Consider the following 144,179-nt stretch of genomic DNA (forward strand, 5'->3'; position numbering starts at 1 on the left):
ATTATAAAAATTATAAAAAAAATATTTTATTCGCGCCTACAATTCCGTCGAATGATGAATACTCATGTCTTATAGCTGCTTAAGAAATTCATTAATTGTTTGAAATTCTTTAATTTTTTTGCTTGCCGCCTGGTTATGACATACATACATAGTTAGTAATTTAATGAAATATATTAAATAATTTGTGTGGCTAGCTGGTGCTCATATTTGTGGCACTCTCTGTGTTTTTGCGGCAAATTAAAGATATGTGCTTTTAACATACATATGTACTATATGTATGTATGTATATTGCTGCCTTGTTTTTTCCTTTCACAGTGTTTTCTCTTCCATTTTACAACAAACATTTAATCAAATTAGCATTTTATTACATTCATGTCCAAAATTTACAAAAATATTTATAAATAATGTTATGCATAAAAAAGGTTATAAACAAAATTTGTGTGGATGTGTATGTGCTTCTGTGTCTGTTTGGTTGTGTGTATGTGTGTGTGTTTGTGTTTGTATAAATAACGTAAATTGGTAAGTAAACCTAACATACAATTGTCGTAGCAGTAGTGGTAAATAGTACTTTTTTTAGTAGTAAATAGTTATGCAGTACAACGTAGTAATAGTAATTACACACTAAAAACAAATATGTATACGCATATAAATAATTACAAGAACTAAACAATTTTTTATATTTATGTTGCATAGTGTTACTTTTGATTTTTTTTTCAATTTTTATTTTAGTCACATTTAACTTTTCAGTTAGCTGCTTGCGTTCGGTTAAGGCTAAGGCGCACGCTGGCGAATCGGGCGCAGTATGGTTGATTTGTTTTTTGTTTTTACATTTTTTATCTACTACAACTCCAATAAAAACAAAGAATAATACGTGCGCGGCGCCGTTTAAATTTTTAACTTAACTAAATTGCAAAAAGTTAAAGACAAAAAAATTATAGTACAAATAAAAACAAACACAAATAGTTAATAAAATGGTGGAAATCCCCCCCACGTTTTACAACTTTTTGCTTACCATTTTATTTACTCTCTTAAATTTTTTATCTTTGCATTATTTCTCCTAACCTTAAACAATATTTATTATATATGTATGTATAACATGTATGTATGTATATTACTTGGTAATTTAAGTTGCTCACTTCGATTGGATTGGATTGTTTTAAATATTTAATGTTTGTCTGAATGTCACTTTTTACGACCGTAGTACTCAGTTATGTTCTCACGCGGGTGTGGCGTTTTTCATATGCAACAACTTCACTTTTAGTTCGGCAAATGTTGGTCGCTTGGCTGGATTCAAGTCCCACGCTTGACGCATCATTTCATAGATTTCGGGTGGACAGCCTTCGGGTGCTTCCATTTTATAGCCGACTTCAACGTGTTTCACCACGTCGTTGAGGGGCTGTATGAAACAAAAAAAAAAAATGATGAAAATTTAAAACAAACACGCAACTTTCAATAACTGTGTCTGTGTGGGGGGAAAAATGTGCTCTACAGATCAACTTTGAATACTCGCTAAATTTACTAATTCCGTCTTTCAAGTCAAAACACAATTTAGAAATTCAACTACAAAAGCAGCCCTAGAAGCAAATACCTTTTTGCACTTCGAGCCGTTTTATGCAGTCATATGATATTTTGTATCTTAGAAGATAATTCGAAGTTAGGATAAACTGGGTTGTTCACAGCATACAGCTCCCATAGTAACGACATCAACGGTCGTAACAATTGCGTCTTTTTTATACCTTATTTATGTAAACAAATAAAGCTAATGAGATTGTGGATGAATGAGGACACAGGGAAATATCTCCTACCATAAAAAAAAACTGGTAGTATATTTTTGTATTTTATATATTTGCTTCACTGCTTACATCTAAGATTTCATAATAGGACGGAACTTTGTGTATTTGTGTAACCAGCATTAACATCGACAACCATGCATGTCTCAAAATCCAAAGCATAATCTCTCTTAACAAAAAGCGATGTCAACTACCAGTAAAGCCTTCTTTCGACGAATAAAATCTAAGTACAAAGTTATATGTACTTCATCCTGCACATCTTTTCGAATGGCACAGAAACATGGACGGCCTAAGGCCCATTCACTTAATTCTTATTTCCATAGAATCCGACCTCATCGAAAGGCACGTTCGCTGTGTACGTTTACTGTTGGCAGCGTTTGCATAATGCTACAAGAACAACAACGATAACATTATAGACCTCAACGTGTTACCAAAGGCGAATACCGCAGATGATGGAACTAAAGCTATTAGAGCTTTACAATAACATACACATAGTGCAGCGAATTAAGATCAAGAGGCTGGCTGACTAAGTCATGACGTGGATACAAATGCTCCAGACATGAAAGTATTCGATGTGGTTGTTGTGGCTGTAGCAGCCGAGGAAGAATATGAAAGCGCTTGGTTTTACTTGATGTTGATAATTAGCGTCATCTAGCGACTGCCTGACCTGCTTTGTTAAGCTCAGTCAAAATACTCAGGCGTCTAAGGCGCAAAATAATATAAAGATGCCGATATTTTATATACCAATGATAAAAAAAGGATGGCGCTTGAAACAACGATAGGTTCATGCCGAGCTTCTTCTCCAATTCTTGTATCGAGAGGTCGGCTTTTCTTGAAACAACAATGAACAAAGTAACTACAGCTTCTATGGGATAATTTGTTGCAGTATGCCAAGGAATTGAGTGTAAAATGGGATTTCCGATATAATTCCGATCCGAAGCACAAATCGGGTATTGTAAAATTCTGGCTAATATACAATTGTTCACATTTGATGATGTCGCCGGCATGGACGCCAGATTTTAGGTTAGGTTTTTGTGGAAGTGGGTTTAGAATAGCCAACTCACTTAGCCCATGATGGTCGGTTGTGGCATCACTGTGTAATACGGGGATCTTAGTGTTTGTAGAGCAGATCTTAATGCTATTGCAAATTTGTGGTCTGTTCTGTAAATTAATATTCTAAAAAACAAGATTTCTTACAAAAATTATATTAGCTAAATGAAGCATTGAAAACGGAATGCATGAATATTTAATCTGTCTGTCATGGGCAAGACTTTTACTAAGTATTAAAAAATATGTTATCTGCTCTTACTCAAAAATTAGTAGCATCAATTCCAAATTGGCTTAAGTCTGCCCTGGCCAAAAAAGGTTAGGTTAGGTTACCAAGTATTAAAAAATCAAAATCAAGTTTTATTCTAATGCTTTGAAAATCATAAGTACATATTATTATATCCCATATATGGTTTTTCGATTACTTACTATGCGGGGATAAGGAACTCGACCAAATGAATAAATTTCCCATAACAAAATTCCGAAACTCCACATATCAGATTTGTTGGAAAAACGCTGAAAAAATAAATGGGAAATTAAAAAAAGGGTAACATACAAAAGTTCGAAAAATTTATATATTTCAATTGTAAATTTCGTACTCATATTTAACCATCAAACTAAATTAATTATATATATTTGATTGGTTTATGGAAAAAGAGAGATAAACAGTTTTTCTACGTACACCATTCTTGAGCGCCTCAGGTGCTGTCCATTTAATAGGCAATTTGCCTACATCTAGATTGTAGCACTCTTCGCGCGCCAAACCGAAATCGGACACTTTGGCGACACATTCTTCGGAAATTAGTACATTACGTGCGGCCAAATCGCGATGTACGACTTTTTTAGCTTCCAAATATTCCATGCCGGAGGCGGTATCGCTGCATAAAGTAAAAAAGAAATTAGTTAGTTTTCAAATGAAGATAATGTTAAATAACACACAATAAAATGTCCATAACTCTACTTTGATAACCCTATATAAAGTTGCTGCGAAAATAACCTTACGCCTGGGAGACGCATCATACTTTTCCTGATTTAATTTAAAATATTATATGAACGTTATTTTATATATATTTTTTTACTCAAATGCATGCCTTGAACATTTTCTCACTATTTAAATGGACTTATTTAACAACTTTTCTTTTATTAAAATAAGAATTTAAGGGGACAGATAACTGTAAAATTTCGAAAAAAAAAGAAATTTTTTTTATCATAAAATGTTAACATAATCCTTTGAGAATATGTCAAAAAAATTTTTAGAACGTAAATTTAAGTATTTCTTATATTATAAATCGTCAACCGTGACGACTATATTCTTTGCGTTCGAGCGCTGGGAGAGGTATAGTTACGTTGTATTCAAACTTTAGACGCGTCAAAACTATATTTTTCGAATTGGCGTACACGATAACTCGAAAAGTTATTGACCGATCTCTCTGAAATTTTGCACATATCCTTTTTATTATATTACTTTCTATGGGAATTCACAATTTCCAAAATTTTTCAAAAAAATCATTTTTTCGAAGCAAAAATAGTAGGAAAATTCGCCCCAAAATTAATTTTTCTTAAGCATCTTATTCCGCGATTTTTTTTCCATTTTTTTTTTAGTTCAAATAGAAATTATGACATTAATAAACAAAAAAATGATTGGTTCTTTGTATTCAGGTCACTGACGCCGATGCTACAATGCCCGCCGATTGAGAAGCCCCGCTGCGACCTTCCTGGAAGAATTGAGTGTACATCCGCCATTTTAAAGGATTAAAATAAAAATATATATATATTATTTTAATGTATAAATAAACTGTATGCCAATTTTCAAAAAAATATGTATATTGACTTCTTCATTTTAAATAATTTTAATGAAAATCAGGGGAAATATGGCCGTTTACAGGTATCTGCTCCGTTAATTATTCTTATAAAACCCCAGCGAGCGTGAGAGGAAGAAATTTCAATATGCAAACGTAGGCTATCATTGTAACCACTTCAAATTCGTTAGGAGAATTGTGTCTAGTGCCTGAAACAGAATTGCAGCGGACAGCGGGTAACGGTCGGTTAAACACAATTACAACGGGGACGGTAAACACTATTATGACGGGACGGTTTTCAGCTGACAGTTTGCAATTAAATGCGCTCTAATTTTGACAGCGGACACCCGTCAGCCCATTATCCGCTGTTCGGTGCAATTCCGTTTAGCACATAATATTTATTTTCAATTATTTTTCGACTTCGACGCATACTTACTAGGCAAAATTAATTTGATCCTTTTTCGTAATGTGTTGACGCCCGCGTGAACGCAGATAATCGACCAGCGAACCTTTGCTCATATACTCCGTCACCAAGTAGATGTGTTTGCTGGTAAAAACCAAGCCTATGAACTTTACCAAATTCTCGTGCTCCAAAGTGCTGGATTAAAAGAGAAAGCAAAAGTGTATACGTCAATCTCAATTTAATTGCACACAAATTCTCTTGTACGCTTACGTCATGACAGAGGCTTCCGCCAAGAATTTTTGCACAGCGCCCTCATCCTTTAGCATCTTTACGGCGACTTTTTCACTGCGCAATATACCCAACATCACATCGCCGAACTCGCCCTTGCCGATGCTTTCGCGCAGCTGTAAATCAGCCTCCGGTATAACCCAACCCTTGTCCAAAAAGTCTTTTGAGTTGATGCAGAATTCTTGTCTGCCCTTTTTCGGCAAACATTTTATGAGTTGCGTGCACAAACCATCTGCATCTGCTTCGTAATGCTGCAATTATTATTTTACAATAAATCGAAAAATTAATACGAAAATTAATTTTATATAATATGCAAGCGTCTTACCGCAACTAATTGCCCCAGATTCTCAAAGTACTCCTCATCGTCGATGGTGAGTTTGTTCTCTAAGTACTTAACACGATAGTGTTCCACTTTGCCTTGGAAGCAGACGCATAGTGTATAGTCGCCTGGGAAGTTAGTAGACTCACGTACCAAAAATAGGCCATCCTCACGCGGTTGCAACAGGTGTTCGGCTTCGTCGCGTGTTATGCTGCCATGGAACCAACTAATGAGAGAAGAAATGGAGTGCAAGAGGTAGAATGTAAATATTTGCACAGTAAATATTTTAGTTTGACATGAAAATGAAATAGGCGACAAGTTCACCTACGATAAGGTGATTGCCTGCAGTCTTGGGTGCTTTGTAAGTTTATACAATATTTTGTTGTTATTGACTTAGACTTCCCTCATTTGATGAATAATGTTTGGCATCGAATTAAAAAAATGCTGCATAATTTGTTACTAAACTTTTTAACTCCCGCAATTTAATTGATTTTTTGCGTTTGCGATTCGCAAATGCAGATAAGATAAGAGAAAGGGAATTAAAACAAATAACGAAATATAGTAAAGAAACAAAGCTGAAGTAGATATTTTGTTGTTATATGGACTGAAGATAACGTGATTGAGGAGTTAGCGGCTGGTATATAGATTTCAAAGTTAAGTTAAAACCATTAAGCCATAGGGGGTCTCACAATAGTGAAATTATAATAGCTTAAGTGGATTGGATGGTCAACATTAGGAATTTTTAAGAGTTTTTTTTTTTCAAATTGGCAACACTGTTTGGGTGTTTGGCATGCCATCATTGCTGATATACAGCCTGCTTGAAAGTGTGTGAAAATCGACCTCCTTATTACGCCATACACGCGCCAATCGCGGAGGTCACAAGCCAAAAATTTTTGTTTGTATAAACAAAATAATTTTCGAAGATGAATATTTGATTTTGTCCCTATACTATACTAAAAATATAAATAGCACTACTAATATCTAATTTTACTAGCAATCGCACTTCGTCTACTTACGGCATTGCGTTCAGTTTCACTTCACATTTCCGTTGCGGCTGCAGATGCTGTTGAGTGGCGCCCGCCAGAGCGTTGGTGGGTGAGTGTAGCGCCACTGCATTAGCATTAGCACTCGACCAGGCATTGGCCGTCACACCACCACCATTTATGTCGAAACTGTGCAAAGATGTAGACATACTAGTGGCACCGATGTTTCCGCTACCACCACCACTACCCACACCAACACCACTGCCGCCAGCAGTATTGAGGGATATCGCCGATTGTGTTTGTTGCTGACTGCTCGAAAGCGATGAGGGTGTTTGCGCTTGGTGCAACAGCATGTTGCTGCCGTGTAGTGCGCCCCCTAGGCCAGCAACAATAGCGCCACTTTTCGGCGGAAGTCCGCGCTCATGTAAAGATAGAGCGGCACTATGTTGCGCCGCATTCATTGAGGACGACATCAGATTGTTGTTGCTATTACTGGAAGCGTTTGCTAGAAGCTGCAAGTGTTGCTGTTGTTGTTGTTGCGTGACGGCGGCCACAGCGGCGGCTGTCACACCACCCGCGGCGGGCGCACAATTGCCAGCACTGGCGGGTTGTGGAGCAAAGGTGGAGAGTATGTGTGTATGCGTATGTGATTGTGCCGCTGAGCCAGATAATTGCGACCCCTGCTGTTGCTGATGATGATGTTGCTGCTGGTGTTGTTGTTGATTGGGTGATTTTGGTGAATGATTGGCGCCGGTCGCGGCAGATATTAAATTATGACTATTAAGTGCATGCGAGGACAAGTGGATTGCATTGTGGTGTGGGTTCTGAAAAAAACAACAACAAATTCAAAATATAATAGTATAAAGTGTAACGTAATGTAAACGTTATTTATAGTATTGACAGCAATGGCTGTTATTGTTGCTATAATTACCACGTTATTGTGATGGTGTGGCGGTATATTTGGCGGTACAATATGCGGCTGCGACTGGCTTAGCTGCTGTTGATGCAACAAGTTGACGCCTACACTGCCAGTGTTCGCTAAACCAACGCTCCCCGCACCTCCACCACCAACGCCTACGCCTGTACCACCGATGCCAATACCACCTCCTACACCACCACCAAGACCGCCGTGATTTGGTTGTGGCGCAGGGCGTTTATTATGTCGCAGAGGCGCTGTGGGCGGCATTTGATGCCCAGTGGATTGTAAAAACCATGGATCGCCCGCTGAATTGGCCGCCACTGTCACGGATGGTTGAGAGAAGCCGCGATGATGACCGACCACTGTTGTTTGTCCGCTATGCTGGGTCGCTGTGGCGTGACTGTTCATCACTTTTTTGTTGCTCGCTTTAGGCGAGATTAATGACGCGGACGACGACGGCGACGTAAGAGCCGTTGACGTCGCTGACTCTACCACAGACGCTAGTGCACTTGTCGTAGGTGTTTCCGTTGAGGAGCTCGAAATAACTACTCCTCCAATTACACGCGCTGTATCTGTATTTGCTGGAATTTGTAACGCAGTTGCGGCTGCGTTGATTGTAAGGCAGTTGCGAGAGATGGTGCAGTGATTCTGTGGTGTGGCAACGCTACCCTTGCTATTGCTGTTGATGGCACTGCGGCCACTCACTTGCTGCCTCTGTTTAAGTTGTTTTTGTTCAATTTGAGGTGCGTTTGGCTTTTGCTGAGTTGCTGAGGTTACTTTGGTCGTTGGTGTTGTTAGAGTTGCAATTGGTGTTTTATGGTTTGTTGGTGTTGTGGCGGCGCTTCTGGCAGTCACAGTTGTTTCGTTTGTGCTACGGAGGGAGATTAAAGCTTTTGCATTTGCAGCTGTTTCTGTTGCAGTGGTGTGGCTTATGCCACTATCAGGCAGTTGTTGTTGTTGTTTATGTTCCTTTTTTAATTGCTGACGTTTGTTACCCTTCGCAGGCTGCTGATTCTCTTTCGAAATTAAAGCTTCCTCGTCTGCAAACCACAAAAAACAAACAAAACAAAAAATTAGTTTATAAAATAATGAAATTAAAAATATAAAAGGTGTAAAAAATGTATAAAATTAAGTGAAAGACTAAAAGATTAGTAGGCCCACTGGAAGTTCGCAATCTCTTTAGCGCACTTGCATCGGCTACTATTCACTAACTACCAACCAGCCACAGCTGCACGAGCGCTGCTGCTATTGCTAATTCCAAGCGCTAGGGAGCATTTGAATTGAATTGAGCATTGAAAGGAATTCCATTCAATTAGTTTTGCACAGAACGCGTGTATAATCCACAGCATAGAAATGAGCCAACAACACAATACAAATTCGCAACTACAAAAATATTATTGAAAATAAACCACATTCTCGGCGGCAGTTACACAGTCAGGCGACAGCGCCATTAATACTAAGCCAGTGCGCAATAGCGATAATAAAATTTCAAGTTCAAATGCGAATTCTCTGCGCTTTTGTTATGTTACTGTTATTCGTTTTTAGCTTGTTCTTGTTCTTGTTTTTTTTTTTTTGGTTTTGTTTACTTAAGTGAGCGTCAATTTGATTCACATTTTCAAATGAATTCAAATTAATGCGGTAGAAATTCTATTTACGCTAGTGATTAGCTGAGCGCGTATAATTTTTAATGGATTGACAGTTGCGCGGACAGTCAGTCAGATGGGCACGGTAGCAAGTACGTAAGTAAAGCTCATGTGCTTGGGATACAGGGGATGACAAATGAGTGTGTTCGGTTGGGTTTCAGAGAAAGTATAAAAACAAAAAATATTAAAAAAAAAAACAAAAAATATTTAAAACAAAAACAAAATATATTAAAAAAAAAACAAAAGAAAATTAAATTAAATAATAAAATAAAATAAGTATTAAATAAAAAAATAAAAATATAAAAAATGTTCTTATTAATTAAAAAAAAAAAAAAATAAAAAAAAATATAATTGAAAAAAAAAAAAAAAACAAATAATAAAATTTTTAAAAATAATAAAAAAAAGATTATAAGAAACAAAAAAAATGTAAAAAAAACAAACAACAAAAAAAATTAAAAAAAATGTTTATTTAATTAAAAAAAAAAAAAAACAATTGAAAAAAAACAAGTAATCAAATTTTTAAAAATAATAAAAATTAAAAAAAAAAGATTATAAGAAACAAAAAATGTAATAAAGAACAATAGAAAAAAAAATAAACAAAGAAAAACAAAAAATGAAATAAAAACAACACAAAAAGCATAAAAATTACTTATTATATTAAAGGGTGATTTTTTAAGAGCTATAGGAAAGCTTTTCAAAAAACACACGTAAAATTCAGAAAAATGCATGAAATTTTTATTTAAATCGATAGTACAGTCCATCGAATTTAATGTTTGAAGATTATTTCATGCAAATGTTGACCGCGACTGCGCTTCGAGTGGTCCATCCGCTTAGTCCAATTTTGACACACTCTTTCCAATGTTTCGGTGGGTATCTCAAATATAAATGCTTTAATGTTGTCTCCCAATGCGTTAATTGAAGCAGGCTTGTCTGAATAGACATGAGCTTTAACATAGCCCCACAAAAAATAATCTAAAGGCGTTATATTGCACGAACTGGGTGGCCAATTGACAGGTCCCGAAAATTCTGCCTATTTACGTACCCATTGATCCAAAAATGAGCTTCGATAAAAAAGTTGATCTTAAACTTTCTTAACAGACTTTTGCTTGAGTCTTGGCGACAAAAAAAAAGGTTTGACGACAAAAATGATTTAGCGACTTTTGGAGAGCAAATAAAAACCGTTTTAGGCAATAGATACTTTTCTGTCAACTTGATTACCCGTGAATGCCCTTTACCTTCCATACTCTAGAGTAACAATTTACTGACTATAGATAAAATAACGCACTACCTATTTCAATCCGTTGCCATTTTTTTCAAATGAAAATTTTTGAAATTCCGTACGTACAACGATAACTACATTTATACAAATTAACAAGCAATTTCAATTTTTAATTCCAGATGATCCGTTTTTGAGCAATCGATGCGACCATGGAGGAGGAAATGCTCCACGAGACTGTTTATAACTTTATTATAAATTAATATTTTTCTATAAAAATTTAGGATGACAGTCTTTAATGGACACTTAATAAAATAAAAAAAATCCGATCCCCAAATTCCTTCATTTTCCCCCTAAAAAAATCACTATTTCTTCGACTGTCACAGTGGTGTTCCCCCTTAAAGCGTAGCTTTTTTATGCCACTTTTTCTTTATTATGCTTAAATATATTTTATAAATCCATTTCAAGACTTTAATTAATAATAATATAGTAAATTGCTGTATGATTTGCCTGGTTTTGTTATAAAAGCGTAATAGTTAATATTATTAATTTTATAAATTTTCAAATTTCCATTTGAATCCAGTACTGGATCAACTTCGTAAATAACTTTTTCAACATTTCTTGAATCACTCATGCTTTCCAATGAAAAGTTTTTCAGACACAAATTAACAGAGCGTTAGAAAATTTAGTAGATTTATAGAATCATAATAAAAAAAACAGTATTTCAGGAGATTGAAACTAACTTCCGTTGATCTCAAATTTCAGTAGAGTTGGTATTACTGGTTTAATTATTATTCAATTTTGATATTGGCCCTAGCGACTCAGATTTATTGGCGTTGCCAACACTGGTTTCGATACACAAACTCGCAATCTACATAAAAGTACAGTGAAGGACTTAAGTCTACATATAGCATCATATTTTCTTATTTCCCAGAAGGTATATAATAATTAAAAAAATTGTTCATGTAGTAGGGGAAAAAGTAAGCCATTATATTTGCGTACAATTTTTGAGCCAATGATATTTATATTATAAGAGGTGTTGAGATCAATGGTTTCGTTGCTTGAGTGGCACATAGCGCCGTCTTGTTGAAAATAAACGTTGTCCCGATCAATACCATCCAATTCCGGCCATAAAAAATCGTTAATCATCTCTCGATAGCGAATCCACTCACCGTAACTGTTGCTCCACCTTCATTTTCGAAAAAGTAAGGTCCAATGACTCCGCCGGACCTTGAACCGCATCAAACAGTTACACGTTAAAGGTAGAGAGGCTTTTCAACAATAACTCTTGGATTTTCTGAGCTCCAGATCCGACAAATTTGGTTTTTGACGAAGTCATCGAGGTGGAAATGGGCTTCATCACTCATCACTTAAGACCCAAATCTTTATGCCTCATTCCAAAGAATGACGAGGAATGGAAAAATCTGGGTTTTCTTCAACACTTGCGGCTACAACAGCAATATTTTCGGCTGTTCTTGAGCGACGTGTACGGGTTTTATTCTTCACATCACAAATATCAGAAACTGGCAGCTTCAAAAGTGACATATACCGAAATAGCGGGCTATTCAAAATAACACCTGTAATTGGAAAACCCTTTATTTTCCTATTAAATCAGTTGAAATTGAGTTTGCGCGTAAGGGCAAGCTTCCAATGCTATTTGAACTATGTCTTGTTTTGAGAAGTTTACGAACTAACACTGAAAAACCAAAAACCGACGCCCAGCTTCACAGTTAAAAAAACACCATCCGCTGTTCGGAGACAGTATAAAATCATACATTTTCTTGTACAACAAAATAAAGGAGAATACCAAGAATTGGAGGAAAAACTTAGCCTAAGTGGTACTCGCCAATTATGTATTATAAATATCTGGGTGTACTTTCTTATATATACAAACAAGAACATACAAGAAACACTGCTCCTTCGATTCCTTCACCCATTCTGTAAATACGTATGACTCAGGCTGCTTCAAGACGACACTTGAATATGAGCAATCATACTAAGAAACAAAGCATAAAAGCGCAATTACACAAAAGATAAACGAATCTGGAATATACTCATACAAACATGTAAACTCGTTTAATTATGATGAATTACAGCCTTGGTTAAAAAAAAAGGTGGAATCTCTGCAAAGTGTAAAAAGGTGAAGTTATGTCATCTATATTTCACGCTCTCAACCAACAACCCGCCTTGCGGACACACTCAGCATCCATTATCTTGTTAATTTGCCAGGCGCATGCGTCCACTGCCAAGTCAAGGTCAGATGCTGACAATTCTCGAGTGATTAATGCATTTAACACACAACATACCGTCGCGGGTGAATAAGCGTCGTCATGTGTGTTGTGATAAACGCGTGCATACCCATGACTGTTTTTTTTTTTTTTAATTTAATACCACCACCGCACAAACAATGGGTTCTGGAAGCGAATGAGTGTTGAATGAGTGCAGCTAATTTCGAATACGAGTTTTACTGATTGGAACGCTGCAACTGCACTCGTATTTTACATATCTATATTAGGGCGGCCGCCGTAGCCGAATGGGTTGGTGCGTGATTACCATTCGGAATTCACAGAGAGGTCGTTGGTTCGAATCTCGGTGAAAGCAAAATTAATAAAAGCATTTTTCTAATAGCGGTCGCCCTTCGGCAGGCAATGGCAAACCTCCGAGGTGTATTTCTGCCATGAAAAAGCTCCTCATAAAAATATCTGCCGTTCGGAGTCGGCTTGAAACTGTAGGTCCCTCCATTTGTGGAACAACATCAAGACGCACACCACAAATAGGAGGAGGAGCTCGGCCAAACACATAACAGAAGTGTACGCGCCAATTATATATATATATATATATATATATATATTAGGGTGGATCACTCTTCAATAAAAAAAATTATAGTTTTTCCATCGGAATTACAAAATTTATTAAATAATATTTTAAGAGTTCTGGAAAAATATTAAAATTTACGTGAGTTTGAAAATACCTCCAAAAAACAAGTTTTAAAAAATAAAATTTGTTTGAAAAAAAAAAAAAAAAATGTATCTACGGTATAAAAAAAAGAAAGTGTGTGGTAGTTCACGGAACCCGCACGATTGAAGTGAAACTTCTTTTATCAACAAATCAATAATTTAACTATTATTTCAATATAATGCATGCAGAAGTCATGGAAAGCATGGAATGGAATTTTATTAAACAGAATTATTTATTTATTTTAATATAAAAAGAAATGAATTTATTGTACTCAATTACATTTGGTTCTCGGCATTGTCATTATCATTATTGGATTCGTTTTCCAAAAATGAAACAAGGGCTTTATGGTAACTGAAATACGTAAAAAATGATCTACATTCTAATCTATCAAGGTATCGATGAAATACTGCATCAATGGTAGTTCCGCATCTTGTTGTTGGTACTACAAATTATCACTTATCGTACAACCGGAGGATTCACTGTCACGGTGTTCAACAGTAGCTCTTAATTTTTTACGCTCCAAATACTCACGTTGCCGTTCAGCACCTGTTTTCGGTTTCCGTTTTTGTTGATTTGATGCCATATTTAACAGAAATCAATCAACAAAACAAAATATGTTTGTAAGATTTGCTCAAAACTACACACACACTCTATGACGCGTCTCGCGTTACTAATATAATATTGTGTTTGGGATAACTGTCAACTGTTTCCACCGAAATGCGTTCGCAAAGTGTATGGTCTTTGGTATGGTAAACAGATTTATGATACATTATTTTGCGGCGACAGCACAGCGCGATAGCCCAGCGGCTAGCAATGTGGGCTTCCGATCCGAAATCCTTGGTTCGAATCACAAGAAAATTTTTTTTTTTTTTTTTTTTATGCATTTATTTCATTTTGTTTTATGATATGTTTATGAGCAGATTTTTTTCATGGCAGAAATACACTCGGAGGTTTGCCATTGCCTGCCGAGGGGCGACCGCTATTAGAAAAATGTTTTCATTAATTTTGCTTTCACCGAGATTCGAACCAACGACCTCTCTGTGAATTCCGAATGGTGATCACGCACCAACCCACTCGGCTACGGCGGCCGTCAATCAAATGTCATATTTACAAATTACATTCGATAAGAATGCAATAATAAACGACCGCATTACATTCACGACGACACGCCACGCCAGTCTTTTAACAGATGGCGCTGGCATAGCGTGAGTTTTACGTAGTTTAGCGTAGTTTTACTCCTCACAGCGTTTCATCCACGCCACGCTTTTAACAGATGGCGCTGGCGTAGCGTCACATATCGATGAAACGCTATGGTTTTACTCCTCACAGCGTTTCATCCTTCGAGACAAAAGAAGTTTCACTTCAAAAAGAACAATTTCATATCAAATGATCCAAGCATTTTGGACATTTTCTTACTTGAAGACTTCATTTTAATAAATGTAAACTGAAAAAATTAAAAAAAATGTAGTTTTGAGATTTATTCAATGCAGAGATTTATTCAATGCTAACATTTTCGGCATAGAGTTTTTTTAATCAAATATCTTAGGTTCTTTTTAACGCTTATATATATTATACATATATTTTTTAAAATAAAATACATTAAAAACAATTTCGGGCAAAAAATTATATTCCTTCATTCAAAATTTTCGTCAACAATTTCTTTTTTAACACCTCCCTACGACTGTTTTTTTAATAGTTGAGACTGCTCAGTAATCTCTGCAAGTTTCATAATGGGATTCCCATTACTTTTCAAGTTGTATTCAAATACGCACAGCGAGAATCACTTACTGCTTAGCGGTATTTGGGACGATATATTTAAGGAACAAAATTGTGAGAGCGAAATTGCTTGCCACATCACATCGGACTCGGCAAGAGAATGCTGCCTGCTTATTTCACACCTATTCACACACTCGTCCAACGAGTCGTTGTTCAGATGGCAACGAAGGAACATTACCGTGGACTACATTGATAATTTGTCGAATGTCACCAACACAATCTCAATTTTTTTTTATAAACAAGCCGCTGTTGTAACCCATGCGACGTCAGCCAATCAGCTTATTCTTTCAAATTCACTGAGAGCCGGATAACGGATCTTTTCCCCATTTTTGTATGCATACTGCAAATCCAGATACATTTCCAAAGATACTCAAAAATTAGTGTGATTAGCTTAGCGAGAAACTACGGGTATGGGAGAGAGTGAAAAGTAGAGTAGAAAGTTTTCTGTTACAATTTATTTGTGTAGAAGCTCGGCTTAATCCGGAGCATCGCCGACAAGTGACAAAGTTTGGAGACGCTCTAGTAGAGGAAGATTTCTTTGATTGGGAATTCCATTTCCCCATTATTAGTTTGAAAACACAGATATTGCGTCACGAACGCTAGACGAGAGAGGCTGCTTTAATGGCTAAAGAGACGATAATCACATCCGTGAGCATACCTGCTATGCTGCAACATTGACGAAGACCTTTTTCAAAACTCTTCTGTACATTTGATGAAACTATCTCGATGTGGTGAAAAGGAGTTGTTGAAACCATTACAGCAGCTCCCTGCTGAACACAGCAGATATGCTTGAGCCCAGTAATGCGAAAAAATGGCAAAATACGAAAAAAGAAGAGCAGGCAAGGTGATTTTCTAGCATTAAAACGGAGGGCCACTCGTTGCTCAGGTTGTTAAAACCTACCTAACTTCACTGAAATGCCCATCTGTCGTATTGCCTAGACATTGCAACTTCCGCCTTCCACCTGTTTCGATCGCCGCCTGAGCCTGTCTGCGCAGCACAGCTGTACTAACGAAGACGGACCACTTACGTCTAGAGAAACATAGGAAACAGTTGTGGCTGTAATGGGCAATAAAAAGTCTGAAAATTTTATATTTGTATCCTCATATCCTGTTCTTATCGCAATTTTTAGAAAAGTTTCGGGTATGCAGTTTTATAAATCATTGAATTTTGATTTAAGGTAGTAGTCTGGTCAAATACTAATTTTTTATAGATATTTTTAGAATAAAATAAAATGCGATCGTTTTTATTTTCTTAAAAAACAAATCCTAAAAAATATTTATAAAAAATGAGTATTTGATCAGACTACTACCTTAAAAAGCGAGTTTCAACGCGATTTTTGACAATTTTTTCTGTTGCCTCTGTTGGGTGTTGTTTTCCACATAAAAAATGTGGAGTTGGCGTTAAATGGAGAAATTCACAAGAACGCGACCCAAAAAAAAATTCGTCGTCGGTGGAATTGACTTGAAACTTGCGCTTTACGCCAAAATTTATTGAGTATAAAATTACGTACTTGAATTTTTTTCGGAAATTCTGGGTAAAAAGTTTGAAATTTTGATGAAAATTTGCCGAATTCTTACAAATTTGTATACAAAGTTTGAAACTTTGCTTTATATGGTTTTTGTTGTATTATGAACTGTGTTTTCATAAAATAATAATTGAAATTAAAAATAAAATAAATAAATAGTCAAAACTTGTCGATATGTGGTGTTTTTTTCTTTGGCCGTTGACTGTATAAAAGCGCTTACACTTTAAATTGTCTCAAAATCAGGAAGCCGAAATTTTTAATGAAAATTCCCACCGATTGTTTTCGCTCGTTTACGTTTAATTTTTATTGCTAAGCTTCCGTTTCCTCTTTTCAACGAAAAAACACAAATTAACCAATTAATAAATTAATTTGTAGAACTGGTGGTAAAAGTGTAAAACAAATAATATAAAAAAAAAATAAAAAAAAAAAATAATATAAATCTTATAAACTACATTTTAAATTACCCTACCACCATTTTTCGTACATACAGTGAAACTTCGATAAATATACATACGATGTGCGATATGACGAAAAAACTAGTCGATTGTATTTACTCGTCACTTGCGTAAAACTAACTGGGAATGAAATACTAGTATACATATTCATAGTGTTTGTTGTCATTATTAACTGGTGTATTCACTAATCGTAACTCCTACGTATTCTTCAAAAACTCGTTCGGTTAAGTGTGAGCTTGCGGAGAAAATTGTGTGTACAAAAAGCAAGAAAATTGTTATTTGTCGCAAATGTCAAAGCAAAAACTTTAAATTGTCCGAAAAGTACGGCAACTTACGCATTAAAAAGTTTAAAGAAACCTTGTCGGTTGAACAAAGGCCTGTAAGTGGAAGAAAAAAAGGATTTGTGTCGCAGTTACAAGCCAAAGAATTGATGACATTATTTCGAAGAACAAAACCTTGGTTCTCACTTCAAAAGAGTTCCATATGTCAAAAGTTTACGCCCAAAAAGTGTGCAAAATTGTTTACGTTTGTATTGCATTGTTTGTATGGTTTACGACCATATAAAAAGATTATAGGACTTAATTAAAATGATAAACCAAATAAGTAAAAATTATACAGTCAAGCCATCCGTAAATATGACTGTTGGGTTACGGACGATGAAGCATACGTCAAATCAGACTTTATGCAGCTTCAGGGCACTGAGTTTTATACTGCAACGAAGAGAGGAGGAGTCCCAGGTGCCCTTAAGCTAAAAATGTTGGACAAGTTCGCTGAAAAATATTTGGTTCGGCAAGGCATCACCCAGTGTTGTGTGAAAAGCATAATGCAGGTAGGTTAGATAGCAAGAGTACCCCAGGAACACTACAAGTAGCACTTACGCGCCGTTTTGATACCATAATATGGACTACCTGCGAAAAAATTTAGCCATCTACAGCCATCCAGTGCTGCTTCTTTAAGCCAACAAGCTCAACAGCCTCTTTCTGTGCACGATCCTCACAGCTTCTGCAACAGGGGTTGTACGGAATTCCAAGCTTCTCCGCATGACTACCAATCACCCAGCGACCAGTGAGCACCGCAATGAGTTTGGAAATTGAATGGCGGGGGATTCCTATCACCTTAAGCCTTCTGTTTATATCGTGTTTTCGAAATAGCACACGATGAGACATACCTCCATCTGTCTTGCTCTTTTTTTAGAAAGAAATTGTGTAGTTTCCCTTTAACAACGGTCAAGGGGACACCAATGTCAGAGAAAGGGACAATTGAGGGTTCTGTCGACCCTTTCCTGGCAAGCTCATCGGCAATTTCATTTCCCTCTATATTCCTGTGCCCAGGAACCCAGATAAGGGAAATGTTTCCTGCACGTTCGAGACGTTTGAGTTCCTCCTCATACGAGTTTACGAGAAGAGAGCTGCAATACGGCTACGACAGGGCCTTGATCGCAGCTTGACTATCGGGAAAAATATTTATGTCTCCCTCCCAACAGCGACTCTCCCTCAAAACCCAGTTTGCGGATGGAGGAAATTTATATAAAAGAGCGTTTGCAAAAACGTTTGCTGGCATTCATAAAACAACATACAGACTGAGTTCTGTTCTGGCCCGATTTAGCATCGTGTTATTAAAGCCGCCTTGCCATGAACTGGTATGAAAATCACGCGGTAAATATTGTTCAGAAGGACTATAACCAACCAAGTGTGTCCACAATTGCGACCCATTTAAAAATGTTGGGCAATAGTTAAAAGAAAATTGCTAAAAACAAAAAAAAAGAAATTAAAAATGAGCAGCTGCAGATATCGTCATAGCAGCGGCAGATACCGTACCAGAAACTTATGTCCATCACCTAATGAGAGAAGTCAAATCTAAGTTGCGTCATTTTGTTTATAACAAAGAGAATTGATACTAGTTTTCTATGTTAAGAGGTTACATACGTCCAGAATTTTCAAAAATAGATTTTTTTTAAGATTATTATGCTTTTTAGTCTTAAGCGTATTTCTATGGAAGTCGATTGTGAAAATTCCCCATAGATACAAAGTTATGGTAGAAAATTCAAATGCCCGACGAGAGTTTCATGCTCACAGGTAGCTGTCCTTCGTTTGAGGCAGCTGGCCGTTACTTTCGTTTTTCTCGAAACAACTTTTCCGGTCTGCATGATAACTCATACAGTTTTTAATATTTTTTAAAGCGGTTTTTTTTTGTAATATTCGAATATTACTAAAGTGTGACATTTATGACGTAAAACGCATACATTTTTTTAAATGCTGTAAGTTGCAAAATTTTTTCAAATTCAAAAATCCGGATAGACGGACGATAACTACAACTTTATTTTTCAAATTTTTTTTTACTTTTTAATTACGATCCATCAACATTTCAAGGAGAAATGATAAGGACCGTGGAGCAACTCTTTTTTTCATTGCACGTTGGGTCACGTGATTTTTTATATACTAATTTTTGTAAAGAAAAATCAAAATACATTTTTTTATTGTATAAAGTTGAAGTACTAATAAATAATGTATAACATTTTTTTATATTCATTTCTAATGTTATCCTTTCTAAAAACAGTTTTTCTTTTAGCGCATTTTTGGCGCTGCTGGACGTATATGTAACCCCTTAAACTTAATAAAGAAGAGAATAAAATACAATTTTTTTTTATATTGTAGCTTATATAAATTTGATGTTATAATGACTTTCGCCCAACCAATATTTGTCGTGTCCATTCTTTATGTATGTATTGTATTGAAGGATTACTTTTTTACAGTACGAAAAATCAAAAAACTGCATACACAGCAAGCAAACATTGCGCTTTATTTAAATTTCTTATATCTAGATTTTACTGTATTTACAACTTTGATTAAGTTCACAATATTTTGATGTAAAATTCTTTTAAATTTAGTACTCAAAGGCACTCGTACAGCACTTCAGCTTATAAGCTCGAGTTGCTTCCTCTGCGGTGTCATTCGCCCGTCGTTTTGTTTATGTTTGGCATTTTGGTGCTTTAGTGGCGTTTAAAAGTTGCTTTGTTGTTGGCTTTGAGTAACTCGCTGGGCTGGTTGGTTGGATGATTGCTTGACTAGCTGGCTGGTTGGTTGCTTGCTTGCCTGCTCGGTTAGGTGGGCAGTTGTGAACTTCCGCTTCGTTGACTTCACTTTGTATGGGAATTTGAATTTAAATGAAGTTTTATCCAAGTACGAGCGGGAAGTTTATAAGTACTACTGCGGGTTTAATAAGTTAATCTAAAAGTTAAAGTGATATTTGGGTTGACTATTTTTGTGAAACGAGCTTAAAACAAAAATACGAGAGCAGAACACGAAGTTGAATGAAAAAAAAATTACATAAAAAAAAAACGAAAACGTAACTAAGCTCCAGGTATTCGCCCGTATTTGCGAAATTCGTGATGTTCAGCTTAATTTACTTACATACTTACATACGTACATATACTAAGGTACATATACAGCGCATTTCCGAAGTATTTTAAGTTTTAATGGCAAAAAAAGAAAAGCGCACAAATTATTTTTTATACTTAATTTATTTTTGTACGCCAAATTGTTTATTTTCATTCTGATTCGCAAATACTAATTTTTTTTTTACTGGGCTATTACAGCCCGGCCCAACTTGTGATGAGTCAGAGTCAGAGCCAAATATAAAGCCATATCGGGAGACAGTCGCCACATACAACCAGGCTGTTAGTCAGACAGAGCCACAGCACGTTTTAAATGCGTCGCATTCAAGTGCGCGAGTACAATAATTTACATTTGTACATGAAGTGTGACTTTACGGTCGACGGTTGCGCGCGTACAGATACAACAATGACACAGTATGGAGCTGTATTTACACGCAGAAAAATTAATGAGTGGGGTGTACGGAATTCAATTAAGATTGCAAATTGAATTGACAGCCATGGACCTTGAGTTAGTTTAAAAAGCGAATGTGTGGAAAGGACTCGAAGGGGAAATGTAGGTTTCAATAAGCAAACTAGCTTTAGTAGTTAATGTGTTGTAAGAATATGACTGACGAATCTAAACATTCCAGGCGGAGGCTGGGACTGTTCTAATTGTGGAGTGCGTCTTGAGGCAATACCGCTAGCTTTCAAAAATGTACATATGTGTGTATGAAATTATGGCAATCGGCTTTATCGAATTTTCCTTTTCAAATTTTATTTTAACATATATTAAATATTTGTTATTCACCTAATGAGTGGAGATATGAAAGTAAAGGTTGTGTTTATTCCAAAGAACATATGGTATAGTTTTATATTGTATGTATAGCAGCAGGTTATGGCACTAGTTTGTTAATTTTTATCGGGCCATTTCTGTCGTGGATTTACCAAAAAATTGGGAGCCTGGGTGCAGCACGAGTTCAACGAAAAAAACAAACAAAGTCGCCTTTAAATTACTTCTCAGCATCTCGCCCGCCCTCGAGCAACACGCGGTCATAAACATCGCTTTTTGTACCGAATCGTCACGGGAGATGAGAAATCGTGCCTATACATCAATATGAAGTAAAGAAAGTAGTGAGTGGCTTCAGGAGATACGCCAAAGCCAAGAGTCAAGCCGTATATTCATCCAAAGAAGATCATGATAAGTGTTTGGTGAGTCTGGGAGCGCATGTTGCACTGGGAAATGCTCGAAAAGAATGCCACGATCAACAAGGAGATCTACATTGCCCAGCTACAGCGCGTGAATGAAGCTATTCAACTGAATAGACCTGATCGACATAGTCAAATCATACTCCTTCATGACAACGCCAGGCCCTATGTTACACAAATCGTCAAAGCTCGAATGGGAGGTCCTTCAGCTTCGGCCGTATTCTCCAGATCTTACACCGATCGATTACCATTTTTTCCGCACTCTGTCAAACTATATGAAGGGCGTTACCTTCGATAACACTTTTGACACCGACTACTTCCGATTTTAGGCGGAACGGCATCAACAAATATATAATTGATTAACTTATCGATATAAATATTATTTTTTGTTTAAGGGGCTAGAGGTAGTCCGAATTCTCAAAAAATTGGATTTATTTCTTTTTTTTGCATTTTCTTAAAAATATTGGGTTAAAATTTGAAGTGAATCCGACAAATACTTTTCGAGTTAATTAACGATTAACAGAGGGCGCTCGGCCGCTCCGGAATCGATAGCAAAACTTTAAATGCGTTTTTCTCAAAACTATGTTTTTTGAACTGGTGATCACTGTAACTTAAAACCGCTTGGTAGATTTCAATAAACTGCTTTTGAAACACAACAAAAAACAACTCTTGCCTGAACGAAGGATTTGTTTTTTTTTTTAATTTCGATTTTTTTTAAACAATTCATTGTCGGTTTTTTTTTCTCGAAAAACTGAAAAAAATTCCTGAGGCCGCCATATTGTTAATTTTGAAAAAAAGTTTCGATCAGGCACAAGATTATCTATTAATAAAATAAATTTCTCTTGTCCTATTGATTTTAGATGAATCTCCAAGGAATTGTGATGATCACCGCAAGGGACTTCTGGACAAACGGGCTTCGCACAAATAGCGACAACTTTTACAATTATAAATTTTTTTTTTGAAATTTTCCTAAAGTCAAGTCGAAATATGATGTATTAATGCTATGTTTTTATTTTTTTTTTTATGGTTAAGTTCGTGCGGTTTTTTTTCGAAATTTGAAACTTTATTGACGTAAAATGGTTACAAATTTAATATTCAAAGTATTGTCCATCGCTTGCTACTACTTTTTCCCATCTTTCTGGCAATTCACGGATTCCCTTTGTGAAAAATTCGGTCGGTTTTGCCGCAATCCACGAATCGATCCATTTTTTGACTTCATCGTAATTACGGAAGGGCTGGTCAGCCAGGCCATGTTGCATCGATCGGAAGAGATAGTAATCGGATGGCGCAAGGTCTGGACTATACGGCGGGTGGGGTAGGACATCCCATTTGAGCGTTTCTAAGTATGTTTTGACCACTTGTGCAACATGTGGCCGAGCATTGTCATGTTGCAAAATAACTTTGTCGTGTCTATCGGCGTATTGCGGCCGTTTTTCTCGCAGTGCTCGGCTCAAACGCATCAATTGTCGTCGGTAGACATCCCCCGTAATCGTTTCATTCGGTTTCAGTAGCTCATAATACACAACACCCAGCTGGTCCCACCAGATACACAGCATAACCTTCAGGCCATGAATATTCTGCGCCGACGTCGATGTTGAAGCATGGCCAGGGTATCCATACGTTGCCCGACGTTTTGGATTGTCGTAATGGACCCACTTTTCATCGCCAGTCACAATTCGATGCAAAAAACCCTTTCTTTTGTGCCGTTGAAGCAGTTGTTCGCATGCCATAAAACGGCGTTCAACGTCTCTTGGCTTCAATTCATACGGCACCCAATGGCCTACCTTTCGGATCATTCCCATGGCTTTTAAACGTTTGGAAATGGTTGATTGATCAACTCCCAAAGTTTTTGCAACCTCTTCTTGCGTTTGAGCCGGATCTTGATCGAGCAATTCCTCCAATTCGGTATCCATGAACTTTGGCGGCGCACCCTCGCGTTCTTCGTCTTCCAAGCCAAAATCACCACTTTTAAAGCGTGCAAACCACTTCTGGCACGTTCGCTCAGCTAGAGCATGCTCACCATAAACTTCCACCAAGATACGATGACTTTCGGCTGCTTTTTTCTTCATATTAAAAAATTCCCCGCAAAAACACATTATTTGGCACGAAATTCGACATTTTCAAGTGTGGTAAAAATATTGTTGTTTACGCTTCAAATAAAAAACTTATACTGACGTTTGTGCCTTACGACAGTAGCTCTCCAATGAATGTTTGGAAATGTGGATCGATGGAATAATAATCAAGTTACGCCATCTGTTGTAAAACCGCAAGGAACTTATTCATAGTCCTATTAATAAAGCAATTGACTAGCAAAAAAAAAAATATTGAAAATCATCACTTTTCGGGCCTCTGACTACCCCTAACCCCTTAAATAAAAGTATTCGGTAAAAATGCTACGAAGTTATTCTCCAACTTAATGAATTATGAAAATTCAGTAATTTTTAAAACAAGAAAAATAAATTATTTTCTTTAAAAATGGCTTTAGATGCTACAAAAAAATCCTAACAGTGTATTCCATTTGCAAATGTTTTGCTAGACTCTGCTCGTATTGTTTTTGTATGTTTGTTTGTATGTACATTGTAGGCTGACTCATCAACTTAGTCAACTGATCTTCAAAACTTAATTTAATATACAGCCTGACTTTTTTGTATTACATTTACACAGATTTTTACATATCTATGCAAACTTATTCGCATGATTTTTGTAAGACCCTTCCATTGTGTGCTCGTTGCCGTTTTCGCTACCGACGTAAGTTACGCCATCGCTCAGCCAGCGAAATGTTTACCTACACACACTCATACCACACATCACTGTTTTTGTAATATCAAACTTCTAAATATGGTGAAAACTAATTTGCATGCAAAAGCGATCGCCGCAAGCCCAAGCACAGTAGCCGCTATTGTTGAGTGCTGCTGCTGTTTTCAGTCAATTATTGTTGGGATATGCATTCATTTAGAATTTTAATTAGAAATTTGATCGAATCACTGCGTTTTACTACACTTGCACATATACATGCATATGTGTAATTACACACGAGTATCGACAATGTGCATCGTAAAATGAGCTTTACTATCTTTGCGTAATGACTGGGACGCTGATAGGCGGCGAATGAATTGTTGCGCTGCCGATTAGAATATTCCCCTTGGGGTAATGTGGTGAGTGTTTATAAATTAACTGGATATATTTATGTATAACGCATTAGCCAAAACTCACGGCTTCGCACGCGGGACCATTTTTCCATAACGCAGTAATTTCAATCAAAGAGGAGTAAACATTTAAGAATATTTTCTTTTTTTTTACAACTCAGTTTGCACAAAGCAAATATATAAATTTAGAAGAAGTTTGAGTTTTTTGTGCCTTTTTTAAATATATTAAAAAAAAATAAATAATTTTAAATAAAAAAAATTGGTTAATTTTAAATAAAAAAATTAATTTTAAGTAAAAAAAATTAATTTTAAATAAAAAAAATAAAAAAGGATTGTTTAGTAAAACGTAGCTCAGAATTTTAAGATTTATTGAAAGAAAATTCGAGAAATAATTCGGTAATTCCAAAAAATGGCCAAGAAGATGTTATGGGTTTCGAGCGAAACCAGCTAAGATTTTTACGGGCAAAAACTGGGCATATCGATAGACGAAAAGAACTTTTTCTATTAAAATAGACTTTCATTCAAAATTAAAAATAACGCGCCGGTTCGACTTTCCATGTTAGAATTCTAAGTAATGGCACATTTTTGGGGAAAGTCTTTGCCCGGATTAATGCGAATTTTTCTGGAAACCGTAAACTTCACTGGTATCCTGAAGATGAAAGTATTAGTTCCCAAAATTATCTTGATGTTCATGCTGAATACATGGAGCATTGCAGGAATAAGCCAAGGGTGTGTACTGAAGGTGGTACAGAGCAAAGTGTATGAACAGCTTCGTAGTGTCAGTCTCGTTACTAAATCTCCACACTTCGTGATTTAGAATAGTACAAATAATATCCAATTGATCTAATGGTGCAAACAATTTTATGAAAATACAATTCTCGTTTTTGGGGCTATTTGTCAAATGTTAAATGCGGTTTTCTCGAAATCACTGTTTTTTAACCGGAGGGGAGGATTACTTAAAATCTGTTCCATCTGTTCAACAAATTGAAATCATACAGCTTTATGCCACCTCCGAACATCCGGGGGTTAGTATCATTTTGAATTTCCAAATTTAAATTTTTTTTTATTTGGTGAAGCAGAGACCCCCGACTGTTTAATTGATAACTATTGAGACTTCCAACATTTGAGAATCTGCTACCCAATTACTTAATATGAACAGACAAGCCTGTTATTTTTTTATTTCCTTTTCTCAACGCAATTCATGCGTGGAGCAATAGTTCCTTTGTTACAATTTTTGAATCTTCGGCAGAAATTGTTTATTATTTGCCTGCTTCTTATTTACTTTTTCTGACAAAAAATAAACAACAAAAAAACAAAAACAAATACAAAAAAATAAAAATAATAAATAACAAAAACATAAAATAAAAATTTAAAAAATAAACATCCAAAACACAAAAAAAAATTTTAATTCAAAAACAGTAACAAAAAAAATTTAAAATACAAAACAAAAAAAAATTAAAAACAAAAAAAAAAAATAAATAAATAAAAATAAAAAAACCCAAATATACAAAAAAATTACATATTGCCTTCGTATTCACTTTTTCTGACAAAATATAAACAAAAAAAATTAAATAAGAAGAAATGAATAGCAAAAAAAGAAATAAAATAAAAATTTAAAAAATTAACATCAAAAATACAAAAAAAATTTAATTCAAAAACAGTAACAAAAAACAAAATTGATAAAAAAAGTAAAAATGTAAAACAAAAAAAATTAAAAACAAAAAAAAAATTAATTAAAAATTAAAAAAATAAAAACCTAAAAATACAAAAACATTACATATTGCCTGCTTCGTATTCACTTTTTCTGACAAAAAATATTCAAAAAAAGTAAAAATAAAAATTAAATAAGAAGAAATTAATAACAAAAAAATATATTAAAAATTTAAAAAATAAAATAAAAAATACAAAAAAAATAAATAAATAAGAAGAAATTAATAACAAAAAAATAAATGAAAAAGTAAAAAAAAAATCAGAAAAAAAATTAAAAAAAAAAACAAACAAAAAAATTAAAAACAAATACACAAAAAATAGGATTGGAACAGTTTTGTCATTTGCCTAGACTCTGGATGAAAAAGCTCACCCTATTTTCGTGTAAAAAAATTCGTGGAATCAACAAAAGCGTATTCGCGTTCTTACGAAATAGTCGAGAAATGGTAGACACATAAAAAATCGGTATCTGTCGAGTAATTTCAGATCTAAATTTTCATTGAAAAATATAGAAATTTGGGAGAATGACAGTGAATCAGCGGAGGACCTTCGAAAAGAGTAGTTATGTGGTGTACATCAGAACTCGCAACAAAATCATCTGAAATAAAAAAATTAAAATGCATTTTTAAGGGATATGCTTCTCGAGGTATCCATGGTAAAACTTTTTCCTTGAGATTTAATATTTTTTTCGTAGTACTTGAAAACAAAAAACAGATTTGCGTTAAAAAAAGGCGCATAATTTGTTGTGAGATTAATAAGTATTCAAAAACAAGCTCCCAGGATGATCTGGTGAATTGTGTGAAGCAGTACTGTGCAAAAATTGGCTCATTATGTTTTGAGTTATGAAGTATAGGACTTCAAAAATAACAATCGTTTCTGCAATCACCTCCTCGTGTGAATAAAATATTTTTCCCGTCAGCCATTTCTTCAAATTGGCGAACAAATAGTAGTTAGAGGCATCCGAGGGAGGCAAGTCTGGACAATAGGGAGGATATGAAACTAGTTCGAACCCTATTGCTCATAATTTTGCGATCACAACTGCTGAGGTGTGAGCTGGTGTGTTGTCGTGATGAAAAAACACTTGCTTAGAAATCACTTGACTTCTCCGATTGAAATGAATACCAAACACAAAGAAATGGATCGATCTGGCTAAAACTTGGGGTGTGTTCTCTCAAGAGATGCTACTAACTAAATATAACCTCGATACGTGCTAGTAGTGCCATCTCTTCACCTTCGCACGGACGTTTCAAACGACCCTCGTAGAAACCTGGTTTGGAGTGACAGGTGTGCAAATAGTCATAACTTGGCCAATTTTGCTGTGAACGAATTGAAATTTTGACATGTTGTTGCCGAGATATTGTGCATTAATTAAAAAACAAAATAATAACAAACAAAAAAAAAAAACACGAAAAAACAATAAAAAAAGGAAAAAAAACTAAAAAAATAAACTAAAAAGGAGAAAAAAAATTAAATAAAATAAAATAAAAATTTAAATAAAAAATAAAAAAAAAAATGTAAATAAAAAAACAAAATTTAAATAAAGAAAAAATTAAAATTACAACAAAAGTTTCACTACTTTAGCTTTTTTGGTTTCACTGGCATAGGGCAAAAATATAATGTACAACTATTGGGCGTGTTCCTTAGCTAATGGCGGGCTGTGTACCTACATGCGTTCCCATAATTACAATTATTGCCCATTTAAAGATCACTTACAGCATTAAATACTTTTTGTTAAACCATTGTAACTTTTCGAAAATTTAACAGAAATGGAAAAAAAATCTATGCATGTTAAGAAAAAAAAACTGATGAAACATAAAATTAACGAATCGACTAAAATTAAACGATACAGTAAAAAATAGAGTACACTCATAAACGCAAATAAACTGGCAACACGAAAGTTAGCGGCAGCAGCAATGGAAGAGTGAGGAAGCGGGGGCAGTGGCAACCAACATATGTACATATGTATTGCAGTTTCACAAGTAGTCGCCCGCCGCAGCTGCCATTATGCGAGCAACAATGAATAGCCGAACGGACGATGATTAAAACTTGAGGTAAGCCAAACGGACAGACGGACGGTCGCTGTTGGCTTGCTGCTGCAAGTTATTTGATTTTTTGATTTAGCAATCAAATTGCGCCGCTGTGCGTGTAGTAAATTGTTGGATAGGGAATTGCTGGGCGCTGACTTGAATTACCGCGCTTGAATTGTTAACAACACGTCCATGTTGTTTCTTTTTTTTTTTTGCTATGCCAACAATGGCATAACGCCTAATTTTTAACGAAAATGAGTAGCGCAAGCGGTGGAAGGCTGTTGGAGGGAGAACTACGTTTGGGAGCTAATTTTAATAGGCGAAAGACGTGAGTACATGAACATCAATTTGTTACATCGCATGTGGGTTTTTTTGGAATAATAAATTTGGAAATTTCGCAATTTTACATATTGCCACTGTATTTGCCGCCGTTATTTTAAAACGACACACGCCCTAGCCGAGTGGGTTGGTAAGTGAATGCCAAGTAGTTGGTTCGATGTCCGCTGTGGACATGAAAGATAGGCAGGCAATGGCAAACAGCAGAGGGCAGTCATCTATCATGACAGAATAGTTTCCAAACTTCATCAACTGTTGTGCGGAGTCGGCATAAAACTGCAGTGCCGGTACCTTCATTTGTAGGATAACATCACATCACAAATCGTAAACAATGGCAATAAACAAAGGATCTGACACCATTTGAAATTTTTTTGTGGGGCATCCTTAAGGATAAATGCACGACATGACTGAGAGCCAACAAAGCCGTTAGAACTTATTAGCTGCATTATGCCTATGTCGTTCTAAAGCTCATTGCTCCATCGATAGTCGCCATCGCCAACATGCAAAGGTCTAAAAATCTTACGCAGTCTTTCTCTCAAACACTCCAAAGGACACCTCATCGAATGTCGTCATCGTCCTAGCTTCATGCGCAGCAGTTATGCAAAATAAGGGATTTGCTACAAAATATTAGCATAGAAACGTATTTGTTTACACCAAATAAGGGGTGATTTAGTTTTGTAAATTGATTTTTGGACTACTATGAACTATTTCATGTTAAAGTTAAAAACAAAAAACGAAAAAAAAAAAAAAAAATGGGTCACAAGTATGTTGTTTTATTATAAGTGAATATGTGATATAAACAAAAATAAAATGCAAAAAAAAAAATTATTCCTGATCTCATTGTTTTCAGAAAAACAGCAATCGCAAAAAAATATGCGAGGCGTGTGCTATAGTTTTGGCCAATACAGTATGTTTTTAATTAAATTGAATATATTTCGTGTTATACTTAAATACAGGGTAGTAGACATACCTATAATGTGAAATATTTAAGGAAATAATAACATGGACCGAAAGTCGCAAAAAAGTCATACTAAATATAATCAGACCACCGCCTGACTATCTGAGAGTATGTAAATGTGGGTTCCTCTAATTTTCCTATAGACAGGCCCTCACACATATTCGACGGCATGTATTACTGATTTTTGGGTAAAACCCCATTGGTCTAGATTTTTTTTTTAATTTAGGCTCATTGATTTTCGCCGCTATTCTGCCATCTTCTAATTTCAACCCATCAGTAAACCATATCTGGAAGCCAGGTCATACTTTCATTAATAAGAACCTCAAAGTTTCTGAAGAAAAAGAGTCTTGGTGATAATGTGTGAACCCAATAAAGAATAGAAGTCTTCCAAGATCTTCAAATGTCCTTTAATATCCCGAATTTCTAGGTCGGAAATGCCTTTTAATCTTAAGGCACTCAAATTAGCCTCCTTTTCAATTAAAATAGGAAACAATGGTATGCCTAAGAGCACACCTAATGCGCCAGTCGGGTATCCTGGCTCCTGTTATACTGACACAGAAAAGGCGGTACAATTTGTTGGGTTCTTTTACCGCCTTTCGTTGCTTAACTTTAGGCCACCATACTAGGGAAGCGGCGTAAGTGACTATGGATTTAACAGCTTTAGTGAATATACAGTAAGTCATTTTGGAGCTCAGTCCACATGGTTTCCCACTTAAGTCAACCTCAATGCGTATTAAATATTTTTTTTAAATATGTAGGTAATAATTTTTATGCTCCTAATTTGTCATTTTCTTTTTTTTTTTACCTAGAATTGCTGAAATGTTTATGCATCTGTAACCTTATCCACTTTTGGTGTTCTCATCTGGCCGTTTTTTTTTCCTTTTTATTCTTTATCTTTATTGATTGCTGCTATTGTTTTGGTGTCTCCTTTCAACCTGTCACTTAATGAAAGAAATTTATTTATTGTTACCTTCATTTGGATTGTTTCAATTATTACTTTTTTTTTGGTTTTTGTTTTTATTTATGAAAATCGTTTCAGGCAATTGCTCACCCACACACTCACTCCGCTCTGCATGCAATTACAAACCACATTTAAAGGATTTTACGAGTTTATTGCCTTCAGTTCAATTCATAGCACACAGTATCGACTGGGTTTTTTGTAATGCGTTAACGCCCTCTTTAATGATTAAAATGTATTCGTTGTCGCTGGGTTTTGAAATACCAAAAATTTCTTCTTGATTTTTATATTTAAAATTAGTGCTTACATATATTAGTTACTGAAGTATGTGTGTATGTACATATAAATTTATGTGTTCATATATTCATTATTCGAACGAGAGCGTTCAACTCGCCGGTAAAGACAGGGGATTGATAATAACTACCTTCCGATTTGTTGCCATTTTTTTAGGGTGAAAGTGCCATTTTAAGTTTCTCATGCTAGTTGATTGTACGAAATTGGCAACGTAGTAAATATGTATGTGCATACTAATTTCGTTATTTTGGTTTAAATACTCTTTAAAGAGTTTCATTTTTATTACTAAAAAATAGTTCGTGCTTAAAATCGGCGTATTGATTTACCTTCTGGCATTTACTTTGTTATTTGTAAAACAGCTAAAATTTTCAAGAAATGAAAGCCAACTTATAGGTATGTAGAAAACGAATAAAATATCACACGTGTTCATGAATTTTGGTCTTAAGAAACTAACTGAAACTTCTCCCTGAAGATCTTGCAAAGTTCTTGCTGAAATTCTGCGTAATTTCATTTTCTTTGCAACTTTTCAGTGACTTACAAAAAAAATTAAAGAAAAAAAAAACACTTTTCCACTTTAGTTGCGTTCATTCAAATAAAAACATAGCACATATTGTCCCCACAACAATTGCAACAATATACAACAACAACATATGCTAAACACTGTCCAAGCGATAATTAGTCTTAATAACTTCATCCGCTCTTTGTGGAGGTATTTGCTTAGCTTAGCGGTTCTGTTTGTGGTTTTCCGCTGCACAAAAACAAAAGCCAATAAAAACAAACCAACAACAATAATAGCAAATATGTAGTAAGACAATAAGAATGCAAGCAATGTAAAGTACAAGTACGTAATCGCAACATTTCAATGCAACCACATGCATCAGCTAAGGCGGGCAACGACACGACCCTTTTTAATTTCTCATTCCATTCCTTCACACAACACAATCAACTTCATTCATTTTCATCCATTCACTTTGCAAAAGTCTTTACTTGTGCTACATATTTTTCTTACGACTTTGTTTTTTTTTTTCTTGCTGTGATCAACCGCATTGGTGTGCACAAAGTAAATCTGATTTTCTTTGCAGTTTGAATCTTCTGTATATGGAAACTTTCTGGTAAAGTTTGCAAAGCGTTTGGCAGTCTTGTGGCGTCTGATGTGGAAAGCCTATGAATGCCTTGAAGCTCCTCAACGGCAAAGCAAAATGTAATGCAACAAAAAGTGTGAATATTATTTGAACTTTATGCGAAAGCAGCGAAAATTGAGTTGCTCTCCTTCACCCCTATACCTTCCCTTTCATTCCATATTTCCACTTTTTACCAACAAGCAAACACTCCACCGCATACTCGTATGATGCATTGCTATATTGTTGCTTTATTTCAATTTAATGGGCAAAGGCAATATGCCAACGAAAGCAAATGCTACCATTGTTGTATTCACATTAAGTTTGCACCGTTTGTACGAGAGTATAGCTGTGGTTGTTAGCATTGCTGCTGTTGCTGTCAAAGGTTCTCACGTTCTCGTCTGTTCAGTGTTGCAAAAAGTTTTCGCTCACTACTCTTCTTCCGGTTGAAATGCAACGGTGTGCAACGGTGACTGGCTGCGGAATATTTTGCTCCCGAAAGCCGTTAAAATTATGCAGGTATGTTGTTGTTGCTGGTATCGTTGTTTGTGTAGCTGTAGCCGCTCTTGTTATGTACGAGTTATACAAATACAAATACAAATGGAAACAATAATAAGACCTACAACGTTTTTCCCTTCCTTATTTCAATTTAATGTAGATTCACTTGCGAATTCCGTCTGCGGTGCATAAATTTGATACGAAATGAATGAATTAATTTTGTTTTTATTTTTATGAATTTAACACGTTCATTAAACACATGCACAGTTATAAAAATTTGTAAGAAATATCAACGTAAGTACATACATATATAACTATATGCATACATATGTACATATGTACATATGTATGCACATATAAATTGTTTATTTAAAAAATGGCGTAAGTTTATTTACGACATAGAAAGAATGAGCTATTAATTCGATTTTAATAAATGCAATTAAATTAAACACATATGTATATCCAAATTCGTTGAATTTCGTTGAATTAGTGCCTTTTATTAGCATTTTTAATCGACTAAAATTCTGACTTCACACTTATCTTGAAATCGGCTTAAAAGAATTTCAAAATAATTAGGTGCAATACTCGTACAAATGATGCCATTACGATGTGATGGGTGAATTCCGTGGGAGCCAAAAAATGCATGAAAGATGAATGGTCGCAGGAAAAAAGAACAAGAAAAAAATGTAAACAACTTTTTAAAGAGATCAAGTTATTGGAATTTTAAAATAAAAAATGGAGGTCTCGTTTTTCCACTACTCACTTCTAATGTGCGAGTAAAATAATTAAACCGCAAAGCTTCAATAGTAGCATCAAAGTAGTAGGTTATGTTAGGCGAAGTGAGATGGGTGGAAATCATAGAAGTCAATTATAATGCCCAGGAGCGATTTCCGAATTCAATCCCTGCATACTTTAAATCATTCAGATTTTTTAGCGAGTTCTAACAGCATTAAAAGCAGCGCGTCAGTGAACACCAACAGCATCATTGGAGGGGAAATGCAGTAAGCGAGCAGGTGGAAATTTTGACCGCAGCTAAGAGAGAGAGAGAGAGCGAGAGAGAGTAGAAACACTACATCTAAGAGATTCGGAGCCAAGGATGAGTGCTGAATTTGTAACGCCCATAACGTACATTTGTAATGAAATGTTTAGAAAATCATACTTAACGGCGATCCCATTCAAAGGATTTTGATTTGAAGGAAATTTTAAATGTCGATAAATCCTAACAAGATAAACACTAACAAGTAAGCCGAGCCAATGAAAATTGTTATGTTTTGCAATAGATTCTAAATATATCAAGGAATAAAAAATTCTGCGCGAGATAAACTTCAACTCAAGGCGAATCTATTCATGGTGGCATTTTTTCATCAGCTGAGTGGTGCTTGATTATCAAAGCGAGAGTATTTTCATGTTCTTTTCCTCAGCTTCCTTCAGCTGAAATTTGACATAAACCCTCAAAATGTTTGTATTTGTATGAGTTCGTCTTATTTCATCCTGATTAGATAATGGCGAGTGGGCCGAGGAAAGAAGACAAAGGGCATGTATGAATTGCAACCATGGTGAATATTTTGAGATGTGGTCTATGTAGCAGACCATTATTCGGCTTTGAGCGAATTTGAAAGAATTGGCTGACGTCACTTAGGATGTATTTATAATAATTTAGCTTGGGTTAGTGATATACGAATGCCATGGCATGAATATTGGCTGTGTTGATTTTTTTCGTATATCACAAACACAGGCTAAATTTTCTTAAATATGTCCCAAGTGACATACAGGTAGCAGCCAAAGTTCCCCGCAATTTTTTTTTTTTTCACCATAGCAAACCTTTAAATCTGTCATCCTTGAATTGCCACATTTTTGTTGATTGAACAAAATTACAATAATAATAAAACAAATTAAACAAAACTAAAAAAAATAAAAGTGAATTAAAAAATAACATTGAATTAAAAAAAAATATCACTGAATTAAAAAAATAAATAAAAACTGATATTGAGATTTACATACTTACAGTCGGGTGAAATAATAACCACAATGCTATTAAATCCCCTAAATTCTTGCATAAGATTGCAGTTTGGAGTCAGCACAGACTGCTTCGATCTTGTCAACTGAACCAATTTTGAAAATCAACGGAACGTACGCTAGAGGTGAAGGTGGAAAGATATTCTTATAGTATCCGCTAAGTTGAATGGACCAAATTTATAAGTACATATGTGGGTTATATGAGAGAAAGTGTTATTCGAAATTAGCGCAGTGAACAAAAAGTAAACATATTTGTAAATAACCCGAATCGCGATTACAAAAAGATTGTGAAAGTACTCAAAATTCTCAGAAATACCATATCCCGTGGTTTAAGGTGGATGATAGAGTTCAGCGTAGAAAATACACGAGACGGAAAAAAGACTGTGGCGACCGTAACAAAGCGGAAAAAGTGGTAACTATATTGAAGAGAAATCGAACTATCTCGGGAAGGATACTGTTCGGATGGTAGGATGCTCGAAGCCATTTCTACGTAGAGCTAAAGCAGAAGCTGGTCTGAAAACGTACAAAATGCCAAAGTACCGGATCGCAATGCAACGAAGAATGATGTGGCTAACATACGCCCCAAAATTCTTTGCTTGTATTTCGTGCAGAAATATGAATGCTGCGTAATGAACGATGAAATCGAAATTTTTCCTGACTTCCTGCCCAAGATTTTAATGTAGCCGATGCTAGAGGACATGTGCGGGAAAATTGAGGACATAAAAAAGGATGAATTTAAAAAAAAAATTCCGTTTGGCAGACCATCTGCAGTTCTAGCACGAAGAGCAAAATGTTCATAACTATAGGCACTATTAACACATAAACTTATATTAAAGAGCGCTTACAAAAGGGACTTTGGCCATTTTTAAATCTGTTAGCCTGATCTCATGCTACTGCTGCAATGTAAGTCTTAAGTGGTACGATAAAAATCATTCTTTTTTCGTCTAGTAAAAAAAAAGCAGAATTAAAGAGGGCAAAACAGACATCTAGCCATGTTGAAGATTTTTGACGTAAGTGGCATACTGCAAGTCAGATATTACCGCTAAGGCTAAAAGTTTATATGTTCCACAACAAGGTAAAAGATTTACACTGCCCAGTATTGTAAACAAATAAAATGATCATAATTGATTGTCCTAAATTTGCTTTGGTAACTAATAATTTTGAAAATCGAAGAAGTGGTTTTTGGGATATTATTTTAGATGCAACAATTTCAAATGACGCACTCCCTATTAGCGTTTTCGCAGGAGTCAGTTCGTATGAAAATAAAAACAATAAAATCAACCCAAATCTCAACTCGCGAATGAAGTTTGCGCAAAATTTGGCCACTTCAGAACTAAATTTTATGAAAGAACTTAAAGTGCTGTCTTTGCTTCCTTTTTTCGTTAAAGATGAAATTACTGTCTCGAATTCTTACATTACCGACAAATATTATTCGAAATAGTAGCAAAAAAGGCGGCCTATCACAATTGACGTTTCGCACCGTTGCTTTACTAAGTCAAGTCAATGCGAAGCTAGAACAAACAATGAATCAACGCTTATAGTACAAATGTCTGCCACCGATATGTGATATAGTAGTTGTAATTGAAGAAATCACTAGTCATAACTGGGTAAACAAGTAAGGCATGGCACCAAAATCAGAAAAGTAAATGTGGGCGGCTCCTCTTACATAACAAACAAAGCGAAATATACGCACGCAAATAGCAAACGTCGTATGACACAACAATAATGTCGATATCGATGACGAAGCCACCAAACCATCGAAGCTAATGAACTGCAAATAACAACAAAACTATACGCACAGAGTGCAGAGCCAGAGGCAAAGCATCAATCGTGGTGTATGAGTGCAACAAAAGAAAAGCATTTAAGTTTTGCATTGCGTAAAATTTTGCATGAAAATAATTGTGGCATGCGAGTCAATTGGCAATTGTGTACCGCTTTGTTGTTTTCCTCTCTTTTGTTTAGCCTGCGAACAACTGAAACTGTCACATACACGCACATACATACATATATATGAGTAATAAAAGAATAAAGAGATGAAAAAATAAAATAAAAAATACTTAGTAGTATGCATTTGCTTAAAAATAGCTGATGCATTTGAATGGGTTGCGTTTAAAGAGTGCGATCTGGGCCAGTAACGATGCGCGCATTAGGCTGATGTCAAACTGCGCGCTGCAAACAATGTGCAGCGGGCATCTATTTTATATTAAGTACTTTAGCAATGGAACAAAATGTCAAATATGGAGTTGCATTAAAAGTTTTGAGTTATTATCATTTTAATAGCTTGCAAATAATAATTTATTTATTGAAAAACAAAGTTCATAAAATCAAATCAAAATCATATAAAGCGTTTTTCAGTAAGAGCGCTTCAACTTTTTTTTTTTAATAAAACACAAACGGTTTGACTTTTTTAACTAATTTTTTTCTATTATCGAGTTTGAACATATACATTTAAGTATGAAATTCGATTTCTTTTGCATGACCACCGCGTGCACGTTTTACGAAGCCCAATCGTTGAACCCAATTTTCGACCACTCTTTTGCATAAATCGGCCGAAATTCCAGCAATTTCGCGTTCAACATTGGCTCTGAGCACACAAATCGTCGCCGGCTTGTTACTGTAGACCAATGACTTCACATAACCCCAAATAAAATAGTCTAGAGGCGTCAAATCACACGAGCGCGGCCGCCATTCGACCGGCCCATTTCTTGAAATAATGCGCTCATCGAACTTACTCTTCAAAAAATCAATTGTAGCGTGTGCTGTGTGGCTTGTGGCCCCGTCCTGTTGAAACCACATGTCGTCTAAGTCCATACCATTCAATTGCGGCCAAAAATAATCGTTTATCATGTCGCGGTATCGATTTCCACTCACAGTAACGTGGCGATCGTTCTCGTCAACCAAAAAATATGGGCCAATTACGCCGCCGGCATGTAAACCGCACCAAACAGTGATTTTTTCGGGATGCAACGGTGCCTCATGAATCACGTGTGGATTGCTTTCTGCCCAGTAACGCATATTTTGCTTGTTGACAAAGCCATTGAGCCAAAAGTGAGCTTCATCACTGAAGATGATTTTTTGGAAAAAATCTGGATTAAAGTAGCAGCAACAGAACGATTATTTTCATAAAAAATTTCCACGATTTGCAATCGTTGCTCAAGTGTGTGGCGTTCCATGATGAAATGTATACTAATGAAGTTTACAAATGACAAGCGAAAAATAAAAAATATTGCGTCGTTCGCCCTCCCTATCGGAAAAAAGTTGAAGCGCACCTATTGAAAAACGCTTTATATATATCTATAGTATGCATACAGGCATGCCACAACTATGTTTTTTTTTAATATATTTTTATTTTATTTAAACAAATTTTTTTTTTATTATAATTTTTTATTATTGTTTTTTATTATTATTTTTTATTTTATTTATTCTATTAATTTTTTATTCTATTTATTTATTTTTTACTTTGTTATTTTTTTAATTATAATTTTGTGTTTTTTTTTTACTTTTTTCTTTGTTTTTATAATTTTTGTTGTTGTTATTAATATAAAAAATATTTATATTGTTTTTTATTATTTTTGCTTTTTATTTTATTCATAATTTTATTTATTTTTTATTTTATTTATTTATTTTTTATTTTATTTATTTATTTTATTATTATTATTTTTTGCTTTTTTCTTTATTTTTGTTTTGATGATATTACACCATGCTCTTCAACAAAAAGGTGTTGAAGAGCTACATCTAAATTCAAAACTGAATTAATCAGCCAAATATCGGTGACATTTGGTTCCAACAAGACGGCACAACCTTTTAAACAATAATCGTACGGCTGATATACGATATTGAACTGACCGAATGGATCATGTAACACGTAGTCGCGGCGTACATATGCCAAAAATCATATTCAACAAATAAATGTCAGGAAATTATCTACCAGATTGCAATAAAAAAAATAATTTAAATATATTTCTTTTTTGTATTATCATTTTAAGTTCTCAAGCTCATAAAAAACATCCGATATCATGCCGCGAGAAGTTTATAGTATAGTTTTTATAAAAATATACTACATTAGATTTTTCCTCCTTTACGAACTGTCCCCACCTAATGTTTGACAAATAATTGCTGCATACACAGATGTACTAATCTACGTGGTTTGACAGTAATTAGCTGCATTCGTATGAACCATAAGAAATAAAAATTAATAGAAAGCAAAAATAATGAACGTAAAAAAAATACTGATGTTTGAATTAGCTGACAAAATGACTGAGTGATGACCGTTTTTCATGTCTGTAGATGCAAATTTGAGTGGCGTTGAGTTGAATTTACTTTTTACGCGAACAAACTAGTTTTGATTGTAGTAAAAAAGTCAGTTGTGCCGTCGACAACGAAATGCACAATATAATCAAGTTTATTGCATATGTTTTATTACGCAAATAACACCTCTTTATGTCAGTATGCCGGCCAATGACATTTTTCACAGCAAATGCAATGGTTGTTTTGTACAAACAAAAACTAGAATTTCCATTGATTAATGCATCACGAAGCTGTTACTTAAAAACAAAAGAGAAAGGCAATTATTTACTCCTTAAAAACACCCTATGCTTGTTTAATGATTTCAGTTTCTTTATTTCAGTAAAATATTGTGAAAAGCTTCAGCGAAAAATGTTATGTAGGATTGAGGAACCCTTGTATGTACAATGTAGAGGCTATAAACATACCTATTTTAATATATTGGGTTGTTCGGAAAGTGATTTCGTTTTTTCCCGACAGAGGATTTGATTGTATTTTTTCACAGCTAACTTCACACTTAAGTCGCATTGTCATTATATGTTTTGACAGCTGATATAGCAGTAGTTGATTACGCAGTAGTACGGTGCTCTTTTAAATATGGAGAGCAGTGAGCAGCATTTTCGACATATTTTACTTTTCTACTATAGAAAAGGTAAAAATGCTGCTCAAGCCAGAAAGAAATTGACCGATATGTAGGGAGAAGATGTGTTGACAACACGGCAGTGCCACAACTGGTTTGCAAAATTTCGTTCCGGCAATTTTGATCTCGACTATGCTACACGTTCTGGAAGGCCGGTTGAAGCTGATAAAGACGCGATAAAGGCATTAGTTGATGCAAACCGGCGAATAACAACACGTGATAGGGTTTAAGATGGTCTTTCATTTTCATGACAAAAAAACGAAATTACTTTCTGAACAACCCAATACTTTGATAGGGTCCACTTAAGTCTTAAATGTGAAGTTTTACTACGGCAGATCTTCAGAGTCATGGAATCAATGTGTCAGTAAGGGTTAAGACAACGCACTTGGCTATCTTCCATACCCTACATATATCCACCAAGTCTGGAATTATCACTGTAACTATAGAAGAACCTGGGGCCGAATCGTAACAATCGTGAACGAGCAATTCGTCACGCAAATCGGATTATAACTATCGTGAACGTGTCATCGCTATCGTTATTCGGTATGATGACAAACGTCTTCGAGTAATCGAACAACTCGTTCGTTCGAATTGTCATTCGATCGGTTATTTATAAACGTAATTGCGCAGAATTTGAAAGCATTAAAGAAAAATGTAAGAATAACTAAAATATATGTAAATTGTGTAACTTTAAATGAAGTTTTATAATTTCAGGACAAACTGTAATAAATTAAATAGCAAGCAGAAGGATATAATGGCTCATTTCATGAGTGAGCACACAGATTTGGCCAAAAATTCCTTGCCGAATTGTGCACAAGGAAGGTCGACTGCCAACCGACTTTGGGAAGAGCTCAGCAAGCAGTTAAATGCAGAAGGACCGCCAATAAAAAATGCGAAGTTGTGGAAAAAAGTTAGTACATATATTATAATCATGTTATCAAAATGAAACTTATTAGTTTCTTTCTAGGTATACGCAGATCAGAAATATAATGCGAAAAGAAAGTTGTCCTTCAACAAAAGTTCAAAAAGGCAGACAGGCGGAGGACCTTACCAGCAGAGGGCTTTAACTCCAGCTGAGGAGCTAATAGTTGAAGCTGCTGGTCTTGAAGCATCTGTTTCAGGAAACCGCATGGTGCAAACATACGGTAGTTCACAACCTGCACCAGTCGCAGTTGCTTCAAGACCAGCATCAAGTGCTTCGGCCTCAAGCAGGAGTGTTCCAAGTCGTTTCTCCTCCAACAGCCCTGCTTCCTGTACGCCTTCTCGTCTAGTCGTTCCAACTCCACGAAGAAGGACAACAAATAAAGCTTCGCTGCTGGAAGAAAATATTAAATTGACAGCAGATCACCATAAAGCTATGGGGCAGAAAATAGATAGGCTGCTTCAAATTAAGGAGAGGCAATTAGAGATTGACGAGAGGCAGCTTGAAATAAGCGAACGACAGCTAGCTGTCTCTAGCAGGATTTTGGCGATGAAGGAGGAGAAGCACCGAGCTATAATAGCTGTTAAAGAAATTGACTTAAAAATAAAGAGCATTGAATTAAACCAATTGAAGGTCAAAGAAAAAAAATAGTGTCCCTCCTTCTGAATTAAAATCCATTATATTCCAAATTTTTATTCAAGTTTTATGTAAATAAGTATATATGTAATTGAAGTTTTATTTAAGTTTTTGTAAGTCTGTATATATTTAAGTTTTATTTAAGGTTTTTGTAAATATGTATATATGCATTTGAATATTTATTTCAGTTCTTTTTAAATAACTATACCTGAAGTTTTGTTACGTTTTTAAATGGAGTAAAAAACAGCATTAAATGAAATTGATTTTGAATAAGTATCCATTAGTGTTTCGAGTTATTTTATTTTATTTAGGTCGGTTAGCATTATACTTCAAAAGCAGATGGTTAACAAGATGGTTATGTCGAGTTCATCAACGAGATTTTAATTTGATCTCTGATTGTTTGGCCGATTCTAGTATACTGGCCTTCTCCAGACACTATGTCAGATGCGGTTTGACTCTCTGAATTTGTTGCTGTAAAGCTCACATTAAATTGTATACAAATGTTGTGAAGCGCTGCACACACATTCGCAAACCTAGCCACTTTTATAGGATCATATCTTCCTCTTTTGTTGTATTCTAGGATTCTCCACCGACCTTTCAGTACACCATTAGTTCGTTCAATGGTGCACCGTGCCTTGGAATGAATTTCATTGAACCTTGCTTCACCTGATCCGTCCGACGGATTTCTGTACGGTGTTATGCACCACGGCTCAAGTGGATATCCAGAGTCCCCTATTAAAAACAAACAACACGTAATTTAGCACAATCTAAATCAATTGTAATTATATATGTATAACACATACCTAGCAGCCAGGCATTGTCACTCCTATTGTGCAAAAAACGATGTTCCATAACCATTCGTTCGTTTGAATGCTTCCATATAAATGAGTCGTGGGCTGCACCCCCATATTGGCAGTTTATTGCGAGAATTTTCGTAGTGTGGTCGCAAATCTAACAGAAACAACCTTAAAGTAACATTCCATCTCTTTATTAAAAAACTCACCAACATCGCATTTATGCTATGAAAACCCTTCCTGTTGAAATACATATGCTCGTTGACCGTGGGCTTTTGTAGTCCAATGTGGGTGCCATCAATGCATCCAACCACTATTATTAAAAAACGAACATTAAATAAATTTTTCACAGCTAAAACATGGATTGAATTTACCTCCTGGAATTTGATAGTTCTCAACAAACCACTCTTTGCACCTTCTCAAATCATCTGGCTCAAATTTAATATGTTTAGGACACAATTTGGCTTCAATTTCTTCCAAAACATTGCCCGTTAATTTCGAGACAGTGCTCTGGCACATTCCTATCAAATAGTCATTGCCTATTGCATGCTGATAGCCACCACTTGCGAGTAGGCTGAGACACGCAGCCAGTTGGAGCACCGCCGGAACAGCTTTTGTGTCTTGGCAATTTATATTTATGTTATTTAAAACATAATTAAATGCTTCTTTGCTTAAGCGAAACCTTTGGATACACCTGTAAGCGAAGGATATTTTATTACCTATTTTTCGTCATATATAAAGTACTTACGCATTGTTTGATAATGCTAGCGGATTGCTTTTGTCTCGAAGTTGTTTTCGCACAACTCTTTCATTATTTTCTTCATCGCTGGAACTTAAATAAAAGAAAATACTCCGATCCATTTAAACTTTTTATATTTTCGTTACTTTCTGCGGTTTATTTTGACACTTCAAATTCTATTGTGACTTAAAAAAACGAAGAAGATGAGAAAAATAATCGATAAACAAAATTACAATTACGATACATCTTCTTCCGACTGTTACGATCCCAACTCGTTCATTCGATTATCGACTCACGTTATTTGTGTTCGAACGATTGTAGTTTCGTTAACGACTGTCACGATTCGACCCCTGGATTCTGACTACAGAACTCGGTGTAGTTTATTCAGTGTGGAATGGATATTATTCATTGGACAAGACTTCAATCATCTCGAAAAATAGCTTTCAAATATTTAGTACAGTATTAACTTGGATTCAAGCAATCATACGACAGAATACTAGGTTATTCAATAAATTTTGCGGTTAGATAAGAGAGGGAATTGCTACTAGCCTGAATTTTTTTATTACGTTGGTACACTCTTCATATAAACTTATGTGAAGTTTCATTTCAATCAATGAATTCGCTCTTTTTTTACCCGCAATGGGAAAAATCAAGTATCGCGTAGTGATTGAATATTAATTTTTGGAAGGTTTAAAAGCAAATGAAATTTATGAACGAAAGCTGAAGGTGTATAAGGACTTTTCGTTATCAATTAGTACAGCAGAAAGATGAATTGCTGAATTTAAACGTGGTCGTACAAGCCTTGAAGACGATCCACGCCGAGCACATCCAAAAAAAAAACAAACAACACCAGAAGTCGTAGAAAAAATACAGTATATCTTATTGGAAAATCGTCGACTGACTGAGAGAGATTTAGTAGAAGTCCTAGGCATCTCACTGGGCAGTGTAAGCAATATTTCGACTGAAATATTGGATTTCAGAAAGCTGTAGGCCCTTCATTCGCCAACAATGGAACAAAAACACATGCGAATGCGACTTTCTCAGTAACATTTATAGCGTTTTCGAAAGCTCGTGCCCAGAAATTAGCCGATTTCTTGACAAGTTTTTAGAATCAGTGTTTTTGGAAGCGAATGGAATTTTGTTTGTGGATTATTATTGTAACCTTTTAGACCAGCTGAAAGAACAAATTCGTCAAAAGATACCCAGTTTGCAAAAGAAAAAAATTCTCCCTCTGGCATCGTGTCACAAGAGCTTTCTGACAATGACAAATCAATGAATTAAAGTTCGAATTGTTGGAGCATCCACCATATTTACCAGATATTGGCCCCTAACGCCTTTTATCTGTTTCCAGTTCCACAAAAATTCACGCGTGGAAGCCGTTTTTCATTAAATGATGAGGTCATAAACGCTGTGGAAGCGAATTTTATAGCTCTTCCAAATTCTCACTTCAGGGAATTCTTGAATTGGAATCTTGTTGGAATACGTGTATTGATGCTCAGGGAGGCTATACTGCATAATAAAGTGTATTTCAAACCATAAAATTGTGGTTGTCTTATCGAACCGCAAAACTTATTGAACAACCTAGTACATTTTCATGGAGTGTCAGCCACCGTAACCTACTAATAGCAGTTGATCTACGAAAATGTAAATGCTTTTACAGATAAAATTTTAACAGGAAGTTCTGAAAGAAAATTCGCGTTATATAGTTTTTTTTTTTTGTTTCATTTGAAACAAGCAAAAAACAAAACACCTTCAAACAGTTCTCTTGGGCTGAAATTACCTACCCTTAAGCTTGAATCTGGAGTGCTAAATTCTCTTGGATTTTCAGAAAAATATTTGCAATCCAGTTTTCATTTGGTCACGCCTTTAAAAAGTGTTCTCGTAGAAAAACAATAACTTAATTATACCCAATTGCTGATTGCGCTAGAAATAATTTAAAAGTGTTGCACAATACTAACCAAACCAATCATCGCTTAGTGTCACAGTTATTTGGCTTAAAGCACCTGCTGATGACTTGTCGTATTCTGCAATCGTCAGCCGATCGTTGATGGCCGCCAACGAGGAACGGCGCTTTGTCGGCTCTGACGAAGGCTGTTGCGAAACGATAAAATCAACTTTATCTGCGAATGTATGCAAATTCGAGTTTTGACTATTGCCAACCGCGCTACTATTCACATTGGCGGCACCGCGATAAAATTTACGCGCGGCGCGTAGGAAATTAAATAGGCGTGTCGTATCGGCGGAAGATGCACTAGCCGGCGCGAGCTTTGACACACATTTCACATTCGAGCACGGCGGATTGGAGTTGGCTTTTGCATTTGCATTTGTATTGTATTGCGAATTGCAGTTAGATTTAGCGTTGCTGCCGCTCACTTGCGCTGGAGTGGGAGATACAATGCAATCGCCACTTTTATTGTTATGCTTGCTTTGGTTGTTGCTATTTTTTATTGCGGCTTTCACTGCACTGCCGCCACCATTAAACGCGCCGTTTTGATTTTTGTTATTGCTGCACGCCGGTTTGTCATCACAGTAATAAGAGTCTTCGTGCGCACTACTCGAGCTATGACCATTGCAGGCAACCACCGCTGTCGGCGTGTCACCGTTGCTGTTTCCAAATACTTTGTTGTTGTTATTGTTGCTGGCGGCATCCAACTTTTGTTCGTTGCTTTCGCGACGCACCCCCACCACTTTCGCAACACCTGCTGCTGTAGTCGAGACGGTTGCGTTTCGAAATTCCGCATGAGTGGTGACGCTGCTGGTGCTGCGTGTCAACGGTACACGTTCAACCGGGAGGGCACGGCGCTTCAAGGCGACATTGGTGTGCTCACAACCACCAACGCTGTCGCTGTGTTTGCTGCTGCGCCCGCTACCAGTGATGGCCTGTTTGCACCAGTAAATGTTGCTGTTGCCACCGTCACCGCCACTGCCACTGTAATAGTAGCGACGACGCGTATCTACCGCTTTGCCGTGAGGCGCATGCAAATTGGTTGAAGCTGTAACGAATTTCAGTGAATGGCGGGGACTTGAAGAATTACCGCGTCGACGCCGTTGACGCTGAGATGCCGTTGAGCTGTGCGAATTAGACGACGATTGTGACGACGTAGATGTGGTGGAAGAGAAGGAGTTAAATGTAGCGTTGCTCTTGCCGATTTTGCTGTTGTTATTGTTGCAGCTGGTAATCGTTGCCGAAATGAGAGCGACTTTTGGTGAATTTAAATGTCGCAAACGCTGACGCAGCGAGTTCTCGAAGTCGTTGGAACTGGCGTCGGAATTACTTGGATCATCACTGCAAATGGCGAACGATGTTGAGGTCGTTGTAGGTGTCGTTAGAGATGTTGCGGGGCTTGCTGAATGTTGCACAGAGTTGGTTGTATGTGCGCGGTGCGCAACATTGTTGCCCGACACTGATGGTGTGAGATACGAATTAGATTGGATGAATACGCCATCACAAGTGATTTTTATCGTTGTCACCATGTTTGAGAAACATAATTTGCGATATTTTCACAATAACGGAAAGTTTCGGCATAGCAAAATCACTTAACACAAAAACAATTACATGCGTAGTTTTAAATGTGCAGTAAAACCCATGTTATCGTTTAATAAAAAAACATATTTTTAGACAAAAATTATCAGTTAATTTGTTTTGCATATAAAAACTAATTTTTGATTCAGCATTTTGTTAAAACTTTTTGTATTTCGTATTTTTTGTCAATGGAATTTGTGCTAATTATATTTGCTCAAAGTTTCCGCACACTTACACGCTCGATTAACAGAAGAACAGCATAAAACCAAAACAAAGTGCATAGCAAATGATGAAAAACTTTGGCAACAATTCATTAAATTAAGGTCAAGAGCCGATTGTAGGCGGAAACCGCAAGCCAAATCGGCTGCTACAATTCTGAAGATGGAAAATCACCAAAAATAATGCACCGTTAAATATAAGACGTTATTGTCTCGCATTAGTTTATTATTAGTTTTTTTTCTGTTTTGGTAATTATAAATCTGTACGCCTTCAATGCAAACAATTTATTTTAAAATTTAATTTTTTTTCGTTTGGTCATTCGCTTCCGATGTTTCAAACAGTAGTTAGTACAAATTGTGCCAAGAGTACACGAACAAAAACAAAAAAGACACACAAACAAAAAAAAAACTTCAATTGTCGCAATAACCGCACATAGCGATTCAAGCAAAAGAAAAAAAAATATACAAAAAAAAAAAACGAAAAGTCATCACAAAGCATTTAATTGTGCCGCAAATGAAAATCAGACTCAAACGTGTAATACGCCCTACCCACCCTACCCTTCGCATGTCTGCACTCCACATGGTATTGTTGTTTTTGTTGCCTATCAGCATTTGTGGATTTAAGCAACATTTGTTGTACGCCAATTAGTGGCAATTCTATTTCTACGCCACTTCCACTTCTATTTTCATTATTTGCAGTGATTCTGCAAAAAAAAAAAAACAATAAATACATACAAAAATAACTGAAACGTCAAATTCAATTCCTATGTAACTAAAATTGAATCGCATTCTCACACAGATTGCATACTCACTCATACATACATGGTTATGTACAAATTGTACAATGACGACAAATGAGCAAATCGAAAAAGAAAAGTTTGCCATGAGAATGGTGTGTTCCACATACGCCCTGTTGTACATTTGCACAACTACTAATACATTCGCTTTTTTGGCAACAAAGGCAAAGGCAAAGGCACCGAACGAATGCATGAACTAATTTCAAATGCTCTTTAGTATTGTGTATATGTATGTATGTGTATAATGTTGTTGAATTTGTTGTAACTGCATGTTTGCTCTTTTTCCGTAGTTTTACTTTAGCGCAAAAATACAAATCCAAAATCTACTGAAATTGTGAAAGCAAATGAAATCAAGTAAAGCAAATAGCGTTCATAATTGGAGCGGCAGAAAGTACATATGCATGTATGTATGTATGTCACTATGTAAGTAGATAAGTGCAAGGGCTTTTCCTACGCCTAGCCCACATGTGGACAATTCTCAACCGACTTAAGGAATAAATAATTAACGGCACTTCAGCTATGAAGTGAAAACAGGCCGAGCTTCTCACTTAAACCAGCATCCTGATTTACAGCCATGCGAAGGTTTAATGCCTTTTTTGAATTTTAGTGCACAAATAAAGTTATTTTCGAGAATTTCAAACAAAATTATCTAAACGGATTGAAAAACGCACTGAGCAAATGTGAAGTGTGGAGGGAATGAGTAAATTACTTTTCCTCTTGGTAGGCGTGTAGAGTATGAATTTAAAACAGATTGAACTGGACAAATTTGGGGAGTATTTGTTAACATGTGGATAGGAAGCGTGACCGGCAAAATTCGAAATACAGTTAAACAGCCACAGCCTCTTCGCAATACACCTTGTCAATTTGTTAGTTTTGTGTGATATTCAGAAAGAGAACGTTGTTTTTACAAAGTTGAGTTGAAAAACGTAAGAAAAACAATTTGTAGCACTATTCCTACATACCCTAAAGATCCAAAAATGTCACGTGTATCTGCAGCAAAATATTTGAAGAAATCAAAGACATTCATAAATAATTGGGTGCAACAGTATACTGAAGTTTAAAACGTTGACGACTACCACGGACGAGACCGAAAAAAAAAATACCTGCCCAAAGCAAGATCAGAAGATCATTGATTTGCTTGTGACAAAACTGAACCTCTTGTTGCCTCAGCCTGAAGCAGTTTTAAGGACAAGTGCAAAAACACGATTCGAGAACATTTACGTGCAGAAGACCTCAAATCCGAGTCCCCCAGTGAAAAAACCATATCTCTATTATCACATAATGAAAAAAGACTTGCCTGGGCTTAGGCAAATTCAAAACGGAATTTAGCAAACGTAATATTCACGGATGCGATGACTACCATTCGGGAGTGCGTAGATTCGAATCTCCGTGCATGAAACAGTAAAATGATAGAAAGTTGTTTTTAATAGCAGTCGGCTCTCGGCATGCAATGGCAAACCTCCAAGTGTATTACTGCCACAAAAAAGTTCCTCATAAAAAACATTTGCCGTTCAGATTCGGCTTAAAACTTTGACCTACAATTTCGCAAACAGTTTTTCACGACGTACGCCACAAAATAGAAGGACGAGCTCGACCAAACACATAACAGAACTTTACGCACCAATTATTTATTTTATTTTTTAATTTTATTTATTTAATATTTACGGATAAATCTTCCTTTTGGGCGAATAGTTCAATACGTCAGTCCTGATGTACTACTGATAAACGAACTCTGAACCATCCAGCAGTTAAGGTTCGTGTTTGGGGTTGCTTCTCAGAAAGAGGATTTGGTAGTTTACTTCAGTTTACCGCCCATTTGAATACAGTTTTGATCAATAAAATTTAGCAAAACGCATTGTTACCATTAACTACGAAGATGTGCGGAAGAACTGGCCAACCTTGGCAACGATCCCAAGATTCGAAACCGAAACAGCCAAATGAGAGTGAAATGTTGGATTGGCCTTCACAGCCGCATGATGTCAACCCTTTTTAGAAATGTTTCGGCAATAGTTAAGCAAAAACTCAAAGAAAAATAAATATAGACGGTCAAATAGTTATTAAGGCAATTTCGGCTGATTTGGAATCGATTAGCTCCACAAGTAAAGTACAATGCCAAGGACGGCCAAAATAGCAATAACACCACAAATCGTAGAAAAAATACAGGATGTCGTTGGAAAAAGCAATATTTTGATTCCAGTTGTAAGCAATATTTTGACTGAAGTATTGGATTTCAGATAGTTGTGTGCACAATGGGTGCGCATTCGATAACAATGGAAGAAAAACATATTCGAATTCGACTTTCAGCAGCATTGTTCAAAGGAAAAAATAGATTTTGTGCGTCAATTCTTCACCCTGGATGAGAATTGGGTCTATCACAATAGTCCTAAAACAAAACAAGAGGCTAAAGAGTGGTATGTACCTGGTTCTTCAGTTCCGCAACGAGTTCGTGCCGAGAAATCGGCCAAGAAGATGTTAGCATCAATTTTTTGGAATGCGAAAGGAATTTTGTTTGTGGATTACTGGCAAACTGGTAAACCAATAAATTCTGAATATTACTGAAACATTTTATACCAGCTGAAGGAACAAAAGATACCCAGTTTACAAAAGAAAAAAATTATTTTTCTTCAGGACAATGCACCGTGTCACAAGAGCATATTGACAATGGCTAAAATCCATGAATTAAAGTACGAATTGTTAGAGCATCCACCCTATTTACCAGATATTGGTCCCTAGCGCCTTTTATCTGTTTCCAATTCCACAAAAATTCATGCGTGGAAGCCGTTTTTCATTAAATGATGCGGTCATAACAGGTGTGGAAGCGTATTTTGCAGCCCTTCCAGATTCTCACTTCAGGGTTGGAATTCTTGAATTGGAATCTTGTTGGAATAAGTGTATTGCTGCTCAGGGAGACTATACTGAATAATAAAGTGATTTCAAACCATAAAATTATGTTTTTCTTAGCGAACCGCAAAACTTATTGAGCAACCAAGTATTTGACCGCAGTCAAATAAGATGCTTTTGTATGAAAAAAAACAACGTTTTTCAATTTCGTGTTCAGCATGCAAAATTCACTCTAAAACATTGAAGTTGTCAGCTTATTCGCACGAAAAAAGTTAAATTTTGCAGGGTTACGCTATTTATTGTCCTCAGCTCATCGGATAGAGTTGCACAAGTTGTGCTACCGTCTTTCTTTTAATGCAGTATGTGAGCAAAATTTACAATTCTCTTCTGATTTTCCCAATACTGCATTGCATGCAAACACCAGTACGTGGAAAAGACGTCTGCCAGCAATTCGATGTTTGCGAGTATTCGCCTATGCAGCCAAACCAACCAGCCAGCTAGCGAAAAAACCACCCACCATTGGAAGCCCATGGCTTTCGTCTTTTTGGTATTCATGTAATCATAGGCGCATGCAACGCATACCTACTTACATATGTATGTGTGTACACGCAAGTTTATTGTTCGCTGAATTTACGCTTCGAAATTACATTGTAATTTTTCGGTGGCTTTCAAGTCAAGCACACATTGGTTCCACATCTATTTGGCGTATACCCACCAACCTGACTAGGTTGGCGTTTATGCCAAGGCATTTTGGAAGTAGTGAAAAATACACATTCATACGTCCATATATATGCCCTCTTCCAAGCGCTGAAACACTTGCAAATGTATCTTTGTATTTACTTTCATTTCGAAACTGTACTTGCCCAATGTTGTACTACCTCAGTTCGAATTGTAGGTGTAATATCCAGTGTACTCTGATTTTTCCGCGTTTCTGGGTTGGGAAAACACGATTCGATCGGCGCTGTAATTTGTGTAAATAGAACAATTAAAAAAGAGAACATACCCACTGGCTAAGAATGCTAACGAGAATATGTAGACATACGAGTGTATTTACGTAGTATGCGCGTATGTATGTGTGTATGTGTACCATGCGTGTGTTTTTGGCACGGAAGTCAATGGGAATCAGACTTGCCTTTAAATTCAATGGAAATGCATAAGCAGTGTATGGCAGTTTGTGGGAAAAATTTGCGCAGAAATGGCGATAAATAATTGAAAATTAGCATTAATAATATATCATTGGCTCAGGTGTTTACATTTTGTAAGTTAATGAATTATTAAAAAAAATGGATTTTTCGAATAAGTTTTTTCCTCATTTTATGAGAAGAGCTGAAAATATTGGGTTGGTCGCAAGTTCATAAAAAGTTATGTGCTGTTTATGGAAACGAAACCTTAAAAGAACGGCAGTGTCAAAATTGGTTTGCCAAATTTCGTTCTGGTGATTTTTCACTCAAAGATGTAAAACGCTCTGGTCGTCCCGTTGAAGTTGATGAAGCCCTAATCAAAGCAATAATCGATTCGGATCGTCACAGTACAACACTTGAGATTGCAGAGAAGCTTCATATATGACATAGATGCATTGAAAACCACTTAAAACAACTTGGCTATGTTCAAAAACTCGATACATGGGTTCCTGACGAACTGAAAGAAACGCATTACAAGTTGCGATTTGCTAAAAACACGTAATGGAAATGATCCATTTTTAAAATGACTGATAACTGGCGATGAAAAATGGGTTGTTTTCAACAAATTCAAGTGGAAAAGATCGTGGAGCAGGCCAGGTGAACCAACATCAAAAGCTGTTATTCATCAAAAGAAGGTTTTGTTATCAGTTTAGTGGGATTACAAAGGAATTGTCCACTTTGAAGTCTTACCACTCAACCGAACGCTCAATTCTGATGCCTACATTGAACAACTAACGAAATTAAACAATGCAGTTGAAGGAAAGCGGACCGAATTGACAAATCGAAAAAGTATTGTATTCCATCATGACAATGCAAGGCCACATACATCTTTGGCCACTCGGCAAAAATTATTGGAGTTTGGTTGGGATGTTTTTCCACATCTACCATATCGCCTGGCCTTGCACCATCTGATTACTTTTTGTTTCGATCTTTACAAAACTCCGTGAAAGGCAAACAATTTCAATAATGATGATGATGTCAAATCGTACCTGATTCAGTTTTTTGCTAATAAAAACCAGAAGTTTTATCAACGTGGGATTATGATGCTGGCTGAAAGATGACAAAAGGTCATTGGCCAAAATGGGCAATACATTACAGAATAAAGTCGAAAAAAAGGAAAAAATCATTTAAAAAACCAAACCTGTGATAAATATACAAATATAATGATGTAGAATTAAGATTTAAATCATATTCTGTAAATTGTGCGATAACATAAGTATTGTAACGTTTTTCTACTTAATAAACTCTTATCTTCATCTTCAAGTTATTTAGTTCCATGAAAAAAGTGTTTTTGATTTTCTAAAAAAAAATCCGCAATTACTTAGTTGCCAACCAATAAATATACTTATAAGCCTGCACCAGCAAAAAGCGGTTTGCTGTTAGAAATTGTTGTTGTTGTAGCAGCAATCAAGCCCTGCCAGCGCAGTGTAGTCACCGCTAGGCATCTTCTAGCTCGTCTAACGGTAGGCCTAGGAAACGTGCTGTTTTGACAGGTTGGGTCCAGAGGAGTGTTAGGTGGGTAAGTTTCATCGCGCATGTAAAAAGATGGTTAGTGAGGATGTTGGGGACGATTCTGGAAAGGTAGAAGTTTAACCTACTACAATACAATAATATTGCTGCTCAGAGTGCTATTAGACTGAAGGAGTTTGGGCTTTGGAGACAACTTCCTGTAGGACATAACAGCATCTTGAAGCAGATCGCCCCTTCCTTCTCTGATATTCGCACCGACCTCTCCATCCGCAAACTGTTCTTTGAGGGTTGTGCTAGGGCTATCTTTCCGAGCAGGCAAGATTGGAAAGAGGGGAGAGTTGGTGCGGATATAGATGCCTCTGTTTTCACTGACGGATCCAAAATGGAGTCTGGAGTGGGAGCGGGGGTCTACTCTAAATCAGCCAGCATTTCGGTCTCCTATAAACTCTTCTCAGACATCGGTATCCCCTTGGCCGTCGATAAAGGGAAACTACACAACTTCTTTCTAAGAAAAGCGCAAGACAGATGGAGGTCTGTCTCATCGTGTGCTATTTCAAAAGCACTATGGCTTCAATACGATATAAACAGAACGCTTAAGGTGATGGGAATCCCCCGCCATTCAATTTCCAAACTCATTGCGGTGATCACTGGCCACTGGGTGATCGGCACTCATGCGGAGAAGCTTGGAATTCCGTACAACCCCCATTGCAGAAGCTGTGGGGATCCTGCAGAGAAAGAGACTGTGGAACACTTTCTCTGCAAATGTCCGGCTTTGGCGGCTAGGCGCTTGAGATTCCTCAGCGTCCCCTTTGGGGATGACTTGATGAAGTTCTCCAGCCTAGATCCCTTTTCTCTCCTCCGCTACATTAACAGCACTGGATGGCTGTAGACGGTTTTATCTCCTCCCTTAATCCTTTCACAGGTAGTGGTCCACTTTATGGTATCAAAACGGCACGTAAGTGCTACTTGTAGTGTACCTGGGGTACTCTTGCCATCTTACCTACCTACAATACCTAGAAAGTAACTGAGCCAAAGGTCATGTGAGATGAAAAAGATCCGCATAAAAAACTATCTGTAATTTGAGTCGGCTTCAACTTGTAGGTCGGTCCCTTCATTTGTGGAAAACATCAAGATGCACACGACAAATAGAGGGAGGCGCTCGGCCAAACACCCAATAAAGGTAAATCAAAAAGTTTAGCTAAGGTCATCAAACTGAAAACTCTGAGGTTTTTGGAGTTGCTGAGCACCATAACCAAATTGTCAGAAAGAAATACTATTTTTTAGTCCAGTTCAGACTTATACTGTTATTGTAGTCCTGCACTCCTCACATTGGCTGAGTAAGTCCTCACATTGATTATCGTAGAATTACTTTTCTGTCGAAGATCAAGGGTCAAGTACAGAAGAATTTAATATATTACAAATTTTTAAGCATATAAATAAGATAGCGTTTAAATAGTGATCCAGCTTCTTAAAAAAATTTTCGTTTTTTGGATGGACCGAAATTAAAAAATCATCATCATGCCCGTCCTAACGTATGGCGCAGAAGCTTGGACGATGACAACATCCGATGAAGCGACCCTTGGAATATTTGAGAGAAAGATTCTGCACATGACTTTTGGACCTTTGCACATTGGCAACAGCGAGTATCGCAGCCGATGGAACGATGAACTGACATAGCGCAGCGAATAAAGATCCAGCGGCTACGTTGGCTGGGTCATGTCATCCGGATGGATACAAACACTCCGGCTCTGGAAGTATTCGATGCGGTACCAGCTGGTAGTAGCAAAGGAAGAGGAAGGCCTCCTTTACGTTGGACGATCAGGTGGAGAATGACTTGGTTTCAACTGGCGCCGATAAGTATGAGAAAGAAATGACTAGCGCGCTTTGTTAAACTCGGCCGAAACCGCGTAAGCGGTTATCGCGCCAATTAAGAAGTAATTAAAAAATGGTGGTATCATTGTTGGCGAGATCGATAGTACCAGGTGAGGTAGCTAATGACATGGCAATTAATTTAAATTTTTATTATTGTTTACTAACGAATTACAACATTATCCAGTAGCGATAAAAATGAAGTATAAAACAAAAACTATACGCAAATAAATATGAAAAAAAAATTAAAAAACAATAATTGGCCCCTACATTTCTGTTAGGCGTTTGGCCGAGCTCCTCCTCATATCTGTGGCGTGCGGCCGCCAAAAAAAATAAACACTCGTTCAAATCATGGATGGATGCAGGTGTTTTGCAACAAAGCAGCAGGTTAACAACACAAACATATTTATTTACTATTCTTCTTTTTTGATTTAAATTTTTTTTTTTTTTTGATTTCGTGAAAGTTGCGTAAGAGCGCCTAAGGAGAAAATAAAAATAAACACCAAAAATAGCAAAACATGTTTAGATGCAAGAAAAGTGAAAAGTTTGCAAACGAAATTTAAAGTTAGAAGAAAAAATACAATCCACAAACATACAAACATGTACAAGTATGCAAATACATACGAACACCATAGCGAAAAATAACGAAAATTCAAAATGCATAATTCACGAAAAAAAAATTGCGACCTAATGCAAAATAAACGCTGCCAACTCGCCATTTATTGCCGTTATTTAATTACTAGCACGTTTGCAACTATTTCAACGAAAGGTGCGAAGTAAAAGTGGAAAATTTCAAATACAAATTTACACTAATGGAAGAAAATAATTAACACGACACGCACGTAACTGTTAAATAAAATGTTTTTGGTGTTATTGGGAAATAAATAAAAATGCCAGAAATATTATTTGGAAAATATGGTATATGTACAAAGTGGGGTGGCACAAAACGAATCACCCTATCGGAAGATCTGCACTTTTTGCAAACATCGTCGTACGCGAATCATATTTGACTTAAAGACTTCCTCCCTCAAAATCATTTTAAAGAAGTTATTCAAAAACAAAATTGGATGACTAATTTGCACGACCTTGAACGTATGTACAAGATGTCATGTTTGTATGTATATAAAGGGTGATTAGATTGAAGGTACTTTTTGTAATTGAATTTTTTCGACAGATCACGCATGACTACTGCCAAACTTTTTAATTAATTTTTTTTTCAATATTCATTGACATTTCATCATGGAAAGACTTACGCCTCAACAAGGTTCACACATCGTACTATTGTATTACGAAAATCGACGCTCTGTGAGAAGTTTTCATCGCGCGCTAAGGCCAACTTATGGTGTTCAGCGATGAGGCCCATATTTGGCTTAATGGTTACATCAATAAGCAAAATTGCCATATTTGGGCTGAAGAGCAATCCGAAGCCATTCAAGAACAGACATTACATCCTTTGAAAACAATTGTATGGTGCGGCCTATGGGCTGGAGGAATCATTGGCTCATATTTCTTCAAAGACGAGGCTGGCACCAATGCAACAGTGGCGAACGCTATCGCGCCATGATAAATATCGCGCAACTTTTTGATGCCGGAAATTTAAGCCCGTCATATACACAATATTTGGTTCCAACAAGACGTCAGATGGCGCTACTTGCCATACAGCTCGTGAAAGAATGGAATCTCGGTGAACAATTTATCTCTCGTCTCGGGAGTGAATTGGGCACCAAGATCTTGTGATATCACACCTTTGAGGTGATATGTAAAGTCTAAATGTTTTGTGGATAAACCAACTTCGATTGAGGCATTGGAAGCCAACATTACTAAAATGAATAGAATGCCGTATAATTTTGGGGCCCCTCTAATTCAACCAGCCTGCACTGTGAATCCTGAGGGATACTCACAAACCTCAAAATTGAACACAAGTGTAGGTGAAGGAGTTTCCTGCGGGAATTCCCCATTAAGTTTATGCTTAGGGGTGAGGTTTAACGCACTAGACTGAGCTAGTGTACTTTGGCGGAAACCCTTGGTCGGGGAAAACCCCTATTCAATCCGGTATGTAGAACCGGCTATCATGGCTTCATTGTTTATGCATAAACTTCTGGATCACCGACCATAATTTTCAAGCCGAAGTGGTTCCCATCAAAAAAGCACTGGATTAGCTGTTCCCTAGTGCAATACCACTTCAGGTGATAAATATGTCCATAATCTGCTAGCCAAGCTGCATTCAGAGCACGCCGATGATGCGCTTGAAATTAATCGGGGAATGCCTGACTGCACTTTCAGTCGTATCTGAATATCTCAACCTAATTTGGATAAAAGGTTTCAGAGACAGGCCAGCCATAGAACTTGTGGGATGGTTTCGCCGTGCAAGTGTAAAGTGTAGCGGTTTCCTTAGCTATCAGTGGTCCCCTCTTGGGAAAGGTGGGCCTCAACTAACTCATCGAGCACTGAATAAGATATTTTGCCTTGTAAGATCGCAAGGTCCTTCTGGCTACACGCAGTGCCGTGATGATCGGGCAAGTTCCAAAGCTAACAAAGCCGCAATTCCCGATAGTGGCGCGTTAGGTCTAACCGAGTATTGTCCCTTGGATATCCATGCGGTGAGGCTTAACATAATTTTGAGCCCATTTTGAGGTAACTGTATAAAGGATGAAGAGGTAGAAGGTTAAGGCAGTTAGGTAGGTAGGTGAAGTGGTTGACGTGCCGGTCTGGCACTCCTCAAGTAGCACTAAAGCGCCGTTTTGATACGATTATGAGACCTCTAACCGGAAGATATCTACACCCAGCCAGAGCTCTTGATATAATGGAGGCGATTGATTGGATTTAGGTTGGCGCATTGCTCCAGGCTGTCGAAGAAAGGAGCGCCTAGTGACTTTAGTCGTCTAGCTGCCAAGCCCGGACATTTAGAGAGAAAATGCTCTACAGTCTCCTTCTCTGAAAGGTCCCCACAGCTTCTGCAATGGGGGTTAAATGGTTACCTAGCTTTTCCGCGTATGTGCCGATCGTCCAGTGGCCGGTATACACAGCTACGAGCTTGGAAATTGAATGGCGAGGAGTCCAAAGGACTTTCTGAGTCCTTCGTATATCGTATTGGGGCCAAAGGGTTTTTGAAATAGCACATGAAGAAATGGAGCTCCATATTTCCTGCGCTTTGCTGAGAAATAATTTGTACAGTTCCCCTTTAACAACTGTCAGGGGGATGCCGATGGCCGGGTAGGAGGTCTCTGAGGCCAATTCAGTCCCCTTCTTGCCAAGTTCATCAGCATTTTCATTTCCCTCTATGTTCCTATGTCCTGGAATCTAGATCAGATATATGTTACCTGCACACCCAAGTAGCAGACTATACTGGCCTTCTTTACCCGATTTTCAATTTGTAGCTTCCAATGGAGTTTGGAGTCAAGTATCACTCCAAGATACCTAACTTGCGATTAGAGCGGGAGAACGAAAGGGTGGAGATTTATATTTTCTGGTAAATAACACCAGCTCCGTTTTGTCAGAGTTGACTCGGACAAGTGGTAACCCAGCGACTGAGTACAGCCAGTCCCCTTTCCAAATACCATTAAGGCAGTTACTTTCGCGAGTCTACGATTCAAGTTTTTATTTATTTATTTAATTAATTAGGCAAAAAACATTTTGGCATCGATGGCTTCGGTATCATCATTCAGACTCATCGTCATTCAAATATAGATCTTATATTATTTCCTCCACCATTTCTTTCTTCTTTCAAAGGGACAACAACTATTTATTTTAACCTAACTTAATCTAGAAGTCACTCACTTAGGGACTATTTTTGCAATGATTTTATGTTCTTTATATAAAGGGATAGCCCAATTTGTATGACATTTAGATTCAAAATTTATTTGCGGACACAAGATTAAGTGCGAAAAATCCAGTCCAAAAAATCTAAATCGGTGTTTCAGACATTCATTTTAACTTCACTTTTCTTCAAGAGTGCGAGAGATGCAGCTAACAAATTCATGACGAAAAATAATTACTTATTTTTAATTTCGAAATAAACCGAATGAGCAAACACACATAAACATATTAAATAACAAGCAAAATATTACCCAAGAAATACAAAAATAAAAACTAAACAAATAAATAAGCAAAACTAATTAATCAAAACTGAATAACCAGAAAGGCATAAAAGTGACCAAATGGTGGAGATGATTAAGTGGTACGTAGTATTTTGTACAAAATTAAGCATGCGTAGGAAAACACACAAACAGAGATGTGGTTGGTGCGAAATAGACAGACATGAAAACATAATAAAAAAAAATTGAAAATAAAAGTAGTGACGCCAAAAAGTGCAAACACCCAGCCGGGGAGATAAAAAAAATTGCTGCTAGTTTTGTTGTTGGAGGACATCCGCACCTCACGCCAACACATCACTCCGAAGAATGAATAACGTTTACACATGTCTGAATTTTATTGTTTTAATTATTTTCTTACACAATTTTCTATATCAGCGGGCCGGCGAACCAAACGGCTGGAGCAGCAAACAGTGAAAGTTTTGCGCTGAATTTCAATATTGGACTTATCACAAAAAAAAAAAAAAAACTCAAGTAAGTAAACTGTTATAGAAAAATTATGAAAATTAAAATCAAAAATAGTTTGCATGATGACTTGGAATTTTTGCAAATTTTTTACAAGCATTTGCTAATGTTCAGTGGCTAGCAGAGCCTTATCTTGTTGCACATTCGTTCAAAGCGCAGGGGCAATTTTGTCAGAGGATGATTTCATCAGTATAAGTCCAACTTTGGGAATTTTAAATGCTTACTGTGCTTAAATTCTTATGTTGTTGTCGCATGGCCTATTATGAAAATACATTTATATATAGAAAAAAATTCATAAAACCTGCCGCAAATTTAACCATTTTTAGGACAATTTTGGACAATTTGAGTATGTAAACTGGATATTTTTCAGTGTTTCTATTTCTTTGATGCGGTACTGCAACTACAGTAGAACCATATTTCGATTGTAAAACAAAAATTTTTTACAAATAAGTAGCTATGTGTGTTATTCGTAGATGTCTAGAATTTTTGAAAGTTTTTCGCCAAATCAGCTGTCCAAATAAACACTTGTTTTAACGTTTCCGTTCAAGAAATTGTTGGTCTGATAGATAAAATATATGAAAAAAGCAAAATTGCCTTATTGGAAGCGAGATCAGTTCTCATGAGACTTTCGAGAGTCAATTACAGCTGAAGTCACTCTTTAGTGTGGTTGCATATCGCAGGCTTCTTTTCACAAACTTTTTCAACGCTGAAGATGGAGCCAACGTTGTCATCAATGGCGTACGTTACAGGCAAAAAATTCACTACTTTTTGGTTCACCACGTCAATACCAATCGTCAAGTCAAAAACAAGTCGGTTCCAGCAAGTCTGTGCAAAGTGCTATGCAGCGCGTGAAATAATCATTTCCTAGGAACGAACTTTTGGTGATCAAATCATATATAGAGATAGATCTGTTGATTGTTTAGTTTGTTGCTGCTCTTGTTGTTCCAGTATAAACATTCCCCATACATGCACGGAGAGTACTGCTTTAATGACCTTCTGAGAGTGTTGCTTTAATGACACTCGAGAAACGGTCTGTCGTGGGAACGTCTAGGCCATGCGATTTGACTTGCAAGACAATCATAAACCAACTGCGATCGACGATTTATAAGGCAATATTTGAAGCATTATTAGCCAAATAAGGCCGGGTTATGCTGGACAAATTAGAGCGACCGAAGTGGCTTTCATGAAATACAGCTGATATAAACGTATCACTTAAATCATTTATTAACACAAAGAGTCGCTTTTATCTCAGACTGATTAAGCGCTTGTGAGGAAGTTGGCTAAACAACATTTTCTTAGTATTGGATTAAGGCCAGTTTATAATTTAGATTTTTGTAATGTTTTATTATATTTTTTTATATTGGATTTATCGAAAAATGGATTGCCCGTTAGCAATTAGTCGAAAGGAAAATAGGCTGGAAAAAGTAGGTATAACAAAAGGAAATTAGGTATTATTTAAAAAAATTGAACAATTGAAGCACCTTTCACTACTCTATACATTGAGTAGAAGACGGTTCGTCGAATAGATGTGAAAAAAAATGATACATAAATCTTTGCCCGACGGGAGCAGAGCAGCTGAGAATAAGGTGCTGAAATGATTCCACCTCATACTCCAGACAGCTTTTACAGAAAGGTCTTGAAGCAGCCGAAAGTTTTATCGTATGGACACCTAACAGACAATGTCCGGTAAGAATGCCTAGCAAATGCGAGAGCGGCGGCTTTGTTAGCCTTTGAAGTTCCTTCGAGCGCCCCCGATCTACCCGTGGCCGGAAGGATCTCGCGACTTTGCACGTTTGCGCACTAGCCCAGCGCTCGCTGAGTTGTTACGAGGCACATCTTTCCAGGAGTAGACCACAGGTTCTCAAGGTAACCAATGACGGCTCTTTAAATGCCATAAAATTTTCAAGCTAATAGCCAAAATATTGACCATTTCATTGATATTGGTTGTGTTTCCTTTGAAAAAATAATTCGGCACCTCTAAAATATTGAAAGCAAAAACCGAGAAATTCGAGTAGCAAAACAACGAAAGCTAAATTTGGTTAGCAACAATTTCCGAATGCAATGGCGCCATATTAAAGATGACACGCACATCGAAAAAGTGGCCAACCAATCGACAATTGCGGTAATCGACAGCCAAAGTGGCGCAACGCACAGTTCAGTTGGTTATTGCACAGAAATATGCAGAAGAAAAGAGTTAAAAGTAAATAAGAAAATATAATTAAAATGCTTGGCGCATAGCAGCAACAGCAAATTGTTTATTAATCTGTTGGCGGTAGCGTCGCAAATGCCTACGTACATACCATTTGCACATATTGTAAGTAAAAAAGAAACGTAAGAGCCCCTGTCGATCGAAGCCTCTGACCGCTGAGGCACAACGCGAAATTTTTTTTCTACATCTCCTCCGCCTTTCATTGCATTGGAGAATTAAAAAAAAAAGGTTTTTTTTGCACACTGAATGTTAGAAAACCCAATATCGACGTTAAAAGCATGCCAAAGTCCACGAAGATGGCAAGACTTTCACTTGCGGCTGAAAAAAGGAGGGAAACAGAGTGGTGCGTTAAAGTTGATTGTAAATAGAAGTCTAGATGATGAGGATTTGCTTTTCACAACATTTGTTTTCTTTTTGTTGGCCGTGGAATGCAACAAATTTGTCAAGAGTTAGCTGTAATTGCCAACACCAACGTGAGGTGCAACAGTTGTAAGGGGAAAAAGTTGCTGGAGAAAAGTTAGGAGTTGAGTTGGAAAAACAATAGTAAATTATAATAAAAAGCGCTGGGGAAGTGGAGAGAGTTAGATGGCGTGAAGGGGAGAGGACGGCAGCTGGAAAACGGACAACCAGACAACTAGCAAAAACTCGTTTGCTTCGCTGCTGTGCGCGAGTTTTCCATATTGAAGTTGACTTACAGGAAAAAATTTAAGCAAAAAATCAGAACGGGCCATGAGTATGACTAATTCAAGCGTGTAAAATGAAACTCTAAGCTTGAAAGTTGCATAAAAGGCAAAATCAAATTTGTGGCAAATGATTAGTGGAAAGGTTTGGTGGAAAATTGTAGCATTTTAGTTACGGGTGTAATGTCTAGATATTATAATTCTATTTTTTCTCATTATTTTAGGAAGAAGACACTGACGTTTATTTATTAGGGTATAAAACAGGTTTATAACACCTTGCGCCGGAAAATGAAAAATAATGTTACAAGATTACCAAAATTATTTATTTTCCTCAAACTTTAACAAAAAATAATTTATTGCGGAATATTTCGTTCTTGGTGATAAGAGAGATTTTTGGTTCACCGATTAGTCCGTTGAATGAAGCAAAAGGGTTAAATACAGAAGCCAGCCTACCTAACAGTTTGAATTGCAATGTAATCATCCCGCTAGTTTGCCGGAGAATGATTGTTTAAGCCAGGCCAGCTCTTGTTGATGGTAGCGGAATAATACTGTAGACCATCACCTCACAGCTTTAGGTTTTGAAATATTCCGGAGACTAAGATGTATCACTTCCATATTCGGTAAGGAATAACCTGTAGTTTCGATGGAGTCATGGTGACAAAAAAAATCAGAAGGTGTGACCAGTAACGAACCGTTAGCCGGCTCTCAGCGAATTTGAAGGAATCAGCTGATTGGCTGGAGTCATGTCAGAGGTTTGTTTAAGAAAAAAAATTAGATTGGGTTGGTGATATACGAAAAAAATCAACACAACCTCCGCCCGTGTTGCTTTGTTGTCATCTGAATAACGACTGATTGGACGAGTGTGTGAATACGTGTGAAATGAGCGAACGTGTGAAAAGCTGCTGCCGAAACCCCGATGACTTGGCAGCCGAAGTTACTCGCTCAATTTTATTTTTCACCATGGCTGAAAGCCCAACCTGGTAATCTACTATATAACTCTTAGAAGGAGTTGAATCAGAAAGAGAAGGGTATTTAATTATGCTGTTTTAGAAGATGCAACTGTGCATCCTGAGGGATTTCTTTGCATGTAGAATATACACTTTTGCTTACACAATTTAATTTCTTCATCTCTTTGCAATATTTGTAAGATTTTTCTTGCTACATTGTTTAGAAAAATAGTTTATTTTACAAGGTGGCGCGAAATTAATCACCCTATCGAAAGATATTTAATTTTTGCAAATCTCGTCGTATGTCAACCCTATTTGACCCTTGTTAACTAGACAGCTGCAGCATACAAACAGTCAATCAATGGGGAACGTAAAGGCTATTTGTTTTTTATTTACACAAAAGTTGTTCAAAAACAAAATTGGGTGATTAATTTTGCGCCATTTTGAATAACATGAACCTTTAAGACATTGTACAAAATTCACAAAAATTTTCAAAACTTCAAAAAAATTTCATCAAAATTAAAAATTTTTTTATGAGACTCTTTAGAAAACTTCTGGGTACATGCAGTTTATAGCCCAATCAAGTGTAGTACAATGAAATGTAAGTTTGGAGTTGCTAAAAAATCGGGTTGTGGTTATGTTTAGTTAGTAGCATATCTTGGAAGAACACACACCACGTTTGCTACGAGGAAGTCGAGTGATTTTCCTTTTCCATCACGATAACGCACCAGCGCTTCAGCAGTTGTCGGACTACTATTTGCTCCCCAATTCGAAGAAATGCCTGGCGGGAAAAATATTTTATTCTAACGAGGAGGTGATTACAGAAACGAATGGCTATTTTCAGACTTGGATAAATCCTATTATTCGGAATGGATCAACAAAATAGAACAGCGTTGAACGAAGTGTAAGAACCTAAAAGAAGGCTATGTCGAAAAATAAAAACATATTCTTCCACGTACTTTTCAAACAACCCTCGTACAAGTGAATGTATATATTTTGAATACGTGCGCCAGTTTCAAAGGGATCCCAGGTAGCAATTCGAGCACTTCGTTAGCATTATCTGGCGATTATATTAGATTTAGATTTATTGGAAGTTTGCACTTCGACCTCATGGTGTTTAGTGCACTCTACTCAGCGCAGTACCTCATCCAGCCCCTTATTAAACTTAAGATAGAGCTGGATTGGACTGAGCGTATGTGACTTTCCTCCAGCTGCAAATGGCCAATATGTCTCAACCTTCTCCGCCCTTTAGCGCTGCATTAAAGGAAAAGGTGCAATGATGTCTCCTGGGTTCGGTCACAGAGACGACTATCCCAGGATACTATTTGGCGATTTTGAAGTTTCAACTGTGATACAAAGTTTTTTTTTTTTAATTTGGAGTGGTCATAGTAGTGCTTTTCTTCTTATTTGTTAAGGGGCTCAACTTCTAGCTGATATCTATTATTAAAATTTTACTGGCGGTAATATTTAAGCAGAAATTTATTGAACCTGCGAAAGTGTCTCGAAATGATGACAGACCCACACTTAGACCATCGAAAGGCGTTTATGTTAATGCTTTTTTTCACTTTGCGTTGTGGGTTTTGATGTTGTGCCAAAAATGGGCAGTCCTACATTTTCTTCATGGGAGAAATGCGTGTATTCGAAAGTTTAGCATAGCCCAACGAGTAGTGAACGTTGCTTCAAAAATAAAATATTTCTACTTAATTTCAAAGTGTACTTCGAACTCAAGATCTATTACCGGCGGCCGTTGTTATTGTTGCTGTTGATGTAGCAGCATAAACATTTCCCATACAAGTACGGTGAATGTTGTTGGAGTGAGAGTCCTTAGTCGGATATGAATCCGGGTCGTTCCGGTAACGTCGAACCTACTGTCGTGGCAATGCATCGAAATGCAAATAAGAAATAAAGAAAAGAATGTTACGGCAGCCTATGACAAGACAAGCGGCGGATGCCGAAGAAACTGTTATTACTTTATTTATCAACTTATGCAGTGAAGGCGTACTCCATGCTTTGGTACCCCAGGTAACATGAGCAGTGCTAATGGCAGACTATCCAAGCGCAGAATGCACCGAAAAAGCCTAAAATCAACAATATGAGTTATTAAGAGACCAGCTGTTGTCTGTTTTAAAAAGTAAAGCAGCTTCATTAGAACCCTGAGCAATTCAAAAGAACGTATCCTTGGTATTTTTATATCAGGGCGCAAGTTTTAGCATCAACATCATTTGTACCTTAGATTAGTACGAGTATCTGAGCCCTTTCACATTTCGTAGTTTGCATACTTGTTTTTTATTCGCATTCATGGGCACAATTTGTACAAAAATAACAATTTTCGCTTCGTATTTGTTACACATTTGAAAATATTTATTTACACACCATTTCTTTGTGAAAAATATACCTTCTTCAAACTTTATCACAAGCTCGCAAAAACTTTTAAAACACTTCGCACTTAAAAATCGCAATTAAAGAAGTCATTCGGTCATTTAGTATTAGCACATCACTTCACTTCACTTGGAGATAGTCATTTCGTTCAGTTTGCGCATGTAACAAAGACCGCAACGCGCACGAGCTTCCAAATCGACTGAGACTTAAACAACAAACTAAGTAAACAATCAACCAACCAGTCAGTCCGCCAAGCAAGCCACCATTGAGTAAGCGAGCAAAGGCAAGCAGAGCCGGCAGTCAGCATTACAATTGGTCGTGACGCTCTCGAATGCTGCTAAATGACCGACTGAGCGACCGTTCAAAAGCTGAGCGGGCGATCAAGCAACCGGCGGAGCATTTGACCAGCTCACGAGTGTCTCAAATCTTACCTTTTAATTGAGCAGCCATCTCGTCAGTCAAGTAAGGCAGTCGTTGGATTGAGAAAACTGCAAATGGAAGTGGAAATAGAGTAGAGTAAAAATTCTACTTTTTTAGGCAACGAACGACTGCAGTCACATTTCCCACACGCTCTCTCTCTCTCCCGCACGCCACTGCACTTGAGTGGTATGCTCGCATATATTTTTGCCATCAATGGCGTTCACACTGCCTTGAAGTGTGTGAGGCGGCAACCCCCTTCGACGTGTCATTATCAGCAAACCAAGATGCAGAATATGCGAGCACACATGCAAGTGCAAACGCCACCCACTGTGCAGTGCTAAGCATAGAAATTTCAGTAAAAAGTTATTTTGATGACTGCGAAATGATGTACGAATTTTAGGGAATTTTCAAAATCGTGTGATACTTTTACGAATAAAAATATTTCACCCGGTACAGCTCGATGGCTTGCGATGCAGCCAGCTTCAGTAACATTCTTAAAAAATTGGACTGCATTAAAATAGTTTTTATTTGTGAAAAAGAATTATCGTACAAGATAAAAAGTGAAAGAATTGTGTGAAGTTTAGATAGGTCGAAGATTAAAATGTATTTACGTTTTTGAAATATCTTTTAATGCAGTTTAATATACTTATTGATTGGCTTCATTCGGGCAATTCTGTGAGGTACTCAACCATTTGTTTGTCAGAAGTTTTCGAAAAAATAAGCAAAATCAACCGCCGAAGGCGAATCACCCTTCACCAAGACAATGCGAGTTCTCACGTATCAGCTCACACAAGAGAGCTTTTGAGCACTCAAGAGATCACATTAAGGGGGTCTTCTACCGTCACGGTTTGAAAAAATCGATTTTTTTTTTTTTAGATTTTTTAAAAGCTACTAATGTTAAGAGTATGCTATAAAGAGGGTTTTATGAAAAACATGTTCCTTCATGAGCATTTCGGGGAGAATACATGCATGCGCGTGGCATTTTCGAGCGTTTCTTTATCTTTAAACGCCTTTTCCCGAAAGTTGACTTTTTTCAACTTTCTGGTCACACATCTACTATAAATATTTGTCGAATTCATTCCATCTTTTTTCCAGTTATTCAGTGAACATCTCGCTATGTTTTCCCAGACCACTTTTTTCAATTTTTGATTAGTTTAATTTTGCGGGCCTCTAAAGTGTAAAAAAAAGAGGAAATTTTCAAACTTTTTTTTTAAAATCACGCATTTTTTACAAATTTCAAAATATTTAAAATCGCCACTGGGAAAACATAGCCAACGCTACACTTTATGATAAAAAAAAAAAAATTTTTTGATTTCAGATAAGTAAAATGGTCGATCGCGTGCCACAAAGTCGCCTAGGACATTTTTACAAGGGCAACCTCGAGGACGGTTCAAGGACACAGGGCCAAAGAATTCGATTTGAAAAATATATTTTTAAATAGTGCAAACTTGTGCAAATTAAATAAAAAAAATCTGATTTCATTATCTCAAGTGGTTGCTTTGTAATTAATTCCCAAAAATAGGCCCGAGATTAAGGCGCGACGGTAGAAGACCCCCTTAATGGATAATCCTCCTTACAGCCGTGCTTTGGCACCTAATGATTGTTTTTTGTTACTGAACATCAAAAATAAAAGCGAGTGCAACGATTTTCAACGCCTGCAGCAGCTGCTGAAGCCTTTGAAGAGCTCGTTTTGGAGGCACTCACTTATGAAAATTGGAATAAACGCTTTGAAAGTTGGTTAAAGCGAATGCAGAAGAGTATTATTATTTTATTCACACAATAATGAAAGTGCGCAAAATATAAAAAGCAACCCTCGTACTGTTACTAAAAAAAAACTCGTGTAATATTTAATATTCATAAATGCGATTTTCGAATTATTAAATGGGATAAACAGGGCGTGCGTTTTTCCACGTAGAATGGAATTTTTCGGTCTTCAGAGGTGGCAACACTGGTATCAATTTGACAGACGTATCATTCGTTTGATTAACAAGCAAGTGATTCGTCAACTCGCAAGTTGCGTTTGTCGGCTACGTATGGTGAGCATCGACTTAGACGCAGTTTCAGCTGCGTGCAATCTATTCGAGTGTATGCAACTCGAATTATCGGTCATTTTCGTTGTGCGAAAATTCGCATCGTAATGGTGTCATCTAAATACAATAAAAAAATGTAATGTTGCTCATGCACCACATTGAATCAATGAATGTTGACGCTTCAAGTTTAGCGAAAGCAGCCAGTTATTCGGTTGCTCTGTGATCATTGATTTAATTATTGCCGATAGGTGGTTAATCGATTGGTTGTGTGCGCACAATTCAAGCCGCACTCGATTCGTGGAAATGGGTCAGCAATAGACAGATTCAAAGCACGTTGTAAGTTTTCCACGGAAGCATATTTGAGTGACGGAAAAATGCAGTTTGGAAAAGACAACTGGACGTTTAGGTAAAACTGAATGAAGTCCACTGCAATACCAATTTCAGCACGAAAAGTAAAAACAAAATATGTGGGGAGTGGCTTGAATTAGCGAAATTGATTATTTAATCCTTCATAAAGGCTTCCAAAGTAATTCGAGGTTTTTGCGAAACGGAGAAAATATCGAAAAAGTCTTATTAAAATAAGGAAGAAAACTGATTGGCAAACAAATATTTTGCTAACAAATTTAATTTAAGTCATAGCACTTTTTGTGAGTCAGATTTATCCCTACGATTATATTTTCGTATAGAGTACAAAGAGGAAAAGCGTTACCATTATTGGATAATCTATTCTGCAGTGTTAAAAATGTCACTATACTGAATAGCCAAAAGTTAATGAAAAGTATCCACTTCAAAACCAACTGTGGGCATGAAATATCAAATGATAGAAAAGTTTTCTATGCAATAGTGGTCGACTCGCTAGGCAATGGCAAACCTCTGTGTGCAATTACTTCAGCTTTTCGGGGGCGGCATAAAACTAAAGAGTCTTTCAAAAGTATTATTTACATTTTTAATGTAAATAAATAAGATGTATGTGAGATAACATCTATTTTTCTTAGAGAGTATTTTACAACATGAAGTTTGGAATACTCGTATAAGTCGTTAAATTGGCCGGCACGCCTTGGTTTGGTAGCACGTATTCAAGAGGTCAAACTTTCGATAACTTTATGGCGAAAATTTGGCTGCTTTTGCGCAACGGTGTTTCCTCAAGTAGTTTTTTGTCAACTCAATTTAAAATAGTTTCAAAAAATAAGCCTACAGACAAACATTTTCACATATACCATACGTATAACGGGTCTCTCAAGTTCGAGTATCTTTTTTAAAAGAGTGTTTTATTTTAACAGCTGTAAAGGTTCAATAGCGAATATTTTGTTAGATATTAAGTAGAAAATCTACAATTTATTGAAATTAGTTTGATTTCGCCCGTGGACCGTATGGAAATAATTAAAATCCAACAGCTTGATGTGGCGACTAAAATTCGCAAAGGGAAGTGGCAACGCTTCAAATAGGAGTTAAGAGAAAAATATATATGAAAATGGTGGCGGCTGCCGTAGCCGAATGGGTTGGTGCGTGAATACCATTCGGAGAACGTAGGTTCGATTCTCCATGCAACACCAAAAAAAGAAACGTTTTTTTTCTTTTTCGCCCCTCGGCCGCCCTAGCCGAATGGGTTGGTACGTGACTACCATTCGGAATTCACAGAGAAAACGTTAGTTCGAATCTCGGTGAAACACCAAAATTAAGAAAAAACATTTTTCTAATAGCGATCGCCCCTTGGCAAGCAATGGCAAACCTCCGAGTGTTTTTCTGCCATGAAACGCCTCCTCATAAAAAAATATCTGCCGTTCGGAGTCGGCGGCTTAAAACTGTAGCTGTCGGTAAGAATTCATTATCGAAAAAATTGACGGAAATATAATAGTATCCCAATGTTCTGCTAACGTCCTTTGTCTATTTTCTGTGGAACCATCTCAAAGATAGATTTTATGTGGTCAATTCTCATTTCCAGCACTTTTCATATATCGGATATGCGTTTTGCCATCAACTGATTGATGATAATGGTATATCTGTCGCTTTTTATTTAGCTGTTAAACTTGTTTTCTGTAGCTGACCGTTTTTAGACCTGGATACTTAACAAATACTTGCCTTCCTTCGCCCAGCGTCAAAACAAAAATTATTCGTACGTCATGCGGACTGTGCCCCTCGTGTCGGTTAGACGGTTAATAAAAAAAGTAGTAAATGAAACTTTTCAAGAGAAAGTCGAGACAAGAGAAGGCACAAATATGCCTAAACATGTCAACGAAAATCTCCTCACAAGAATCTACACATGTAAGCGGGAACTCGGGCAACATTTACAAAATATCATTTATGGTTCATAAATTGTTGACACTCATCTTCATATGTATGTCAATAAACAGGCGGCCGCCGAAGCCGAATGGGTTGGTGCGTGACTACCATTCGGAATTCACAGAGAGAACGTTGGTTCGAATTTCGGTGATACACCAAAATGAAGAAAAACATTTTTCTAATAGCGGTCGCCCCTCGGCAGGCAATGGCAAACCTCCGAGTGTATTTCTGCCATGAAAAAGCTTCTCACAAAAAATATCTGCCGTTCGGAGTCGGCTTGAAGCTGTAGGTCCCTCCATTTGTGGAACAACATCAAGACGCACACCACAAGTAGGAGTAGGAGCTCGGCCAAACGCCCAAAAATGGGTGTATGCGCCAATTATAAATAAATAAATAAACAGGTAGTGAATTCCCATTCAAAATATGTTTGTGTGTAATTTGAATTTAAAAAATAAACTAAAACTTGAGAGACCCTGTAATAAACACAGATAATATTTCTGTACTTAATTTCTTTGTACCGATGGCTTTTTTAATTGCAAGCTCGCCTCGTAAATTAAATGTTCGCTGCAGATAAAAGTGTAGGCGGCTGTAAACATGGCAGAAAACAATTATTGACTCATAAATGACGCAGAATTCGATTGTAAAATGACGCATATGCCGGTGTATTTATTTACTTTTATTGAATTACTAAATGTATGTATTTATATATGCATGTGTATCTAAAAAATAGCATAAGTAAATAAAGCAATAAAAAAAAAATATTTTTTAAGACTTAATATTTCAGTTGCAAAAGCCAACCAGACGCGAACTCCAATAAATCATACAAAAATATGCAATTTTTTAAAGCCAAAATATGTGAACCCAAATGAAATATTTTTTTTCAGATAGCGAAAAAACCCTATTCAAATTAATTTAAACCCAAAAATCGCACTAAATTCTGTCGCTCAAAACGTGCACAAAAAGTTTACAATTTTTTTTTTTTGAAACTTCTGCCACACAATTTCCCATTGGCCTAGTCAATAAAGTCCAATATTTTATTTACTTTTATTTTTTTCTCTCTATTTTATCTGCGACTGATTTGAAATTTGGTGATATTGCTAAGTGAAGCGTAACTCAGTGCATATCTCTAACAAAAACACATACAAACAAACACAGATTTTCGTACACCCACACATAGAAACATATTCAAATCAAATCGTTTACTGGGTTGTGTGTGCATTGTAGACTTGCGAAAACTTTTGATTAAAGTTGCGCTCTATTCAAAAGTGTGGCGGATGAGTGTAGATGATGTCTGTATGTATGTGTAGTAAATGTGCGGAAAGGAAATGCCAGACAGTGTCAGCAATCAGCATCAATGCCACAGGCATGTCAGCGCACTATATACATATACATATACATGCACAAATACGCTGAATATTAAGCCAAAGAAGTAACTAACGAAAACGTTCGGAAAAGTTTTATTTGGAAAGGATAATAAAGTTGATATGTATGTGTGCATAGGTATGTGTATGTGTGTATAGGTATGTACATAGATGATTGAGCATTTGTAACTGAGTATGTAGGTCCTTAAATTTTGGCGCTGTGTGTTGGTATGCGTCGAGTTGGCTGCATCTGCAATTTATTTGCCATTTGGGCGTTTGCTTGATGAAGTCACAGCGAACCAAATCAATATTCAAAGAGACAAAAATGAATATTTACAAAAAAAAGAAAAACGAAAATATATGAATTTATATATGTAAATAAGTGCACAGTAATGAGCGTCGGAAAAGGAACGGAAGTTTCTAACATATAGGGTGGATGCTTGGGCAGCACTAACTAAGCTTCAGCGTTTAGCATGCGTGCGCATGACGGGGACGAAGGAGATGATGCTCGAGCTGATACCGCTTCATATAGTTATTCAGCAATCAGCCAAGTGCGTACCCTGGTGAATATTACTAGGAACGGTTTCGGCAAAAGAAAAGTGATGTCATCTAAGAACATGGAATTACTGAGTCTGCAGCTCCCAACCAAAAGAGGTTTATAGAAAACTTATAACTCTCTCCAAAGATAAATTGAGAATGCTCAAGAGCAAACTACACATGATCGGGTTATGGTACACTGATTCTTGTCGTTTCTGCGACCAATCCCAGGAGGCTCCACTGCAACTTAAATGCAGCGCTATACCGCGGAGAAGGCACAAAAGAAAGCCACATTCTTATTTTGCCCTAAATGAACTCTCATATAGGATCTACGGGCATAGCTCAATAAACCAAAACAATATAGTCAATGTGGACTATTTATAATACATGCCTCCGGCTTTTAAAGGGGTAAAAAGGTTCAAGATCGCTATCGAAAAAGAAGCATGGCGTAAGAGTTTTAGCCCCAAACGCAATACAAGTATTTTTTATACGGACGGTTCTAAAATGACTAGTAGAGTAAGCGCTGGGATATACTGTCCACAGTTAAACCTAAGGAAATCGTATAAGCTTCCAGATAACTGCAATATATTCCAGGCGGAGGTTTTCGCAGGAAAGGCAGCAGACCTAGCTTGTGATACCAACTCTAAAGTTAACTTTTTTATAGATCAAGCAGCCATTAAAGCAATTACATCGTTTAGTATAACATCCAAGATCGTTCTGCAGAGCTGGAAGGCAGTAGAAAGGTTGGCAGCGAATAGTAAGCAACAGTTCTATTAAATTTCAGGCCATAAGGGCATTGAAGGGAACGGGGTAGTAGACGATGTAACGCGCATTTTGTCAATACGAATACTATCCAACGAACTAGACGAAAACAGGATCAGAAAATTCAAGACCAGATGGGAGAGAGCTTGTCCACTTGCAGGAATGCTAAGATGATGTGTAAACAAGACGATCGTACTCCTCTCGCATCTCCTTTGCGGATGTCCTGTGTTATTCAAAACATGATCAACAAATGTAGGACACCATAGTTTGATGCATTAGAAGATATCTCAGCAGTAAGTTGGAAATGGCTCCTTAAATTCGTAATAGAAACAGACGGGTGGACTATTTCAAAACACAACTAATAAACTCCATTTGGTATCGCTATGAATCGAACCGGTCTATGCGTGATTGCAAGTCAACCAATTTAACCTAACCTAATCTACCATAATCTATGATGGCCGGTGTAGCCGAATGGGTTGGTGCGGAGAAAATGAGGTTCGAATCTCCGTGCAACACTAAATTGAAAAAAGAAAAGTTTTTTCTAATAGCTGTCGCTCCGTGGCAAGCAATGGGGAATCTCCGCGTGTATTTCTGCCATCAAAAAGCTCCTCATAAAGAACCATTTGCCGTTCGGAATCGGCTTAAAACTCTAGGCCCCGGTCCATCCATTTGTGAAACAAGATCAAGACGCACGCAACAAATTGGAGGAGGAGCTCGGCCAAATACCAAAAGAGGGTGTAAGCGCCAATTATATGTATACTAGGTTGATACCTATGAAATGAGACTCTTTTTTTTCAATTTCAAACGTTTATTAACAAAAAATGGTTACAAATTTAATCTTCAAAATAATAGCCATCGCTAGCGAAACATTTTTCCCATCTCTCAGGCAATTTGTGGATGCCGCGCCAAAAAAATTGGCCGTCTTTGGCCGCAAACCAATCATCGAGCCATTTTTTTGCATCTTCGTGAGAATTGAAGCGCTGCTCGGAAAGTGCGTGGCCCATCGATGCAAACAAATGATAATCGGAGGGCGCCAAGTCTGGTGAGTAAGCCGCATGCACCAGCGGTTCCCAATCGTACGTCTCCACCAATTCCCGGGTCACTCTTGTTCGATGTGGCGGTGTATTGTCATCAAGAAAAATTACTTTGTGATGCCGATCGGCATATTCTGGGCGTTTTCGGTGCATAGCGCTGTTCAAATCGACCAATTGTCGTTGGTAGCGTGCACCGTCAACTGTTTCACCTGGTTTTAAAAGCTTGTACCAAATCATACCAGGCTGACCCCAGAAAACATACAGCATTGCCTTGCGGCCGAAGCGATTTGGTTTGGCCGTTGTTTTTGGCTTGTCGCCGGGCGGACCATACGATCCTTTACGCTTGGGATTAGAGAAATACACAAATTTTTCATCAACCGTAACGATTCGATGCAAAAAAGACTTCCTTTTGAACCGGGAGAGCAGCATTTTACCTTTAAAATTCCATTTCAAACTGCGTAATCTTTTATTCTATCGATTATAAGTACAATATATAGTATTTGAATACCGTTATAATAAAATATAACTCGGAATACTCGTATATGATTATAAATTTTAACTTTTGCAAAAACTTTGAATTGTAGGTACATTTTATATTCTAATTTTTCCTACCAATATTGAAGTGAAATATTTTATTTGTATTTTATTTTGTTTTTGTTATTTAGCAGCACTTAATATGCATAGTTAGTTTAGTTGCCAGCAGTCAGTAAATTGATAGTTAAATTACCAGGCACGCGCGATCAGTAATATTTAATTTATTTGATTTTAGCCTCGTGCCTCACACCCTACACCCCAGCACACGTTGCACAGCCAACGCCTTGTATGCAGCAGTTTTGCAACAACGAATAATTAAGCAATATTCAAGCGGCCAGCGGACCAGTCTGCCCGCACGGCAGCGGTTTGTTGTTTATTATTTGCTTACAACTATTAAGAGTGGCTGAAATATAGGAGAGCGCATTGTGTTAGTGCTGCTATTTTGTCTAATAGCGTTTCCCCTGTGTATGTTATTAAAAGGAATGGGGTTTCGGGCAGGCAGATTTCAAAACTATAAATGCATACGTACGCACATATATTGCATGGAGTTAAGTGTATGTATGTGAATATGTGTTTGCTGGTGAAATTAATATCAAAGCAGTTTGGGCGGGTCTTTTGTGCCGGTCGGTCGGTTGGAACTGGCGACAGTATGTCATCGCGGCAATTTGATGCGTTGTTCGTGATGTTTTTGTTATTTGTGGCAGCTCAAGCATTGTAGCAAATTTTTTCAACAATTTTTTCCTACAATCTTATTTCTAAGAAACGTACTGCGACAACGCCGTAAAAAAGTTAAAGCGAATGAGTAAACACGGTGTGATATTAATTAGCAGTTGCACATCAAATGCATATACATACATATACATATATATAATATAGTGTGTACATACGCTTGTGGTTACATAATTAAGTCCTTCATCTTTTTACAATATTCGCAATATTTTTCATGCTTTTTTTTTCTCTAATTAAAATAATAGGTCTCTGGATAACAAAAATCTTATAAATCAAAACTTTAAACTTTGTAAAAAATTCACAAAATTTTAACAAATTTCAAAATCGTGTCATCAAATTTTTCAACTTTTTTCAACAGAATCTATAGAAAACTTCTGGGTATGCAGTTTTATATCCTTTTCAATTTTAGTAATATATAATAAAGTGAAAGTTTGAAAGCACTCACAAATCGGATTGCATTTTCATATATTTCATATAAAGTAAAGGGTTTTCAAAAACAGGTGTTATTTAGATTAGGTTAGAGATGATTAACGATTTTTTATGGACGGAGTTGGATGTTATTGATCTGGACAACGTTTATTTTCAACAAGACGGCGCTAAGTGCCACACAAGCAACGAAACCATTGATCTTTTCTAAAAATTCTGACGGAAAAGTGCAAAGATATGATGAAATTTTGAAAAATTTTGTACAAAGTTTGAATAAAGCCGACCAGTCACATTTTTTGAGAGAAGTGGTTGGTTGAAAGATCAACCCATTCCAAATGAGTGGTTGTTGTTGTAACAGCATAAACATTCCTCATAAATGTTTGGCAAATGTTCATGGGGACATTCCTTTGATGGGTATTAATAAATTAATTCCGGTAACGTAGAGCAGACTGTCGTGAGAACAATTGGCAATTTGGTGTCGCTTTTGATGCGTGGTCTTGAGTTGAACTATGATCTTTTTGTTTGAAACATCATGTTTGAGGTTTTTTTTTTGTTTTCTTAACCACTGGAGATGTTTTACGAAAACATGGAACTTGATAATATTTTTTCACCACAACGCCATAATAGAGGTTTAACTATCTTGCTGATTACATACAATACTTGAAGCCTCGATGTCGGTAGTGAATAATTCCTAGACGGTACGCTTTTTTATGTCATCTTTGGCATTTGTCAAGTAGACAGATGCACAATTCTACACGATAGCACAACGCATTAAAATTATTATGAAAATGAGCGATTTTTAAGTACAACAAATAGCGAAATTCGAGAATTTTTTTCGTGGAAATAATAGTCCGAGTGAGTTGGAAATTTGAAGGTTGGTGGAAAAATTGCAAGTAGCTGCTTCTGTCGAGGATAGAAAAAGGATTGGTAGACCAAAAACTGGACGTTCTGTGGATGAGAATATTGCTGTTGTAGCGTAAACTGTTGCTGAATAACCTTCAACATCGATATTTCGACGTTCTTAACAACTGGGCACTCATGAATCGACGGATTTTACCTGTAGACGTGCTCATGGTGGACCTTTAAATGTCATTTTCCGCATAAAATTGTTACGATATAATAGTGAAACGTGAAAGAATTTATAAATGTTTTATTTTAAAACAACAACTAGGCGCGTCTTCTGAAAGATCCTTCCTTAGAAGAAAAAGTAACTTTATTTTTATTTAGAGAAGAAGGGATAACTTTGCGTCTGTTTTCTCGAAATTTTGGTTATGTAGGATTGGATGTTCTAGTAGCACACGCGTAATATGTAAAGGTTATAAAAATTCCCTTTAAAGAAGTGTAATACTGCAAAAAGTTGGAGAGGCCGTTTAGCTGATATTGCATTAAATATTTTTATATTATTGTATATAGTACTCACAGAACTACTTCATCTAAAACTAGGCTTACCGATGATAAAAGCGTTTTAAAATACCTGAAAAGAAATAAGATATCTATTTTTAAATGATGTTTTTAACTTTCAGAAGATAAAGATAAGAAAATAAAGCATTAACAAAAATGTTGATATTTTATGTGGTTGTGGTGAGATTAAGACATAAAAAGTTGTCAACAGTTATGCAATCGCATATGCAGTTCAAAAATATCAAAAGAATAACATAAAAAGAACAAAGACGCATAAAAACAACAAATGAATCACTGCAAGATTTTAAAAATAGCCCAAAAATAAATGTAGCACAGCAACGTGACAACTCTGGCAGCCGTCCACAAAAATAACAACAAGCTGCAATAACAACAACACAATCCAAATGCCGAAGAAGAATGGAAATAGCAAAAGTAAGCAACTCAGGAACTAAAAAAAAAGTACTGAACCACTGACGTCACTAAAAATACCCACGACTCCCAGCAGCTACAGCGCCAGTGTATAAGGAATCCACCAATGCACAACAACAATAAAAGAGGTTAAAGCAAAAACAAAAAAAAAAGGAAACCACCACAGGAATCATAAAAAGAGAACGGGAGCACGCAGGCACGTTCGTTGTGGGAGCTGTACAAAAGCAATACACACGCGCAGTATATTTATATATATGTACATCTGTGTTCATAACGACAGCAGCGCTGCATATTGCAAACTTTTGACTCTTTATTGATCTATTATGATTTTTTATATAAAAATATAATTCATAAAAAACAAAAAAAAAACAACATATACATAAAACTAACTTAATAAAAAATCTCATCAAATAGGGTACGCAGTTTTGTAAAGGGTTTTCTAATAAGTGGGGTTATTTTGATATTCAAAGAAAAATGTTTTTCTTCAATATAAATGATCGGATGTTTATTTCATTATTAAGAGGAAAGTATGCCGTTAATAGTGGAAAATAACATCAGGCAAATGACCACCACGACCACGCTGACAGGAGAATATCCTTTTCTTTCACGTGGCCCCAAAGAAAAAAGTCTCAAGGTGTTAAATTACAAGATCTCGGTAGCCAATTGTGATCACCTTTTCGAGCGAAAACACAGTCCGGAAATTTTCCCGTAAAAGATCAATGGTTTCGTTGCTTGTGTGGCACGTAGCGACGTCTTGTTGAAAATAATCGTTGTCAAGATCAATAACATCCAATTCCGGCCATTAAAAATCGTTAATCATCTCTCGGTAGCGATAGATAACATCTGTTATTGGAAAACCCTTTAGTTCACAGTTCAACCCTCCGCAGGGCACTCGGCTGGCTTTTTCGACTTTGGGCATAAATTTAACATATTTCTATTATAACAAAAGACTTGAGCTTCCCCGTAGCGTTCTAAAATTTTATTTTCTACCGATTTATTGATATAACCCTTTCAAAACGTTGACGCCGTTATGCATTTTCTCCCATATAACGAAAGCTCGAAATTTGTGTATGTATATCGAGAAGTTGCACAAAACCGCCAATAAAAAAAAAAATTGTCAAAAATCAACTTGATTTCTGAGCCATTTCAAACTGGGACTTTATTATAGCAAAATTCCATGGACCATGAAATTGCATACTCAAAGTTTTCTCTAAAAATTCTGATAAAACAATTTGAAACTTTTATGAAATTTGTTCGAATTTTTTTACAAAGTTTGAAACTTTAAGTTATAAGTTTTACTTTTTAGTGTAAACCATATTTTTATAAAAACAATAATTAAATAGAAAATAAATAGTCAAAACTTGCACGTCGCGCTGCTGCTATTGTGAACACAGGTGTACGTGTATTTGCTACCATAACAAGAGAGCAAAAAATGGGAATAGCCGCAAGCGTTGATCACCTTACATACACACATACACACATTCATACGTACGTACGTACAATTGGATAGTCGTAAGACAAGTTAAAATATGGCAACGAATAGTGTAAAAATCAAGCAAAAAATGTAGCAAAGGAATTCGTAATGGAATTCAAAATGGAGCACGTAAACAAAAAATGCTCAATGCCGGGTGATTGGAGTATCATTTGAAAAGTATTGAATGCAGAAATACCATAATACAAAAATCATACAAGCGAGTAGTGAACCCTCTCTGTTTTGGAAACTGTTTTTATTTTAAAAATATTATAAAATAAGTTTAAGAAGAAGCTTATCGAAAGAGCTTGCAGGGGTGCTTTAATCAAAAATATGTACATACATATATACAGCCTCGATCAACTAATTAAGGGGGGGGTAGGGTCACAAAATCGAAATTTTTTTTCTTCACTCATCTTATAGTAAATCATTTCAAGAATGTTGTGTCAAAATTTTAAGTGGATCGGAGCAGAACTCTCAAAGTTATAGCCTTTGTAGGCACTCTACCTCGAATGCGGAGCATCGATAATTTCTCAGAGTCATTTTTTCAAACGCGTTTTTCCCGAAACGACTTCTTAAAAGTCGGTGCCAATCACAACTCCGAAACTATTCAACCGATTCTTTTCAAATTTGGCACACGTTTTCTAAATCAAAAATACCTCCCCCCTACACTGTTTTTTTTTATTTTTTGTTTTTTAAGGTTGTTTTTCACTTACAAATATGGCGAAATTTTTCGCCAAAAATGCTCGTTTTACGTTTTTTTGCCACCAAAACTACAAAAATGAAAAAAAAAAAATTGTATTAATGTAGGGGGGAGCATTACGTCATACTTTAACTGAAAAATTCGACTTTTTTAGTTTCAGATGATTCTACGACGAATGCCGATTGGCACCGCAGAGCACCTCTCGAAAAACATATCTCCAAAAAAACTCTGTCATGGGCTTATTTGTCAATATTTTATTATTAATATTTTTTAAAAACTTATTGAAAAGATGTACAATAACATGTAACTGATTTTATTAAAGTATCTTAAGCCATATTTCTGTAAAAAATTCACAAAAAAAGTGTTTTTTTTTTAGCGCTAAACCCTACCTCCCCCTTAACAACACAGGTACCTATTATCAGCGTGATTTTAATAACTAAAGGGTGATTTTTTAAGAGCTATAGGAAAGTTAAAAAAAAACACACGTAAAATTCAGAAAAATGCATGAAATTTTTATTTAAATCGATAGTACAGTCCATATATAATATTTTAATGTTTGAAGATTATTTCATGCAAATATTGACCGCGACTGCGCTTCAAATGCTTCATCCGCTTAGTCCAATTTTGACATACTCTTTCCAATGTTTCGGCCGGTATCTCACATACATATAAATGCTTTAATGTTGTCTTCCAATGCGTTAATTGAAGCAAACAATAATCTAAAGGCGTTATATCGCACGATGTTGGTGGCCAATTGACAGGTCCCGAACGTAAAATAAAATGTTCACCGAACTCGCCTCTCAACAAGTCCATTGTTACGCGTGTTGTGTGGCATGTGGCACCGCCTTGCTGAAACCACATGTCATGCAAGTCAAGTTCTTGCATTTTGGGCAAAAAAAGTTGGATATCATTTCACGGTAGCGCTCACCATTCACAGTTACGTTACGATTGGCAGCATCTTTGAAGAAGTACGGTCCAATGATACTTCCAGCCCATAAACCGCACCAAATTCTGCTTATTTACGTACCCATTGATCCAAAAATGAGCTTCGTCGCTGAACACAATTTTTCGACTTTAAACTTTCTTAACAGAACACGCATTTTTATTATAAAATTCAATGATTTGCAAGCGTTGTTCGTTTATAAGACGATTCATGGTTAAATTATAGACCAAACTGAAGACGTTTGACAGTGAAACAAAACACGAAACGTGCGTCAGCTGTTTAAACCAACTGTTTAAAAAGATAATAGCTAAAAAATAACCCTTTATAAATTTACACTTAGTTGATAAACATATTTCAATATTGTTCTACAATATTTTTCCAGTGATGAAAAGGATGCTAGTTAATAAAGTTTAGATTTTTTATAAAAAAATTGTTTTTGTTCTTCTTGAAACAAATTTTTATGTGAATCTATTTTTTTAATTCTAAACTATGAGGCATCGTCTCAACCAATTTTTTGCGACCGTTCTTTAGAATAACTTTCTACTTCATTTGAGTCTTCGTGATTGAACTGCGAAATAAGCGACTTCGTGCATGCGCACTTGATATGGTCCAAATTAGGACTGCAATAAGGGCCAGTTTAGTAATGCCAGTGTGATTTCTTTTCATTTACAGTGTGTGCAAACTATTGTCCTATTGAAAGGGCCTTATAAAGCATTATTTGAATGTATTGGCGACCCTTAGTTTATGTAATTGATCACAACATATCCGCAAAGATCAGAATGGTGCCATAACCATACTTCATGATAGGAGGGATATATTTTGGATCCTACGCCATAGTATTTTCCAAACAAAAGATTAGTAATGATACTTTAGTATTTAGTAGTTGTAATTTAGTAATCAAGCACCTTCCAACAGCTTCCATAGTTGGTGAATCAATGTCTTTCGGGGTTCTGGGGTTTCATTCGGGTTTAGTTTTTGATGATTTTGTATTTGGGGACAACTTGAGGGTAAAACGAATTACCTTTGAGAAAAATTTTTGTGTTTGAGTAAAATTTTATGAAAATTCACGAATTTTTTACACCTTATTATATATCTATAAAACCATTAAAAAAATTTCCATTAGCTGCAATAACCTCCTCTATTCGGGTCCGGAAACGATTGCATGCCCAAACAAATGCTCCTTATTTATATTGGCTATAACGGTATTAATTACAGCCTTCAAAGAAGAAAAGGTGTTATGAGGATGCGTATTGGTTTCACGTTCAATTGCGCCCCGTACACAATAATCCAGGGGATTATGGTCGAATGAGTTAGGCGGCCATAAGTTCGGTGTTATGTGGTCATGCAAATTTTCAGCCATCCAATCTTGTGTCGTCATCGCTTTGTATGAAGGAGTATAGTTTTGCTGAAAGGCGTATGCGCTGTCACAGTGTACACTATCAATCCAGGGTTTAACTACTGCCTCTAAAACCTCGATATATGCGGCAAAATTCACTTGAAATCATTGAGTAAATAATTGTGGTGGCATGACAAGTCCTTTGTTGCTCACAACATCTAAAGCCATAGCAGTGACTGAAAACTTCGTGTGCATAGCAATAGAAACCTCTTGAAGATTGGAACAAAGCCAACTGTCATTCTGTGGTTGGTCTTCTGGTCTTGCTCATACTTCTTTCGTGAGAAAACAAAAAAAAAACGATCGCATCTCAGACGTTTTGTATTATTTAATTCCGATTAGGAGTTTTGATCAAACAACTCGCTGTTCTCGTGTTTGCTCTGAGATGTATACCCGAGCTCTTCATGGACAACTCCCGCGCAAAGGCCCTCATTGATTTTGAAGGGTCCTCTTCATGGACAACTAAACGGATAAAACCCTCAGAAACATTAAGCTCCCTCGGCTTGATGCTAAAGGGTCCTCGTCAATTATCGCTTGCAATTGTTGAATAAATTTTGCTGATCGGACAATGTCAAAACGTTCCTCGTGTTTTTTGCGTTACGCAACAGATCCTGCATCGTCCCCTGATGCTTCCAATTCACGGTGAACCTTATGAACAAATGAACGGGTACGCTTAAGAAAATTACAGATTTCTAAAACGGTGTGATTTGCACCTAAAGCGCCGATAACTCCATGCCTCTTCATTTCATGAGTTAAATTGTAGTTCTTCAAGTCTTATCTGAAAAATAAGTTCTTCATGTCTTATCTGAAAAATGCAACAGCAAAAATAAACATAATGGTTTCGGGAAGTTATAGCCGCAAATATGAATGCCCTCAAGTCATATTTTTAAGAATTTTTTTGGCAATGCAGTGGCTTGAAATGCTTACACAATATTCGTAAAGTTTCATGTATTCATTAAAAAAATGCAAAAGAGAAAGTTTAAGGGGTTATACGCAGTTATGACTTTCAAAAAAATCGATTTTTTTATTACATTTTTGTAATGTACATATATTCAAAAGTATACGCACGAAATTTGAAGTAGATCTAAGCAATACTTTCGGAGTTATACCTAAATATTTAGAGATGCCTCGGCACGCTTTAAGGTAGGTATTGAAACTTTAAACGTGTTTTTTTCAAAACGGCATTTTTTAAGTCGGTGTACACGATATTTCGAAAACGGCTTGTTTGATCGGTCAACCGTTTTAACTCAATCTTTAAAGATACATTTTCTAGCAATTAATCGTTCCGTTTGTAAATCTGATACTTATTTTCCATTTTATAATCAATTTACGGCCAAATTTTAACGCAAAAATCGAAATCATTTCTTTTAAAAGCTGCCATTTTGTGAAAATTCACTATTTTGATTAGCCGAACGATTAATTACTAGATAATCTAATATATTAACAAAATTTGTTTGGTTTTTTGATTTCAGATAATCCAATCCTGAGCTACGATGTACACCGTAAATCGTCTTTTTTTAAAGGAGGTTCCAGAAATCGCCTGCAGCGCGCTCTATAATCAACATTTTCATAAATAAAAAATTTTGTTACGTTCTTGAAGGATGCTTTTATAACCGCCAAAAATTTTCAAATTAAAATATTCTGAAGTTTCTTCAGGATAAATCCTTGACAACCCGTCTTTTATTTGCTTCATAACTGCGTATAACCCCTTAAATACCTTAGCACCGTTACATTTTAAGTACTGTCACTTTTAGAAAGAATGCAACTAACTTCCGGAATCCTTTGTCCGCCACTGTACACTGGATATATTACAAATTTGTATATTAAAAGCAAATATTATCTGAATAATTGTAAATCGTTTTTTAAAAAGTTGTCACATCACCATTAGGAACCATTACATGCCCTCTCTCCGCCACCAAGTCGTTAAGATGCCTCTGCTGCTGATGTTGTAACAACAAACCCACACATTGGCCAAGGCGGAGTCAACCAACCAGCCAGGCAAGACAGTCAAGCGGAGGCACGGACAAAAGTAAATATTTAAATTTTACGGCTGCCGTTCATGCAGCTAAAAATAGAATTCCCAATAATGAATAAATAAGAAAACGAAATGGAAAAGAAACGCAAAAATGCAAGTCGAGAAGCAGAAATGCATAGCAGAAATAGCTGAAAAGAGAATTAAAATGTTTCTCATACACGTATGTATGTTCATATGTACATATATACATACACACAAACAAATGAGAAGTAAACAAATGGTAAACTTAAAGAACGAAGGAAGGGAAAGTGGAGGCAGCAACCGGCGTAAACAAGAACTCGATGTTTCGCATAAAACTGGGTACGGCAAGTAGGCAGCCGGTAGAGTTGATTGCGCTGCCACCTTAGGGGTGTGATTAGTGTTACTATGCAGCAAAAACAAAGCCCAGCCGGCAGTAAAAAGGTACATTGCAAACAAAACACACATAAAATTGAGAGAAAGAGTTCAATATCCAACATGACCTGAAAAAAAGCCAAACAAACCGACAGACTGAGTGGACGGGTTTTCCGACAAATATTAGCAGAGGGTGCCCAAGCGGCAGTGGCAGTCACAGTGACAGAGGCGGAGGCAGTCGCGCGACACATTTTCGCGCCCCTAAAAGCTCGTCTAAGAACAGAACAGAACACGGCAGCCGTATTTAGCTGGGTCGCACCGGTTGCCGACTGTCGGTTGCTGTTAATGATGCACGCTTCGACGAACGGATGAGTGGATGGATGGACTGTACATAAGTAAACTGGCAGACAATTTGGCAGACATGCTAGCATATACATATGTATGTACATATATTCCGTTGGTGGGTTGGGTGAAAGGAAGGGTGAACGAAATAGTCAGCGGCATGAATGTTGGCTACAACATGCATACATACATATGTTTCAATTCATTGCATGCTTTAATGTGCGCAAAGGTGTCGATTGAGTTGCATTGATAGCCGACTACTGTTGGTATTCGGTATGTTGTTGCTGTCATTATTTTCGCCGCTTAATCGTCTTCTGGCTGCCAACAAAATGTAACAGTTGCTGTATTTTTATTTTACGAGGTGTTACATAAAGTTTGTGCGTTAAAATTAGTACATTTTTTTTTTATTTTTTGATAGGAATTGCATAGGGATCCAATTCGAAATTTCTCGAAACAGAGCATTTAGAAATATGATTTTCACTCTTAAAAAAAATTGCGCACTGCGATAGAAATACCACCGTTTTCTAGGGACACTGACCGACAACAGGCGCATAAAATTACTTAAAGGAATCCAAATGATGTCGAAAATCAAGAAGCAGCTTGATAAGCGGTAACACTCCGCCCGTTACATTACCGGCACTAGTAAATATGATACTTGTGATTGGGTTGTTGAAAATATTTTATCTTAGGTATTAAAAAATTCCATGTAAAAATTTGACAAAAGTACATAGAGTAGCTGTACATACAGGGCCGACATGCTAAATAGCACACCTTCATACAACATTCTTGAGCGTAAAATCCTACGAAAAATATTTACTTTTGTTGGCGAAAACGGCATTTGAATCATGAGCTTTAAATACCTCATAACCAACCGGATATTGTCACGAAAATAAAGCTTAACCATCTACGATGGACTTGTCACATTATAAGGCCAGTCAAAGCATACCCACCGAAGAAAATCCGACCGGGTGCGTACGGAAGAAATATAGGCAAAGGAAGACCAAAACTCCGATGGTAGGCTGACATAGATCGGGACGCTGAGCTATTTGGTATACGTTGTTGGAGAATTCAAGCGAAAGATATGTAAATCGAACTGGAGAAAAATGATACAGCAAGTCAAGACCCGGAACGGGTCAGGACAAAAAACATCTGCAACAACTGGACCAGATAATATACAGACAAACCCTAAACGACATTCATCGGGAGACCCTTGCCACCTTCCTAAACTCTTGACCCCCAAATGCCGGGACCAAAGTCCAATCAGCACCTATAGCAGACTAAGAGCTTCGGTTTCCTGACGAGACCCGCATAACTTTGGCCCAATTGCGTTCTGGATATTGTAGCAGATTAAACACGTACTTATCCAGAATCGATCCCGACATACCCAATATATGTCCAGCATGTAAAGGCACACCGCACGTTGCTAACCATCTCTTCACATGCCCTATTAAACGTACTTACCTAACACCCTCGCCTTCTCGACCCAACCTGTCGAAACAGCATGCTTTCTGGGTTTACCATTAGATGAGTTAGATGAATACGATCGGTGACTATATCGCAGAAAGGGTTTAATAAGCTGCTACAACAACAACAACCCAGATCGGGTTACGCAGTTTTTGGGTGCCCAACTTTCTTTTAAAAAATAATCAAAAATTCATTAGATGACAAAAAAAACGCTCAACCCCATCCATAAAAAAATTCAAAAACCTTTCGCCTCAGCACGCCTAGAATTCTTACTAATAAATTTGAAAATAAAATGTTTCATAACCGGATAACAAATAACATATAAATAACCGGATGGGGATGTTGGGATAACAATCATGAGGATGAAGGTTACATGAGTCGAAGAAGTATCGTACGCACATGGAAAACAACACAGACGTTTCATTATAAATGACAAATTAATTTTTCTGAAAAACACATATTTTATGAAATATTAAAATCACAATAAAATATATTATATAAATGATAAACAAAATTAATATATATATAAAATATATCATAAATTTTGAAAATAGTGGATTATAAGATGAATACATTTTTGACATATTTGGTTGAACATCTTTTTTGCATAGAGGATATCATATTTTTGCAAATATGATTCAAAATTTATGGCATTCCCGCTCGATGACAGTCCAAAAATGTTACCAGCCCCCACCCTAGGGGTGTTGTAAGGCCATCTAATAGTAGGCCCAGGAAACGTGCTACATCGAATTGGTCGGGTCATAGGGAGAGAGGTGTTCGATTAGTTAGTTGAATGAGAATATGAAGATTTAGTTAGTGCTGAGTAGTGCTGTAACTAGCCTTTGGTTTTATTGCCATAACTTTTCTTTCAATAATTGCCCAAAAATTTTCAGTTAGATTTAAATTCCGACTTCGAGACGGTCAATCCTTAAACGATGTTGTCTTAGTATTCAAACAAGTTTTACCATTCTCGACTTGTGACTGGTATGCGTCTTGTCGAAACTTTGCTTTAGAATAAACAGACAGCGGAAAGTTTCTCCATGTGGCTTCTGACGAATTCTTTGGTCTAGAGCTCGAAAATTTAGGGTATTTTCAGGAACTTTTTTACAATAAAAAAAATGAAAAACGATATTTAAATTGTTTAGGCATTTTATTTAACTTCTTTTACATACAAATATGAAAAAAAAATATTTCAATAATTTTAAAAATGGCGCTGAAGTTTATATATATATAATTGGCGCGTACACCCTTTTTGGGTGTTTGGCCGAGCTCCTCCTCCTATTTGTGGCGTGCATCTTGATGTTGTTCCACAAATGGAGGGACCTACAGTTTCAAGCCGACTCCGAAGGCAGATATTTTTATGAGGAGCTTTTTCATGGCCGAAATACACTCGGAGGTTTGCCATTGTCTGCCGAGGGGCACCCGCTATTAGAAATGTATTTTTCTTAATTTTGGTGTTTCACCGAGATTCGAACCTACGTTCTCTCTGTGAATTCCGAATGGTAGTCACGTACCAACCCATTCGGTCACGGCGGTCGCCTAGTTGAAGGTGCTGAAGTTTACCCTCCCGAAAAATTGTACATGGACCAAAAAATTATTTATCAGTATGACTGTGTCTATGTCCCGTACTAGAATAAAAATAAAAAAAACTTTGCAAAATGGCGCGGTTTTGAATTTGACACTCTAAAAATCGGGGTTTCTTTCAGTTTTTAATAAAAAAACGAAATAATAATATGATTCTATTACGGGCGATAGCCATTGGTGTTGTGAACAACATATTCAAATTTCAGACGATTCGGTTGAATAGTTTAATTTTTTTTTTGACAACACCAGGGCGGAAAAAGTCGTTTCGAGATAAATGAGTTTAAAGTTTGAGGTACAGGAGCGCGCGGACCGCTCTCTACCTAATTAATGGGCTGTAGAAGCTATAATGTTGGGACTTTCCCCAAGGCGCGTGGGAAAACCCTAGATTGAGAGAATGTTACCTGATCTTCTGGGTGAGCTCTTTTACGGGTGTGCGTCTAAATACTTTTGGATTAATTTATTGACCCTTAATGCTCGTGGAAAGAGTCGGCCCTACGAGAGGAGTTTGTTGAAGTTTGTTGTGAATTGAACACCTGTGTAAAATTTCATCAAGATCGGTTGAGTAGTTTTCGAGAACATTTGACAACCGAATTTGAAAACACGGTTCCGAGAAAAACGCGTTTAAAGTTTTGAGTAATAATAAAAGTGGCTTGGAGCGCACACCTTCCAAAGGCTGTATCTCCGAAACTATTATTCGGATCGACTTGAAAATTTAGGATAATATTCTTGAGATGTTGTAGAAATTAATAAGCCATAAGAAACCCATGTAACCCCTTAAATACTGTTGCATTGCTGCTTTCATTTATTCCAAAGTTGTGAAACGATCATTTTTGCCGGACAATAAGGAATCGTTCTCTTTGGTAGTTTTTTGAAGATTGATCGCCAAAACAAAAAACAGCACACTTTCAAAAAATTTTATAAAAAATCTATATGTGGAAATGCTTTGAATATTTTAGGTAAGAAATGGGAAATATGTAGCTCTTAAATTGAACTGGAAAAATTAGTGTTGCCATATTGTCATAATAGGTGAAAAAAATTTTAGCACCCTAAATAGTAGAAGTACGCTAATCAAATATTGTGTCAGCGCTGTATGTATTTAGAAAAGTGTTATATAAGGTTGTCAAAAAAGTCTTGCGGTATTTTTATTGAATTTTCAATTGTTCATAAAATTGGTTATAATAATGCGATTTAAGTCAAATATGCGCCGTTTTGTTCGATGACGAGTTCCCAACGAGATGCCAAGTTCATAATGCCCCTCTTATAGAAGCTCGCTTCCCTATTGTCAAAAAACTCGGAGAGCCAATTTTCACAGGACTCTCTTGTGGACAACTTCCGACTACCAAGCTCTTTCGCCATGGACAGAAATAGGTGGTAATCACTTGGTGCGAGATCCGGACTATACGGTGGATGCAAAAGAACCTCCCATCCGAGCTCCTGGAGCTTCTGGCGCATCACCAAAAATGTGTGTGGCTTGACGTTGTCCTGATGGAAGACAATTCGGCCTCTGTTGATCAAAGATGGCCTCTTCTGCATGAGTGCTGCATTCAAGCGGTCCAGTTGTTGGCAGTACAGGTCCGAATTGAGCGTTTGGCCATAGGGGAGCAGCTCATAGTGGATGATTCCCTGCCAATCCCACCAAACACACAGAAGAACCTTCCTGGCCGTCAATCCAGGCTTGGCCACCGTCTGGGCAGCTTCACCGCTTTTCGACCACGACCGTTTGCGCTTCACGTTGTCGTAAGTGACCCACTTTTCATCGCCAGTCACCATCCGCTTCAAAAACGGGTCGATTTTGTTGCGATTCAGAAGCGATTCGCATGCATCCATACGGGCAAAAATGTTTTTTTGCGTCAAGTCGTGTGGCACCCATACATCGAGCTTCTTTTTGAATCCAAGCTTCTTCAAATGGTTTATAACGGTTTGATGACTCAGCTCTTGGCCGATGCTACGGCTGCTACTATGCCGGTCTCTTTCGATCAATTCAGCGATTTTATCGCAATTTTCGACGACAGGCCTTCCGGACCGTGGCGCATCTTCGATCACCTCTGCACCAGAACGAAAACGTTGAAACCATCGCTGTGCGGTGGAAATGGAAACTGTATCGGGTCCATAAACTGCACAAATTTTATTGGCAGCATGAGATGCATTTCTGCCTTTATCGTAGTAGTACTGTAAAATATGCCGTATTTTCTCTTTATTTTGCTCGATGATTGCGACGCTATAACTCACGAACGACTAAAAGCAAACAACAATTAATCAAACACGTGTTAGCATGTGAAAAGAGCTTTCCAAAAAGCTCTAGCGTGAACCGATGCGACGAATACGTCTAGAACTACGCGCTTGCAAAGACAAGCTTGCGGAAATACCGCAAGACTTTTTTGACAACCTTATATAAAAAATAATATACAAGTTTTAAATCAAAGCATATGCACATAAATATATATAACGCAGTAAACCATTACGCCGCAGCCTTGATTTGATTGATGGATAATATAAAATGTTCAACGCTTTCACGCAATTCACTCCCTACTTTCCCGCAGGAAAACATAATTAATTTGATGTAATCAGAGAAAGTGATAACAAATACAAAGAAAAGGGAAGGGGGGACGAAGGTGATAAAAAATTTAACTACCTAGACTAGGAAACGCACCGGAAATGCGCGAAGAAACGCAGCGCATGAAAACAAACAACATACAACGTGTAAGAATTTTCGCATCTATGCATTTGAGTATGCGTCAACATGAGAATTTTTCCGCAGCAAGCAGAATCATGTCAAAGTGACATTTGGAAGATGAATCAGTGGTAAATTTTCCCCTTAATGTCTTTAAAGCCCAATAACATATGAATATTTTAATATAAATGTATCAGTTGACGCACACGTTCACGGTTTATGTATAGATATATACATATGTATGTCGCATACATGCTATGTCAGCTTCTCCTCCAAGTGAATGCGATTTTCCAACATTATTTTCTTAGCGCTGAAGGTGTGCTATTTTAACTGCAATATAAGCAGCGTTCGCATGCCGTGTAATCTTAATGAATATTTAAAATTTAAATTACGAACAAAGGGACCAAGATGAAGAGCGGCATAATAAAACCATTCAAGTGATGGAGCATAATATATGAATACAGAAGTATGTGCTGTGGTAAGCAAGATGTAGAGTAGCATTTCGTTTTAACCCAGACGCGCAGCTGAAGTTGAGGTGAAAGAAAATAAATAAAAAGATAAGGCATTGTAAAAAAATTAAAAGAATAAATAAGCTAACACGACGGATAAGACCACAAAAATGGCAATATAAATGTGAGTATTAATTTTGTCACCTGCAAAACACTTGCATTTATGACCACCCCCATCCCCGCAAAGCACCAGCAGCCGCATTGTTGGTTTGAGTCTTATCAGAGGAATGCCAATAAAAATGGAAATGTGGCAGATGTACGTGCAGACATACAAATGTATATGCACTTTAGCTGTCCACAAATACACAACTTTATATACCGCTTACGAATAATATAATTTAATAAATTATTTACTTATAAAAAATTATTATTAATTTTGTTATATTTTTGTTCCAAACCGAGAATACATGAAATTGTTACATTAAACTCTACTGACGTTAATATTTTGCTGCAAAACAGTACTCAGATGGCTAATGCGCCAACAGGCACTATCGCTCGACCAGAGTTTTGAAGAATTTAAAAAATGAAAATTGAAAATAAAATCACTAGATGTCAATTTTAAAACTACTCCGATTTTCTTTTCTTTCATTCCTTTATTTCTCTTAAAATAATTCTACTACCCTCCACTATTAATGATTGATTGTTGTTGTTGTCGTTGTAGCAGCATAAACTTTTCCCATACATATACGGGAAATGCTGCTGAAGTGACAGGATGAACGATATGAAGTGTCACCAACTTCACACTGCTTGTATTTGTAAAACAGCTCATGAATTCAACGTCCAAATTGTTCTAATGACAGTTCAATATATTGTTTATAAGCCATCAAAAGCATTTGCGTCTCAGTTGTGTTGAATTTTTTTTTTCTGTGATGGAATTCAAACGTAATAGTGTGATTGCGTTATATTTGGCTGGAAAATCACAACCAGCCATTGTTCGTGAGCTCAGTCACCTCAAAGTGAATAAAATGTTTGTGTATCGCACTATAAAACGTTACAATGATACTGGTAGCATTGCACAACGCTATGGAGGTGGGCAAAAAAAAAACCGCAACAACGCCAGAAATGGTTCGGAAAGTGAGGGCTCGACTTGAACGAAATGCACAATCCACGTCGAAGTGGAAGAAAATTGGACAAAGAACTGAAAATATCGCAAGACATCATTCGAAGCATATTGAAAAATGAGCTCAAGGTCAGGGCTTACAAGCTCCAAAGCGCACACGATCTTTCACCCCAGCAAAAAAGAAGTTCGGTGCGAAAGAGCAAAGGAGTTGTTGCGCTTGCACGAATGTGGCGAATTTCCTAACATTGTGTTTTCTGATGAAAAAAATTTCCGAATTGAGCAGTTCATAAACATTCAAAACGATCGTGTTTACTTGACCGAACGCTCATACGAGAATTTGAGCCTACGTATGGCCACTCGAAGCAATTTCCCATCGCAAGTAATGGTTTAGGCCGCAGGGACCGCTGATGGACGCTCTCCAATCGTTTTTATCGAGCCTGGTGTCAAAGTGAATGCGACTTATTATCGGAAAAATGTTTTAGAAGCTGCTTTAGAGCTGTGGACACGCAAACATTTCGGTCGTAGACCATGGAGGTTCCAACAGGACTCGGCACCGTCTAATAAAGCTCGTATGAACCAAGAATGGTTAAAAAATCATGTTCCACACTTCATTTTGTCCACGCAATGGCTTTCGAATTCGCCAGACGCAAATCCGATGGACTATTCCATCTGGTCCATTTTGGAGAGCAAGGTGAGAACTAAAAAATATGCCCGTATGGATGCGCTGAAAAAAGCGATTATACGAGAATGGGCCAAAATACCTTTTTTGACCGTTTGAAGGCTATAGTCAAGGCAAAAGGTGGTCATATCGAGCTAAAGTGCATATATGTTAAAATTGTAATCATTTTTGAACAATTGTGTCTTTGAAATCAATAAAAACTAATTTCACACAAAAAAGTTATGGTATTTTCATATCGTTCACCCTGTATATTGTAGTGAGTTTTCCAATAAGAGGTGTTATTTTGATATTCAAAGAAAAATGCTATTTTTTAATATAAATGATCGGATGTTCATTTCATTATAAAGAGAAAGGTAGGTATGCCGTTAATAGTGGAAAATAACATCAGGCAAATGGCCAACACAACTACGCTTACAGGACAATATCCCTTTCATGAAATTTTCCATAACCGAAATGCAAAGTGGCTACCCTATGTACTCGATAGCCTCACGAACTCCATCTTTGAGGTCTTGAATCGGCCCTGGGCTGTTGGCGTAGACCTTCTCTTTCACGTGGCCCCAAAGAAAAGTCACAAGGTGTTAAATCACAAGATCTCGGTGGCCAATTGTGATCACCTCTTCGAGAGATAACACGGTCCGGAAACTTTTCCCGTAAAAGATCAATGGTTTCGTTGCTTGTGCGGCACGTAGCGCTACGTGGTATTTAGTGTAACCGTAATAATTATGTACATACATATGTATGTACCTTATACAAACTTATCGAGCCCCTCTCATGCTACAGGTGCACTGACAAATAAACATACCTATATTGAAGCAAATGCATTTGTTTTTGCATTCATACAAACCTACACATTTATGTATTTCTTGTTCATATTGAGCGAAGTTTTTTAATCGCACCTCCATTCATGAGCAGGTGTCTACGCAGAGTTGTTGTTGGAATTTTATATTGTGTTTGTACATATCATACCTACGCACACGCATGCTTTTTTGTTATTTTGTTTTGTTGGGCTATCGTGAACACTACGATTGCTGCAAAAAAGAATTTAATATGCTGATATTTCATGCCGATTGTGAAACGTAGCAAATATCAAAACTGAATTTCCGGCATTTAGCAGTCGGAAATTTTGCAATAAGAGCAGCTAATAAATAAAAACTAGTAATATGAAGCAAAACAAAAAAAACAACAACACTATGCACTATACACTACGAAATTTTTTGAATTTGAAGAGCAAGAGTCAACAACAACGACATCACATAAACCGCAATTCATGTGAACCGACTAATGACGAGTTCATTGTGTGGCACTCGTGCATAGTTGATCTAAGCGTATTTATTTGACACATACTGCGTATCTATGTATGTACGTAGTACGCGCAATTACTCTCTGTGCATGCCCTGCAAGAAAAACGGCAAGTAGTCCAACAACAGATAGCATCAAAGACAAAAGCATACGCACACAATTAATCTGCTCGCACCAGCGTATTGTTGTTTTTATAATATACAGGGAATGCCGCTGAAGTGACACTCATTGGCCGTATCGTGCGCTAACGAAAGCCCGTGTAAAACCGTGATGCAGTAAGTTGCTAGTTGGAGTCGAGCTGGAATGTGACATGTTTTTTGTTTTTATTTTTATGTCACATTTGAATATTAGAAAAATTTTAATATGGTATGTTAATTACTAACATAAATTGCTGTCCCTATCCGAATATCTAACTTGAAAAACACACTAATGCTCTGAACTATTAACTATCGCGACAAATAAAGCTTTCACAAAATTGAACTCTGATTCGAAATTCACGACACGACAAAGGTATACGCTCTACAAATAATAGGCTGTTTTTGTTTACCAAATTTACCAAATAGTATGCCTCATAGAGCGGGGGCAAATTGAAATTTATAACGCATCAGTTGCTTTATAGAAAAGAGAGTCGGGATTCTAAATCCACCAGAGCAGTACTAGTTTGGTATCTACTAGTTGATTTCCCTGCCAAGCATGTTGTGGCTTTGTTTGAAAGCAAATGCCGACGAATTCAAATACATATGTCAGGGCAAAAGATAAAAAAAAACAATGTTAATTCTGGTTGACAGAGAGATCAGTGGTCACTGAGTGTAAGTGTGGATATTTTATTAGCCACTTTGAAAGTAGTCTGCAAAAGAACTTAATTAATTTTTGCACTCTGACGAAATCTAAAACAAGTACAAAGTTATCGCATATTAATCAACCTAACCCAACAGCAAACATATACGCTAACGATCGGCTGATATATCACAATTCAGTTGTTGTTTTTGTGGAAGTGCACAGCACCTGTCGAACGTGCTGAAGCTCTTCTTCTGCAATAGGTAGTGATTGGCCTCTGAAAACGGCATTCGGGGGTCGGGAGTTTAAGAATATCGTTCAGCGTCTGTCTATACACTGTCCGTTCGGCCCTGTAATTGCAGTTGTGTTTTGTCCTAGTTCACGTCGATATAGTTGACGATATCGCACCCTAAATACAAAAGGGTCCCAACTCAAAATACTAAGATTTTCAGGAGAGACGAAAAACGTTTTATGTAAAAATTATTGTAATATTTAAAGAAAATATTGTTCCATCATGAAAATATACAACATTGAAGAAGGTTCTACTATATTTTTTTCAATTTTATATTATGTTTGCGGAAATAAAACAAAATTTTGATTTATGACTCTTTAACTGAAATTTTTTCGATTAACTAGTGATATTATCTTAAGTTGTGCCTTTTTAACTGATAAAATGTTTTAATTTTATAAGTTTCCTAACCTAATTGAACTCACTTTTCACAACTAAAGAGGCACAATGCAAAATAATATACCACGAAATTTATCACTTTTTACAGTTATAGAGGCAGAACTCAAAATAAAACTCTTTATATGTAATAAAAGTAATCAGCTGTTCTTGAGCCCATTAACGCAACTAAAAATAATTCTCTTTAGTTGATCGTGCAAAAGCAACACACTTGACATAAAAATAGACATAACTGTATTTTTCCAGTTAAAGAAGATAGTTATGTGAACGAAATATTTGTAGCAGTTAGAAATGTGTACTCTGAATTAATTTATGCAAAAAACTCAGTTTTGGAAATTTTTGAGTTGTGACCCTTTTGTATTTAGGGTGCGATATGTCTCCTGACTCGCCTGGGATTTGGCTTAGGCTCTAGCAAACGACTGCAGGTGTGATTCCTACGGTAACACCCAAGCAGAAATTGCTTGCTGAGCATTTTGCTGTACAAGGAGCACCGGGAGCAAGGAAGCCTCATGCTGGGTGAACATCAGGAATCATCCGGTGACTGTCTTCAAACCAGGTATTCTGACAGGTCTGGAGCTTTGCCCACTGCGAATCACTAGTGCCAGGCGGCCAGACGAGCGCAGCATAATTCATCATTCAGTCATACGCAATGACTAGGACAAGGCGCAAACACAAAAAGTGGTGTGAGTAAAGTAGTTGATTTCTTCTTCTTTAATTCGTCTTTTATGTAGGAGAACCAGTAAAACGGAATGACGGAAAGTTGTTGTTGTGTTGTGAATGCGCGAAAAACTAATTTTAGCTTTTATCTATATGTCATTCGGTCCATTCTTCTAGTCTCTTTTCCTTGACATTTCTAATTTTAAAAATGTTGTTGTTGCTCGAATACCACCACCTTGTATAGAAACGTCTCAGCCTATGCTTCCACTCAAATTTATTGTTATTATTTATTAATAAATTCTCTATTGTTTTCACTTTTACGCTTGTTGCAGTCCTTTTTAATTTTATGAATTACAAAATCAAACAGGTTAGATTACCGTGGTAGCTTTCAAACTTTCAATAGTATTTTTATTGTTAATTTCCAAAACAAACACATACAAACGTACACGTATGTAGTGAGTAGTAGTTAGTTGGTGAATGAGATAACATATTACGAAAATGGACACCACTACCAACTCAGCGCAAATCGGCGCTGCCATCATCAGCAGCAAACAGTAGCATTTATTTAGACGCCGAAATACTTGTTATTATTTGAACTGACTTAGCGCGTCTCTGTTTTTGTAAAACCACTTTTATTTTGTTTAGTTCTTTTTTCTCTCATAAAAAACTGGTAAAATTGATTTTACCATTTTTGTGTGCACGTAGTACATGCCTACATACTTATACATATGGAATTGTGTGGATTTGTTTGAATTTGATTTTTGCATTATTTGCCTTCATTTCATATATACACATATGCCTAGTTTATATTCCAAATGATTGGCTGTTTTCTTTTTTCATTAATGTAAAATTATTTATCATCTAGTTGACCTTAGAAAATGCCGTGCAGCAACAAATCAACATTTTAAAAAAATAACACAATAGTTATTAAAAAATAAACGTAATACAAAAGCTCCTGCTAAATTCACAACACAATAAAATTGGCCGACGTGTATAATAAAAATGTATGTATGTATAAAACAAAAGTTTTGTAGTATGTACGTATGTCCAAAAAACTGGAATACTCATCAATAATAATAAAAGTCATTTGTTTACTCCAAAAAGAGGTGTTTGTAAATATATCTATAAATGTATTATTTCATTAACTGAGGTCATTGTAGGGCAATAACTTCATTCAATTGCATTTGATACCTCTGCTCGCTTTTCAAACAAAACAAAACAAATATTTGTTTAATTTTCTAATTGTTTACATTTGAATTCATACACTAATATTTTTACTGATATATAGGGTGATCAATCATGAGGTGCTTTTTTCAATAGTTAAAAAAAAACAAAAATGTAAATTATGTTCAAAACCTTTACTTATCATTTGAAAGGACATTCTTTGACATTTACTTTTTGAATATGACTTCATTCAAATGTTGGCCGCAACTACGCTTAAGGTGGTCCATTCTGAAGGTCCAATTTTCAATCACTCGTTCGAGCATTTCGTGAATAACACGCGTAATGTTGGCTTCCAGAGCTTCAATCGTAGCTGGTTTATCAGCCGTTGTTTTCTCTGGGTGTAAAGGTAGCTCTTGAACCTGTTCTGGTTGCTCTTCATCGAAAATACGGCAATTTTGCTTATTGACGTAACCATTGAGCCAGAAATGCGCCTCATCGCTGAACAAAATTTTGCTCGAAAACAGCGGATCTTCTTCAAACGCTGATTTTCATAATACAGTTGAACAATTTGTAGACGTTGTTGCGGTGTGAGTCTTTCCATGATGAAATGCCAAACGCTGTTCAACAAATCCACGATGACAGTTTGCCACAACTCGCGCGCGATCTGTAAAAAAAACGCAAATGAAAAAAACTCCTCTTAATTGATCACCCTATATAAATGAAATAATTCTATGAAAAATCCCTACTGATTGTATTTGCACTGTTTTGACGGATCACCCAATTTTCTATCGCTTACTCTTTTATACCCAAAATTCCTCTTAAACTGTATAAGTAACCAATTGGTAAGAATTCATATTTAGTAAATAAAATAATACAAAATATTTAATTACTAATGAAAAACAATTATTAAGATAATATAAGATAAAATAATCTCTAAGATTGCATGAGAAGGTTTGCTTGGCTGTTCTATTAACAATTTTGTTGTTCTAGCAGCATAAAATGTCCCCCAACAATTTTTGAGGCTTGCTGTTGGCGTAACAACCTTGCGACGGATATAAATCCGGGTCATACCGGCAACGTGGCCCGCCTGTCGTGGGAACGACATGTGTGTGTCTGGCAGCTGCCATTGGAGTCTAGTCATGGAGGCTAGAAACGATCGCAAAACTCTGAAAATCGACTACCGAAATGGTGGGTTTTCCGCAGACTATTGAACAAATAAATAACCTGCGCCTCGCTGACGTGAATTGCTCATTTATATGAGGCGATTTAAAAATTAAATTAAATGAAAAAGGGAGAGGTTTGCTCTCTATTCATCACAGTAACCTAATTCTCAATAAACCTAGGATAGAATTGGGAACAACTGAGCGTATGTGCCGTTAACCTAGCCGTAACAATCCGAGATCTATATTCCTTCTTTTCGCTATGGCATCGCTTTTAAAAAGGTGTGCTTAAATACCTGGGGATTTTATATTTATGAGCCGCTGGGTATTTGTATAATATAAATACATTTTCAGAAACGATGTATGATTTTTTCGTGGCACAACATCAAAACACATATCTCAAATAGGAGGAGGAGCTAGGCTACACACCTAACAGAAGTGTACGCGCCAATTATATATGATTTTTTCGGAAACACTACCATAAAAATGCATCCAATTGAAAAATAATATTAAGTATAAATAATTATGAATAAAAAAGTGCGTGTAGAGAAAATGATAGAGAGAGAGAGAGAGAGAAAGAATATATATCTAAATAAATTCACAACATTTGCAGAGAATACAAATAGACAAAATTTACAAAAAACGGAGAAGGATCGACCGGTGTAGGTAAACGCTGAACACAAACCGTGGTAACAACGCACACTACTCCCAGCGTTTATCATCCGCACAAACGCAGGGATTCCAGGACCGCAGAAACGGCACAAATTACCGCAAGGCAATACCAATAAATCCAACACCGGAATGGATAGAACTTTATAAAGGGTGTTTTTTAGAGGTTAGGTTTTCAAGTTGGCACTACTTTTTTCGTAGATGGTCTTTTTGACAGCTGTCACTTGATTTATGCTCAGTTTGGTTTGCCATTTCATAATAAATAGACTTACACCTGAACAACGTTTGCAAATCGTGCAAATTTATTACGAAAATAATGGTTCGGTTCGCGCGACGCATCACAAGAAAATTTTGTTCAGCGATGAAGCTCACTTTTGGTTGAATGGGTATGTCAATAAGCAAAATTGTCGCATTTGGAGTGAACATAATCCACAAGCCATTGCTGAGACGCCGTTACATCCTCAAAAAGTCACTGTTTGGTGTGCTCTATGGGCAGAGGGAATCATTGGTCCATATTTCTTTAAAAATGAAGCCGGCCATAATGTTACAGTCAATGGAGAGCGCTATAGAGCCATGATTAATGACTTTTTCGTGCCTGAATTGGACGATGTTGATGTGGACGACCTTTGGTTCCAACATGACGGCGCTAAATGCCATACAGCCAACGCAACAATCGATTTATTGAAGGAAACTTTTGGTGAGCGCATTATCTCGTGCCGTGGACCTGTGGCGTGGCCTTCAAGATCGTGCGATATAACACCGCTGGACTATTTCTTGTGGGGCTATGTGAAGTCGCGTGTCTACGCAGATAAGCCCGAGACGATTGACGTCTTGGAAGAGAATATTCGTCGCGTTATTGCTGACATACGGCCCCAATTGCTGCAAAAAGTGGTCGAAAATTCGGCCTCTCGGCTGGAATTTATTCGAGCCAGCCGCGGCAGCCACTTGCCCGAAATCATTTTTAAAACATAATGGCGAACCCTTTATAATAAAGCTAAATTCTTGGCCATAACATTAAATTATATACGTTTTATTTCATCTTGAAAACCTAACCTCTAAAAAAAACGCCCAAACAGTAGGCACCAAAAAAAATATATTTCCTACAAGTTTACACCAACAAACAAGCGCTAAAAAGTAGGCAGTGTTATTTCTCACTAGAAATTAGCAAGCACAAAACTCAAAAAAAAAAAAAAAAAAACTCAGGAAAATAGCCTAAAGTGTATTTAAGATGTATTTAAAGTATAACTCTCTCCCTCCTTTTCCTTTTCCTCTTCGTTATATCTGTTTATATCTCTCTCGCGGAACGAAAATGCCCAAAACGTTGCATGGCCTTGAAAGCTTACTCTCCATTCTCTTCAAAAGTATATTTTGATAATGTTTAATATTAATTTCGTTTTTTGTAGCAGCAAAAACATTTCCCATACATGTACGGTGAGTACCGCTGGAGTGGCAGTCCTTGGCCGCATATATAGTAAATACGGGTCGTTCCGGTAACGTAGAACCGACTGTCGTGGGAACGATATTAATTTCGTCTCCGACAACACTGCCAACACTACGGATACTTGTTGTCTAGGTGAGATCTATTCAGATCAGCCCGATATACCTTACCTAAATGTATTCGTTTTGTCTGAATAATCTTATCATCTCATCTTATCTTCGTGAAAATAAGCCTTTAGCATAAAGAATATTTTTTTGGCTCCGGAAATCACTCAGATTCGCGAGAATGAAAAATATATTTATTTCCAGCAAAGAACTCCAGTACTATTCTTCACAAGCAAATGAACGTGGAGAATATTTTGTTGCTATTTTTAATACCACACAACATTCATGCCGATTTCTTAAAAATATCAGATTTTATACTCGTAGAAATCGTTGTCAAAGGAAGTAAACCACAAAGCGTTCATTGAAAATGTAATAGGCGCGCCCACTGCAGAAATACTAATGTAAAGTGGGAAAAGCTTTAGCAATGCTGCACAAGGCTACACACACTCCCTCTTCAGCACAGCCTTCGTAAGCCCGCCTCCTTTGACGCGCAATCTGCCACCCAATAGTATATAAACATCGTTGCTGCCGTCGTTAGTGCGCGTAAGTTGACGAAGATGTAATGACAGAAGCAAAGAATTTACGGAATATTCGTAAAACCTACTACGAAGTTGTCGTAGCCATCGCATCCTGTTTGGATGTCGTTTTATTTTTGCTATTGTGGCTCCGCCAATCTGCCCAGTTTCCTTTTACACTTCTCTGATTCGCCTGTATTGCTCGTACGCCTGTGACACTGATGAATGAGTTCCGAAGTGGCTGAATCGTCCGCCGGACGTCATACACATTTAGAGTTATGTATGTAAGTATGTGTATAGCTGTGATTATAGAAAGAAGATGAAATGATTACTTCACAGCTGTCATAAATTTTCTTCGAATATCCTGTTTCCGGTAGTATTTGCTGCCCATAATACCCCCGGTTACACCTTCACCCCTATAGACGCCTAGCGAACGAGTATTTGTGACCACACAATTTAGCGCAGAAACCAAAACCATTGTGGCACTCTCGCCCATCATTTGGTACCTTTATAATTGCGTGTAATTTAAAGAGGCGGTGGCTGCTGAACTGCGGTAGCTCTGGAGCCTGCTAATTATTTTCACGCGCTAAAATGTGGAATCTTACAAGAAAATTTCGGGTGCAATCACGTACGTGAATTGAAGCGGCCATGGCTGGCAGTGTTCCAACCCAAAGCCATACTCAAAATACGTCTACACTTATTTTGCTCGACTATTTTAACTGGTCTTACCTTATTGCTTGTTATTGATGTGTTACGCTGAAGTTGCACCTTTCAATTTTCAGTTTCCCAGTATGTATTTCTGAGGCTGCCTTGATAATGTGAGATTTCTTCACATTTAGCTTGGGATTTTGTTATTTGCAAAGTATATTTCGTTTGCACATTTACTTTAAATTTTTCACAAAACAAACACTTTTCTTTTGCATTGTAGCATCGCTTTCGCTCTACCATTTCAACGTATCTTATAGGCTTATTATTTAATTTTTTTTGCTGTCGTTGTGGAATTTTTCACATAATTTATTTTTTCTTTTTTCACAACGTTTGCATTCGCGTTACCGTCTCGTTTTTCTCGTTTATTCGCTATACTCTTCATGTCTTCATTGCTGCACACCTTACAGCAGTGGATAATTACAAGTGGAAAAATAAGGTAAAAGCAATTGAAAAAACCAGGCGAAAGACGACCCACCGTAATTCTTCACCTTGTCTTCTGCCACGAAATTTAACAAATATGATTTTACACTTTATCCTTAACTCTTCTTTGGCTGAATTTTATATTTCAAACAACACAAGTACGCTAAATAACAATTCCATTATATTTTCGAAGCGTTAATGCGTCTGTAAATCCACAAAAACGAATATTTTCGTGCCGTCTTTGCAGAAAATAACTTACACGCCTCCAGTACTACCAACCTATGAAAATTAATTCACCACTCATTGGACAATGGAAAATAAGGAAAAAAACTTAATTGGTAAAATAAGCGGAGGGTTCGTGTATTAGCTGCCAGTTCCACAAATAATGCTGCCACACATCAGAATTTCTTTTGAGTTATCTAAATGGATCCTAGAATTAACTCAGGCGAGAATCTATGAAAGAAAAATTGGAAAAACTTTCCTTTACTACCACGATATATTTGAATGGGGGGCGGAGGGGGAGGGGGCGTGGCACCCCCCACCACGCCCATTAGAAAGAGCAAGGTCACACCATTATAACTGTGAAAGTCCCAACCTCCTAGGGTCCCTATAAAACCCCCGGGAGAAGTTTAAAAATTAGGTTTTTTCCGACCACATTTGCAGTTTGTACTGAAATACAGTTGAAGAGAAGAGAATACAGCAGTCGACAACCCAGCAAGCATTTAACTTAGGTTTTATAATTCATAGCACTTATGAAAATGTTGTTTTATCTTAAAAGTTATGAGTGCCGATGGCGAGAATTTAGGCGATTTTTATTTCAAATTTTCAGCTTTTGTAAAAATATTTGTTTTTGTAATATATATGTATATTTGAAAGCAAAAATGCGCCGCAGGCGAAAATTTGGACTAAAAATCGCGCGATTTTTATTCCAAATTTTCAGCATTTGTAAAAATATTTGTTTTTGTAATATATATGTATATTTGAAAGCAAAAAAGCGCCGCAGGCGAAAATTTGGACTAAAAATCGCGCGATTTTTTTTCCAAATTTTCAGTGTTTGTAAAAATATTTGTTTTTGTAATATGTATGTATATTTGAAAGCAAAAAAGAGTCCGCAGGCGAAAATTTGGACTAAAAATCGCGCGATTTTTATTCCAAATTTTCAGTATTTGTAAAAATATTTGTTTTTGTAATATGCATGTATATTTGAAAGCAAAAAAGAGTCCGCAGGCGAAAATTTGGACTAAAAATCGCGCGATTTTTATTCCAAATTTTCAGTATTTGTAAAAATATTTGTTTTTGTAATATGTATGTATATTTGAAAGCAAAAAAGCGCCGCAGGCGAAAATTTGGACTAAAAATCGCGCGATTTTTATTCCAAATTTTCAGTATTTGTAAAAATATTTGTTTTTGTAATATATATGTATATTTGAAAGCAAAAAAGCGCCGCAGGCGAAAATTTGGACTAAAAATCGCGCGATTTTTATTCCAAATTTTCAGTATTTGTAAAAATATTTGTTTTTGTAATATGGATGTATATTTGAAAGCAAAAAAGCGCCGCAGGCGAAAATTTAGACTAAAAATCGCGCGATTTTTATTCCAAATTTTCAGTATTTGTAAAAATATTTGTTTTTGTAATATATATGTATATTTGAAAGCAAAAAAGCGCCGCAGGCGAAAATTTGGACTAAAAATCGCGCGATTTTTATTCCAAATTTTCAGTATTTGTAAAAATATTTGTTTTTGTAATATGCATGTATATTTGAAAGCAAAAAAGCGCCGCAGGCGAAAATTTGGACTAAAAATCGCGCGATAATAATATAAGAGTTATTCCCTTTATGTTGACTGGGTTTTTCTCATTTCGCTTTGTTCTTCTCTCTCTCATCGTTCGTTTGACAGTTCGCTCCTCACATTTATTCTGCACGGCATTACAAACGTTTAGAAGAACATTTGTAATAATAAAATTCTAATAGAATTTGTAGTATTATTTAGTGAAAATAGCTTTAAATCAATTCTTCAATTAATAAAGAGTGTTTATAAGTGAATTCGTTACTTTTCTGTGTTTGTATTTAAGTGAAATAAGCGTCTGTAATAGGGCATTTTTTCAAGCTTATGCAAAAAAGGTGCATTTTTAACGTTAAATATTGCTATTAATTCTTAATTTTAATTTATAAAAAGTAATATAAATCAAAAGGCTGATATAGTGACTACATTTGCGTGTTATAATTTTTAAATTCGGTCCACGCACTTAGACATTATAAGCAAATATATCGTGGTAGAAAAGGAAAGCTCAGCCGAAAAATTCACTAGAGCAACACTAATATTTTCATATAGAATATTTTTTTCAATATAGTGATTTGAATGTCAAAATTGCAATCAGAGCATAAACAAACAAAGCAACAACAAAAAACCAGATCACTTTGACATTCAAACCACCAAATCATGAGCTGCTCTAGTAACGACACCTTGTATAGATTCGCCTTGGAATTAAGCAAGGCGAATTGAGTATCTAAGGTGGCGCCATTAAAAAACAGTTACTTTTAACGCGATTTTGACAAGTCTGACATCAGCTCCCTTGGCAGTACAAAGTAAACGGTCAAAACCAACAAAAGTAGGAGAAATTACATGCTTGTACAAGTTCAGTGAATGGCTTGGTAGTATTCTGATTTGTGAGATTTTAACTAATCAAACTAATGAGAACGAAGTGCCGTGTCTTAAATTGTGAAAGCGTAAATTAATGTAAAGCCTCCAAATGCAGTTTATTTGCGTTTTTATGCGGAAGACACTGTGGCAAGAAAATATGTGTGTGCGCGTATAATTTCTTGTGCTTGGTGGTTTCCATTGCTTTAGTCTACTCATCGTCTTCACAAACAACTAATTCCCCTTCCTTTTGCATATTTATTCATGGGCTCTTACGACACGGCGAATTCGGAAGGCACAATCGTGTATTCTATCATTCTTGGGAATTAAAATATCTAAATTTGATATAAGAAAATAATGTTTCAACGCTATTTTGTACATAGTTTCCCAGACGACCATTGTGCACGATGATGTAGCTTAAAAAGCTTTAGTTTTGCACAAAAAAAAAATAATGGTAATTTGCTATGCTATTCGAACAATTTTCGCGCTTGTATTTTATCAATTCATTCCTAGCATTAAATATTTTCTTGCTTATATCTTCTGTGTAAATAAAAAGTACATATATTCTATTTGGTTCTTCGGTTTCTCAAACTCAGTAAGAAAGGGTAGCTCGATATGTTAGTTAATATATTAGTTGATTCCCACAATACACTTCCAACAAAAAGCGCACACACTTACAAACAGCAACTTTAACGCTGCAATACAACCCAATAAACTGTTCGAAAAAAAGTAGTGATAGTGATTTTGTAGCTGTAAAACTAAGGCGCATCTATTAAAGGTGGTGTTGGTAAATCAGCTGATTTGTTTTGCTTTCTTTCGCCGTGTCCAGGTGGCTGGCTGTCAGCTCAGAATGAAACAAGGCGAATTCATTATTTGTTTTATAGTTTTCCCAATACCTTGCTTTGACAATGAAACGTACAGAACATTGTTGTTAGTCTAGTGCCACCACCTTTAATGAATGCGCCTTGTCATAAAAGCTATGACATTTTCATAACATTTTTAGAAAAATAATTTAAATTTAATGTGTGAAATGAACAAAAAGCTGGAATTAAATATGAACTCAAAAATTAAGAAAAGCAATTTAATTTACGAACGCAAATCCAAGGAGATCAAAGATTTGGCTTATTACAAGGTGGCTCAAAATTAATCATCCAATATTGTAATGAACGAAAAAATTATAGCAATATTCTTGCTTTGCTAAAAAAATTATACTTGTACGGCGTTGAAGGAAATGAGACTATCTGGTTTAAGTTGTTTTTTAAATCAAATACGCAATCAAAGAACGACGGAAAAAAGGGCCAGTGTCAGATATAGAACTAATTCTACAAAATGTAAAAATTTAAATATATGCAAATAGTGTCTTAATCTACGCAAAAGCCGAAAGTTCAGAATAACAAGTGATATCGACTGAATTATTGAATGGTATAATATAAACAAACTGAGAATAAACAGACTAAAAAAAATGATTATTTTAAATACACACGAAAGTTTTATTGTAAAACCACTTGTAAATATATTGCAGACTTAACAAAAATAAAATACTTGGAAATAATAAAAATTATTAAATTTAAGCTCAAAGACATCTGTAAAGAAGCGGTAAAAATAAACTGACTTTCTAAAGAAAATATGACACGTAATATACCATATATTATATTATGTTATAATAAAACTTCATTTTGAGTACTGGCTCTGCTATAATCACAAAATAAATGTGTGGACAACAAAACGGCTGCTGTGTGGCTATTCTCCATAAGATGCCGCGCTTTTGCCTGCTGTCAAAACAAACCCATCTGATGACAACAATATGACATCTGTGCACGTTTTGCGCAATTTTCATTTTAGCTATCTGCACTGTTGCCCCTTTGTGAACACTAAAGTCGTGTTTTTTATGCGTAATTTAAGAAAGTAATTAGTAATTTTCTGAATTATGCGTAACCTCAAGTTGCAGTCGTGCAAACAACTGGACTTAAAAGTGTCCAATGTTAAATACCTGCTACTGGATCCAAACGCAAGCCGAAAGGAGGCTGATACACTTGTCTATGTAGTGACAGATTCTGAAGTGAACGAAGTAAAAACATCGACCGGGAGCATAAAAGAAATAGCCTCCGTTCCTGGTATCGTAGCAGCAGAGTATTTGGCGCTAAATAATGAGATTTGCCTGGCCACACAGGCAGGCGAAGTACTCGCTGTTTCACCCAGCACCGGAACCATCAACGAGTGCACTTTTTGTGGGGTAGGTTTGCAGTGCATGGCATGGAGTCCTGATCAGGAAGTTGCTGTTTTTATAACAAATTCAGGCAATGTTGTTGTTATGACTTGCACCTATGACGTCATAACCGAGCATGTGTTGGAGGAACAATGCGATCCCGACAGCCAATTCGTTAATGTAGGCTGGGGTAAAAAGGAAACACAATTTCATGGTACGGAAGGTAAGGCAGCCGCTAAAACGAGAAACGATTTCAAGCCACCGGCGAAAGTAGAGGAACTGCCACAAGTTAGTATATTCCTTTTGTTTGAGAAATAATTTAATATTAATATGATTTTTTGCATAGGATGTGAATATTACATGGCGCGCAGATGGCGCTTACTTTGCCGTATCATTTGTTAGTTCTGAAGCGGGTCGCATGTTCAAAGTGTTCAATAAAGAAGGCGATTTGACATATATATCTGAGCGTTGGAATGATTTGCAACCACCGATCGCATGGCGACCTTCGGGCACTTGGATTGCAGTGCCTCAAATGTTTCCCAATAAAAGCACCGTCGCTCTGTTTGAAAAGAATGGCTTGCGGCATCGTGAAATCGTACTGCCGTTCTCATTGATCGACGAGCCCATACGTAGTCTGCGCTGGAGTAACGATTCAGACATACTCGCAATTGAAACGTTAGATTCAACCGCGCAAAAGCAACGCCTGTACTTTTATACGATCGCAAATTACCATTGGTATCTAAAGCAGGTGCTAACTTTTGACAGAACGGATCCTATTGCATACCACTGCTGGGACCAACGAATAGGCGAGGAAAAGACTTTGCACGTGTGGCTAGAAAGTGGTAGATACCTAATTTACCGCTGGCGATTCGATTTCGATCGCTATGCACGCAGTGGCATTGTGGCTGTCATCGACGGTAAAAAGTTGCTATTGACCGACTTTTCCAAGGCAATTGTGCCACCGCCAATGTGTAGCAAAGAAATTGAGTCAGATACGTACATCAACGCATGTGTCATTTCAAGAAATAATAACGGAAATTTGCAGTTGTGCATTTACGACGCCAATGAGCAGTTGCAGCTGTTTGTAGCGAACCATGTTGAGAATTCACTAGCTTTTGAGAAAGTTTGCGTTTTAGAAAAGCTACAAACATATTTGGGGGAGTACAATACACCACCATCGGAGCTGGGCAACTTGTTTTGGTTCGATGAAAACTACTTAGTAGCAACCGTTAACGTTAATGAAAAGAGCAAAGTGCTTTTGCTTATATTGGATACTGGAGCGAAAACCTATGACGTGGTCACTGCCATACAGCTGAACTCCAACGCGGCTTGCAGCTGCATGGGATTTGTTACATTGGAGCAGTGCTTTGTGCAAACTACGGATGGAAAAATTCAGCAACTATCACAACAAAACGATACTACGCTCAAATTGGACAAAACATACCAAGAACTGGAGCAAGCCGCATTGCAGCTGGAGTGGCATCAAACGCAGTCAGCGGAGTCTGAGTGTCTTATTGCTTTACTACAAAATCGGCGCCTATATATTGACAGCGAGCTAGTGTCCGGCGACGTGACGTCCTTCTGCTTGGCAGGCAACTACTTAGCCTATACTAAACTGACTGAATTGAATTTCGTGCTACTGTCCACACGCCAACACGTTTACAGACGCAATATGGAGCGTGGCGGCAGAATCGTTACGACTATGGCGAATGATGCGCGTGTCGTGCTACAAATGCCGCGTGGCAATTTGGAAGTTATTTCGCCGCGTGTGCTGGCGCTGGAGATTATCGGAAAACAATTGGATCAAAAACGCTACAGTGAAGCTTTCAATATATTGCGAAAGCAACGCATAAATTTGAATATTCTTTGTGATCATAATATGATGAGCTTTGTGCAAAACGTAACTATCTTCTTGAGTCAGATCACGAATCCGAATTGGTTGAACTTATTCCTGACTGATCTGCAGAACGAGGTAAGTGTAGATCGATGTGTCTTTTAACTTGCTCCATTTTTGAGTATTTTTGAATATTCTTTTTTTTGTATTTTCATTTAAGGACTTTTCGAAAACAATGTACGCAAGCAACTACACCGCAGCTCACCAAGTATATCCCGATGGCTTCAAAATCGAATCCAAAGTGGCATACCTCTGCGCGCTGTTGTGCGCGCGTATGGCGGAAATTAATAAAGAACGTTTTCGATTGCCCATCATTACGGCGTATGTGAAAACAGGCAAGCTGGAGCAAGCGCTTCAATTGATTTGGCAAGTGAAGAAAGAGCAGATTGAATTGGCGAAACAGTCAGAGGGCCCGGTGCAAGAAGCAGCCGAGGAGGCGCTCAAATATTTACTCTACCTAGTCGATGTAAATGAATTGTATAATGTCGCCCTAGGCACGTACGATTTTGGTCTGGTGCTTTTTGTCGCGCAAAAATCGCAAAAAGATCCGAAGGAATTTTTGCCATTCCTCAATGAACTAAAACAGCTGGAGGTGAATTATCGCAGATTCAAAATCGATGAGCACTTGAAGCGCTATGAAAAGGCGCTGGAAAATATCTCCAAATGTGGCGTTGAAAAATTCTCCATAGCTTTGGAGTTCATCCAGCTGCACGAGCTGTATAAGCTGGCATTAAAGTTTTACAAAATAGATGCAGAAGAAAATGAAGCGAAAGAAGGGCAACATTCTTTGCGGGAATGCCAGCGTCAGATCTGTTTAGCTTTTGCAGACTATCTGCGCGCTAAGAATGAGCTCGAAAGTGCGAGTATTATGTACGAGCGTGGCGGCGATCTCACACAAGCGCTGCTCAGCGCCAAAAACGTATTGGATTGGCGGCGTGTTTTGATGTTGGCGCAAAAGGATGGAAAGGATATAGCGACGGCGGCATTGTAAGAAGATGGCATATGCATTTAATACACTAAATTGTTTGTTACTTGTGTTTTTTAGATCCATGGTATCTGCGCTGCAAGAGCAAGGTCGGTACGACATTGCCCATCAGCTGCTCAAAACGTATGGCACAAACTTCAAAGAAGCGCTGCAATGCCTGCTCAAGGGTAATCTCTATTTGGCAGCGATTCTGGAAGTCCACATGAACCGTCAAGAGATCGATTTACTAGATGAGGTCGTAAAGCCAGACTTGATTGCATACAGCAAGCAATTGGCACAGCAGTTGGCTGATGATGAAAAGCTCTTCGTTGAGCACAAACAACGTTTGCATGATGTGCGTGTGCTGGCGCAAAAAAAGCGCGATGGACTCGTGAATTGTTATGATCAGCCAGATATTGACGAGGCAGATTTGCTGTCTGACACTACCAGTTTGCGCTCATCACGCTACACGGGTAGCTCGCAAGGCACTGGGTAAGCAATGCAATCACTTTCTTTGTTTTTGATTTAATTTTGTTGCATGCCTGAATGCCTAACTTAATAGCAGCAACATTATTTTTATTTTATTGCATCTTTTTTCAATAAATGTACTTGCACAAATTTCTATTAATATCTACACATATCACTTTAATTAATTTTGCTTCACTTCACAGCAAAACATTCCGCTCGAGCAAGAATCGGCGAAAGCACGAACGAAAATTGCTAAGTCTCAAGCCGGGCAATCCATTCGAAGACATCGCACTTATCGACGCGCTGTATAATCTAGTCATGAAGTTGGCCAATCAGCAGCAACAGATGCGTGACACATGCAAAGCCTTAATTGAATTGCAGCTGGATGAAGTGGCTGGGGCGCTGCAAACGCAATACGGTCACTTATTGACGTTGATGCAAGACTCCTTCGATGCGATATGGACAGACGAAATGGTGAATACGCAAGCAATGCAGTACAAACCAACACCTTACACCGATTACACACAACTGCAAAATGAGCAACGCTACGCTGTGTTAGGTAAGTCCGGTGATGGCACTTAAAAACAAATTCCACTTTATAAAACAAAACCTTTTTTCCACTCTCATCAGCTCCTCAAAAGCGTTTCAAGCCGCAAATAAATCTTATTGATTGGAAGTGTGAAATACTGGCTTAAGCGTGCACGACACATACAAATCAAATTAACCAACAAATCACTAACATCTTCAGCTGCAAGCATGCGCACTTTGCTTGGTCTTGGTCTGGTGTCTAATCGTCTAGCATAGCATAAATTAGCGTAAAGTACTTTAGTAATTAATCAAATTTGTATTTACAAGCAACATTTTTATGTACAAATGTACACGTATACAACAACAGTAAAACATTGTAATAATAAAAATATGTGTATGTATATAAATTGCAATGTTTACGTTAAATTTGGTGCATACGTAGTTGATTAAAACAGAAAGTGAAACTCTTTTATGTTAAATGAAAAATTATGCAAATGTTTCTCTTTTTTTTTTAATGAAATGTTTTTACTTTTTTCAAATACTGCTCAACCTGCACGCTTCTGATTGAGTGCGTGGTTTGATGGGTGCCTGGCGATAGTTGGGCAACCGTGAAAATCGATGTTTTTAAATAAGAAATTAAAACTTACACCGTGCAAATATACAGATTCCTATATTACTTTCACCAATTAATTAGAGTTTTAATATTTTGCATAATTTACAATAACAAAATGATAAGTTGTTTGCCCAAAAATGTATACTGCGAAATGGGATCCCTACAAAATGCTGTATATCAAAATTCTTTTCGTACGAAATACTGTAAATTAACGTAACAAAATTCTGCAGTGACAAAATTCTGTATTTACAAAATTCTGTAAAAACAAAATTCTGTACTGTCTTAAAAAAATTCTGTATTGACAAAATTGTGTATTGACGAAATTCTGTACTGAAAAAATTTTGTGTTGACAAAAGTCAACGAAAAAAGGAGTTCTACGCAAAAATACGGTGGATTGCGTAGCCGGAGTCGGACTGATGAGGGTTATTTTTTTGAAGCGCGGCCGAAAAGAAGTTCTACGCAAAAATACGGTGGATTGCGTAGCCGGAGTTGGACTGATGAGGGTTATCTTTTTGAAGCGCGGCCTAAGGCCGCCCACGCGAAAAGGAGTTTTACGCAAAAATACGGTGGATTGCGTAGCCGGAGTTGGACTGATGAGGGTTATTTTTTTGAAGCGCGGCCGAAGGCCGCCCACGCGAAAAAGAATTCTACGCAAAAATACGGTGGATTGCATAGCCGGAGTCGGACTGTTGAGGGTTATTTTTTTGAAGCGCGGCCGAAAAGAAGTTCTACCCAAAAATACGGTGGATTGCGTAGCCGGAGTTGGACTGATGAGGGTTATTTTTTTGTAGCGCGGCCGAAGGCCGCCCACGCGAAAAGGAGTTCTACGCAAAAATACGGTGGATTGCGTAGCCGGAGTCGGACTGATGAGGGTTATTTTTTTGAAGCGCGGCCGAAAAGAAGTTCTACGCAAAAATACGGTGGATTGCGTAGCCGGAGTTGGACTGATGAAGGTTATTTTTTTGAAGCGCGGCCGAAGGCCGCCCAAGCAAAAAGGAGTTCTATGCAAAAATACGGTGGATTACATAGCCGGAGTCGGACTGATGAGGGTTATTTTTTTGAAGCGCAGCCGAAAAGAAGTTCTACCCAAAAATACGGTGGATTGCGTAGCCGGAGTTGGACTGATGAGGGTTATTTTTTTGTAGCGCGGCCGAAGGCCGCCCACGCGAAAAGAAGTTCTACGCAAAAATACGGTGGATTCTATCGAAACTTAAGAAAAAAAGTGCGCACTTTTTTTTATAAAATTTGTTGAATTTCTTATCATTTACTTACAGCATTTCGTCAATACAGAATTTTGTCAATACAAAATTTCGTCAATACAGCATTTCGGCAATACAGAATATTTTTTACAGAATTTTGAAATACAGAATTTCGTATCATACAGCATTACGTACCCTACCCTTGCGAAATAATTGAAGATAATAATAATTATATGATGAACATAATTAGGCTTTTGAAAGGAAATGTATATAAAATATTTTAGAATTTGTTTTATTTATAATAGTCAAATGTTAGTAACACATTTGATTTTATAATAGATAGAATTTTATAAAAATCGATTTTTTCTTAAATATATTTTTTAGTAACTAATCGAAGATTTTTTCGCACCGATAAATATTTTTCTTTATAAACAATTTAAGGACGAAATTTTGATCAAAATCGAGTTTTGTTTTGAGAAACCGCCATTTTCTTAAAAAAATTTATTTTGCTTATTCCTTCGATTAATCACTAGATTTAACATTACTTTACCTAAATCCTTTTGGTTTTTTTAATTTCAGAGGATCCAGTTCAGAGATATAGTGGTCACCGCAAAACGTCTTTTTTGAGAGGGGCTCCCCGAGATCAGTTGTAGCTCCTTTCCAAATAAATAGTTTTACTAATACTAAGTCTTAAAATACAGTTAAAAGGTAACATAATATGGGTAAAAATTTTTAGATCAATAAATTTAAAAGTTTTCTCAGAAAAAATTCTGGAAAACTCGCTTTTTTTCGGCCTTCTAACTGTATATAACCCCTTAATACCTTAGTAATTTATTTTCATTTGGTATATGTTTCGGTCGCCGTAGCGTGATTACCATTCGGAAGCGCGTGTTTTTGAATCTTCGTGCATGAAACACCAAATGATAGAAACAGTTACTTTCTAATAGCGGCTGCCCATCGGCAGGCAATGGCAAACCTCCTAGTAGATTTCTGCCATGAAAAAGTTACTCATAAAAATCCATCTGCCGTTTGGAGTCGGAATAAAACTGCATTTGTGGAACAACATCAAGACAAGAACTAGACAGCTGCAGTATACAGACAAGCAATGGAGCGCGTAAAGGTCGAAATAGAAATATCCATCATTCAAAATCATTTTGTTTCTTGTTAGAAAAAAAGTTGGGTTAGGTTAGGTAGTACTGGCTGATATGTAAAAAGATGTCCCAGGGGTCTGTGTTGTCAGTGCTATGTAACTGGAGTCGAAGATATCACCACATGGAACTCATAATGAACGTCTTCGCGAGTCTTTTGTTAGCAATATCCTTCAAGGATGAAAGGAAAATATGTTGATCCTCGGCACATTTGTCGAGTCCTATAAAGAGCAGGCCAGTGTCAAAGTAGGTGTCCTAAAGTACCCGTAACATTCGCTTCGTTGCATGTCTTACACATATCACTCTGGACTAATCCCATTTTGGCTGCGTGATGTGGGGTGAGTCAGTGTTCTGTCAGTACTCCAACCAATATTTTGCAGTCTTTTTTAGAGAGTGATGGTAAAAGAAAAAGTTATTCAAAAACAAATTGAATGATTAATTTTGCACCACCTTGTATTTACTAGCTTAGTGCTGAAAGCATTTATATTTTTTATCAATAAAATAATCAAATTAATAAAATCAATAGGAATTCTTTATAAAATCAATGAGAAATTTGATTAAACATAATACATCGAACAATATCCTCCGTCATACCCTTTCGTCAGCGACGACAAATTTCTTCTCAGCGCATTCAATCGCGATTGCCACTTAAGCGAAAGACTCCAATTTCCCCGAGAGGCCCGCGTAACCTTGGCACAATTACGTTCTGGATACTGTAGCAGGTTAAACTCCTACTTATCCAGATTCGATTCGGCATACTAAACATATGTTCGGCATGTGAAGGCACCCCGCACGACACTAACCACCTTCTCACATGACACATCAAACCCACTTCCTCTGGACCCAACCTGTCGAAACAGCAAGTTTCCTGGGCCTACCGTTAGATGAGCTAGACGAAGTCGACCGGTGATTTACTATACTGACAGGTCAAAGTTACTGCTACAACAACAACAACAACGACAAACTCATAAATTTGATAAAAAAATTTTCTGTGCAGTTTCCCCAAGTAAATTCTTGAAAATCTCTCTCCATTTTTGCTAACAGAATTTCCACAAAAAATATTTAATATTTAATTTTTTTTAAATCTGTCATTCGCAGGCGGCATGTGCCAAATATTCGCTCGCTTTTTTAAAGCACGATTGTTAGCAAAATATGCGAACATAAACGATAAAAAAAAAAAATTATTGTAGCTGTGACATTGAACTAAGCGTAGACAATGCTTCCACTAGAAAATCGGACCATGCTCTCCAAAATGGCCCAAATAGAATAATCCATCGGATTCGCGTTTGGTAAATTGGGAGCCATTGTGTGGACGTTATGAAGTTCGGAACGTTGTTTTTTGGTCGTTTTTGGTTCACTCGAGCCTTGTGAGACGATGCTGAGTCCTGTTGAAACGTCCACGGTCTGCCACCGAAATGTTTGTCTGCACACGGCTTCAAAGCAACCTCCAGAATACTTTCCCGATAATATTTCTCATCTGCGGTTACAGCGGCGGCTGCTGCCTCCTGGTGGCCAATCGATGACTCAAAATCTCGTTTAAGGTGTTTACGAATTGCTCAATTTGAAAAATTTTCTCGTCAGAAAACACAATGTTCGGAAATTGACCGCTTTCGGGCAAGCGAAGCAACTCCTTCGCTCTCTCAAGTCTGACTTGTTGCTGCTTTGGTGTGAGATCATGCGTCCTTTGGATATCGTAAGGCTTGACTTTGAGATCATTTTTCAGTATGCGGCGGATGCTACGATCAGATATTTTCAGTTCTTTCGTCATTTGATGGGCACTTCGTTCACTCAAGTCGCTTCTTCACTTTTTGAACCATCTCACATGCCGTTGCGCTGTGGAAGGTTGTTCAGCAACACTACGCTACAGCAGCAAAACTTTCAACAGAGCATCCATTTTTGGTCTGCCAGTCCTTTTTCTATCCACGACAGAACCAGTTTCTTGAAATTTTTTCACCAGCCATTGAGTTTTTGACTCACTCGGACGATTATTCACACCAAAAAATCAGGAATTTTACGATATGTTGTTCTTAATGGTTACAGGAGGCTGTGGTTCAGAAGTACAAATGCCTCCATATCATTCACCGATTCCTATTTAATATATAACTTCAAATAAATCTTACAAATTTTATCTAAAATATGTTTAATTACATTCTCCATTTTAATCACCAATTTTATTTAAATTTAGAACTTTGATTCAATGCACAAATTTGAATTCGTGTTTATTTTCACTTTGCGATCAGCTGTTTTTCTCACTTGCAAATTCTTACAAGTAAAAATTTATCCAGTAAAAATTCGCAACTTCCGCTCAAAATGAAATGTTATTTTGCTCTCTCACTTTCCCCTACTTTGCAGATTGTTTCTATACATGAACACCAAAACTTGATAGTTTGTTACAAATTATTTGCTTCATGAACAGTCCTAATTTTAACGCATTGCTCTATACTGCAAATTGTACATCTGCCTACTTGACAAATGTCAAAGGTGATATAAAAAACGTACCGTGTAGAAATAGGGCGTCTTCGAGTATATTTCTGCCATGAAAAAGCTACCCATAAAAAACTATCTGCCGTTCGAAGATGGTATAACTATAGGTTCCACCATTTTGTGGAAAACAAAAGCCACACACCGATTTGGATTTTGAATATAAATTCTGCCTTCAGAGATCTACTGCAAAATGCACTATTGAGTATTTCTGATCTTCTTTTAAAGGAGGTGGTTACAAAAGTGCATTAAAAGGGCAGTTAGTAAGTTAAAATGTGCTAAATAAATTTTTTACAAAAAAATGTACCGAGTGGTCATCGCAGATGAAAAACATCTATGTATGAAAGAAAAAGTGTAATTCAAATAATCCAATTCCGTTTTTGACTAAGCAACTCAAACTAAAATGAACACACAAAGCAAGCACAATTAACTATTTTAATTTGAATAAAATTAAGAGTAATAAAAATTGCTTTCCATACAAAAATGTTTATTCACTCTTTATCTGGCTTTCCAAACGCTGCAATATAAATTTTTTTACAACACGCTAATTCACGTGTTTTACATTCTGTTGTAGCCTATCTGCTGTGTTCGCTGCAAAAAGGGGGTGTTCATTGCACCACCAATTACACGAAAAAATGTAAGCGTTTCAATCAATTTCTTTTGCATATCAATCGCACATTTTTCTAAAGAAATTCACAAGTACAAATGCATTTGTATCAGTGAATATGTTTCATTTAAAAATAACGGCGGTTAATCATGCAACAATTAAAATGTTTGCTACTGCCAATGAAGGGGCGTCAAAATGTGATTAAACGATGATGCGGAAAAAACGCCCTATAAATGATTTGAACTGTAAGTGCGATTGGTGGTGATGATTTTGATGTGCCTTATTATTATTTTATACAATTTAAATCATTGTCTGATTAAGGAAACAAAAAAGTTGAATATGGACAATACAAAATATGTCAAAAAATATGGTAAATGGGGCGTCTTGTGTAAACTCATTCCACGAATAGCCACTTTGTAGTCATAGACGTGTCGTTGTTGTTATGGTTTCTGTTTAAAATATTCTCCAGAAACGTTTGGAGACAGATCTAACACATAAAAAGAACGATCTTCAGTGATTGATGAGAGAAATGAAGCCGCAATGGCCGAAATTAAAAGAGAAAAGAAAAAAGAGGTTGTTTGTAAAGTCGGTTTACTGACGATAGTTTAACGTGACAACGTCATAAGAAAATATTGATGGAATGGTTGCAATTTTCAAAACAAAATTTTAATTTAATTTGTTTGATAGATATTTTGTATGGATATAGAGGAGGAGGTAAATGGAATTGCAATGGAATAGGTCAAGTTACATTTACACAAACGTGAAAAATGACGAAACATTTATCAAATTCATGAAAGATATCTTCAATTTCGATTGTGCATCAGACGTTAATAAGTCAACAACACTAAGAGGCACCATCATTGATTTACCTTTTTCAAGACACTTTACACTCGAAACACTCCCTTTCATTTCCTACTTTTTCTATCATCGTCCTATTCTCAACAGAGAAATGGTTCATTACCATGCACACAGGAAGAAGGCATATGCAAATACAAGTATTGGATTTTCTTACAAATGCGCATATACATACATATACATACATATATATGCTCACTCAAGTAGGACAGAGCCAGATGTCAAACGTTGCCGTTCGTTTGCTTTGTTCGTTCCGCGCTTTCGCTTGCAGTTCATCCAAGGTAACGGCAATGAGCAAGGTAACTACAAATGTGCAAGGTAATGGCAATGAGCAAGGTAACACTAATGAGCACGGTAACACTAATGAGCAAGGTAACGACACATTTTTTCGTGCGTGCAGCCGGCTAAATCGAATTATAAGACGTTATCACGTCAAAAAAAATCATCTGGATATAATTGCACTACTCCACAGTTTCTGAGGACGGTGTCGACGTTCCACCGCCCGACTAAGGCGTGGTATAGAGAGCTAAGAACAACAGAGCTGCGGGTGCAGATAGCCCGCCGGCAGAGCTCTGTAAGACCAGAGGTGATGCGCTAACGAAAAGCATACAAATACTCATAGGCAAAATATGGTCGGATGAAAGCATGCCCAGCGACTGGCATCTTAGCGTTCTTTGTTCAATCCACAAGAAAGGTGACTCCACGAACCGCGCCAAATACCGTGGGATAAGCCTTCTCAGTATCGCGGTTCCAGGCCGAGTAAATCTACCATCGACCAGATTTTCATTTTACGCCAAATCCCGGAGAAGACTCAAGAGAAGCAGATCAACACCCACCACCTTTTCATCGATTACAAAGCTGCATTCGATGGTACGATAAGGGACCTCCTGTATATCGCCATATCTGAATTTGGCATTCCCACAAGGCTCATCTTGCTTTCTGGTCTTGCAGTAAACGAGGGCAAGATAAAGTACCTTGTGTCAACAACCAAAAAGTCTTCGCGGATTGTGCAGCAGGTTGCGATTGACAGTTACGAATTCGGCGTAGTCAAGAACTTTCTCTCCCTAGAATCGAGCATTAACATCAACAACAACGTCAGCCAAGAGATCCAACGAAGAATAACTCTTGCAGACGCTACTTTAGGCTGGGTAGGCAATTGGAAAACAGAGCCCAGTCTCGATGCACGAAAAAAAGGTCACTTATCTTCCCAGTCTTACTGCACGGCGCTGAGTTATGGACATTGACGAACACCGATGGGCAGTTATTAGGAGCTATCGAGAGACAAATAGAAAAATTGTTCGCAAGATCTATGATCCGATTTGCGTGAAAGGTGCATATCGAATAAGAGGGAACCGCAAGCTGTAAAATTCAGCGACTGCCCTGGCTAGGTCACGTTGAGCGAATGGATAATAACGCTCCAGCAAACAAGGTGCTCTTTTCGAAATGCTCTGGTGGAACTCGCAAAAAGGACGTCCTCATCTAAGTTGGAAACACCAAGTCGACGACGACCTGACCGCCCTTGGTGTACCTAACTGGAGTCAACGCGCGCAATGTAGAGGTGATTGGCGCAACTTTTTCGAGATACGAAGACAAAAACGAGCCCACCCAACGGGTTAACAGTTAAATTAGATTAAGATTCAAAAACTTACTGTTAGGACCAACTTTACTTTTAAGCGATACAGTAAATAAAACCATGTATCACAAAACAAACAAAAAATTTCAGTAATGGAGTCATGCAAAGATGGTGTATAGCGCCAGACTGCTAAACGGCCAGTTTTACATACTTATGGTGTTTTCCTTTCGCGCAATAATGTCGCATCTACTCCGCCCTGCGAAGGTAGTAACGCTTCCGTCGAAGCGAAGCAATACCCTAGAAACTTAACAAATTTACTTCTCCTCATTCATATTTATCACCAACAACTCGTTTGGTCAGTCGTCGCTCTCTGCATACGAATACAGTCATCTATGCTCTCATGTGAGGAGACCTGTAACTATGCACCTATCTACATAGGTATGTAAATAGTACATATGTATGTATGTATGTATATGATGACATTTGTATTCAAACTGGTTTTTGTTCTTTTCGCAAATGCACCACTCACTAACAGTGTTTATTCGTTTAAGTGTTGAGCTGTGAATTTGTAAATATGCGTGTGTTTATGTTCGCTTGACTTGATGCATTTCATAACCATTCGTTTGTTCGTATGGAATTTCCCTTTATTGACCGGATATTGATGTGTACAGTGGCCTTTAAGGGGCGCATACATACTCATATCGTGAAACCGGTGTCATATAACACTTGTTGATTGAAAATTGGAACAGTGGGCTAGAAAGATAAAAGTTGTATTTAAATAAAAATCACGAAATGAGAGAACAAACTTCTCGATTAGATTAATGAATCAATTACGATAAATCAATATTTTATAAGTGGAATGAATTTGTCTTATTAAAATTGTGCTTAAGCCGAAAACTATGAGCGATACAACCGTGGCGGTAGCTTATTCTGATCGAACAGTAAATTCAAAAAATATTTGATTTGTCTACATGGTTGCCCATATTCGACGGATCCGACGGATTTCGATGACTCTTTGGGCCCATTCCAATCGACGAGGGTTGTCCGCAGGCAACAATCTTTGCGTCAATTGAATCTTATACGGGAATAAAGGCAAATCAATGCGGATAATTCGTTGTAAAGTAGTCCGAGCAATGCCCAACTGCTGAGAAGGGCGATTTTGGGATGTCCTTGGCGACGCCTTGGTCGGTTTTGATTTGGCCTCTTTGGATTAGAAAGAGCATCACCAGTCGAAAACCTTTCGTACAAACGTTTAATGGTGTTCTTGGATGTCGCACTTTTCACATTATTTAATTTTTTATAGACACGTTGAGTTTTCACAATTGACTTCTTTTGTTGAATGTAAACTTCAACAATTTGGGAGCGCTCGCGTGGCGTGTACTTCTTCTTCTTAATTGGCGCGATAACCGCTTACGCGATTTTGGCCGAGATTAACAAAGCGCGCCAGTCGTTTCTTTCTCGTGCTAACCGGCGCCAATTAGACACACCAAGTGAAGCCAAGTCCTTCTCCACCTGATCTTTCCAACGCAGAGGAGGCCTTCCTCTTCCTCTGCTACCACCAGCTGGTACCGCATCGAATACTTTCAAATCCGGAGCGTTTGTATCCATTCGGACGACATGACCCAGCCAACGAAGCCGCTGGATCTTTATTCGCTGCGCTATGCCTATGTCGTCGTAAAGCTCATACAGCTCATCGTTCCATCGTCTGCGATATTCGCCGTTGCCAACGTGCAAAGGTCCAAAAATCTTACGCGTCGCTTCATCGGATGTTGACATCGTCCAAGCTTCTGCGCCATACGTTAGGACGGGCATGATGAGAGTCTTGTAGAGTGTTAATTTTGTTCGTCGAGAGAGGACTTTACTGCTCAATTGCCTACTTAGTCCAAAGTAGCACTTGTTGGCAAGAGAGATTCTATGTTGGATTTCAAGGCTGGCATTGTAATCGGTGTTAATGCTGGTTCCTAAATAAACGAAATCTTTTATTTACAACCTCGAAATTATAACTGTCAAAAGTGACGTGGGTGCCGATACGCGAGTGCGCCGACTGTTAGTTTGATGTCAGGAGGTACTTCGTTTTGTCCTCGTTCACCATCAGACCCATTCGCTTTGCCTCTTTATCCAGTTTGGAGAAGGCAGAACTAACAGCGCGGTTGTTAAGGCCGATGATATCGATATCATCGGCATACGCCAACAATTGTACGCTCTTATAAAAAATTGTGCCTGAGCGATTAAGTTCTGCGGCTCGTACGATGCTCTCCAACATCAGGTTAAAGAAGTCACACGACAGCGAGTCACCCTGTCTGAAACCTCGTTTGGTATCAAACGGCTCGGAGAGGTCCTTCCCAATTCTGACGGCGCTGCTGGTGTTGAGCAACGTCATCTTACATAGCCGTATTAGTTTTGCGGGGATACCAAATTCAGACATAGCGGCATACAGGTAACTCCTTTCCGTACTGTCGAATGCAGCTTTGAAGTCGACGAAAAGGTGGTGTGTGTCGATTCTCCTTTCATGGGTCTTTTCCAAGATTTGGCGTATTGTGAATAGTTGGTCGATGGTAGACTTTCCAGGTCTGAAGCCACACTGATAAGGTCCAATCAGTTGGTTGACGGTGGGCTTCAGCCTTTCACACAATACGCTCGCTAGAACCTTATAGGCGATATTTAGAAGACTAATCCCGCGGTAATTGGCACAGATTGCAGGATCACCCTTCTTATGGATTGGGCAGAGCACACTTAAATTCCAATCGGCAGGCATGCTTTCATCCGACCATATTCTGCATAGGAGCTGATGCATGCACCTTACCAGCTCCTCGCCGCCATGTTTGAATAGCTCAGCCGGCAGTCCGTCGGCGCCCGCGGCTTTGTTGTTCTTTAGCCGTGATATTGCTATTCTCACCTCGTCATGGTCGGGTAACGGAACGACAACTCCGTCGTCAACGATTGGGGTATCGGGATCTTCACATTCTCTATGACATGCGCAGCTGTCACCGTTTAACAGGTTCGAGAAGTGTTCCCGCCATAATTTAAGATTGCTCTGTACGTCAGTCACCAGATCGCCGTCTTTGTTCTTAGAGGACAACGCCCCGGTCTTAAAACCTTCTGTAAGCCGCCGAACTTTCTGGTAAAATTTTCGGGCGTTGTTCCTATTGGCCAGCATCTCAAGCTCCTCGCACTCACGTATTTCGGCCTCTCGTTTCTTCTGTCGGATAATACGTCTCTCTTCCTTTTTTAGCTCTCTGTAGCGATCCCACATGGCTCGCGTTGCGCCCGATCGCAGCGTGGCTCTATAGGCGGCATCTTTTCTTTCGGCGGCAGCATGACATTCCTCGTCGTACCAATTGTTTTTTCGGGCTCGCCGGAATCCGATTTCTTCTTCGGCGGCGGTACGTAGGGAACGAGAAATGTTGCTCCATTGCTCGCGCATGCCGGTGTGTTGGGCAGTGCTCTCCGAGAGCAGGAGTGAGAGTCGAGTGGCGAATCTTCTGGCTGTCTGTTGTGATTGCAGCTTTTCGATGTCGAACATTCTTTGCGTAGGTAGATGTACGTTTTTTGCTGCACAGAGGCGTGTGCGCAGTTTGGCTGCAACAAGGTAATGATCCGAGTCGATATTGGGTCCTCGGATCGTACGTACATCTAATATACTAGAAGCGTGTCTTCCATCTATCACAACATGATCGATCTGGTTTCGCGTTTTTCGATCTGGAGGCAGCCAGGTAGCTTGGTGAATCTTCTTATGCTGGAATCTGGTGCTACAGACTACCATGTTTCGGGCCCCGGCGAAGTCGATCAGCCTCTGTCCGTTACCGGATGTTTCGTTGTGCAGGCTGAATTTTCCGACTGTGGGACCAAAAATTCCCTCCTTGCCCACCCTGGCGTTGAAGTCGCCAAGCACGATTTTTATGTCGTGGCGGGGGCAGCGCTCATAGGAACGTTCCAAGCGCTCATAGAAAGAATCTTTGGTCGCATCGTCCTTCTCTTCCGTCGGGGCGTGGGCGCAAATTAGCGAGATGTTGAAAAATCGCGCTTTGATGCGGATTGTTGCGAGACGCTCGTCCACCGGAGTGAACGACAGTACTTGGCAACGAAGTCTCTCTCCCACAACAAATCCGACACCGAATTTGCGCTCCTTTACATGGCAGCTGTAGTAGACGTCGCAAGGTCCTATGTTTTTCTTACCTTGCCCCGTCCATCGCATCTCTTGGATGGCAGTGATGTCAGCCTTTACTCTCACGAGGACATCAACCAGCCGGGCAGAGGCACCTTCCCCATTAAGGGACCGGACATTCCAGGTGCATGCTCTCAAATCGTATTCCTTATTTCGTTTGCAGGGGTCGTCATCAGTGTTGGAAGTTCTCATCCGAGGCTTTGTTGCTGTTTTCATTGGGGGGGCTTTTTAAGTGGCGGGTCCCAAACCCAGCGCACAACCAGCTATGCTGGGATGCTTCGCCTTCTCACTTTAGCTCACTCCCGAACGGGTGTTCGGAAGCTAACCAGAGGATACGTGGGCTAATCCCGGACGTTGTGAGCTGCTTGAACCATATGTAGAAGAATCGTCCTGGCCACTCCCAAGTGAATGGCGATCAGTAACTTTCCCCACTTGCGTGGACTTCTACACATGGAACCATCCGTGTACTGCTCCATGGTAAAAATCTGCTTGGACTGACGCGGTATGTCATTAAGCGATCTGACGTCTCTGTCAAAAGATACAGGGTTGCCAGATGGGTCCGTCGAATATTGGCAACCCTGTATTATGCTTGTTCATTTATACTCCATTGAGCGTTTCTTTCTCTTTATGTCTGTAATACGGTATTTTGATAATTAAAGTACCCCAACTTCACAATTTTTTTTCTAACTTCTAATGGCCGTTTTGTTGTTTGTGGAATTGGAGGCATGCAAGTTAGTTGAGATATTTTTCATAGATTTAAATTTGTATTAAATATAAAAAATCGTGTTTGTCGCTTAAATCTTTTGTTTCCACTCAATTTAAATTCGTCATAGCCGAATAGATTTGTAAATGACTACTTACTATTCGGTAAGGGCGGTGTTTGAAACCCACTGCCAGCATGGAAAACCAAAATGTTGTAAGAGTTTTTTTTTTTAAATAGCGGCTGCTCTTCGTCAGGCAATATCAAATTGCCGAGTGTATGTCTGCTGTGAAAAAGCTCCGCATAAAAAAACCATCTGCCGTTCGGAGGTGGCATAAAATTGTAGGTCGCTCCATTTGTAGAACAAGATCAAGATTACGCGGAATAACTCTGTCATTTACCAACCGATCGACTTCAGCATACATGTTTTCGATACGTCAATTCAGAACAATTTCAACCATGGATAGCTTTACACCGAAACAACCGAAATCGACGCTATAAAACCCGAAATGCTTGAGAAGGTGATGACAAAGGCAAAAAAAAGATCATAGCTTGTCATTGCTAATAAATGGGGGCCACTTGATTGATATTGTATTCAAAAAATAGTTTTAATAAATTGTAAATAACCAAACCAAATAAAAATACCTCACTTACACAAATCAGTTGTTTTTTTTTCAAAGTTATTCAATGTTTTCATGCCGACATAAAAGATGGCGTATTTTGTATATACAGTGGCCGACATAACTATGCATACCCTACCTAAGGGAAAATTCAAACACAAATATTTTTTCCTATTATATCATTCAAATTTCGATTAACTTATTAATTTATTTATAATATAGTAACATTATAAAAACACAAATCAAAATATTTCAATTCCAAAAACAAAATATTATTTTCATATTTGTTTTTTTACAAATGCCCAGAAACTTGTAGCGACAAAATTTGCGTACCCTTGTACCCTACTAGTAATGGTAAAAGTAATAACGTTATGCAAATGACTCAATACTTAGTGTTGCCGCCTTTTGCGTTAATTACAGCCAAAAGGCGGCGTGGCATATTGTGAACTAATCTCTTAAGAAGCTCTTCAGGTAATTTATCCCAGGTCTCTTGCAGTTTCTGAAAAAATTCTGCTTTCTTTGAGCGGCAACTTGATCGATCGACTTTTTCGTCTAAATATTGCCATAAGTGCTCGATAGGATGTATGTAAGTCGGGGCTTTGAGCGGGTCATTCTAAAAGCTCTATTGAGTTTTGTCTAAAGTATTCCTTTCTTACGCGACTGGTATGTTTGGGGTCGTTGTCTTGTTGACAGATGAAATTGTGTCCAAGACCCATTCTTCGTGCCGAGGGCTCTAGGAATGTGCTTAGCATATTGACGTAGGACTCCCAGTCATTTTTCCTTCAATATGTACCAGATCTGATATACCGCTATAGGAAAAACAGCCACAGATAAGCACACTTCCCCCGCCAAACTTAATTGTGCTTTGCACACACTTTGATTGGAGCTTCTCATTACTTTTTCGCCACACTTTTTCTCTTCTTTTTGTATTTTTAAGCTCAAACTTACCCTCATCGCTCCATATAACCCTCTCCCAAAAACTCAATGGCATATTGAAGTACTTTTTGGCAAATGCTAGTCGCGCTTTCATGTTTTTATTGCTGATGAAAGGTTTCCTGATCTTGTAATGAATAGAAAACCCCTCTTCACCAATTCTCCGCTGAATTGTTCGCTCGCTTACATTAATTTGAAGACTTTCTTTAATAAACCTTGCCGAAGTTGTCGGGTCTTTCTTAATTTCCCTTACTATTTGCGTGCCATCGCGAGAATTGGTTACTCTTGGCCGACCTGTTCTTGGAGCGCTCGCAAAGCCGCCACTTTTTTTTTGAACTTTTTATAACTCTCTGGTTTGTTGACTTGCATCTATTATATTTACTTGCATCTATTACATTTTTAACGGCGCTGGTTTGCTAGCTCACACTTAGAAAAATGATGTGTACAACCTTAAATTCGAGGAGCAGCTTACGGACTTATTTCCATAACAAAATATTTCTTCAAGGGGTATTCATAGTTATGTCGGCCACTGTATATCTAAGAATATTTTTGTGCACTTGAACTCTAAACCGACCCTCTGTGATGCTATCACAGCCAGCAAACACTTTTTAGTGACTTTGCTGGGCGATCAAACAAAAAAGCACGTAAACAAACAAAAAGCGACAAGCATTTTGGAGGATGGAGCATTGCATTGCAAAATTGTTGTGCGGTTACTCTCCCGCTCCCAGCCCCTTTGCTTTTCTACAACAACACACAACACCGTATAAATCAAGCTATTGGAGCTGTAAACAAAACTCTCAGTGCATGCAGCAGTATCAATTTGCCGTTGCGTTGATGAGTGAGCGAAGTGAGCGGCAATTGGTTTTCGAGCTCCACGTTGCTGATGCTTCAACTATGGATATCAGTCGAGTTGAGCACAGCGCGAATCATTTGAGTGTGAACAACGTAGTCGAACGGTTGTGTTTTTCTTGCGGTTGCGCGCGCGTGTGTGATTTATTACCATATTCCGAAACAAAACCAATGCGTTTACTAAAACAAAAACAGGCAACAGCATAAGCAACAAAAACCACTAGTGCTGTGTGTGGCTGTTGAAAAGGTGAACGAAAAACACAAAACCACCGAATTGCGAGTTGAGGCGTCTATTTTCGAAACGAAATTGAAATCGAAGTGTATGAGTTTAGAAAAAACATAAAAGACGTCGAATTTTATTTAGCCAATTGTTTGTTGGAAAAGATATAAATCACAGGTATACATGCATAGATCACAAGTGTTCACACTTTAGTGAGAAAATGCGGGAAATTTTCATGAGCCAAATATTGGACAATGTTAAAGTGCGAAAAGTGTTGGGAAATGTAAAGAGCTTGTGCGTGTTTGCATATGAGCGCCTTGAAGCCTGATTCGCGCGCTTATGTTAAAACTTGTTTGGGAAATCACATAATAATTGTACTTAATAATTAAATATGGATATACTCATTTAGTGCTCATTTAGAAATAATTGTTTTTTTTTTTTTTTACTTTTATGCTTGCGCGCTTTATTGCTATTGTTGTTTTTTTGTATTATTGTTATTATAATTTTTTGTTAGCACTGCCGCGCTGAAGTGAACGTGTTAATTGAACAAATATTGTCATTTCACAACTCGCTAGATTCGCTGATTCTTCTAGCTTCCTTTTCGGTTTCGTGCTTTTATGGTTTTATGGTTGTTTGACAGCAGAAAGCAATAATAGGGTTTTCAGCTTAATAATTGAATATAATTTTGCTTGAGTTCATTATAAATTTAATTTTCACCACTTTGCACACAACGGCATCTATTTTATTGTTGTTTTTCCATGTGCTGAATGCATTTGTTAGAACAAAAAAAATTGAACAAAAGAATAGAGAAAACATTTTGAAGGTAAGAGAGAATTGTAATATAAAATAAACTTGCTTTGAAAGTATGAAAAAGTAAAAAATAAAAAAATATATACATAGCAAAAATGCCGAAATAAACGTTACGAAAATGGAAAGTGTCGATTCTGTGCATTTTTGGTTATTATTATAACCGTTTAAAGCGGGCCACGCCAAAAATAATTCCCACACAACCAAACAAATGCGAAAATAGGAAGAAGAAATGAAATGAAATAAAATAAAAGTTAAGCAAAAACACTACAACTGGCAACGGTAATTAACGAGTTATGCTAGCGTTTAAAATTCTGCTCCAACTCAAAATGAAGTTTTATAAAACCACTTATAATTAATTTTGTCAAGCAAAGAAAATATGCGTGAAATGAAATACACAAAAATTTAAACTCAACGTTTAGCATAAAAAATTAAAATAAATAAGTTTTATTAATTTTTGAATTTCAAATTTATAATAAATCTAAATAAACAACTGTTCATCTCATCTCCAGCTACACACAAATTATTTGCCGACCTTTACACTCAAGGAATTTTGTTGGAAAATAATTTAAATTAAACTTTGGTAAGTTTTGGTTTATTTTCAAATGGTAGAATATGCAAGCAAATAAATGCAATTTTTTTTATGCTCACGAGTCAAAATTTTTGTAAATTAAAAACAAAAATTAGTTTACTAAACTTGAAGTTTTCGCACAACGAAAACAATTACATGGCTGATTCTCCGCGTACCGCAGAATTTGGTTTATATTATTATTGTTTTTTTTTAAAACGTAATCTTCAAGGTTACGGGTCAAGAATTAAATATGCATAGTGAGCCGGACAAAATGTTTATAATTTTTGTGTTTTTTTAAACAATTTAATTGTAAACGCTGGTGTGTACTATATATAGGGTGGGCCATGTAAAATTTGCTTTTTGAATCGGCTATAAAAAAAAAAAATCAATATTTTTTCAAATTAATCAATATTTTTCAAACTTTTTTTTATTTTGAAGATTGAACATTGTCATTTATGAATGAAAAAAAATATTGTTCAAATGACTGCCACGACTGGCTTTACAGTAGGCCATTCGATCAACCCAATTTTTAAGCACATTTTCGATTGTTTGGGCTCCAATTTCATGAATGGCAACATCGATTTCGTGTTTTAAAGCATCAATCGTCTCTGGATGGTTCGCATAGCATTTGTTCTTAACGGCTCCCCACAAAAAATAGTCCAAAGGGCTTAAATCACAGCTCCGAGGCGGCCAATTGATATCGGAATTTCGGCTGATTATTCGGTTTTCAAAAACGGTAGCCAGTTCGAGTGTAACTTTGGCAGTGTGACAAGTTGCACCGTCCTGTTGAAACCAAAAGTCGTCCATGTCATCCTCTTCAATTTTTGGAAACAATTCGTTGAGCATGTCACGGTAACGCTCGCCATTTACTGTAACCGCGGCTCCTCGCTCATTTTCGAAAAAAAAAATGGCCCGATGATGCCGCCAGACCAAAAACCGCACCAAACAGTGACTCGTTGTGGATGCATTTGCTTCTCTACAGTAACGTGTGGATTTTCTGAGCCCCAAATCCGACAATTTTGCTTATTGACGTAGCCACCGATGTGAAAATCAGAAAAGAAGAAGAAGACTCACCACTTTGGAAATAGGTTTTCAATATTTCCCAATTTTGTTCAAGCGTATAGCGTCCCATTTCGTAAATGTCAAACCTTTAAGTAAATTATGAACACATTTGGCATGTCATTTGTGTTACCATTCTCAAAAAAATAGGTGGTTCAAAAAGCAAACGCTATAGGGCCCACCCGTAGCTATTGACCAACCATTCTTTACCAAAGTAAGCTGTTGGATTTGTAGGAGAATTATATAGGACTTACCCCTATATTGTCTTTTTCAATTTTTAATTGTTTAATAGTAATTATTAAAAAATACGCTTTTTTCAAAACTATATATGCCAATCGATTCTACAAGAAAAGTTAGAAGGATTTTGTAATGGGAATATTTTTCTTTAAGTCATACTTCGTTTATGAATCATTATAAACAAATAGCGCTTCAAATGGCCTCAATTCAGGCTTCATTTTAAGCACATTAATTAGATCTTAAGAAAACGCACGTTTACTTCGTTACTTTTGGTAACGATTCGATATTTTGCAAAACCTCTCGGTCTATCAAGTTGAACAAGACAACAAGCGCCCTTTTTAATGCATGTTCGATTTATTTCTTTTACCGGCTCAGTAGATATTTCTTCGTCACTGCAATACAAATCTTCATAATGAACTCTTTTTAATGATCTGCGGTTTGAGGCAGAAGAAGAATTCTGATCACTGTTTTCGTGCTGATTTAAGTTAATAGTTCCTAATTCGTAGTGAGAACACCTTAAACTGCATTGAAAGCAACTAAGCTTCCGAAAGCTTGAAATACGCAAACTTGTTTCTCCAACTAATTGATGAACCTGTTGTGTTCCAGTAAATCTTGCAGCTTTACAATTTTGAACGTTTCGAAACAATATGAAACTGTGTTTTTGTATTGGAATGATGTTTACTTTTTCACAATTTAATTGTAATCCTTTAACCAGAGTCTCAAAATCAGCTACGTCTTTTCCTTCAGCTACCAAACGATCAGCTGTTCTCTTACAAACTGCACCAATTCTATCTGGAGCTCCTTTTTCATGACCAGTTTCATGATAATTCCAAGAATAGTTCCTGATATTTGGATAAAACTCTTTTAGTTTTCTCCCTAGAAAATAAAAAATGGTCTTATTTTAAATAAAAAAACATTTGATTTTGGAAATTTAAGCGGTAATTTATTAGAAACTTACCTTAGCTTTGATTCCTTTAATATCTTTTTTATGCCTTTATTTGTTTACACAAATTCACTAAACTTGCACGTGTAACTATTTGAATAAAGCACACGGTTTCATACAAAAAGGCTTCACCATACGCAGAGGCTTCACCGTGACGTGCATGTAATACTGATTTTTTAAACAAATTGTCGGCGTTTTTAAATTTTGTTTAATGTTGAGACCATTTATATTCACTAGACTAATAGTACTACACATTATTTAAGATTAATTATAAATAATTATTAATTTTATTACAAAATATATGGAGACTACTTCACCGTGACGATTCTGTTATTCCCAATAAAAGTTTGAAACTTCCAAGGTATAAAAACCAAAAAATTCAATCATGAGATTTATTTCTGCCTTAGTGGATCAAGTTAGCAAAGTTAAATGTTGCTTTTACTAGAGTAAAACTAATTTGACATTTTATTTTTATGTAAATAATCCAATTTTACTGATAGGCTTCACCGTGACGCAAAAAACTAGGGACAAAAAATATCATCCAAAAAAGCATTCGAATTTTTTTTTTAATAAGTGTTTTATATTTCTCAATTCTACTACCTTGCACAATACTAAAATGTCAATAACAGTTATACTGATTATTATACTTCACTAAAGTATTGGTTTTTATTTTATAAGCGATGCTGGGGACAGGCTTCACCGTGACGTTTTGGCACCTTAAACTGCACTTTTGAAGAAAATTCAATTTTTTTAATAGATATAACTACTGGTTAAAATGAAATTAATTTTTCACGTTGGATTCATTACTATAAATACTATGATATTTATTTATTTAAAAACGTCTCCGCCTTCAACGGCAATTTTGCTTTTGTGTACATTCTAACAATCATCGTCGCGTCGCATATTATTTTTGAAGTGCCATTAAACAATGCAGTCAAAAGAACAAAGAAAAAAATGTACTTTTCTAGATCGTAAACTTAATAAGTTCCAGGTATAAACTTTTTAACTTTTTTTTAATTTTTGCATGTCGTTTGGATTTTTGATTTATAAACCTGTAAAAAATCCCAAACGTCCACCTTGAAAAGCTCTCCCTACAAAATCCTCTTATAACTAATTTATTATTACGCTTGAAATAACAAAAACTGTTAACTGCCTTTGGAAAACGTGTTTTTTAATAATTTCCCCTCCGCTTCCCCACTAATTCTCTAAGTAAAACAACTGTAGCTATTTAACTTGGCTCTTTTTCGCTCTTGTCTAGCGCGGCTTCACTAGTTGGCTGTCAAACTGGCAAAACGACTTTCAACATCACTTTGGCATTTGTAGACCGCAACACTCTGAATATTTATATTTACGTAGTTATTGTTTTTTCAATATGTGTATTGGGTTTTTTGTTATTTTATTAAGAGCCAGCTTATTTCGTTCTCTGTTTACTTTGTTGTTTTTTTTTGTTTGCTTTAATATTTGCGATTAAACGAACTAAGACTCGTTCGCTTATTAGTAGGTTTCTGCAAGAAATATGTGGTTTTTTCTTTTGCCAAGATAGCTTGGTGGTGAGATGGTGTTGTTGTTGGGCACAACGTGTGGAAAGTTTAATATTATTTCAGTAAGTATTTTGTCGGCGCAATATTCCTTTATAGCAGCCTTATTGGTGCCTAAATATTTTATTTATATTTTTATCAATGAAACAAAGTCATTTTGCTTTTTGATTATTTTCGTTTTCTCAACTGCCTGAGAAAAATAAATTACGGCAAGGACGGTGTAAAAATTTACTTTGAAAATAAAGCTGGTGAGCAAAACCAACAGTATTTTATTTACATCGGAGGCGCTCCTAAATTTTGCTTTACAATATTATTTGGGGCTAAAAATTCTGGAAAAAATGTGAAATGAATTCTGAATAATCTAAATCATTGAACTGCAGGAGAACTATTCTCGCCCTCTCATTTGTCTTTGGTATTATTAAGGGGATAAGTGATTGTCTCTTTCTTCTAGAATGCATGAACTTAATTTATTTCACATCTCACACGAGAGAGAGAGTTCATTATTCTCATCTGTCTTCGAAATAATGCCCCTTTTTCTTGTTTCAAGATAGAATTATCTATCTTGTTAATTATGCTATCAATGCTCCAATTTATAGAGCCGTTTGAAGTGATAAAATACCGTTGCATATTGTTGTGGAATGGATCAGCTAATAAAGTGGACAAAAATGTCAATAATTCGATTTTGATTGGAAAGAGCAGAAATTAATCGCGAGTGATCATCCAAAGTGACAACTTTTTAACTAAAATGGAATACCTGAAATACCTTCTGCTCAAATATGAACGAGACTGATTTAATAAAACACAAACGGTTAATTATTGTTCAATTTTTATTTGATCTCCTTCAAAGAAATCACCATTGGAGGCGATACACATATGCCAACGTTTTTTCCAATCATCATAGCATTTCTGGAAGGCTGATTTCGGTATGGATTTCAGTTCCTTCTTCGAATTCTCTTTTATGACTTCAATTGTCTCAAAATGTTTTCCACGGAGCGGCAACTTGAGCTTGGGAAACAGGAAAAAGTCACATGGAGCCATATCAGGCGAATACGGTGCTTGCGGAACGATATTAACATTATTTTTGTTCAAATAATCGCGAACAAGACGTGATGTGTGAGCTGGTGCATTATCGTAATGCAAGAACCATGACTTGTTGTCCCACAATTCCTTCCTTTTAAGACAAATGTTCTCGCGCAAACGCTTTAAAACGTCTAAATAATATTCAGCGTTAACCGATTGGCCTTGCGGAAGGAACTCCGAGTGCACCACACCTTCGTAATCGAAAAAAACAGTCAGCATAACCTTAATTTTTGAGCGACTTTGGCGTGGTTTTTTGGGTTTCGGCTCTTCCGGGGAGCGCCATTCCGATGATTGTTGGGCTGTTTCGACGTCATACTCATAAACCCAAGTCTCGTCACCAGTTATGATGTGCCGGATGTCCGTATCAGTCATGGCGAGCATTTCCTTAGCGACAGTTTTGCGTTGTTCTTTTTGAAGAAAATTCAACAATTTTGGAACAAAACGCGCGGACACTCGTCTCATGCCCAAGACATCATGAATAATAGTATGAATGGATCCATTTGATATGCTCAGCTCACTAGCTATCTCTCTTTCGGTCACACGGCGATTTTCAAGCACAATTTCCTTTACTTTTCCGATGTTTTCGTCGTTTACTGATGTTGCTGGACGACGTTCATGAGGCAAGTTTTCAACCGATGTACGGCCCCTCTTTGAACGATTTGTACCACTGGAAAACACGTGCACGCGATAGAGCAGAGTCCCTATAGGTTGTCTGCAACATTTTTAAGGCGTCTGAAGCCGAACTTTTGTTGGAATAACAAAATTTCAAACAAATTCTTTGTTCAACTTGAATTTCCATCGTTAAATTCGAAAAACACACTCGAGCTTGACTTGTTTACAGTAGAACAGAAAACAAACAATGTGACATATCACGCTGAAATTTGCCATGTAAGCTTATAACAGTCCTACCATCCAACAAAAAATTTATTTTTGCCATATGTCATCCGCGGACCGTTTTATTGATAAAGTCTCGTTCATATTTGAGCAGAAGTACATACATTCGTTTTTGTTAAATTTTTTTTCAAGTACGTTTAACCCATAGGTGCTCAATGTCTTTGACAACCCCTAGTGAAATTTGCCAAGGAATCTTTTTGTAGAACATATTAACCCTTTAAAACCCAGTTTAAGAGGGCTTTTGAACCACTTTTGAAAAAAATGGGTTAAATAGTCACAAAACAGACGGATTTAACGGGTTTAAATGTTCTACTAAAACATGTATCATTGAATTTTACTAAAAGTCTTCTAAGACAAAACTTAAGAAAAATCAATATCTGTACTGAATTTTCCATATTATTTAATATGGCATTTGATCAATATTGCGAAAATTTAATTCACTGTAAAAACAAAATGGTGACCCTGTAGAGTAAAACCCAATTGGGGTTTTACGATTCTATATGAGTACTTGCATTTGCAATTTTTTTGGTTTGGGCCCGAAAATTGCTGTCGCTCAGTGTAATCGATTTATAACGATGATAAAATGCATATTATATAACATTTTCACCACACCTTTAGCAGCTGAATGTAAAGTGAGGGATTTATTTACAATGAAAATAAAAGGTTTTCCAATAAGAGGTGTTATTTTGATATTCAAAGAAAAATGCTATTTTTTATTATAAATGATCGGATGTTTATTTCATTATAAAGAGGAAGGTATGCCGTTACTAGTGGAAAATAACATCAGGCAAATGACCACCACGACCACGCTTACAGGACAATATCCTTTTCATGAAATTTTCCACAACCGAATTTCAAAGTGGCTGCTCAATGTCCTCGATAGCCTCACGAATTCCATCTTTGAGGTCTTGAATCGACCCTCCGCCCCTGGGCTGTTGGCGTAGACCTTCTCGTTCACGTGGCCCCTAAGAAAAAAGTCACAAGGTTTTAAATCATAAGATCTCGGTGGCCAATTGTGATCACCTCTTCGAGAGATAACACGATCCGGAAACTTTTCCCGTAAAAGATCAATGGTTTCGTTGTTTGTGTGGCACGTAGCGCCGTCTTGTTGAAAATAAACGTTGTCCTTATCAATGCCATCCAATTGCGACCATAAAAAATCGTTAATCATCTCTCGTTAGCCTTTTATATATTTAAATGACACCTGCTATTGGAAAATCCTTTAGTTAAGACTATCTAACGGGTCTGATATACTATAAAAATGTCACTTCTATTACTTGCATGACTTTGTGTAGTCCTTTTTTGTTTTTGTGTGAGGTGAATTATAATTTATAAATTTAATTTCTCGTTTCTCTCTTTTACTAGTTAATTTAATAATATTGACTTAATATCGGGTGTTTCATAGCTAGCTGTATGGGAACTGTAAGAATGGCAAACTGCGTTAACATTTCTGTTCAGTAAGGTTTGCAAGTCGCCCAAACAATGCTTCCGAATTGTGGAAATTAGCTTTGGAAAAAAAAAACGAATCTGTTCGTGAAGTTCACAAAGCAAAGCGTTGAAGGAGATGCCAAAATGTCGATTCGACATCGTTCTCGACTTGTTGGCCTGCCTTTGTCCTTCGACTATGTGGAAAATTTTAAAATAACCATTGTTTGCGTCGTATTTAGCTGATTGTATTTAGATTTTTTATTCAGATTTATTGGAAAAAGTAGTCAAAAAGTAGACCGATCGAATAGGCCATATAACTTGTAACCGCGGCGGACACCCTTTATAACCAAAATTCTGCCTTGCAAATTCAATGGTAATACAAAATTTTCAGAAACATTATTTCACAGAAATAATTTTATGTTTACAATTCCAAATTTTAACAGCCAGCATTATTTTGAATGCCTACAGAATATTGCACCATAAGAATTTCGCACACAATCCACCTGCAAAAGTTTAATTAATTCCACTTCACTTTATTTTACATCAAACTTAACTACAAATCTTAAGAGCCACAAATATATACATATGTATGCATACTTATATTTAATATACCACCCAAAAAAGGTGGGGTGCTTGGCAGAGCTTCTCCTATAATTTTTAGCCTCTCCTCCACTGACAGAACATTTTATATGAGCAGATTTTTCATGGCAGAAATACACACAGAGGTTTGCCACTGGCTGCCGAGGGACGACCGCTATTATGGTAGTACCTAGTCTGGTCAAATACTCATTTTTTATAGATATTTTTTAGGAAATGTTTTTTTTTTAAAGAAAATAAAATGCGATATTTTTGATTTTATAGTATGTTATTATTGACATCAAATAGTATGCAGAAACAACTTTTTTTACACATTTTTTTGTAGTAGTGTGGCACCAAAGTAAGCGTCTTAAAACAAAATAGGTGGCTTGTCGACAGGATTTTGGCTCTTCAGGACATCCGAAACGAAAAAGTTAAACTGATTATTATTCTGTAGGCTTGTCATTCTGGCAGGTGCTACTATCGTTTCTTTTCAGCCCTGATTTCTACCCGAAAAACATACCTTTTTTTTCAAAAGTCCGCCATTTTGTTATTTAAAAAAAAAAAAATTTTATGAGAAACTTTTTCTACCAAGTGAACTTTCATGTCCACACGCCGGCTTCGAGTTTGAATCTCATAGTAGTCACGCGCAAAAAACTTTAAATATGTATAAAAATATATGGGCCCCAGAAACTATCAATTGGAGCGAATGAAGTGTGTTAAAATGAGTTTGTATTGTTAGAAGTTAGTCGAGAAAACGGTTCCCCAAGTCTAGTAACTCAATATAGATTTTGTTTCTCCAAAACATTTGGCAAATTTGATAATAAAAATGCAGTTTTTCAAGTAAAACTTTTCAAGAATTGGTTTCTTCAAAAAATTCTACAACTTTTACGTCATTTAATGACTTTTGGGTTTTCTCTTTTTTTTTGGTTTTATGTTTTTTATGCTCTTTTTTGTGCTTTTTTCATTTTTTTTTGCTTTTTTTAATTTTTTTTTTTTTTGCTTTTTTTGCTTTTTTAATTTTTTTTTTTTTGCTTTTTTAATTTTTTCCCCCGTTTTTTGCATTCTTATCACTTAAATCAGCTATTTTCCTCTTTCCTGCCTACTACGCTCAGTTCTATGCGCAATGCATTCGCTGCGGTCCCGTGAGCCAAGTCGCTTATGTGCCAAGTCGCTCTTTTTGCATGTCCAAGCAATTTTATCTTGTTCTTCGTTTTCATTGTTCTTTTTTATGGCAAGAACGTGTTTTGAATAGTAGTTTCAATTCGCTCCATCTACTTCAGCTTCGTCTTATACTCAAGTCAGCAATGGTTAGCTGAGTCATCGCAATATGACCACCGATACCTATGTACATATGTATGTATGTATGTGTAAGCGGCTTACAAAACTACTTCACCTGATCTGTTAGTACATATGTATGTATGTACATAATATATGTTTGTTGTTATTACTTATAAATATAAGGTTGTCAAAAAAGTCTTGCGGTATTTTTATTGAATTTTCAATTGTTCATAAAATTGGTTATAATAATGCGATTTAAGTCAAATATGCGCCGTTTTGTTCGATGACAAGTTCCCAACGAGATGCCAACTTCATAATGCCCCTCTTATAGAAGCTCGCTTCCCTATTGTCAAAAAACTCGGAGAGCCAATTTTCACAAGACTCTCTTGAGGACAACTTCCGACTACCGAGCTCGTTCACCATGGACAGAAATAGGTGGTAATCACTTGGTGCGAGATCCGGACTATACGGTGTATGCAAAAGAACCTCCCATCCGAGCTCCCGGAGCTTCTGGCGCGTCACCAAAGGTGTGTGTGGCCTGGCGTTGTCCTGATGGAAGACAATTCGGCCTCTGTTGATCAAAGATGGCCTCTTCTGCATGAGTGCTGCATTTCAGCGGTCCAGTTGCTGGCAGTACAGGTCCGAATTGAGCGTTTGGCCATAGGGGAGCAGCTCATAGTGGATGATTCCCTGCCAATCCCACCAAACACACAGAAGAACCTTCCTGGCCGTCAATCCAAACTTGGCCACCGTCTGGGCAGCTTCACCGCTTTTCGACCACGACCGTTTGCGCTTCACGTTGTCGTAAGTGACCCACTTTTCATCGCCAGTCACCATCCGCTTCAAAAACGGGTCGATTTTGTGGAGATTCAGAAGCGATTCGCATGCATCCATACGGGCAAAAATGTTTTTTTGCGTCAAGTCGTGTGGCACCCATACATCGAGCTTCTTTTTGAATCCAAGCTTCTTCAAATGGTTTATAACGGTTTGATGACTCAGCTCTTGGCCGATGCTACGGCTGCTACTATGCCGGTCTCTTTCGATCAATTCAGCGATTTTATCGCAATTTTCGACGACAGGCCTTCCGGACCGTGGCGCATCTTCGATCACCTCTGCACCAGAACGAAAACGTTGAAACCATCGTTGTGCGGTGGAAATGGAAACTGTATCGGGTCCATAAACTGCACAAATTTTATTGGCAGCACGAGATGCATTTTTGCCTTTATCGTAGTAGTACTGTAAAATATGCCGTATTTTCTCTTTATTTTGCTCCATGTTTGCGACGCTATAACTCACGAACGACTAAAAGCAAACAACAATTAATCAAACACGTGTTAGCACGTGAAAAGAGCTTTCCAAAAAGCTCTAGCGTGAACCGATGCGACGAATACAACTAGAACTACGCGCTTGCAAAGACAAGCTTGCGGAAATACCACAAGACTTTTTGGCCAACCTTATATATAGGATATGTTTTGCCACTTTTTATTGTTTAATAAATTTTTTCTGGTTTTTATTCATCTTTGTTTTATGATTTCAGTGATTTGAAATATTGTGGACACACATTCTGTTATGCCTTGATAATTTGTATCTGTTTTGTGCATAAATAAATTCATACAAAGGGTGGTTAAGTTTTAAGGGCCGGTGTTGATTTTGAATAAAATACAATTTTTTATAAAATATTGTCATTTCTCTTTATTATGATAATATTGGTATGGCTCAATTACGTATAGAACAAAATATCGGCCAAATAGCCGCCGCGATCACGATGGCACACCTCCATCCGATGGTCCAAATTTTCGATGACGCTGAGTCATAAGTGAGGTTCTATGCCGTTAATGTGCCGAATTATCTCATCCTTTAGCTCTTGAATTGTTGCTGACTTATCGCTGTACACTTTTCAATTCAAATAACTCCAAAGAAATAAGTCCAACGGTGTCAAATCACATGATCTTAGCGGCCAATTGACATCGCCGCGACGTGAAATTATTCGGCCATCAAATTTTTCGCGCAAAAGAGCCATTGTTTCGTTAGCTGTGTGACAAGTGGCACCGTCCTGTTCAAACCACATATCGTCCACATTCATATCTTCCAATTCGGGCCATAATAAGTTCGTTATCATCTCATGATAGCGAACACTATTCACAGTAACTGCCTGACCGGCCTCATTTTGGAAAAAATGCGGCCCATTGATGCCGCCGACAGTTACTCTTTGTGGGTGCATTGGTTTTTCGGCACTCTTGGATTATCATTCGTCCAAATGCGGCAATTCTGCTTATTGACGAATCCACAGAGGTGAAAATGTGTGTGAGTGTTTTCGCATCTCCTACAGACCGGGTTTGCTCAAACTTTTGCCCAATTTTTCCGATTGTACGCATATTTCGGCGATTAAATTGACCGAAAAAATCACGAAGTGCGCGATATGCATTTTGATATGAACGCCCGTTTTCATAATAAGCCTGAATAACTTTAACGCGTTGCTCGATTGCGTATCTTTCCATGGTTCAAATTTAATTAGTCTAAAATTGAAAAATGTCAAATGAAATCCAGAAAAAGCTTGATGTTTAGGTGTGGTTCACATTCAACGTCGGCCCTTGAAGTTTAACCACCCTTATAATAATGTAACATACATTGCTCAAAAGAAAGAAAATAAATTCTTATAACATTAAAATCTCTTTAGTTTTTGCCATTCTTGAAAAGCCCAAAGGTATGTAGATTTTTCTCAGAAGGTGATATTAGTGCTTAATAGCGCTTGTTGTTGTAGTTGCATATAATTTTTAAGGAATGCTGCTGAAACGACAGTCCCTAGCGAGATTCGAATCCGGGTCACTCTGGTAACATGGAACCGACTGTCGGTGGAATAGTATAATTTCTAGGAGTTTGGAAGAAGAAATCAGACATTCACCCCTATCATAGAATCCGTCGTAGAAAACCTTCGAATACGAATGCCTACTACGAATACGAAAAAACTGTAATCGTGGGTTCGATGTGAACACGAAAAAAGCGCCGCCAAACTCAAATGTCAAATTTTGATATTTCGACAACAGCTCACTTCAATGTAAACAAGACAATTTAGCAAATAATATTTAAGGTTTTTGTCAAATTAGCTGAATTTTTAAATTAAAATGTATTCGTTGACATGTTCGGTTATGTTAATGGAGAAGGAAATTGAGAGATGCAAACGCAGTTTCAGAATTGAGCGAAAAATATTGCTAAATGCAAACAACCCTCTCGATATGGACGAACCCGTTTCCACGACAGACGGTTCTACGTTACCGAAACGACCCGGATTTATATCCGGCCAAGGACTGTCACTCCAAATGTTTATGCTGCTACAACAACAACAACATATGGACGAACCAATGTAAGTGCTTGGCCTTTTTGTTAAAGAAAGTTTACTTAAATACGGTTTAAAACAGGTTTATCAAAAATTACCGGTTAAATAAAGCTGCATTTACATACTTTTTGAGTTTTATTGAAGACAGCGCACGCTCAGCGAGATCGTCGTTCATAACTCCAGGTCTCCGATTATTCTCTGTTTTACGGTTTTTTGCGAAGGGAGGCTATCAGCACGGAATTGGCAAAGATTTCGGGGCTGTCGACATTTAGCTATGTGCTTAAAGACGTATTGGCGTAACTACAAACACGATTGTGTTCTCAGTGGGTAAATCTCGACATGAGTGCCAAAGAAAAACGGCAAAACAAAATGGAATTCTATCAAAAATATATATTTCCTGGCATCATTTTGTGTGTGGATGGGACGCGCATAAAAATTATTTCCCACATTAAAGAAAAGTTTGTCTATTACAGTCGGAAGGGTTACTACAGTATCAATGCCGTGATGATTGATTTTTCTTTTATTCAAATTTAGATTTGAAAAGGTCGCGCCAAGGAGCACCAGGAGATTTGGTGGCTCCTAAAACGCTCAGGCTAAAAAGCCCATTGTATTTAAAGCTCTGGAAAGGGAGCAGATAGTCAAGGAGGGAAGGAGAAAAGTATTAGAGAAAGAAATAGGAAAGAATAGAGACAGAGATAAAGATAGTTAGTCCTGTGAGAATTTTCCAGATTCTTTGGCAAATCTGTAAATATCCTCCAGTTTTAGAGAACGAATATTACTTATTCTCATGACATCGGAACCCAAAACTCGTAGCCGTGCTCTAGCAAAGATAGGACACTCACAGAGACAGTGCTCAGTGCTATCCGCCTCCTCCAAGCAAGACAGGCACATTGGGTCCTCAATGATTCCAATGGTGGTCATACACTGACCCCATGTGTTGTGTCCTGTAATGATACCGATCATCAACCGAACGTGTTTCCTTCTAAGTTTTAGTAGAAAGTTTGACAGTTTTCTGTTCGGACTTGTCACAAAACACTTTGGAGTTCTGCAGCGTTCTAGACCGGACCATCCATCGCTCTTTATGTAGATTGCCTACATAATCGCTGATCCAAGTCATGATTTCTGCGGAACTGATTCCGATTATTGTCTCTGGTCCCTGTGGGGGAACCGCTGATCCACGGTTGGCCAATTCATCGGCAATTTCGTTTTCTTGAACACCAGAGAGTCCTGGAACCCATATAAGTACAATCCTGTTTTGTCTTGCGACAGAATTAAGCTTGCTCTTACATTCTTGAACAATCTTTGAGGTTTGCTTCGCGTTCTTCAGGGCCCTCAGTGCAGCCTGACTGTCACTGAAAACTCCAATCTGTTTCTCGCTCCATCTCCTCTCGATTATCCATTCGGCTACTTTCAGGATGGCAAAAACTTCTGTTTGGAAAAGAATGTAGTTACAACTTCACCTGTGGAAGTCACATAAAAGTACATACATATACTTCAAAAATTTCTTTTCATTTATAGTTTAGTTAATATAGGACTGACATTTTACAGTTTTTTATTTGTTTCCTTTTAAATCCTCTTTTTATTACTCGTTCTAATTTTCGTCTGTTAGTCTAGCGTCGTCGTAGAAAAATTGTACGAAACTCCAAGGTTTGACGTTACAAGTCGAATGTACGTTCGGAGCTATTCGAATTGTATGATTACAACTTCTTAGTTTCTACGAAACACAGTCTACGATGAAGTGCATGATAGGGCTGGTTAATGAGTAATGCTAGAAAATGTCAATACACCCACTAAATGGCTAATTTTTCACGTTTCTTTTACCGATACAAATGATAAAAAAAAAACAACAACAAAAAGAAATTCTGTACGATCACTTTAAAGGATATCTAAAATTACGCGTTGAGCATTCAATTGTGTATACAGTTATTCGCTTATTTGAAAAGCATTTGCATTTATGTGATCTTGTCAAGCTCACAATTAGTACAGTGAAGAGAAGTTCACAATTACGAGTACTGAACAAGTCTAGTGGCTGCCTTCATTAAGTGCTTCAAAGTTACATATTTAAGTACCTTTTCGTGCTTACACTCCACGTCACAAAAATTTCAGCTCATTTATAAATAACATTTTTTATTTGAATTTCTGGTTTTAATTTTTTTAATTTTGTGTTTTAGAGATCCGGGAATATTTTTAATTTTTCGCATTTCTTGTCTACACTTTTGATTAAGAGATTCTAATTAATTTTGCTTTTTTATACTGAATGTAAATCGCTTTCATATTTACGTTCATTAAGGTTTTTAATATTTTCTACGAATCAGGTTTTATTAAATTTTTTAATTTTTTGTATCAAGTTTTTAATTATTCATTTCGCCTCGAATGGGTGGAAAATCTGGGTATGTAGTACCGTTTCACTCTCCTAATTGTTTTTGCGCGGAAAAAATGAAACTCTCTTTATGTCAATTTATTTATTTATATTTCTAAGAGATAATCGGCCCGGAGCCCGTTCTGCCACTCCCTTCTGCAGCCATCAAAGTCATGGTTAGTAAATGGGTTACTGCAACCCACAAGCGAGCTTGGCAGGCTGAGAGAGGCTGCAGATGGACTAAACTGATGTTAACTGTCATGTCCGACCGACTTTCGCAAATATATATATATATAATTGGCGCGTACACCCGTTTTGGGTGTTTGGCCGAGCTCCTCCTCCTATTTGTGGTGTGCGCCTTGATGTTGTTCCACAAATGGAGGGACCTACAGTTTCAAGCCGACTCCGAATGACAGATATTTTTTATGAGGAGCTTTTTCATGTCAGTAATACACTCGGAGGTTTGCCATTGCCTGCCGAGGGGCGACCGCTATTAGAAAAATGTTTTTCTTAATTTTGGTGTCTTCACCGAGATTCGAACCGACGTTCTCTCTGTGAATTTCGAATGGTAGTCGCGCACCAACCCATTCGGCTACGACGGCCGCCTGACTTTCGCAAATACTTCTGTCATTAAGCAGAAGGGACTGCAGACGGCTGATTGGACTGATGACGGGCCACTTTCTGTGGGCGAACCACATGAAAAAGGTAAGCAGCTCAGACAGTGCACTTTGACAAGCATATGGGGAGGAGGATGAGACGGCGGACCACTTTCTGTGCGTTTGACCGGCCTTTACTGGAATCAGGCTTTAGGTCTTTGGCACTGATGTGTTCAAAAGTGACCACCTGGGCTCCTTGGCAGCACAAGATCTACTCAGATTTCTTCGGAGGTCGGGTAGATTTAAAGGAAATTAAAAAGGAATCCTAGTGCAGTACAACGGACTTAATTGTGTCCGAGTGCTGTACTTGCTAGTTGTCCAGACAAAAAAAGAGGTTATTCCGAAATAAAATTCTACATTTGTCAAGGGTAAATAAATTTTATTATACTTTACAGTTGTTCGTTGAAAAGTTGCCTTTTTTGCGCTGTTTGAGACAGTTCTGGTAGAGTTGAAAGTTGTGCACATTTACGTCTAAAGTTGCCGAACACATTCTCGTTAGGCTATCACCTAAATAATTATTAACGCGGCATCTGAAAGTACGACGGTGATCTGGACGGTCATATGGAATGATTTTTATTTTATTTTT

The 144,179-nt window shown here is 37.2% G+C and overlaps 2 protein-coding genes across 7 annotated transcripts; one reads left to right on the forward strand and one right to left on the reverse strand.

Annotated features, from left to right (window-relative positions):
* Window positions 1-343: 343 nt before the first annotated feature.
* LOC129236254 (tyrosine-protein kinase Yes) lies at window positions 344-65,683 on the reverse strand. Of its 6 annotated transcripts, none has more exons than XM_054870521.1 (10): window positions 65,461-65,683; window positions 44,733-46,310; window positions 7,561-8,588; window positions 6,663-7,453; window positions 5,653-5,872; window positions 5,310-5,578; window positions 5,073-5,234; window positions 3,520-3,715; window positions 3,267-3,353; window positions 344-1,396 (listed from the first exon to the last, which is right to left on the reverse strand). In XM_054870521.1, the coding sequence occupies exons 2-10, from the start codon at window positions 46,246-46,248 to the stop codon at window positions 1,217-1,219; spliced, it is 4,449 nt and encodes a 1,482-aa protein (XP_054726496.1). In that variant the 5' UTR covers window positions 46,249-46,310; window positions 65,461-65,683; the 3' UTR covers window positions 344-1,216. The 6 variants fall into 6 exon arrangements, with proteins under 6 accessions (XP_054726496.1, XP_054726494.1, XP_054726493.1 ...); XM_054870519.1 differs by having other exon boundaries at window positions 44,733-46,535; XM_054870518.1 differs by having other exon boundaries at window positions 44,733-46,672.
* A 40,973-nt stretch (window positions 65,684-106,656) lies between these two features.
* Window positions 106,657-111,553, forward strand: LOC129249610 (elongator complex protein 1). The gene is made up of 6 exons (XM_054889375.1): window positions 106,657-107,301; window positions 107,360-108,985; window positions 109,068-109,894; window positions 109,953-110,363; window positions 110,543-110,898; window positions 110,970-111,553. Exons 1-6 carry the CDS (start codon window positions 106,735-106,737, stop codon window positions 111,032-111,034), a joined length of 3,852 nt encoding a protein of 1,283 aa, XP_054745350.1. The 5' UTR covers window positions 106,657-106,734; the 3' UTR covers window positions 111,035-111,553.
* The last annotated feature ends 32,626 nt before the right edge of the window (window positions 111,554-144,179 follow it).

The sequence above is a fragment of the Anastrepha obliqua genome, chromosome 1, assembly GCF_027943255.1.
Source record: "Anastrepha obliqua isolate idAnaObli1 chromosome 1, idAnaObli1_1.0, whole genome shotgun sequence".
NCBI lineage: Eukaryota > Metazoa > Arthropoda > Insecta > Diptera > Tephritidae > Anastrepha > Anastrepha obliqua.

Excerpts from the sequence above, each read along its gene's own strand:
- LOC129236254 (XM_054870521.1), bottom strand. The coding sequence starts at position 46,248 with ATGGTGACAACGATAAAAATCACTTGTGATGGCGTATTCATCCAATCT. Across the intron at positions 5,873-6,662 it reads GTGAAACTGAACGCAATGCC|TTGGTTCCATGGCAGCATAA; the intron begins GTAAGTAGACGA and ends TTCTCTCATTAG. Across the intron at positions 5,579-5,652 it reads ATCTGGGGCAATTAGTTGCG|CATTACGAAGCAGATGCAGA; the intron begins GTAAGACGCTTG and ends TAATAATTGCAG.
- LOC129249610 (XM_054889375.1), top strand. The coding sequence starts at position 106,735 with ATGCGTAACCTCAAGTTGCAGTCGTGCAAACAACTGGACTTAAAAGTG. Across the intron at positions 107,302-107,359 it reads AAGTAGAGGAACTGCCACAA|GATGTGAATATTACATGGCG; the intron begins GTTAGTATATTC and ends TTTTTTGCATAG. Across the intron at positions 110,899-110,969 it reads GCAACGCTACGCTGTGTTAG|CTCCTCAAAAGCGTTTCAAG; the intron begins GTAAGTCCGGTG and ends CACTCTCATCAG.